Below are 132,081 nucleotides of genomic sequence, written 5' to 3'. Positions count from 1 at the left end.
TTTTTACATTTGAAAAAAAAAAATATTATTAATTTCCTCGGGAACCAATATGCTATAAGATGTTAATTGTGTAAACTTTTGTTATTAAAAAAACTTCTAGCCATTTACTTTATTGGTATTGATAAATAAAACTATTCAAGTTGTATCATTAACATAGTTTTTATTCCTTATGCCTCAAGCATCACCTTCTGTCAATATTGTTTTGATATTTATTACTTGCAAGCAGCTGCTATTTATACCTTAGCGGACTGAAGATGAATGAGAAATTTTAACAAAATTAATTATAAACGATATCTTTTTTATTTCGTAATTAGGATATTTTCTTAAGTGAAAATTATAATCTTCATTTCATTAAATATAATTAACAAATATATTTTATTTATTTTTTAAAAACATTTATTTTTTAAAAAAAAAAACCCTGGACCATCCCCCAAGCCACTCTTAATTTAAGCCCCCTGTGATTTATACTCATCTTTAACTTTTTAATATGAACACCCATCACTTTGTGGACAGACTGTGAAGAACTAATTTGTAATAGCAATCATCCTATACGAAGGTAATTCAAATATTAAAATATTTTATTTTTAGTATGCAAAATACACCCATAAATCCTGAAGATCGATGAAACCCCAACGAAATGCATGTCTATCAGGAAAATTCCTGAGTATGGAATGCTTTTATGATACTTGACAGGTTCTGCCATCTAACTAAACCCTAGCTAGTCCTCCTTGACTAGATGGAAATATCAGCTCATAGATAATCATTCTTCATCATGCTTCAGCTATGCTTCAATGACATGAATGACATGACATTTTCACCATTGAAATAGGGCGAGCGAAGATTTCCCACTCTACAGTATACTAAATCGGTTCCGGAAACGTCACAGCCACATGTGGCTGTCGTTGTGAAGAGCAAGAAGGATGGGAAGAGCACTGTCAGACCTACAGTTTGCAAGCAAACCAAGTTGGTTTGCTTAATGAATAGATTAATACAGCAATTAGAAACAGGTATTTAGGTATTAGTAAGAATCCTTACCTAACCTTAGCTAAAGTACATGCCAGTATTCCAGTTAAAGCATGTATATGCTAGCAGCTGGTAATATTCAATGATAAAAACTAGGTTGATCTCATTGATCGATCTACACCTGTTTTTTTAAATCATGTTTATCCTCAGCTACCTTCTTAATTAAGTTCATTGTTTATGTTTATGTGTTATCTTGCTTTAGTTGGTTTGGCATTATGCATCCCTTTCGTAATTATGTTTCTACCACAGGTATTATTTAATTACTTCGAATAAGTTGGGTACTTGTCTTCCACTACGTACAGCGAAGTTACTCCCTTTGCTTTGAAGGAGATGCATGTCAATATCATTGACCTAAATTTTGCTTTCATTTGCAAATTCAGTTAGCAAGTCATTAGAAAAGGGCATCGAAAAAGATAATTTTTCATAAATGAACTAGTTTAGATGTGAAATACCAAAATCAAATGAGGGTGTATATGACTGGGCAGATTTTGTTCCCATAAGTTGAGTTAATGAATTGATTATTTTTAATCAGACCCACTGTTTGCCACTTCATGGGCGGCCAAAAATATGAAAATACAGTAAGAAAAGGCCAATAAGGAGTAAGAGTCGTGTGTTTGTATAGTCTGTTGTCCAGTTCTGCTTTTTGTTCAGCACTGAACGCAAGATTTTCATGAAATCATCGAATCTAAGTGGGATTTCGTCAATCACTACCAGGAAACTTCCTCGAAACTTCCTAGCAAAATAAAATTATGTTTAATTAATATCACGGTGATAAAGGAACAAGAATTTCAAGAACACAGCGCTACGAAAGAAGAATACAAGTAGAATTTTATATATTTTCCAACTAGAAAAGAATGCATGATCAGTCCAATGAGCTAGCTTTTGTGTGTGTGTGTGTACGTGTGTGTTGATCAATAACTATATCTTCCATTGCTATCAAAATATATCTACACTAATGGACTCCATCTTTCTCAAGATTTAAAATATATTTGAGGGATTAAGTTAACTGCTTTTTGTATCAGCAGGTCATAATGTAAGACTGTAAGGTAATGCATGGCAGATTATTAATAATTTAATATTTGGCAGTTGGTACCTTGCCCTTTCCAAGCTTCATGACACGAAAGTCGGTGTCTTGTTTTGCCCTACCCGATCCCTTTTCAGAACCAACTCTTTCTTCATCTGAATAGATAGTCTCTTTCCCTTTTTATATATAACAACTGTGCTGTGTATATATCTCTTTCCTTTTTTATATATAACAGCCGTGCTGTCTACATATCTTCTCCAATCATCACTTGATATCATACAGAAAAATGGCAGCAAATGATGTGCCATGTTGTGAGCCCATGTTTTGGACATATCTAATCATATGCATGGCTCTAGTGTCTTTTGCTGGCCTAATGTCTGGTCTTACATTAGGACTTATGTCTCTTAGTGTTGTTGATCTTGAGGTTCTGATCAAGGCTGGTCAGCCCCAAGAACGAAAGAATGCAGGTTCATATCAATATTTTCTCACCATGCTATGTTTTCTTTCACTACTTGAACATCTAACTGAGATTTTATTTTTTACATGTTATTTATCGATCATGGCAGAGAAGATTCTGCCTATTGTGAAAAATCAGCATTTACTGCTATGTACTCTCCTCATAGGAAATGCTATGGCTATGGAGGTATATGTATTGCCTTGAAATATAACAAATCTTGCAAAATCTCAATTAGATGTGATTAATTCTGATTTATGCTTTGAATTAAGGCCCTGCCTATCTTCCTCGACGCGCTTCTTCCTGCTTGGGGTGCTATACTAATATCAGTAACCCTCATACTTACCTTTGGTGAGGTAAAATCATACGTTTTTCGGTTATCATGAGGAACTTGCATACATGGATCAACCACAGTTTCCTAGAATAACAAGTCATGGTGTTCTGCAGATTATCCCTCAAGCAGTTTGTTCTAGGTATGGCCTGAGCATTGGTGCGAAACTGTCTATCGTCGTTAGGTTTATTGTTATGGTCCTCTTTCCTCTAGCTTATCCTATCAGTAAGGTAAGAGCTAGGTGTTTCTCAGCTTCTTCTTTTTTTTTTGTTAGAACATGTTATTAAAGATTTCTGATCAAAATTCCTTGTGACAGCTCCTGGATTGGATCCTTGGAGAGAAGCATTCTGCCCTTCTGCGACGCGCAGAGTTGAAGACTTTGGTGGACATGCATGGAAATGAGGTCAGTGTATCTAAAAGAATCAAACTTCACAATCAAAAAAAAAAAAAACTATGGTGGTGACATTTCAGGGGTTGAAAGTGATCGAAATCTTGAAATGTTAGGCAGGGAAAGGTGGAGAGCTGACGCACGATGAAACAACTATCATTACTGGAGCCTTGGATCTCACTCAGAAAACTGCAAAAGATGCTATGACACCCATATCAGAAACGTTTTCTTTGGATATTAATTGTAAACTTGACGAGTATGCACGCACGCCTTGTATCGCCGTAAAATTTACTTCTGCTATTTACATCTTATCCGATGCATGATTCATTTTTCTCCTTAGGAAAACAATGGGGTTGATAATAAGGAAAGGCCATAGCCGTGTACCGATTTACTCAGGGAATCCAACAAATATTATCGGTCTGATCCTGGTAAGAAGATGGAAGCTGCAATTTGCTATTTTGGGTTTAAAGGAACATGCTAAACAGTTCGCTAAAACATGTGCACAGGTGAAAACTTTAATCAGGTGCCGACCTGAAGATGAAACACCGATAAGAGATCTAACTATCAGGAGGATTCCAAGGTATATAGTTTCCTGGCTGTACTTTGCAGCTTTTATATATGTTTTGTATGCCACAATCTGTACAAAAATTAACTCTGTCCCTCAAAATCTGTGGCAGGGTTCCTGATCTTTTGCCTCTTTATGATATAATGAATCAATTTCAGAAAGGTCATAGCCATATGGCTATTGTTGTTAAGAGTAAGAATGATGTTAACGAGACTTCACAAAAAGCAAACTCCAAGCCCACCATGTTGGGGAAAGGGGGTAGAATTACATGGCCTCTCACATATTTTCTATGAACTTGAAGCAAGAACCTATCTTTCTAAGTTTATGGTTGTAGTTTCAGGAAGCTACCAACTTGGTCAGAAAGATCAATTCATCATTCCTGTGAACTCACCATCTGTGTATTCCAGTGGCACTGACACTGGGAGTCCGAAACCGGTCGATTTCTGGAATCTAAGAGACAATTTGCACCCAAAATTGCAGAATCAAGAACACCAACATGGAAGAAATCTTTCACATGAAGAATTGGAATTTCTTTCAGCTTCAGATGAGGAAGTCATTGGTGTTATAACCTTGGAAGATGTTATGGAGGAACTGATTCAGGTGATGAATAAATTATATTTTTCTTAGACATTCACTCAGATTCGCATCAGGACACTCAGATATGAATACAACATTCAGAAACTTCAAATCAGTGTAAAATTCTAATAAGTTTCAGAAAATAATCAGTTTGACCGCAGAACTTTGGTGGATAACAGTAAAGTTCTAGCTGCATATGTTACAGTTTCTGGTTAACATCTCGAGTATCTCTACATTTACATGTATAACTTTGCAGGAAGAAATATTGGATGAAACTGATGAGTACGTCGATGTTCATAACAAGTAATGTCTACTTTCCTTTCTACATATATATTCACTCAACTCAAACTTTATCATCTACTCTTAAAAATCACTAACCACTCTGCCTTTATGTTCTTGAAAAGGATTACAATCAATATGATTCCTCCGCGAAGATCACCTGGAGCTGGAACGGCATCACCGGTTTCTCCCTATCATCAAAGTCCAGTATCTCCCATACTGCTTTCACCAACACCACCATATGCTTACTCACCATTTATGAGGCCAACACTTTATGCTTCCCCGACAGCAAAATCTGTTCCAAATTCTCCAGCTCATCTTACAGGCTCTCCTCACCCCAATAAGGTATGCTCAAATGTACTTAGTAATTGTTTTTGCATCTGAATATTGCTTGCTTCTTTACTGTTGCTGACAACAGTAATCTATCAGCAGGTTTCTAGAAAATCATACGAGAAGCTGAGAAGGCCTGATGGCATATAGTGTCTGTTCCATGTGGGCTGTTGGAGCTGGGATTTGTTTATGAAAAGGGGCACAAAATAGGAATCTCTGTAATTTGGATTATTTTGTGCTTCTCTATCATTTCTTTGATTTTTCAATTAGCTCAAAGTGGAAGTAGTTTATATTTTATAGCATACTCTTCTACTCCCATCTATTTTCTTAATAGACTAGGCATAGGCCATTGAAATAAGGCCACAAGCAATATCAATGAAATTCTAGGTCCTGAACAAAACCAAATCTGGCCTGTGCCTTAGGGCTGCAATGACTTTATCCAAGAGACATTTAGCCACATGCATCAAAGGCTTCTTGAAACTAGAGAGGAAAATGGTTCAAGACACCCTGTCCTGTTTTTTAAGGTCCAAGGTGGTGTTTGTGGGCAGGCGCTTAAATATGAGATTGTAACAATTTTGATTTTTTTATTTTAAATTAATTTTTTATGATTTTTAAATCATTTTGACTGGTTAATTTCAAAAATAAATTTTAAAAAACAGCTTTTCCAAATGCTAATCTAGTTTATTCACAAAAAACCACCCGTCTATCTTGAAAAATTTCCACCATGGAAACCAATGGCCCCTGCTATGGAAACTGCAAGCAAATGCCAGAGGTTTTGCCAGCACGCCACCTTCCATACAAGGAAATAGCGTAAAAAAGACTACTACCAACAAGAATAATACTAACAATAATGATTTTGAAGAAATCCCAGAAGAGGTGTTATCATAGTGAGAAAAAATAAAAATAAAAATAAAGTTTTTAAGCTATATAAAAAGAACTAATTTGTATTTGGAAAAGTAGCACGATATTTGGAAATCCCACGATCTACTATCCTATTTATGGGCTTCAATAAGATCCAGCTCCCGGAATCAACAACTAATTTGTCACTTTTTTCCATTTTAATCCTTAGAAGACAATGAAATTAAGAGATGATCACACAAGCATTTGGATTTTCCTCCATACTTGTAGCATGCATAATAATATGTGCTCATTTGAGGATTATACCAGCAGCTAGCGACGACGCATCAACTACTTCTTCCACCAACTCTTCTTGCTTCATTGGCTCTTCTTTTTCCAGCTCTTCGTCCTTCCTAACATCAGCAATTAAACAGCATGATGTCTCTGATGCCCTGATTAATTTTGTTTAATTTGTGATCTGACCTCCAAGTTCAGCTCGAGCTTGAGATAATTTCATCTTCGAGAAAAGCAGTGGTTATCATACTATAAACAAATCATATTGTGAGTTCCGGGAATATCTCATTTATAAATCCCAGATTCATATCTATGAGTTGAAAGGTCAAAATGATCAACTTTGCAATTAGCTGTTAGAATCAATAAATCTTCAAATCATTCATTTGAAAAAATAAAAACCCTTTTATTGGATATCTTAATACCTTTTAAAAATCAAAATTTTTGATAATATCATCATTTTTGTTTAATAAAATACCAAAGTAGATGATTGATTCATTCTATATTAGAAATAATTGCAGAAAATCTTTTGATAACACAAATTCTTCTTTCTCAATAATATCTCATGATTAATATAATTGGTTGAATCCCGTGAAATCATCTCATAAAAGTTTATTGATATCTTCTTTTTACAAAGCAAATCAACTTCAATTCTTGAATAATCTACATTATTTATGTTTTTATTATAACAAAAAATTTTCTTTTTATATGAAAAATGCCCATAATAAGAATTATAATTTTATGTATTAACAATTCCTCAATATCCTGTTATTCTCATATAAGCTATATGAGAATAACGAGCAAGCGCTCCCAACAAAAAGTGTATGGTTTTTTATCTTCTTGTCGAAGAAATTAAGAAATTGCTGGTCTTAGGTGAGTTTCCTTGTTTTTATGAACACATACAAGCCTCAGCACCCCAATCTACAATGTTGTACATATGAACACATAATTCCAAAAGTAGCTGTAGTTGTCGGAAGAAGGCAGCTGAAAATTGCAGTACAACACAGCATATTCAATCACATCTTAACACCTATATATGGGATTTTTTTTATATAAAAAAATAGTACATTAAATGTGAAAATTTTATAGAATAATATCATATTAAAATTTTTTAATAAAATAACATAGTTTAATTGTGTCTTATTCTGAAAACATGATATAGTTAAATTTTATTTTTTTTACCTTAATATATTAACCGATTAGATATAATTGTATTAACTGATTAGTTGTTTTACATTAAAATATAATTTTATAAATATTTTTTGAAATATATTTTATGAACTAAAATATATATTTTTACCGAACTTGTGAATTAAAAATTAGATTCTAATTAAAATTTTAAAAAATTATTATTTATATAGTAATCTATTAAATATAGGTTATTATATTATATTTAAATTTTTTAATTTAATAAATATCACGTTGTCAATTTAAATTGTTAAATAAAATTTTAAAATATAATTTATATTATTTTTAATACATGTTTCTAAAATACAATATAATAAAATTATTCTACTTCGTTAAAACATTTTATTTTTATATTAATTCACCGAATTTTTTTTAATTTTGTAAGGTGATTGCACAATTTATCGCCACATGTGACACCACATCAAAACATGAACCTGTGTGATCATGACATGGACACGTGTATACGATATTTATTGTTGATGGAGATATTAGTTTGGTCAAGAAGTCCACACATTTTTGTCATTATAGACTCACAGTGGCTTTTATTAGAAGCATCTCGATCCCATCCCCATCAATGGCCAAATTCTACTTAATTAATATTTTAATTAATTGAAGGACTGCTTTGCAAATGACGTATCGAGTGATGACGTGTAAAACCATTTTAATTAATTGTAAGACCCTTTTATCATCCAGTGAAGGTGGTGTGTAAAACTAGCTGCAAATTAAGAGTTTGTTTGTTTTTTTGGGTAATTTTTATAGTTATGATTTAAAAAATATAATATTTTAAAAAATATAATTAAATTTGATTAATTGGATTTAAATATGTGTTTGGTAAATATTATGGTTGAAGTTTATGTGTAATAAAAAATATATATAAAAAAATATTTGGTAGTTGTGTTTGAAAGTGTGATTGTAATTGTGTTTTAAAGTGATTTTTACTTGTAAATACATCAAAATAATTTTTTTATTTTTTAAAAATTATTTTTGACATCAACACATCAAAATGATCTGAAAACATAAAAAATTATTAATTTGAAATAAAAAAAAATTTCGAAACGCTTTTAAAATACAAAAATAAATAAGATTTTATAAAATTCATTTAAAAAAACATGTAAAAACTACTTCACAAAAATTATATTTCAAACTTAATTTTTTTAATAAATCCTCTAATATAAAATACAATTTAATTTATTATCAAATATTTTATTATATTTATTGCACCCCAAATACAAAAACAATTGTAAAACAAATGCAGTCTAGAAACCTATGCTTTTTAAATAGCCAACCTCCCCTGCAAGAGATAACCTTGGAGGTGTCCGTACTTTGGCAAATCTCTATCATATTACGATCCTCTAGCTATGACTCACATACGAGATGTGAAGTCAGTTTAGCCGACACCATCCAAGCTTAAAAGTAGATGTTGAGTTAACCTCTAATAAAACAGTACTCTTAGTGAAATTATGGATTGATGTGTATTTAATTTAATTTAATTTAAAGCCACATGTTGACATGTCTTTTAAAATTGGTTTGAATTATTATTTTTTAAAGTATTTTTTATTTAAAAATATATTTTTAAATTTTTTTAAAATTTATTTTTAATAACACATTAGAATCATTTGAAAACATCAAAAATAATAATATTAAAAATAAATTTTAAAAATTAAAAAATATTATTTTAACAGATTCACAAGCTATTTTATCATCAACCTCGTATATTTTATTTTAAAGGCAATGTCGTTTCTCTGGATGGAGCTGTCTACAAAACGAACAGTAGGTGACATTCTTGTCCAGGGTGAGAAGGCCTTTGATCAGTGCTAAAGAACAAACTATACATTCTTATCCTCCCACCGCAACATTGATCCCAAGAACACAACTTGTTCGATTTTTTATTCATCGGTTAAAGTGATCTTCATACGCTGTGTGGGATATTTTTCATGGAAGCAGAAAAGTAATGCAGCTGTCAACAAAAAAAAAAAAAAAAGTGACTTTCTTGCAATTCACAAAGGAAAGGAAACTCGAAGAACATTGCTAGTGGAGAGAGAGAGAGAGAGAGAGAGAGAGAGAGCCATGAGTCATTGGAGTGGAAAAGGGAAAAGTCTTGCCCTTTCGTTTTTGAAATTTGTCCAAGATCGAAGGGTGCAAAGAATCATTTTGTGATTTTTTTGGTTCTGTCTTTGTTTTGAAATTTATTTTTAAAAAATCTACTATTTAAAAATAGTTAATGATTCAAAATGTATTGTTTTTTAACTTATTTTCTTTAATATGTCCAAATATATATAAAAAAAAATACAACTCATTTGTCATTATACAACTAAACATTCTAATATATTTTACTTAAATATGCTTAACAAGGTTTTAAAAATGAAGATAATATAGATATAGAGACGACACAAGCATCTTTTTAACATGTAATTTACAAACTAAGAGATGACCAAGCATCTGGGTTTTTAACATAGTACTAGGTGGTCATACGAGGATTATAGGCCTGGTAAGCCTTGACCAGCTCAGCTACATGATCTGCTATCTTCTGTTCTTCTTGCTTCTTTTACTGTTCTTTCTTGGGCTCGTCTTTTCTCTTTCCAGGCTCTTTTGCTGGTCCTGCTGTAACCATTTCTGCGCCGCACAGCTTTCTCGATTTGGCCACTATGGGATCACCGTCCCCTGCAAATTTGCTTCACAAATTAAACCACTAAATAAAATAAAATAAAAACCATGAATACTTCATTGATGATCTTGGATTTATAAGTTAATGACAATATAGCAAAAAATAAATAAATAAATTATATACCTGAAAGACTAGAGACTGTCTTCATGGCTTTTTTCTTGGCTTTGTCATCGTGGAAACCCAATTTCAACCCAGCTTTCTGCAACAAAATAAGCTCATGTAAACTTTGTTATAAATCAATATCATAGAAAACATGACTAAATCAACTGAAGCTAACAAAACTCACTGAATCATGGAAAAGAAGCAAGTTTTTCAGCAAAATAAGTAAATCAACATAGAAAAAAGGGAAAAGAAAAGAAAACTTGATTCGTGATTCTTTCATGCAAGTCATCTAACAGAAAATAGAGAGAGAGAGAGAGAGAGTTGATTCTTACCTTCATTTCTATAGCTTAGAGAGATCTGATCAAAGAAATAGTTGAAATCAAACAGTAAATAAAGAAAGCTTGAGGGGGTGGGGGGGGGGGAGCTAAGAAAACAAAAGGAAAAACTTGGAGGTGAAGGTTCTTTGTGGGGGAAGTGAAGAGAGAGCACTGAGTCATTGGTCAGTAAGCACAAAATTGTAGGACCAGTAAAGGAAAGCACAATTGGTGTTTCAAGTGTCGAAAATGCCTTTCGTTTCTAATCGTAGGGTGTTCTCTTTATTTCTTTTTCTTTTTTTGAAAAAAGCAAGTTTAGATTTTTACTAGTTATTTAATCGTGATTTGCCGACTTAGATATTGTTTTTCCAACAAAAAAAAAATTATATATAAAATTTTTTTTCAACATATTTTTGTTTTTGTAATGAAAAAATTTATATATATATATATATAATCAAATAAATTATGAGTTAATAAATAAATAATAACTAAAAATAAAATTTAAAAAAAAATCAAAAGATAAATATAGATTAAAATATTTAATCTCAAATGAAATATTTATGTTGTGTTTATTATATTTTTTTATTAAATTAATTTTTTTATTTAATCAAATAATAATATAAAAATAAATACATATTAAATTAATAAAATAAAAAATATTATACAAAACAAAAAGGGTATGTGATAGGTTTAATATGAACTGGACTCCAGCTCACCCAAAGCCTTCAATATTTCTCTGGCCATGCATGGCATTAGGCTTTTGCATCAATGTATGTGATAGGTTTGGTTATGGAGCAACAAGTGTGGAATATGCCAAAATGGTTCTTGTTTTTTGACACTTTTCCTCACATTTGGGTCTTCTGTTTGTCGGATTGCGTATGGGGCTTTATCTACAGGTATGGATCCAAACAAAAAGGGTTCATTTCCTGGGTTTGAACAAGTCCAGAAGAAGATGTGGAAAGAAGAAGACGAGGGCAAGAACTCATGGCTTTGTTGCTGTTCTTCTTCTTCTTCTCTTTTTGGTTTTTCTTCAACTCCCATGGAGTTAATAGCAAATAGTGTAAGGTTTTTCTTTGTCTTTTTGTCGAATAAAATAAGAAAATGCTCAATATTTTTATTAATTGGTGCTTGTTAATATGATTTCATAAAGTGTTCAAGCCAGAAGTCACGTGAGCGACTCGTATATAATATATACATAAACTTACTTGAGTTTCCTTTGACAGATGAACACATGGAAACAAACGTCAGGAAGCCAATCTACGTCTAGCTTTAGTTGTTGGAAGAAGACAGCTGAGAATTGCAGTGCAGAACAGCATATTTCATAATATCTTAAGCATAAAATAAGACTCAACCTGGGGAATTTACCGGCTAAAGACACAAGTCATGAATTGGGTTTTTTTAAAAAAGAAAAAAATCGCTACAATAATATAGTTTTAAAACCAAGAAAAACAAAGTATTAGAAATTTACTGGCTAAAGACACAAGTCATGATATGGGTACATGGACACCTTTTTTTTTAATTTTTTTTGTTCTTGTAAAGATGCTCTGGGTTTTTTCATGAGCATGGAGATATTAGTAATTCGGTCTCAAAGTCCACACGTTTTGGTCATAGACTCACAGTGGCTTTTATTAGAAGCATCAGCTCGATCCCATCCCCAACAATGGCCAAATTCTACTTAATTAATATTTTAATTAATTGAAGGACTGCTTTGCAAATGACGTATCGAGTGATGACGTATAAAACCATTTTTTTCCAATTTTAATTAAGACCATTTTACCATCTAGTGAAGGTTTTATCCATCACAAGAGATAACCTTGGAGGTGGACGTACCATGGCAAATCTCTATCATATTACGATATCCTATGACCATTCCTCTGATGATCACATACGAAATTGAAATTTACAGGTTTTTTTTTGCTGTCTTTAGCTTTATGATTCCGATCTGTAGAAGGTCTTTCTCCACTAGCAAGTTTTTTTTCAAAAGACTTCCTTTATTTTAGTGTGGATAGCAGGGAAGAACAATATTTCTTATTTTTATTTGTAATAGGATTCCTTGTGAGTGTTCTTTCCGGGAGTGATTATTTTCAGTTCAAACCAACCAGTTTTGGTTCAGTTTGGTTTTTTAAGATAAAAATTGATTCAAATTAATTTGGCTCAATTTTTTTATTTGACTCAGTTTTTTTCTAGTTTGACTCGGTTTTTTGTATATATATATATATATAAAAAAACCAAGTTATAATAATTGGATAAAACAAAAAAAATCCGTCAATGATTCCGTTGATATTTTTAATGATGAACCGGTCACGTCACTGTACGGCCAGTCGTTTTGAATCCGTCAGAAAAAACCACATCGCCAAAACCTCCACGTCAGCGACCCGTTTTTTTTTTTTTAATTCTGAACTTTTCCATCCATAATTCAGTCTGTAACTACCGACGGACAGTATCCGTTGATAGTTACCGACTGAATTACGAACGGAAAAAGTCCTGTCGGTAATTTCAACCTCAAATTACTGACATAAATATTCTGTTGGTAAATCCGTTGCTATTAAGCGAATTTCTGATAGCAAACCGGTTCAAATCAATTTAGCTTGATTTTTTTGTTTAGCTCAGTTTTTTTCTAGTTTGACTCAGTTGTGTGTGTGTTAAAAAACCAAGTTATAATAATTGGATAAAAAAAAAAAAAAAAAACCTCTCTGATTTAATTCAAAATATAATTGACGTCCATCATACATGCTGATGCATGTGTCTTTGAATATATATATATATATATATATATATATATAAATTCTGAGGGCGTTGTCGCTGTATGGATGGAGTTTTCTGCAAATTAAACGAATATTAGCCGGCATTCTTGTCCAGGTTGAGAAGGTCATGATCAGTACCGCTACAGAACAAACTTCAGATGCTTATCCTCCCACAGCAATATTTTTTACACAGATTTGTTCGATATTTTATTCATTGGTTAAAGTGATCTTCACACACTGTGTGGGATATTTTTCAACGACCAAAGCGCCCATGCAAGTGTAAAAAAGAATGTGACTTTCGCAGCATAATTCACAAAGGAAAGGAGACTCGACTCCTCTGAAAAAAGTGAAGAACAAAGGTCATATGAGTGTGGAAAGGGGAAAATCTTTGCCCTTTTCAGACAAAAAACAGTAGAATTGCAGGATAGTCTTTGAGATTTATCCAACAAGATGCCAAAACAACATCAGTCAACAACACAGCGTTCATCGTATTGCATGCATTAGTTTTCATGTTTCCATGGAGGATGAATTCTCAAGGTAACATCGTACTTTTCTTGCATACGTTTTCTTTTAGAACACCATATTACGTTCTGTGCTAAAACCCTGGCCAAGTAATTGTATTCTCAAACCCTGTGTCCGCCAAACACAAAGTTGACATGATTTCCCGTTTCCAGCTATAAAAAGACAAGAAAAATCCCAGAGTACTCATAACCAGTGATTGGATATGGTAGAAAAAACAAACACAACATGGAAAAAAATATATCTTCGTGCGTTTATTGTTTTGAAAATAAAAAAGTTTATTTCAAAAATATTTTAAAAATAAATGTATTTTATATCTTCAATTTAATTTGTTTCCTTAACGAAATTAACACCTGGTTTGTTCTTATTTTTCCATATGCATAATCTCAAAATAAGACCCGTAATTTATTCATATAAAACAACCCAACACCATCAACTTCTGTTCTAAGAACACCGAAAATTTTCAGAATCACCAACTAATTATGAAAGCTATTTTTTTTCCACTTATTTCATCTTTATTTATTATATTTGTTTTCAACGTCTAGTTAAGAAATGACACAAGCATTTGGAGCCTCCTCTACACTTCTAGCATAATAATATGGGGGCATATGAGGATTATAGGCCTGGTATTGATCTTGATCTTTCTTCTTCTGACCTCCTTGCTTCTTCGGGTCGTCTTTTTTCTTCTCAGGCTCTTTTGCCGGTCCTACTGTGACTATTTCTGTGCAACACAGCTTTCTCAGTTTGGCCACTATGTGTACTGGATCAATGTCCCCTGTCACTGTCAACTTCTTCTCCTTCATGTCGATGGATACTGAATCCACCCCTGCAATTTGCATCACAATTCATTAGGTATTGGCCATATAGCAATAAATAAATAAAATAATTCAATACCTGAGAGACCAGAGACTGTCTTCATGGCTTTTTTCTTGGCTTTCTCATCATGCAACTCCACTTTCAACACGGCTTTCTGCAAAAAATAATCAAGATAATCATGTGAATTTTGTTATTAATCAATATCAAGATAATCAAGAAGCAGTAATCACTTAAAATTAAGAAAAAAAGAAATCCCATTAAAACAATGACTAAATCAAAGTGAAGCCAACAAAACTAAATGAATTATGTAAAGGAAGCAAGCTTTTCATCAAAATAAGCAAATCAACAGGAAAAAAGAAAAAAGAAAAGAAAAGAAAACTTGACGCATGCTTCATTCATGCAAGCATACAGGTCATATCTAATAGAAAATATATAGAGAGAGTGAGAGAGCTGATTCTCACCTTCATTTCTATAGCTCAGAGAGATATGATCAGAGAAAACGTTGAGATCAAACAGTAAACAGAGAAGTTTGAGATGAAGAAGTAAGGGAAGAGCTAAAAATAGTGAAGGGTTCTTTGTGGTGGGGTTTAATTATAGTGAGGGAGTGAAGAGAGAGCAATGAGTCAACCTGAGAGCTGTAGTCTATGGTCAATAAACGCAAAATCGTGGGACCAGTAAAGGAAAGCCCATTGGTGTTTCCAAAGTCGATAATGAATTGCTGTTTGTTTATGAATATTTTTAAAATAATTTTTTATTTAGAATATTAAAAAAATATTAATTTAAAATAAGAAAATAAATAAAAACTTTTAAAAAATTAAAAGTATTTTTTTAAAATGCAAAAACAACCAAAATCGTTATTTGAAATCATTGAACTTTATGAAAGTGTATTTTCTTTTTCTTTTCTTTTTGAAAAACGAAAAGGAGGGTTTAGATTTATAATTTATTACTCCAAAATGTGTGCAGCGGGGGCGGTAAGAACGTGTTTTCCTTCTTAAAATCTCAGAGCTCAATTATTGGATCAAGTTTGTTTGTATTAGTTTACAGATACTTGTTGAAAAAGAAAGGAAAATGAGAATGTTTTCTTAAAATTATTTCGTTCACTAAAATTGATGCGCTGGCTATTTTCTTACAAAGAATGTTTTCTCTCTAGCGGCTGGGGGGGCGTCGTGCGGAGTTAAATGACCGGTTTTTGATTGAAAATATGGTTGTAATTGTGTTTTAAAATGTTTTTTATTTAAAAAATATATTGATAATAATTTTTTTTATTTTTTAAAAATTACTTTTAAGATTAGTATGTATAAAAAAATTTTAAATTTTTTAAAAATATTTTTAAAATACAATACAGTAACAAACATGTCTTTAGTGTAGCTGTAATCCTCCCAGTATTTCCTTCATAAAATCGCAGCGCGTGTTGGGGAATTACATCTGGTTTGGCACTTGTGAGATTTTTTTTTTGTTTTTCTCTTTCCATCTTGATATGACAGGTGTGATCCTAGATTGTTACATCAATCATTTATTATGATTTTTTAAAGATTTGATATCTTTTATTTTAATTATTATTTTTTATTTTAAATAATTTATAAAATTTTAGTTTTTTCTTATTTTATTGTCCTTTATTATATTTATTATTATTTATTTTATCTTAGATAATACACAAATCAATTAACATCTAAATACAAAAGGTCTCATGAACTCTAAATTCAAGAATCAGGGGAGATTTTAATCCTACATGAAAAAAACAAAACAACCAAAAGGGATGTGCTTCTTGCAAAGAATTCAACGTTTTCCGCTTTCTCTTCCATTTTTGCATGGTTTTTTTTTTTTATTTATTTCTAACCTCTCATTGTTTTTCATAACCAACTAATTTCCAGCATAAATTCATAATTATTTTTTATATCATAAAACTAAATAATAAGTAATTTTACTTCAAAATTCTAAATTTACATACTATTTCATTTACTTAGATCATCAAAATTATCAAATTAATTCATTAGCCCCCGTGCAAAAAAACTACATGATTTATACACGAAACTTATACCAGCAGTAACTATTATTTATATGTAAAATCATATATTATTTTTATTTTGATATCCCTTGTATTTTTCTAAATGTCTTCACCCCAAATTTACAAAAATTACTTATTTAAAATAATTATTTTAATAAGTTAGGAAGTTTGGATGATTTATCATTAACATTTCAGTGTTTCTTTTATTAATTTATTTCTTATGAAATTTAAGTTAAGTTATTAAGACTAGTTTTACCCTTGTTGACAACAATTTTTCTTCTTGATTATCATTGTATTGGGTAAAAAAATAAATTGAAAACAGGTTTTTGAATTAAAAAAACATTCAACCCTAATTTTTCAGCATCACAATGGTTGAAATTCGGACTAAATTAAGTGGCGCGTTGTCTTACTTTTTTTTTTTTCAAAAAACATGATATTCACTCTAATTATATTTTTTTAAAAAAATAAGCCCATGCGTGGGCCCTCTTAAAAGGGTTTGGTGATGGCCTTGTCTCTTTCTCTTATTTTTTTGGTAATTTGGTGTTCTTAAAAAAATTAATGCTTTTAAAAACAAAATTAAATTTTTAAAATTTATATATAAATCAATACCTCTTCTCTTTGATTTTGATTTTGATTTTGATTTTGATTTTTATATGTAGTAAATAGTGTTTTTTTAAGTATGTTGTATGTATTTAGTTATTTGAATAGATTTTTTCTAATTAATCTATAATTTTTTCATGTTTTATATAATTAAACTTTATTTTTTAAAAATAAATAAATAATATTTATTTTTGTATAGTATGTCTAATTAGTGCAACATTGTATGATTTATTTTTTCTTTTATTTTTTGAAATTAATATTATATGTTATTGTTATTTGATTAAATAAAAAAATATATTTATAATAAATAAAGTTATTAAATATAATCAGTTAAAGATAACATGTTGCAATATCAAATTATTGTTGAAAAAGAGTATCTACCCCACGACAAAAGCGGGGACCAAATAATTAATGCGGGTGTCTTGCGTGGTGGCATGCAAACAAAAACATTAGTTGGCATCTTGTCCAGGTGGAGAAGGGCTTTATCACCATCTTCCTGACAAACAAACATTACTTGGCATCTTGCCTAGGTTCAGAAGGGCTTTATCACCGTCTAACTAATCAAATTTTATGACGAAGTGTATAGAAAAGATAAAATTAAGATTTTCAGAATATTCTAAGATTAAAATTATAATCACTATAGAGAAATAGAGAAAAATCTCTCATATTTTATTAAAGTCTGAATAATAAAAAAAACACGAACTATTTATATAAAAATTCTAAAACTGACCCAATTAAAGATTTTAAAGCTAAATAAGAAAAATTAGTTAAAATCTGAAATTGACTGGAAAAAAAAAATAGGCAAAACAAAATCATATTGGTTTAATTTTGAAAGATCCAACTATTTAAAGTAAGACAAAATGGTTTTCCATTAAAAAAAACTATTTTTAGAGAATCTCCTAAAAAACAATTAAAGAGTATTCAACCATCAAGCCTTCCATAATCGTGATTTTTGTCAGGCCTTATGTATGATAATCCGAGTTTCTTCACGGATTTGTTTTCAGACAAACCGTGTTTATTTGGTCTACGTCAGCAACATGTTCCGAGTCACTTTACATGCTTATCCCTCCCACGGCAACATTGATCCCTAGAGCACTTGCTGGTGATTTTTTATACAACTTTATTTTTTTTTATTTTATTTAATTTATATAGGTTTTTCGGGTCAGTTTACATATATTTCAACTTAATTTTTACTGATTTTAAAATTAATGATTAGATAAGTCTATAATAACTATTAATATTAAAAACTTATATATCTCGAACTTGAAACAAAAAATTTTTTTATTACAAGTTCTTGTCATTGGTTATGTTATCTACTAAATCGTTGTTTTGTTTGATTTTGTATCCATCGGTTAAAGTGATATTCATACACCGTGGGGTATTTAAAAAAAGAAAAAAAAACGTGACTTTCTTACAATTCACAAAGGAAAGGAGACTCCTTAAGAAAAAAGGTGAAGAACATTAATAATAGAGAAAACCAAAAGTCATTGGAGTGGAAAAGGGTTTGCCCCTTTCATACAAGACAGAAGAATTGCAGGATAGTTTTTGAAATTTGTCGAAGAAGATGTGCCAAAACAACATTAGTCATCACAATGTTCATCACTTTAGTTTTCATATTTCCTTGGAGGATGAGCTTTTTAAGGTAACAACATTGTACTTTTCTTGCAATCATTTTCTTTTAGAACACCATGCATTATATGAACAAATTGGCCTTTTATGGGCGAATACCGTGACCAAATTAATTGTATTCTCAAATTCTGTGTCAACAAGTACCAAACAGAAAGTTGGCATGAGTCCCCATGTTCAATTACAAAAGAAAAACAACGTCCTTTATATCAGCTTCATAAGATTAATTAATTATTATTTCGAGATAAAAAATAAATATAAAAAATATTTTAGAAATATTTATTTTATAACTCAAATATGTTTTATATTTATTGTTTTTAATTTTTTTAACTTGGAATAGCTAACAAAATAATGCCTTACATGTCCATTAATAAAAAATCACTATCAAACTGGTATGCATTAATACCAAAATAAGACCCACAGTTCATTAATATATAAAAACTCAACACCATCACCTTTTGTACAGCTGTAGTCTAATCACCAACGAAGTTCTAATAACCACCCAAATTTCCCAAAATCACCAATAAGCTATATTTATTATTTTTCACTTATTTCATCTCTATATATATATTATATTTGTTTTTAACATCAAATTAAGAAATGACACAAGCATTATGATTATCCTCTACACATGAAACATAATAATATGGGGGCATATGAGGATGATAGAGATAGGCCATGGAAGCCACAGGATCTGGATCTTTCTTCTGATCTCCTGCTGGCTTCTTCGGCGGCTCTTCTTTTTTCTTCTCAGGCTCTTTTGCCGGTCCGACTGTAACTATATCTGTGTGACACAGCTTTCTCAGTTTGCCCACTATGCAGACTGGATCAATGCCCCCTGTCACTGTCAACTTCTTCTCCTTCATGTCGATGGATACTGAATCCACCCCTGCAAATTTGCATCACAATTTAAACCACTACTTTTTTTTTTTTTTTTAAATATCATAAATACTTCCAACGTTGATCTTGACTTATTAGATAACTAATGACCATACATGTATGTAGCAATAAATAAATTCAATACCTGCAAGACCAGAGACTGTCTTCATGGCTTTTTTCTTGGCTTTCTCATCATGCAACTCCACTTTCAACACAGCTTTCTGCAAAAAAATAAGTTCATGTAAATTTTGTTATGAATCAATATCAAGATGATCAAGAAACAGTAATCACTTGAAATCAATACCAAATAAACTCTATATATATATATATATATATATATATATATATATATATATATATAGAGAGAGAGAGAGAGAGAGAGAGAGATGATTCTCACCTTCATTTCCATAGCTTAGAGAGTTGTGATCGGAGAAAAAGTTGAGATCAAACGGTATGTAAAGAAAGTTTGAGGTGAAGAGGTAAGGCGAGAGGAGGAGCTAAAAAAAACTCGGTGATGAGGTGAAGAGTTCTTTGTGTGGGGTTTAATAGAGGGATTGAGGAGAGAACAGTGAGTCAAGCTGAGGACAGTGGTTTATGGTCAATAAACGTAAAATTGTAGGACCCGTAAAGGAAATCACATTGGTGTTTCTGGCGTGGAAATTAATTTCGTGTCTAATTTGTTCACCGAAAAATAATTTTTTAGTATCCTACAAAATAAATTAAAAAATAATTTTTAGTATTTGACTATATTATAGAAAATAAGCTGAAAAATAAATTATTAATATTTTTTTAAGTTTATTACAATAATGAGAAACAAATATTATAAATTAAAAAAATTGAATGAAAATAAAATAAAATAATAATAATTTAATTTCATAAATGATCATAAATAAAATAAATAATAATCAAAATAATATAGATTAAGTCTAACAGATAAAATAGTTGAAAGATGATAAAATTAAAAGAAATATATAATTTCATAAATTATTTTAAATAAAATAAATAATAAAAAAATAACGATCAAAATTGATATAAAAATCAAATTAAATTAAATTTCAAGGGATGAAATTGAAGAAGAAAGAAGATTCAAAATAATATATATAGCAATCAAAAGTTTGAAGATCAAATTTAAAATAATTAACAAATAACATTATATTTCTAGATTTTTCACAACTTTTTAAAAGTGTTTTCCGTTCAAAATAAAAGAAAAATATTTTTCTAAAAACCAAGCTAAATTTTTCTTTGACTGAAAAGTATTTTCCGTTAACTAATTTTTATAATGATAAACAAAAACATAAGTAATTTTCATAAAATTATTTTCCATGAAATAAACAACCTTATAGTTTCACTTTCTAAGAATATATTTTGTTTCATTTCTTTTCATTTCTAATTTTTTTTGGATAAAAAAAAATAAGCCATTCAAATCAAAATTGTAAAATTGGTGTAGATTTTGCTTCCTAATGATGGTTAAATACCAACTTTGTTAGCTCATTACACGGTTTAGATGTTATGAATTCTCATCCGATGACATCTATATCAGACCTTGGTCTATACCAAGATTGTTTTTACCCTTCTAGATGACAATAATTCACACAGTACATCTTCGTTCAATAATTTATAGAATATGCTTATTTTACCCTTCCAATAATTCACAGTACATTCTGTGATTGACATGTCCTGTAATCAATTAAGAGTTTATTGAAATTAATTAATTAACTATCCCCTTATTAAACAATCCACCAGAAACCAATGATTGTTCAGTACGTAGCTTTGTTGTTCTGATTAAAAAAGCTACCCCTATGTTTTTCATTTTCTAATTCTTAAAAAGGAAAAAAAAACAACAAATTAAAAAGAAACATATATAGAACTGGCTAGAGGAATAAGTTATATATATAAATTCAAAATATAAAAACCAAATACATAATTGATTTATGGAGCATGAGCGTCGGTTAATTTGTTCGGCTACGAGGACTAGGTTATAAATCTCTGGACGATAATAATTCAACGAAATTAGAAACCGAGCCCCGAAAGATTGGTAAAAACTAGACTAGAAAATAAAATAAAATGTCGAGCTTTGTAAAAGCAATCCGGCAGGTGGATTTGCTATCGGGATGGATACGGGAGGAATCCTGTCAACTTAGATCGGTCGTTTTCTTAACTTTATAAAAAAACTTGTTTTAGCCGATGCAAATCTAGGTCTAGATTTGATTTTAATTAAAATAAAATAAAGAGATGATCGACTCATTATTGACTCACAGTTCACTTAACTACGGTTAAAAAATATTTAAAAATGTGATTGTAGTTATTTTTTATATTAAAATTTATTAAAATATTTTTTTTATTTATTTTTAAAATTAAAATATCAAAACAATTTAAAACATATAAAACTGCAAACTGCGTTACCAAACACTCTCAAAAACTTAATTTTTGACTACATGGCCTTTTTTGAGGAAAAAAAAAATAGTTAATTCAAGAAGTTGATCCTCCCAATATAGATGATCTGTATCTTAACTGGATCGATCAATTCTGAGTTTTTTTTATAACTGTGCATGAATCTCATGGAGTTGGTCCGTAGATTTTGTATCTAATTCATTAAATATTCTATATTTTTCTTATAAATAATGAAATCAAGTTGGAACCCTTTGCTCTGTCCTTTTAAATAATTTTTAATTTAATTTATGTATAACAAGTCCTAATTAATGCACTGATAGCATAGCTAAGAAATTTATTCTTTTTTAACTTCTAGAATTTAAATATTGAAATCATAATTTAATATTGATGAGATTCGAGTATATTCCTGCAAACACGTGCGTGCGTTTATATATATATATATATATATATATATATATATAAACAAAAAAAAAACTTTATGAAATTGAAACTTTTTATTTCCCGAAATAATATCTTTTACATTTAGAATTAAAATATTAAGAAATGACACAAATTGCATTAGGATCCTCCTCAACACTTCCAACATGGGGATAATGGTAACGATAAGCATTTGGAGCCACTATAGCATAATAACATGGGGGCATATGAGGATTATAGGCCTGGGAAGCCACCTGAGCTCGATCTTCATCTTTCTTCTTCTCATCTCCTTGCTTCTTCGGGTCGTCTTTTTTCTTCTCAGGTTCTTTTGCCGGTCCTACTGTAACTATTTCTGTGCAACACAGCTTTCTCAGTTTGGCCACTATGTGTACTGGATCGATGTCCCCTATCACTGTCAGCTTCTGGTCCTTCATCTCCATGGATATTGAATGCACCCCTGCAAGTTTGGCATCTCAGAACAAATACTCAATCGAAGTTATCAAACATGTCGCAAGGTTCGGATCATGGATTAGCTTTGAATTAAACCAGGTTACGAGATATAGCTCGCCCCAGGTCGACTTACTCGAATGAACCGGGTTCAATAACCGTGGATCATAGAAGGGAAAAAACTAGATTTAATACCTGGAAGCCTAGAGACTGTCTTCATGGCCTTCTTCTTAGTTTTCTCTTCATGCAGATCCAATCTCAGAACAGCTTTCTGCAACATTACAAGTCCATGTAAATCTTTTTTATAAATCAATATCAAGATAATCAAGAAACTGGAAAAGAAGAAAAGGAAGAAATGAAAACTTGAGCACTCATTCTTAATTTCACGCATGCATTGTGCACAAAAGATAGAAGTCCAGTAGGCCTTGACTGATCTCACCTTCATTGTCGAGGCTTTGAGGGATCTGGACAAAGAAAATTGAAGATCAAAGGCGGCAAAGAAGAGGCCAGGAAAGAGGAAGGGAGACTATGAGCTTAGTGAGCAGAAGAGGTACTGAGGGAGAGAGATTTTATAGTGAAGGAGAGAGATATGAGTCAACCATAGGTCAGTAATCTTTTTTTCAACGAGTAACAAAGGAAACAGTGTGGAAACCCACACGTCTCCAATACTTGCATTTTTTTTAATGTCTTATCTTTTTCCTTTGTGCTATTTACAAGAATAAAAAGCTCCAATTGATGAAGAAAAATATATTTTTTTACTTCTAATTTTATTTTCATTATCATTTTTCAAATTACTAAGCATAAAATTAATAAAATACTCTGATAATTTTACCTATACAATCAAATCTTGATACATCAAAAAATAATCAAAAACTTTTATATGATAATAATTATAACATTTATTAATAATATAAATATCAATTCAAGATCCAACATTTTATTAAAAATATATTTATAATCCAATAATTAACTATTATTTCTACACAAATTCAATTTTGTGTTAAAATATGAACTGAACATTAATAAATTAAAAATAAATAACTGATACCCAATTAATTATTAATTATTTATTTAATTTAAATTTATTCAACTTAGATTAATTTATCAAGAATCAGTTAGTTTGATGGACTATAAGGATTAATTAAGTTATAAATCTCTGTATGGTCCCGAAAGCTTGATAGAGACTAGACTATAAGAAAATAAAATGTCGAGCTTTATAAAATTATTTGCTTTGGGGATGGATACGGGATGATCCAGTCAACTCAGATCGGTTGCTTCCTTAACTCATTAAACTCTAATTATAAAACTCGGTTTGCACAGTATAATAATTTAAACTGTCTTGAGGCTGGACCGGTTCTAATTAATTTAAAAAAAATAATAAAGAAATAATTCACTCGTTATAACTCAGTCAAGAACTAAAATTGATTTAAAATCCAATTGACCCAAGTCAAGACTCAGTACTTTATCCTTAATTAATGAATTTTTTTCTTTTTTTTGAAAAGAAATTAGTCAAGACAAGTTAACTCTCTCTCTCTCTCTCTCTCTATTTATAATATAGATTAAATCAATTTTATGCATTAAATTAAGTTTTATAACTATGCATTAAATCTCAGGGAGTTGGGCTGTAGATTTTGTATCTAATCATTAAATATTGGGTATTTTTATATTATTTTCTATTAAATAATTTTTTAAAATTTAATTTATATACAACAATTCCTAATGGATTGATAGGATTTCTAACTCTCTCTCTATTTATAATATAGATTAAATCAATTTTATGCATTAAATTGAGTTTTATAACTATGCATTAAATCTCATGGAGTTGGGCTGGAGATTTTGTATCTAATCATTAAATATTGGGTATTTTTATATTATTTTCTATTAAATAATTTTTGAAAATTTAATTTATATACAACAATTCCTAATGGATTGATAGGATTTCTAAGAAATTTATTCGTCTTTAATTTTATGAATTTAAAAATTGAAATCATACTTATATTTTCTTGAATGTTATATGGAATTGAAACTTTTTATTTCCCGAAATAATTTCTTTTACATTTAGAATTAAAATAGCAAGAAATGACACAAGCATTAATTAGGATCATCCTCAACAACATGGTAACAAGTGGTCATGTGAGGATTACAGGCCTTCACCCACTCAGCCTCATCTTGATCTTTCTTCTTCCGCTCTTCTTGCTTCTTCAGCTATTCTTTCTAGGGTTCTTCCTTCTTCTTTTCAGGTTCTTTTGCTGGTCCTACTGTAACTATTTCTGTGCAACACAGCTTTCTCAACTTGGCCACTATGAGTACTGGATCAATGTCCCCAACCACTGTCAACTTCTGCTCCTTCATGTCCATGGACATTGAATCCACCCCTGCAAGTTTGGCATCACAAGATTTAAGAAAAAAAAATTCATAAATACTTAAATGATGATCTAGATTTATAAGTAATGAACAAAAAAAAAATCAATACCTGAAAGACTAGAGACTGCCTTCATGGCTTTCTTCTTAGCTTTCTCATCATGCAGATCCAATCTCAACACAGCTTTCTGCAACATAATAAGTCCATGTAAATTTATTTTATAAATCAATATCAAGATAATCAAGAAAATGGAAAAGAAGAAGGAAGAAATGAAAACTTGACTCATTCTTTCACGCATGCAATGTGCACAAAAGATAGAAGTCCAGTAGGCCCCAGCTCTCACCTTCATTTGTTTTGAGGGATCTGGAGAAAGAAAATTGAAGATCAACGACGGCAAAGAAGAGGCCAGGAAATGGGAAAGGAGATTATAAGCTTGCTGAGCTGAGGAGGCTCATATTACAGTGAAGGAGAGAGATATGAGTCAACCGTAGGACAATAGTCTTTTTTTTTTTCAACGAGTAACGAAGGAAACAGGGTGGCAACCCACTCGTCTCCCATATTTGCACTTTTTTTAATGCGTCTTATCTTTTTATTTTTTACCTTATGCTATTTACGAAGCTCCAATTGATGTATAAAATTATATTTTTTTACTTCTAATTTTATTTGCATTAATATTGTTCATAGTACAAAGCATGACATTAATAAAATCATCAATTGTTTTAAAATAATATTGCAGGTACGTATATCCTCTACAAAAAAAATCTTAATACATCAAAAAATAATTATCTACTACTTTTAAAACCTCTATAAAATAATAATGAAAATATTTATTAATAATATAACTATCAATTTAAAATTCAACTTCTTATTAAAAATAAATTCACAATCCAATAAATAACCATCATGTCAAAATATAAACTAAACAATAAAATTAACAACAAATAATTGATACCCAACTAATTATTAATTACTTGTTCACTTTAAATTTATTCAACTTAAATTAATGTCTTTTAACTATTATTAATTCCATAAAAAATAATTTTTAAAATTTTTTATTAAATTTTCAACTTGACAATAAAATTGACAAAATATAATTAATACTCATTAAATAACTCATTATTTTTTCAATGATAACATATCTAAGCTAGAAAGTAAAACTTAATTTTATCAAATAACAAATAAAATTAATTCCCTCTAAATCTCAAACAAACATTAACATATAAATTATATATTAATACAACAAAATTCTCTAGAAAAAAGTTATAAGACACTTAAATATTCAAGCGAAACTACAAATATTACACAAAAAATTTAATAAATTAGCCTAAAGCATAAATAAAATTTTAATAAATTAGCCTAAAACATAAATAAGTTTAAAAAATAAACTTACCAACTTAATATATAACATGAAGCTTCACAAGAAATTGAAAATAGATTTAGGTTACTGGTGGTGAGGGTTTAGAGAGTGTTTGAAAGTGTGGTAATAATTGTTTTTCAAAGTGTTTTTTATTCCAAAACATATTAAAATAATATTTTTTATTTTTAAAAAATTATTTTTGACATCAACATATCAAAATGATCTTAAAACATCAAAAACATATTAATTTTTTTAAAAAAAAATTAAATACTATCCAATCCCAATGATAACTACTGGCTGGATTTACAAGGATTGTGGCTGAATTTAATTACAACAAAACAAGGGAGGGGCTGCTTTATTATTATTATTTTTTTGGCATGAAGAAAAAGAAGAAGAACGTGGGGTGAGAGATAACGGTTGGGTTTTTTTTTTTTTTTTTTTATGAACTATCAGGTTTTAATTTATTTAATTATGTAAATTGACTATTTTGTAGGGAAATGCTGATGTGTCAAATTTTTAACATAATGAAGTTGTTTTTAACATTAAAACAGTGGATTGGAATGCTGTTTTTGATTTGATTCCTCATCGTCTGTCTTACTGAATAAAAATTAGTGACCTTGATTTTTCATACACAGGAATTGACCTGTGTATCCTATAATTGGACTTATTTCCAATATTTTTTTTCTTTTAGTCTTCTTTGAATTCATTGTATTGATTATTATAAAAAAAAAAAACCGTTGGAGTTTATTAAAACTAATTTATTAATTAATTTAGTGTAAGAAATAATTAAACAATCCTTAACTTGTGTTTATGATCTTTAATTTAGTAGTTTGTTTTCCTCATCAATTTTCTCATTTTATCCACTTCTCTTTTGATTTTCCTAAAAAGAAAGTAAATTAAAAGAGAGCATGAAATTGATAAGAGAATTAAGTTATAAATGGATTAAAAAAAATAAAAGGATTAAATGTATTGTTTAGTTTCAGAAACCGTAATTTACAAATGCAAGGGGTGGCATGGCATCTCAAGATTCATGGTTGACAGGCCTGAGATGGTGGTTGCTATCCCCAGTTCATGGCTGTAGTGGTGGAGGAGATTCTTGAAAGGTAGCCATGGAGAGATGACAGATAAAGTATGTTTTTTTCTCTTACTTGGTGGAGCCTCTGGAGATTAGGAAAGGCCAATATTATTGTTCCTTTGATGGGGACCTGGAGACCACTGGGGATATTGTGGCTATCATAGAAGTTATTATTGACTGGTTGTTTGTTGGAGACTTGAAGTATTTAAAGTCGAAAGGTTTATGAAATTAATTTGGGAATAGATTGATTTAGAATCTATTTTGAATAGTTTTATAATTAATAAGAAAGAAATGATACGATGTGACTTTATTAAAAATCTTAATTGATTTAGAATTTGGTTAATTTAGTGAAGAATCCGTTTATTTTTAATAAAAAATAATAATATAATAATATTTTGATATATTTTTTTAAAATTGAACTAAACATAATCTCTTGGATAAATCTCATACAGGACTTAATAATTATGTCATGGGATGAATGATTTTAATTAGATTTTTAATATAATGCATTTGGACTTAATCTCATATCGGATTTAATACATATATAAAAAAAAAAAAAACAAACAAACATACTAAATGAAGCTTAATGAAATTGTGTATTATGCTTTAAGAAGTGAATTGTTTAAGCATCTAATCAAAAAATTAAGAAATGACACAAGCATTAGGATCCTCCTCGACACTTCTAACGTGATAATGCGTGGTCAAATAAGGATTATAGGCCTGATAAGCCTTCACCAACTCAGCCACGGCATCTTTATCTTTCTTATCGTCTTCTGGCTTCTTCGGCTCCGCCTTCTTGGGCTCTTCTTTCTTCTTTTCAGGCTCTTTTGCTGGTCCTACTGAGATTATGTCTGTGTGGCAAATCTTTCTCAACTTGCCCACTATGCTCACTGCATCGATGTCCCCAACCACTGTCAACTTCATGTCCTTCATGTCCATGGATATTGAATCCACCCCTGCAAATTTCCATCCCAAAACGCTTAATTTACAAAAAAATAATAATCATAGACGCTTCAATAATATTATTGATTTATAATTCAATGATCATAAGAAAAAATCAATACCTGGAAGACCAGAGACTCTCCGCATAGCCTTTTTCTTGTACTTGTCATCGTGTAAATCCAATTTCAACACGGCTTTCTGCAACAAATTACAAGTTCATGTAAATTCTCTTATATAATCAAGAAACTAGAAGAAAAGCAAGAAAAGAAAGCTTGACCCATTCTTTCATGCACGACATGCATCTTAATCTCATAGCTGGGCACTAACAGAGAATATAGAGAGAGAGTTGATCCTCACCATCATTTTTATAGCTCTGAGAGGGATCTGATCAGAGAAGATTGAAGATGAAAGACAGCAACTAAAGAAAGTTTGAGGTGAAGAACTCAGACAGGAGGAGGTAAAGATTATAGACTTGTTGAGTTGAAGAGGCCTTGGCCGAGATTTTATAGTGAAGGGAAGAAAACTGTAGTGGCAACCTCACAGGTCAGGACCAGAAGTCTATGGTCAATGGTCAATGAACACACTGTATGACCGGAAGGGGAAAGCTCCTTGGTGTTTCCAGTACTGCTGAAAATTTCTTCGCTTCCAGTAGGTGTTTCTTGAAGTCAACTTATTTTATTTCTTTATTATTACTTAACGACAAGCAGCTAAAAGGCAACACTTTTTTTAATGTGTCTTTATCTTTTTATTTTTTACTTTATGCTATTTACGAAGCTCCAATTGATGTATAAAATTATATTTTTTTACTTCTAATTTTATTTGCATTAATATTGTTCATAGTACAAAGCATGACATTAATAAAATCATTAATTGTTTTAAAATAATATTGCAGGTACGTATATCCTCTTCAAAAAAATCTTAATACATCAAAAAATAATTATCTATTACTTTTAAAACCTCTATAAAATAATAATGACAATATTTATTAATAATATAACTATCAATTTAAAATTCAACATCTTATTAAAAATAAATTTATAATCCAATAAATAACCATCATCTCTATACAGATTCAATTTTACATCAAAATATGAACTAAACAATAAAATTAGCTACAAATAATTGGTACCCAACTAATTATTCATTACTTGTTCAATTTAAATTTATTTAACTTAAATTAATATCTTTTAATTATTATCAATTTCATAAAAAATTATTTTTAAAAAATTTCATTAAATTTCCAACTTGACAATAAAATTAACAAAATATAATTAGTACTCATTAAACAATTGATCATTTTTTCAATTATAACATATCTAAGCTAGAAAGTAAAACTTAATTTAATCAAATGACAAATAAAACTAATTCCCTCTAAATCTCAAACAAACATTAACATATAAATTATATATTAATACAACAAAATTCTCTAGAAAAAAGTTGCAAGACACTTAATATTCAAGCAAACTACAAATATTACACAAAAATTTTAATAAATTAGCCTAAAACATAAATAAGTTAAAAAAAAAATTACCTACTTAATATATAATATGAAGCTTCACAAGAAATTGAAAATAGATTTAGGTCAGTAGTGGTGAGGGTTTAGAAGATGTTTGGAAGTGGTAATAGTTGTTTTTTAAAGTGTTTTTTATTTCAAAACATATTAAAATAATATTTTTTATTTTAAAAAAATTATTTTTGACATCAATATATCAAAATGGTCTTAAAACATCAAAAACATATTAATTTTAAAAAAATTTGGAAATGATTTGTTTTAGAGGTGAAATCATCATTGATAGGAGTCGCCTAACAGAATTAGAGTTCTACATCAGCTATAAGTTTATAGTTTATAGGAGATTAGAGGTTCGCAAGAATTATGACCGTGTTAAAGTTAGAATCAATGTTAGAGTTTTATTCTTATTAGGAGATAGTTATTTGATTAATTTCTTCACATTGTTAGATAGTGTTGAGAAGTCTTTGCTTAGTATGATTTGTAAAGGCTATTTAAAGTCATCTTGATTATTTAGAATACATAGAAAACTTCAAGAGATTTGTTCAAAAGTGGGAGATCATACTGGTGTAAACATGAGTAGAATAGGAACTTTGGAGAAGGATTTGGTGGAATTAGTGGGGAAAGTGGAAAGTCTGATTGTTCTGTCACGAAGGTAGGTTGATAGAAAGGCACAGATGGCGCAAAAAATTGAGAATTTGATGGAGGAGTTGACCCTTGAGAAGGAAAAGAACTTCAAGTTAAAGATGGAATTGGAGACTATCAGAGAAGGAACTGTTGAGAAGGCTTTAGTGGAATTAAAAGGGCAAGTGGAGAGCATGAAACTGATGGAAAGGCACAGATGGTGCAAAAAATTGAGAATCTGATGGAGGAGATGATCCTGGAGAAGGAAAAGAACTTCAAGTTAAAGATGATATTGGAGACTATCAACTTCGTGTCTTCTGGTGCATCTACCGCTGTTTCAATTGATTAAGTTTTTTTTTACAATGATATTAAGTACTGAATGTGTTGAAGATGGATATTTGGCATGTCTAGATTCTTATTTCTTGAGTTTTTAGGAAAATAAATATTTTTCTTACTTAATTTTATTTTTCTTAAGTTTTTTTATTTGATGCTTCGGCTATTGAACTCCTTGCATAGCAGTTCCTTTTACTTGCAGGCACCTTGCTCTTCGTTTTTCCAGATGAATTACATTTTTGCTTATCACTGTAATCATAGCATCAAGTGTTTGATGTAATTGAATTTTCAATAATTAAACACTTACAAATAACTTCTTTTTTTGTTATTACTTGTATACTTCTTGTAATTGAAAGTAATGCGTGATTCGCCATGCAACTTGAGAAGATACCATGATCATACACTCCTCTGTCACACTTTGCAAAACACTAATATAAAAGAGTGATAAATACTGGCTGGATTTACAAGGATTGTGGCTGAATTTAATTACAACAAAACAAGGGAAGGGGCTGCTTTATTTTTTTATTTTTTTGGCATGAAGAAAAAGAAGAAGAACGTGGGGTGAGAGATAACGGTTGGGTTTTTTTATTTATTTTATGAACTATCAGGTTTTAATTTATTTAAGTATGTAAATTGACTATTTTGTCGGGAAATGCTGATGTGTCAAATTTTTAACATAATCAAGTTGTTTTTAACATTAAAACAGTGGATTGGAATGCTGTTTTTGATTTGATTCCTCATCGTCTGTCTTACTGAATAAAAATTAGTGACCTTGATTTTTCATACACAGGAATTGACCTGTGTATCCTATAATTGGACTTATTCATTGTATGGATGGTGGTTGCTATCCCCAGTTCATGGCTGTAGCGGTGGAGGAGATTCTTGAAAGGTAGCCATGGAGAGATGACAGATTAGGAAAGGTCAATATTATTGTTCTGTGATGGGGGCCTTCAGACCACTGGGGATATATATATATATATATATATATATATATATATATATATATATATATATTGTGGCTATCATAGAAGTTATTATTGACTGGTTGTTTGTTGGAGTTTTTAAAGTTGAAAGGTTTGTCGAAACAATATTCCCTCAGGGTATGGTCACGAAACCGAACCGGTTTATGAAATTCAAGTTTATGAAATTAATTTTCAATTGATTGATTTAGAATCTATTTTAAATTAATTTTTATAATTAATAAAAAAGAATTAATGTGGTATGACTCTATTAAGAATCTTGGTTGATCTAGAATTTAATTAATTTAGTCGAGAATCCGTTAATTATTAATAAAATAATAATATTTTGATATATATTTTTTAAAATTGAGTTAATCCTATTAACTCATAATCTCATGGACAAATCTCATGCAGGAGTTAATAATTATGACATGGGATGAATGATTTTAATTAACTTTTAATATAATGCATTTGGACTTAAATCTCATATCGGATTTCATATATATATATATATAAAACAAACAAGCAAACATACTAAATGAAGCTTAATGAAAATGGGTATTATGCTTTAATTAAGAAGTGAATTTGTTTAAGCGTCTAATCAAAAAAATTAAGAAATGACACAAGCATTAGGATCCTCCTCGACACTTCTAACGTGATAATGCGTGGTCAAATAAGGATTATAGGCCTGATAAGCCTTCACCAACTCAGCCACGGCATCTTTATCTTTCTTATCGTCTTCTGGCTTCTTCGGCTCCGCCTTCTTGGGCTCTTCTTTCTTCTTTTCAGGCTCTTTTGCTGGTCCTACTGAGATTATGTCTGTGTGGCAAATCTTTCTCAACTTGCCCACTATGCTCGCTGCATCGATGTCCCCAACCACTGTCAACTTCATGTCCTTCATGTCCATGGATATTGACTCCACCCCTGCAAATTTCCATCCCAAAACGCTTAATTTACAACAAAAACATAATAATCATAGACGCTTCAATAATATTATTGATTTATAATTCAATGATCATAAGAAAAAATCAATACCTGGAAGACCAGAGACTCTCCGCATAGCCTTTTTCTTGTACTTGTCATCGTGTACATCCAATTTCAACACGGCTTTCTGCAACAAATTAGAAGTTCATGTAAATTCTCTTATATAATCAAGAAACTAGAAGAAAAGCAAGAAAAGAAAGCTTGACCCATTCTTTCATGCACGACATGCATCTTAATCTCATAGCTGGGCACTAACAGAGAATATAGAGAGAGAATTGATCCTCACCATCATTTTTATAGCTCTGAGAGGGATCTGATCAGAGAAGATTGAAGATGAAAGACAGCAACTAAAGAAAGTTTGAGGTGAAGAACTCAGACAGGAGGAGGTAAAGATTATAGACTTGTTGAGTTGAAGAGGCCTTGGCCGAGATTTTATAGTGAAGGAAAGAGAAAACTGTAGTGGCAACCTCACACGTCAGGACCAGAAGTCTATGGTCAATGGTCACTGAACACACTGTATACCGGAAGGGAAAGCTCCTCGGTGTTTCCAGCACTGCTGAAATACGAATTTTATTTCTTTATTATTAATTAACGACAAGCAGCTAAAATGCAACATATCCTATGGTTTAGTTTTATTTATTTATTAATTTTAAAATAGCTAAAAAAAAATTAATATTTTTTATTTAAAAAAATTAAAATATATATTTTTATTTTTTAAAATTTATTTTTAATAATAACACATCAAAGCAATCTAAAAATACTAAAAATATTAATTTAAAATAAAAAAAATTAAAATTTTTAGAAGCATTATTCGAATGTACTCCCAAACACACTATCACTTAAAAAAGAGTAGAATTTTTGTGGATAGTGATGATAATGAAAGTATCACAAAACCATTTTTCATGTACCAAAACTAACATTATTAAACCGACTCAGACTATAAATCAACTCAATAAACCTCTCAAGCTAGCTTATGATTTAGGCAAGGTTTCAAATTAAATTAAGTAAAATATAATTAAGAATAAAATTAAAATTATGATTAAATTCTACAAATATTATATTATTAATAAAACATAATAAAAAAATAAAAAAAATATTTTTTTTATTAAATTAAATTCAATTTAATATATTTAACTTTAAACTAGACCGGTTGAGTTGTAATAGTAAAAACATACAATGTTAATGTGAATAATGAAGCTCTCCAACCAAAGCAGCCTGCATTTTCAACGCAGAATTAATGGGACCCATGAATAATGAACTGAGTTTTATTAGTTATCAAATATTTGTTTCCTGTGGTAGGCTTTAAAAGCAAAAGCAACCACGGAAACAAACTGTATTGTATTATTAAAGGAGTCATTCCTTTGTTTGTTGACTATTAAACAAAGGCTGCATCTCCTCTTTCGTGGAAAAGCTCTCCGGTCCATGTCAATAAGCTCAAGGTCTCAATTTCCAGAAGAGTTTTGAGGCAAGTAATTGGAAGATCGAGCTAGAAGACTACAAGTCAATGCAAGAAATGCAAAGAAACTTCCCTGCTACCTTAGCAATGGATTAAAAATAGAGATTCAAACTTGTAGGCTGTGACTTTGGCTGATACATATTTTTTAGTAAATAAATGGATTTTGTAAAATTTTGATAAAAAAAAAAATAATAGTAGTAGTAAATAATTGGATATTAATTCAATAAATGGTCAATCCCAGTTATATTTTAAGGTAAACAGTCTGGTAAAAAATCCCTTTGTTTTATGTTCTAATTTAATTAGAATCTACTCCATATATAGTAAGGACAGGGATTTTCAAAACGAAATCAAAAGAATTTTAATAATAATAGTAAATATTTGCATTTCCACTTCGCTTGTTTAAAGAATATTATTATATATATATATATATATATATATATATATATATATATAAAACAATTTCACTGTATAATAATTTTATATGATTCGGTTATACATGCATCCACAAGCGGGAGAGAAAAGTTTTTATTGCAGGTCATCTGGGAAATAAATATTCAAAATTGCAAGCCCTTGCCTCTCTTCTCTTCAACTTACATGGCTGCTATGCACAGTCCACCATTTTTTTTGAGGTAGTGTTTGGGGATTTGGTATAAGATGTTTTTTTATAAAAACAAAATTATTTAAAAATATATCAGAATAATATTTTTTTTATTTATAATATCAGTATATAAAAATTATTAAAAATCAATAAAAAAAATATTAATGTAAAACTAAAAAATTAAAAATTTTAAAAAAACACAGTTTGATTATATTTTCAGACAACAACTTTAATTAGTTAAGACAATTTATGAGCAATGTTTGATGTTCTTTTTGTTCTCTTAGTACTTGTTTGTTTGGGATGAACATGTTTTTTCATGTCAATTTAAATGAATTTTTTTGTTTTAAATTAAATTTTTTTATTTTTTTATATTTTTAATGTATTGATATTAAAAATAAATTTAAAATAAAAAATATATATAATCTTAATACTTTTTCAAATAATAAAATATTTTAAAAAATAATATTTACAAGACTCTAAACATCTGCTTCATCAAATAAAAAACGAGCTTCTTTCACTAAACTAACAATGGCTTGTCGTGCAAGCACAAGGAGGGGAGCCCTCGAGCAAGCTTGTTCGTGACACAAACAGAAGACACCGTCAAAGGGAAGGATCTCCGAACAGTAACACTTCATGAGTCAAATGTTAGTTCAGAAGTAACACAAGTTCTTCATGTGTAACAATCATGTGATCTCCTCGAAGGCAACGGCAGTTCGGTAAGATACGCCGAAGGGTCACTGCCATCGTTCTTTCCAAGAAACCCAGCCACTCAATTGATGGTGCATCGTTTTTTTATTAAAAAAATTAATAATTAATTTGTTGGATTTTGGGCCACATGCCCAAACGTTTGTGTCTCGGCCCAAATAGAACCTCTTAAGCTGTCTGGGTTCGGCCTAAACGGACTGCATCCCCTATTTTTCTTCTTTTTTATTTTTCGAGTTTCGAGCGGTTATAATGCAGTGTCTCGCTTTGCCTTGCCCATCCGCATGATATTTCTTTAATGATTAATTGATATATTTTATGATTTATTATTTATAAATAAAAAATTTTAGTAAGCAGTTAGCAATATTTTTTTCCTTTGTTTGTTTTTGTATTTTAAAAATATGTAAAAAAAATTAAAAAAATTTAATTTTTTTTATTTCAAATTAATATTTTTTAGTGTTTTTATATCATTTTAATGTACTAATATAAAAAATAATTTTAAAAAAAATATTATTTTAATGTATTTATGAATGAAAAACACTTTTAAAAAACATTGTAGTTGATTATCAATGTTACAAATATAAATCTTTTTTTACTTGACTCGAGCCTTTTTTTTCCTTAGCCAATGAGTATTTCTTGCATTGATACTTATCAATTTGTCTACTAATAATAATATTATACACTATCTAATGATGAATATCTATATTTTTTTATCAATCAATAAATAGTAACATTATTTTTCATGATTGAAGTGTGTGAAATAACTAAAATCTATAAATATCTTGATTAATCAAAACAAGTTTTTCGGGTCATTAATTTCTACTCGATATTTTTTTATATTTTCTCTAACTTTCTCTCATGTTAAAAGATTTGTTTGAGGTTACAAGACCCATAATTTCTCTTATATTACCCGTACTTCTATTTCTTTATTGTATGAAATTCAAGCATGGTTCATTCAAATCTTGACAGAATCATCATTTCCAGAGATATTTTGTTTTTTTTAATTAGTCCCTGAGATTTTTATTGTTGTCCACTTCCATCACTACTTTTTTTTTACTTTCAATTCAGTTTTCTAGAATCTTGTATCCCGTGGTTTTTTGAACTCAAATCTTTCTAAATTTATCACCTACCTTGCCTTGCATGTCGTGAAATTTTCTAGTATTAAATTAACAGTCAATTTTGAAACGTTTAAATTTTGCTTGTTTTAAAAAATATAATTTAAAGATAAATGACAATAAGACATCAATGACAAAATAAAAGGCCTTTGTCACCATAAGCATACAAAGCTATAATTTGGTATTTTTAAAAAAAAATTAATTTTTTAAATTTTTTCTTTACTTCAAATTAATATATATTTTTAGTGTTTTCACATTATTTTAATGTACTAATATAAAAAATAGTTTTTAAAAAATATTATTTTAATATATTTCTGAGTGAAAAACACTTTTAAAAAATATTATAGCTGATTATTAATGTTACAAACATAAATTATTTTTTACTTGACTCGAGCCTTTTTTTTTCTTGGCCAATGAGTATTTCTAGCATTGATACTTATCGATTTGTCTACTAATAATAATATTATACACTGTGTAATGATAAATATCTATATTTTTTTATTAATCAATAAATAGTAACATTATTTTTCATGATTGAAGTATGTAAAGTAACTAAAATCTATAAATATCTTGATTAATCAAAACAAGTTTTTTGGGTCATTAATTTCTACTCGATATTTTTCTATATTTTCTCAAACTTTCTCTTATGTTAAAAGATTTGTTTGAGGTTACAAGACCCGTAATTTCTCTTACATTACACCTACTTCTATTTCTTTATTGTATGAAATTCAAGCATGGTTCATTCAAATCTTGATAGAATCATTGTTTCCAGAAATACTTTGTTTTTTTTTATTAGTCCTTGAGATTTTTATTGATGTCCATTTCCGTCACTGCTCTCTTTTACTTTCAATTAAGTCTTCTAGAATCATGTTTCTCATGATTTCTGAACTCAAATCTTTTTAAATTTCTCACCTACCTTGCTTTACTTGTCATGAAATTTTATAGTATTAAATTAACAGTCAATTTTGAAACGTTTAATTTTTACTTGTTTTAAAAATTATAATTTAAAGATAAATGATAAAAAGACATCAATGACAAAATAAAAGGCCTTTGTCACCAATAGCATGCAAATCTATAATTTGGTCCTTCAAGTTAATTTTTTTCATTCGTTAGTCCTTTTTTAGAATTTTTTATTGAGGTCCAAAACTTTATTTTATTTATGTTAGATTCCTAGATCTTGAAATAAAAGAGTGAAAACCACTAAAAAATATAAAAAAGAGAGCTATTGGATGGCGAAATTCCAACTATCAATAACTTTGATTGTAGGCTGTTAAGGTTTCAATGATGTGTTTTAAGATGTTTTCAAATAAAAACAATTTAAAATTTTGATTTTTTGAACCCCAAAACTTTGACTATAATTTTCTTGCCGTTAGAGGTTATCAAAAACTAGTGTACAAGATAACAAGTCGCAAGCCCTAATAAATAGCCTACTTGTCATTTGTTTATTTTTGAAATAAAATCCTAAAGCAAACAATTTATTTGAAAAAAATAAATTTTTATGTGGGTTTTAATTTTTTAAAATTTTGATTATTTTTATTTTTAATTGATATTTTTTTTATTTTCTTACAAAAAATATTTTTTAAAATAGTAATTAATATTTTTAATTTAATGTTTAAAGAGAGTTATTTTAATTTATCTTTAAATTTTAATGTTTAAAAATACATACATAACACGAGTAGTTGAAATCTAAAAGATTATATTACCAAGTTTTATATTTTATTTCGTGATCAACATGATAATATAATGAACAAGGAAACGAAATAAAATATCAAAGAAAAAGGCAACTCGAGGTAGGGTACTTTGCATGGGGGCCACACGAGTGATTCTCATATAAATATCTTCCCTTTACTTGGCCCAATTCTCATCGTTGGCCACTTGGCTTCTTGAAATCTACGTCATCCCCAAATCCTGCTCTCTTATGCTATTTTTTTTAGCTATTAGTTAACCTTTTCTTTTTAATTTACTTTTAGTTTTAAATTTTATTTTTATTTTTTTCAAAAAAAAATAGGGATACTAAATTCCAGCATAAAAATAAAAATTCATTGTTGTCGATAATTTCAACCATAAAAATAGTCAATTTTCATGTTAATGGATTTTATTTCATGAAAAAAGTTTGACTTATGCTTTGTTTGTTTCAAGGAAAATGAATTCCCGGAATTCATTTTCCTCACTTTCCCATGTTTGGTGACTATCAGGAAAATAAGTCAAAGGAAAACCAATTCCTTCCAATTCCAGTCAACTTAAACTTTCCCTTTCCCCGTAGGAAAGTGTTTTCCTTCTGATAAAGAAAGGAAAACACTTTCCTTAGCTGATGCTGCCAATGAATTTTAATTAATAGCTACAGTAGCATCGCATTTTAATTCACTGCTACAGTAGCAGCGAATTAAAATGCAATGCTACTGTAGCAGCGACTTATAATTCACTGCTGTAGCATTGAATTATAATTCGCTGCTACTGTAGCAGTGAATTAAAATGCAAAGAGTTGTTTATTTTATTTAAATAATGGGTTTTTGATTAAATCAAAGTTTAATTAAGTCTTCAAACTCAATTAAATTCTTGATTTCATTAATTAAAATAATCTAAAATTTAATTAAATCAATTCTCCAATTAAACCCTTGATTTAATTAATTAAACTAGTCAAAAGTTTAATTAAATCTTTAAACTTCCAATCATGTTGCCCTTAACCCAAATTTTAATTCATCCTTCATTTATTTTATTTTTATTTTTTTCATCAAAAATAATAAAAATAAAAAGATCAAAATTGGGTTATGACAATTATAAGTGATTAAATATTTTATATATATTAGATAAACTTGAAAAAAAAATTAATTCATTAATAAATTATTTTCCAGTTCATTTTCCATAACACAACCAAACACTGGAAAGTGTTTTCCAGTTCATTTTCCATAACACTACCAAACATCGGAAAATACTTTCCCGGAATTTACTTTCCAGGAATTCATTTTCCTCGGAATTCACTTTCCAAAAGGAAACTACTTTACTGCAAACAAACGGAGCCTTAAGTTGTTTTTTAACATTATCCTTGCATGAGGAGTTAAATTTGATTACGAGATTAATTTTGGCTTCGAGTTCAATTTTATTTTTGAGTTGTTTTTTAGGTTTTTTATGGTCATTGGCTTCGTGTTTACTGAGTGGTTTTGGTCAAAATAGGTTGGAAAATGAGTTTTTAATAGAAAAAATTGAACATCGAATTTTTTAGAGAAAACTAGGTGTTGGTATTTGTATAAAGCAGACGACGTGTTGTTTTTATTTTATAAAAAACAAAGAAATGGGGTTGATGATAAGTTGTTTGTCTTTTTAATAAATAAGAAAATACAATAGGCCCAGGCACGCGAGCTATATTGCTTTTTTTAATGCCTACACCCACACGGTTGAGCTATTTTTTATAAGTATTATTTTGTTGTTTTATATTTGATTTTACAAAAAAATGATAAAAAAAATCATTGAATTCAATTGAACCTAGTATTTGGGTAGGAGGTTTAACATGTTTATCCACAACATCTAGGTTATTATTTTCTTTTTTATTTATTTTTATATAATATTTTTTATTTATTTTTGTATAATTGAATAAAAAATAATCTCTAAAATAAAAAGATTATTGAATTCGATGATGTGCATGATTTTTTTCTTGAGTTTGCTTGGTTGATATAAGTTCGCTTTAGTTTTTTAATCAAATATTATTTTTTATTTTTATTTTATTCTTTAATATTAAATTGATTTAAGATTGAGCTTTTCAATTTATTTTTATCAAGTTAAATTTCACATATCATCTCAAGTAAATCAAATGTTTTTCCATTTTAAAATGTGATCAGAATATAATTCAATTCATGATTAAAATCTATAATTTTTTAGAAAACATGTTATCAATGACTTGATATTTTATCTTTGCACTCAAATTGTTTTTTTACTTCAACTTGTGGTGTAACACTGGCTAGCATGATAGTTAAGTAACAAACGAAAATGTGTGGGATTGTTATTGTTGAGTCAACATCGTGTATCCTTTCATATTTCACATATTGTTCACAATTTTTTTTAATTTGATTCTTAATTATTTTTTATGTGATTGTATTTTTTATGGGCCAAATTCAAGAGTATTTGAATAAAATTTGTTGACTAATGATAAAATTGAACGACAAAAAACCAAAGTAGAAAATATACAAAAAATGAGTAATGTTTTCAAAGTTCACACAAAAAGTTTATTTTAATCCTCATACTTTAAAAATTATACATATTTAGTATTTTAATATTTTCTCAATTTAATTTTGATACAAAATTTTATTTATTTATTATTTTTTAGTAATTGATTTAAGAGAGGAGAGAGAAAGGTCATCAAATTCCGTGCAGTAAAGGTAGAAAAATATCATTAACACCTATTTAGGTCACCAAAATAATAGATATTTATGTCAAATGAGGAGAGTTCATATTATGTGTTTTTTTTATTTTTAAAGTTCGTGAAAAAACACATTTGAGCTCGGAGATTTTTTTTTTTTAATTTCGGGCTTATTTCTATTTTTGAGATGTTTTTTGAGCCATGCATTGGTTTATCAAGGTTACCTGAGTGTATTTTTAGATATCTCGGGTCAAAAGCCCTTCAACCTCAATTTTCCAACCACTACAGTGATAGAAATTTAGGCAAAATCAGACAACATGTCATTTGTTTTTTTTTTTTTAAAAAAAAAAAACTTGGGACATACAACATGTCACCCGCCCCAAATGCAACAAAAAAAAAAAAGGACTAAGACCCCGTTTGTTAGCCATAAAGTAATTTTATTTTAGAAAGTGAATTTCGGGAAATAATTATTTTTCGATGTTTGGTAGTGTAATGAAAAATAAGGTAGAAAACATTTTATAGTGTTTGGTTATGTCATGGAAAAGGAGTTAGAAAATAATTTATTAATGTTTTATTTTTCTTAAGTTTATTAAAATAATGAGGAACAAATCTTACAAATTAAAAAGTTGAATGAGAATGAAATTGAAAAAAATATAATTTCATAAATTATCTCAAATAAAATAAATAACAATCAAATTAATAGATATCAAATCTAAAAAATAAAAAAAATAAAAGATAAAAAATTAAAATAATAATAATAATAATTTCATAAATTATTTCAAATAAAATAAGTAACAATCAAAAGAACAAGGATCAAATTTGATAAACAATTTTTTTTAATAAAAAATGATAAGGAAAAAAGCAAATAACAATTATAAAAATAAGGATCAAAGTTAATATAAAAATTAAATTTTAAGAGATGAAATTAAAAAATAAATATTCAAAACAAAACATATATAGCAATCAAAAGTTTGAGAACTAAATTTGATATAATCAGCAAATAATATGACATTTTTAAAATTTTCACAACTTCTGAAAAAATATTTTTCGCTCAAATTTTCCAGGAAAACACTTTCCTGGAAACTAAGTTAAATTTTTATTTTACCGGAAAGTATTTTTCGTTGACCAACTTTTCTAATAACAAATAAACACATGAAAGTTTAAAAAGTAATTTTTTAAAAATCACTTTTCAAAAAACAAATATTTAAGTGTGCTGGCCTTGACAAAATAGGCCAAGTGGATTAGCGTGGCTTGCCAAACCCTACAACATCTAACCTTTTGCCTTTTTTTTTTTTATTTGTTTAGAATAATGTTTTTTTATATATTGTTTTTTGAAATTACTTTTTTATATTTAAATTAATATCACTTCTTTTTTGTTGAGCATTTTTTTTTAATTATATATATTTTATTTTTTTTATGTATTTAGTTTTTGAAGAGATTTTTATTTTTTATCTATTTTTTTTCATACTTGTGCATGTGAACTTTATTTTTTCACATTTTTTTTTTAATTTTCACATAATATTTCTATCATGTTTAGCCCTGCATGATATTATTTTTCCATTTTATTTTACTCAATTAATTTAATGTGTGTATATATTTATATTATCATAAAAAAATTATTTTAATAAAAAATTTTAAAAACATAACCATATAAATATCTTGTTCTGCGAGATGAAATATCTTGATATATATTTACCTTTTATTTTTTTAATTTATTTTTAATTATTATTTATTTATCTATTAACACCTATAATTTTTAATTTATTTGAGTGATATATACATAAACTTTTTAATTTTCTTCTGCAACACATAAAAAAAACCTACATATAGATAATATTTGTTTTGTTTTTTTTTAAAAGGCCACATAGCTGGTTTATATCTTTACTGTGACGATATCAAGAACCAGGAAAAAAAAATATCGAAGAAAAGGCAACTCAAGGTAGGGCCCTTTGTATGGGGGCCACATAAATATCTTCTCTTCTCAGGCTTAACCATTCCGCGGTCTTATTGTTGGCCACTTAGCTCCTGGACATGCATCAGCCCGCCGTTCTTTCTTCTGGTCCACAGGTTTTGCCACGTGTCATGGTTCTAAGTGATGTCTATCTTTTTCTGTACGTCACGTGAACCGACCCCCAGCTACACCCCCTTTGGGTCATAATCCCGTGGTTTATAGACCATGGTAAGCTGCTTGACTTTTTGTTTTTTGTCATTTTAAATGCAAATAAGCAATAGCAGTAGAATAATTCTGTGCTTTGAGCTGATAAATATAGTAAATTTTTTTATTGAATAATAAAAAAATTACAAATAAAAAAAACAAAAACAATTTCTTCATCAAAACATGATAGAACTTCGAATTTTTTCTTTCCTTTTTTGCTGTAGAATTAATTAATTTAATTATTTATCATTTTAAAAAAATAGAACACCAACCCAAAAAAAAAGCATTGAATCATTTATGATTAATTATGAGGTTTAGATACAAATAAATTTTATAAATATTTATATGATAAAATTTTATTTGTTTACTTAAATTTAGTTTGTTTTTAAATTGAATATTGATAATTTCAATTTTTTTTTCATTTTTTAAAGGAAACTTTAGTGAAAATATTTTTGTGTTGAGGTAATGCTAGTTAAAAATCATTAGAAAAATAAAATCACAAGATAAAAGCACTATTCAAGATGTTAATCATGCTTAGTGTGAAGTAAAATTTAATTAAAGTTTATTGTTCAGAAAAACAAAATGTAAATAGACAAAATCATTTAGAATAATTATCCTTAAACTATCATTTCAATAATATTAAATAAGAACTTTCAAACAACTTTAATTTAATTGTAAATATCCTGGCCTAAAAGTAAAATATTCTTTAAAAACTTAATAAAAAAAATTAATCTTTGTATAAAAATAGTAATATTATTAAAACGGAAAAGAATTTAGTATCATAAATTATATATTCTATTGATATCAAGATTATTAAGTTAGATTTACTCGATTCAATATCTGAGTAAAGAGTTTTACAAATTAAAATACGTTAATCTAAATAATATTATTTTAATTTCATTTTAAAATCTAGCTAAATTTTAATTCGCGCTTATCAGAATTATTCAGGTTTAATTATATTAATATTATTTTTAAAAGGTTTAATAAGACTAAGGCGGCGCATAAAAGTTGGCTTGAGAATATCAAGCTGGGTTCGGTTTATAAATATAAACGTGGCATATTCTTATGAGCCACTCATCCACAATTACTGATATCCCACAAAGCATCCAATTCTCTCCTCCACCTCTCACCCTCTACAAAACCCATTAATTCAAAACGCGCAGAAAAAACCCCACCAAAACCAAAAACCCATTTCTTCCCACTAAAATGGTATCAAAAAATCCGAACCCGGCTGACGGATTCTACCTGGATCCAACCGGAATGGCTGCATTACCTGGACTCTCAACGTTCCCTACAACAACGACGACGACGGCGTCGGATTCTTCATCGGATGATCCGAATAAGAAGATCCGAAAACCGTACACGATTACCAAATCCAGAGAGAGTTGGACTGAGCCTGAACACGACAAGTTCCTTGAAGCTCTTCAGCTGTAATTACTTCTTAATTAGTATTTTATTGATAATCCATTTGTTTAATTGTGTTCAATTAGGGTTTTGTTGTGATGTTTTTGAGAAAGTTTGGATTTTGAGGTAAATTATGAGGTCTTTGTGTTTGTTTTGATCGGTTTTGTGTTTAGGTTTGACAGAGATTGGAAAAAGATTGAAGCTTTTATTGGCTCAAAAACTGTTATTCAGGTATTGGACCATGAACTTATATGAAATGCATGTATTTAATTGCATTTTGGAATTTGGTGGAGGCTATATTGTTGTGCATGAGCGCGAGCGATGAAAATTTGAGGGTTTTTTCCTTTTCTTTACTGTTTTGGTTGATAATTTGGAGTTGAATGTTTGAGTGGGGGTTAGATTTTGTCGAATTTTAATTTCATGTAAAGAAGTTTGTGCGATTTTAAGCATGGTGTAAAAAGGGCTTTTCGAAGATAAGTTTTTGTTGCCTTGGAGTGATGAAAATGGATAGCGGGCTTGATTTGTATAAGGGGTTCTGAAAGGTTAGTATTTTGTTGTCTTGGAGTAGTGAAATTTGATTAAGAGCTCAATTTTTGTAAGGGGTTCCTGAAGATTCGTTTAAATCTGTGAGCGGTGAAAATAGATGATATGTTTCTTTTTGGTTGTTAAAGAGTTCTGCTATATAGTCTTATGGTTAGTGTGAAAAACATGAATTTTATGTGTTTAAATGAATTCTGCTTTGAAATATTTAGAGGTTTGTTAAGCAGTCTGTTTTGAAGTTATGGAAATTGTGTCCTGTTCTTTGTGTTTTTGAACATTGGAAACTGATAGTAGGGATATGTATGAGAAACAATGAAATGGAAATTTTGCAGATACGAAGTCATGCGCAGAAGTACTTTTTAAAGGTTCAGAAGAGCGGAACGAGTGAACATTTGCCTCCACCACGGCCCAAAAGGAAGGCTGCTCACCCATATCCTCAAAAAGCTTCAAAAAATGGTGAGTAGTGCATTTTGAAGTGTTTATTCTTAGTGCCTTCAAGATCAATGCACAAACAGCATAAATAATGTTTCCCTGATTCGTATGCATTGTACCTGGCAGCTGTGGTGCTTTCACAACCATCAGGATCATTTCAATCATCCTCTGCTCCCCTTGAATCTGGATGTGCTTTAAGGCCTGATTCGTCTTCAATACCTATGAACCCCATTGTAAGTGCTGCTGCTGCATCTTCCTGGACAAACAACGTGCCGACTGTCAGTTTATCAAACCAAGCAAAAGGTTTGTAACATCGAACTTATCCACGTTGCTACCGTTGCTGTCAAACTCAATTCTTCGGTCACATTTGATGGCACGTTCCTGTGCTTTGCAGGAGCATTAGTGGCTAATAATTGTTGCAGTAGCAGTGAGAGTACTCCAAGAACAAAACCAGTTGGGAAAACAGCTGAGAAAGGGAATCATGGCCAATCAACGAGAGGTGAGGGTTTCATTTCATTTCTTCAACATTGTAATCTGTGCACTACCCTGTTTTAATGCTGGTATTGATATTTGAACCTATAAATTCTTGATTCATGCACAATTCTGAAGTTAGGCTAAAATGCAGTTCTTGTGGATAAAGGTCAAATGCTTTAGCCAAATAGATATTGTGGTCACATACGGCAGCCCTCAAAACTTGAAGTGTGTGCATGCTCAAGCATGCATGTTGATATCCTACTGTAGATATGTCTGTATCTTGAATTCATCAGCAATGCATGTGTATCATTCAATGAGAATGTTTTAAGTAGTCACTTTGAATTTAGACCTTTTTGCAATTTATATATATATATGTTCTCCTTTCATTTCCCATTTATTCTCTAGACTTTTATTTTTTTTATTTTTTATTTTTGACAACAGAGCCTTGATGAGTTCATCTCTTTATGCTAGTTGTTATTAGTTTCATGTTTCATTTGCACAGACTTTATGGTACTCACACTGCCCTTTTGTTTGCAGTGCTGCCTGACTTTGCTCAGGTATATGGCTTCATTGGTAGTGTCTTCGACCCAAATGTTACTGGTCATTTGCGTAGTCTTAAGAAAATGGACCCTATAGATGTTGAAACGGTATGTTCCTGAGCCCTACTATTTTTTTTTTCTATTGTTATAAGTTTATTGTGCACTACATCTCTAACAATTTTCCAATTTGAAAGTTCATTTATTTTTCTTTCTGGTTTTTTTTTTTTGCAGGTGCTATTGCTGATGAGAAACCTTGCAATCAATCTTACCAGCCCCAGTTTCGAGGAACATGTGAGTGCCGTTTCAGAAAAGCAATTATGTTTATTGATTGCTGCTTTTTCACCAGCTCAGGTTTTTATTATATCATGTATTTGTGTCGGGTAATGCACTTAAATCTGAAACATTTTACCACATGAACAATATCTTGTGTTGAATGAGGCAATGATCTCTTTTTAAATCATATAGCAAGGTGGCCTTTCGTGTTTTAAGTTCTGTGGCCTTTACTGTTTTCAGCTCTGTTGGGAGCTACTGTAACCTAATAGTATACAAGATAAAGCATGTCCAAGAAAGAAAATTGCTAGCACGAATAATTGACCATAGGTATGCAGGCCAAGTTCAGTTAGTGGGTCTCTCCATACATTCAATTTCCTTCCTTTTCCATAGCTGGCTAGTTTTTGAGATGGACGACCAACTGATCTTTTGCAAATGCCCAAGTCCTGTTTTGTCACCAGTATCTTTTTTCCTATGATGCAGTTCTCCAAAAGCAGTGCTTTATGAAAACCATATAGTTCAATTTTACTTGTATTTTGACATACTCTATTCTATTAATGCAGAGAAAGTTGCTCTCTTCCAATGAGATCGACTCGGAAGCCATGGGTGTAAACAAGAATGTTGATCAACCAATGGATGTTGCTTAAATTTGGTTGGGAAACAAGAGAAGACAATGCTCCAGCGTGGTTGCATGGGCTTCATGTTTGTTTTTCAGACAACTATTGCCGACTCTTACTCGTTGGTATGCCAGGAAAAAAAATGGCGATTAGAAAGCCTTAATGCCAGCTATTAAAGGCATCTGCTACGGTTTTTTGTTGCCAGCTTCTCCTGTTTGTGAGGCCATCAATTGCCGATTTTGTAACTTTGTCCTCCTCCTACGTGTATATTGGAGAGAGGAAATCCCTAATGATGTATAATAGTTCAGGAGTGTATAGTGATCGTAGCATGTATAGATGCCTAATCACTCAAGTTTTGACTCTCACCATGTAAACTGGGCAATGCAAATGATTATGCATATCACCTGTAATCCATCTTTCCTTAAACTCTGCTGTTTTTTGCACAATAGAGCATTCATGTATTGTCTGGCTCTAGGCTTGACCTTTTATGAAGTTGTATCCAATACTTGAAGAATCGAAAGATATCTTTTTAACCTATTCATTTCAAATGGAAAGCTTTGCCACTCGTGTTCCTTCTGTGCCTGGCACCTCAAGATGGACTCCTCTTTCCTTCCCACTTGTGTCCTGATGTTCTCCCGTTCATGTGGGAGATAGCTAGAGGGTTGAGAATCTTTATGAACTGATGAGATGGAGATTTTAAAATATGATTTATATTATTTTTTAATTGGAATTAAGACAGACATGATATTCATTATTAGACCTAGTCCAAAGTCTGCAATGAAAAAAAGTGTCTCCATGATTAAGAAGCATGTTCAATGAAGTAGTGTTATCCTAACTACCCCTTTGTTTCTGAAACATGCTTACCTCCTGTTTCATTATTTTGTAAAATCTGGTATTTTTCTTGAATATCTTTTTCGCTCTCCTTGTTCTCCCCCGCTTCTCGCCGGTGTCTGTCTATGAACCGCATATTACAGCATAATCTATTCCTAAAAAAATCTTCATGATGTGTTGCAGTAATTATTGACCAAATTGTCGAGCATTCTCTGTCCATGCCCAACCAAGATGCATTTGGTTGATGACTATATGTTCCATCTCAACTTCACTCTTATCATATACTTATGAGTCACAGATTCCAACATAATCTATTCCTAAAGAAATCTTCTTCCTAGTATGAGTTTCGACTACGATGGTTGGAGATACAAGAACGAGATGATGTCTTGCAGTAATTATTGACCAAATTGTTGAACATTCTCTGTTCATGCCCAACCAGGATGCATTTGGTAGACTATATGTAAGCCTCTGTTTTTATGGAAGCTTATTACTGTTTACCATGATAAATAATCTCAATTCAAAATCATATGCTATTGAGTGAATCTTAAGAATGCTTTTATATTATTTTCTTAAGCATTCTTTTAAGTGAGTTTTTTAAGTTTTAAACTTGTAAAAATATATTTTTAGTTTAATTTTATTAAAAAAATAAAATGATAAGATTAAAACTCATCATTATTTGACTTGTATAAATTCACAATATCTTGTCAAACAAGATTTTTAATATTATATTAAAAGAATTTGATATAAAACTTTAAATTTTTACAGCTTATTTGGATCGAATTAATTCAATCCCACATATGATTTCAAATTGGTAACCTATTCCCACTCCACAAGCTAATCTGGGTTTTGAAATCCAACTTCAAAACAATGGACAGAGCTAATCTAGACCAAGAAACCTCAGAAGAATAGTCCTGTAGAATTATGAAGAATTGGGATGCGTTTGACACAGATAAAATCTTTTAGAGCAACGGAGCATTGACTCCTTTAGAAGAGCTATTTGGAGTTGAAACCTTTTCATGTTTGGCCAAAGAACAAATTCCGACCAAACCAGCTCTGCGAGACAGCCCTGGACATATAATTTGTGTTCTTACTTCCTGGGTAATTTTCTTTACATCATAGGTGTTTGCACCAGATGGTTTTAATCCACCTTCTATCCAGTTCTTGAGGAGGTCATGGAACAAGTTCGGTGATCTTTAGTAAATGAATATGCTTTGCCTCTCTTTCAAACAAATTTTTGTATGTGTTCTAGGTGAGATCAAAAAATGTTTTTACGTTGCCCTCTTACAACCTAAAACATTACATGAAGAGCAAAGGAATTAGAACACAACATTGTACAGAGTAATTTCCAAGGTTTACGAAGCAAGACAACAATTTGTTTGAAGTTTGTTGACAATTATCCTTTAGAATAAGAAACTGTTTTCATTGATGGGGGATAAGACCGAATGGAAATCCATGTACTTGGTGAGAAAATTCAATAGAAATTAGGATCAGACTAGGTGTCCACTTGCACTACGAGTCGAGTTCAAATTATTTTTTTATATAAAAAATAATATTTAATTGCTGCAAAAACATTTTTTTTTAAAAAAATATAATTTTGAATAATAGACCTGACAATATTAAATAAATTGGCTTCATTTTAAATAGACAATAAAAAAAGCAACAAGATTAGACGAATCATTTTTCTTAGAAAAAGTCATCAGGATAGCTTAGAACAAAAAAAGTTTTTCAAAATAAAACAAATGATATATCTTAATTTCCAACCCATTAAATAAAGAAAGATACAATGTAAAAAACAATTCTAACAACATCAGCCTTGATCAACTAGAGTTAACATGACAGACTTATAACCTCGATAATTAAAATTAAGCTAACCTGATTTATCCTACCATATATGTGATCTACATTATAAAACTAGAATAACATGATATAAAAAAATCCCATAACCTATTTTATTGTAAATATCAATCAACGTTGACTTTTTAAACTTGTGACTTAGATCATTAAATCCAAAGTATCATATTTGAAAAAAACCACGAAACTCAATTTTTAATTAATTAATTTTAAAGAATGAAATTGAAAAAATAATTCAATTATACTAAAGAATTTAAAACAAAAAATAACAATTAAAATATTGAGGATCGGATATGTAATAAAAAATAAAATTTATATGTTTATTGAAGGGTGGAATTAAAAAAAAATCAATTTAGAAAAAATCCAAAAAATAATAATAAAATGATCAAAATTAAGATATAAAATTAAAATAACTTTTTTATTGGATAATGAAATTGAAAGGAAATAACTTAAAAAAAATAAAAAAATAAGAATCAAATTAGTAAAAATAATATATCATAAATTTAGATTGAATGATGAAATTGAAAATAAATAAGACTTTTATAAAAGGGTAAAAATAAAAATAATAAAAAAAATTAAAAATAGTAATATATAATAAATTAAGATTAAGAAATAAAGTTGAATACAAATAAAATATTTATAAAAAAATTAAAAATTAAAAATTTTAAAATATGAACAAAAAAAAAACTAATTTTAGAGGAAAGAAAAAAAAACCCTTACCAACTACGAATTATCCACCCAACAAAAAAATATAAAAATAAATAAAAATACGATGATATTTTATATAAGACGGTGAAAAATTGTTTTGAACAGCAGAAAGCATCACATCTGCCGACCTGAAAGCGCGGTGGCTCCCTACACCCATAACTACTTTTTATTTGTTTTTTAAATTAATTTGATTTCAATAAAAAGAAGGAAAAGAAAATTGGACTTGTACTAGGCCCATAATAGACCCACATAAAAGTTGATTAATCTCAAATGAAATCCGGGCTATCTGTTCACCCAGCCCAGGACCAAACCCATATATAATTACGGTATCGTTTTCTTTAGGGTTTCGAAGTCCTCCTTAGCATCCTATCGAAAGAAGAGAGCTCTCCTCTCATCTCTGCACCAAAGCACAAAACGGGGCTTGCATTTTAGCAACCATGGTGACCCCCTCTATTTCTTCCTCTCTACTTCTAATAGACACGAAGATAGAAATATACTGACTTTTTTATGCTGTCTATCACTGTTTCAGATTATTTCAGAGAAGAACAGAAGAGAAATCTCTAAGTACCTCTTTCAAGGTCTTGTCTTTTTCTGCTATGGATCTATTTTTAGTTATCTAGAAAGAAAACCTATGAAGGATCTTTTGTATTTTTTATGGTTTTTGGAATATTCACTTCTAGTTGTGGGTTTTGAAGAATTGGGGTTAATGTTAGCTCACAGCTTGTGATCTTACAGAGCTGATTGAATAACATTGAGTTCTTCAAATAACATGGATGCCAATTAGAAAAGCCATTGAGTTATAGGGTACATTCTCTTTTTGTCCAAAGCAGCAGTCTTTTGCTGCTTTTGTTCTTATTGCATTGATAATTCAAGTGAGATGCAGTCAGTATATCATCCTTCAGCTAGTTCCTCTTTATGTGTAGGTTTTAATGGGTTTTTTTTTCCTTGGTAGTTGGAATACAAAATTAAGACTATGCTGAGTATCTTGGTCATTCTTGCTTTATTTGGTATATGATCAGTTAGTCTGAATGGTGAAGTTTTGCTATTTTTTCAAATTATCCAAATGGAACTAATGAGGTTTAGTTCAATCTTATTTTTTTCTTGATTCTGCAGAGGGAGTTTGCTATGCAAAAAAAGATTACAATCTTGCAAAGCACCCGGAGATTGATGTTCCCAATCTCCAGGTTATTAAGCTCATGCAGAGCTTCAAATCCAAGGAATATGTTCGTGAGACATTTGCATGGATGTACTACTATTGGTATCTTACCAATGATGGAATTGAGTTTTTGAGGACTTACCTGAATCTTCCATCAGAAATTGTTCCTGCTACCTTGAAGAAACAGGCAAAGCCTGCTGGTGGTCGCCCGTTTGGTGGTCCACCTGGTGACCGGCCCCGGTAATTTTAATTTATGTTGACAATTACGTGATTTGAGCGTTCTCATCATCCTTGATTTTTTAGAATAAACTAATTTGCATGTGGTGTTTGTTTGGATTTCTAGAGGTCCACCTCGCTTTGAGGGAGACCGTCCAAGATTTGGTGACCGCGATGGTTATCGTGGGGGCCCACGAGGGGGTGAAGGTGGTGAGAAGGGAGGAGCACCGGCAGATTACCAGCCTGCATTTAGGGTAATTTCACTTTAATACAATTACCCTAAATGTTAATACCCATTACGGACAACTGCCACAATGTGTTCTTGTATATTTACTTCTAATTCCATTCCATGTTTGGATCTTCCAGGGCTCTGGTGGAAGGCCTGGCTTTGGTCGTGGAGGAGGAGGTTATGGTGCTGCTGGTCAAACTAGTTCTCCTGACTTTGCTTGAAGGTGTTGCTAGTTTTTTACAGTTTTGCTGTTTTTACTAGATGTAGCAGTTGTGCCCTTGTTCAACTCCTTAGCAAGTTAATCCTTGAGACTAGAATACAGATCCTGTTTTGAAGTTCTTGTTTAAAATTTGCTATTTGATGAAATGGAACTCCGATTTTTCTGTTTTGCTATCTTTTGATTGCTTGATTTACTGTGGCTGTTTTCTAATCCGGAGGGCATGAATTGCAAGTGAGATTTGTCATTTATGTGTCAGGTACACAGTATAACTTTGGGGGTTATGTTACTGCTTTCTTTGATGCTAAAGCTCTGGTATTGCCATCTTGAAAAATCAGCTCAAATTAGGTTTCTAATTTTAGTATTTTACATTAAACTGCAGTCATACAGTTCAATATAAAGCAAGGTTTTAGGATTGGTATGATCCTCCTAATCTGTGATGTTAACGAGCAACACATCAGGTACCCCCGACTCAAATTCTCTTCATTAGATTACATGAAGCTCAGTGGTAACATTAAGAAAAAAAAACCTAAAAGAGGAGAAAACAGTTCACCTATATTGTTTACCTAGATAGAGTTGATTGATGGACGGGAATAGTGTTTTATCCTTTTTTCTATTTTTTTTTTGCCTCGAAAAATGGCCAAATATTCAGGGATAAAATAGTCTTTTTATTAGAACAATTTTGGTGTTTAGAGGCAAGATAAGTAATTTGTGTTTTAATTGTATAATAAATTTACATCATTTCCCTTAAAATAAATAATTTTTTAGCTTCAATTGAGGGTTATTTTTATGTTCTTTATAGAAAAAAATGTATAATAAAATAATTTATTTACTCTTGGAATGAAAATAAAAAAGAAGGCTGACTATGAGGTCCTTTTTGTAATTTTAAATTTTGTTGCACAATTAAAAGACCTTGTGATCCATGATGTCAAATAATTTAACCGGTATTTTTATTATTTTCTTGCTGTTATTTTTGTGTAATTAATGAGTTCAGGTGATGTTATCTAAATATTTTAAAAAATTAAAAAGAATTAAAAAAATACACTAATGTGTGGTTGATTCAAGAGGCCAAAATTATTGTTTCAGGGGTTGCTTTCGATGCGTCTCGACGTGTTTAAAGCAATGCATGTATATATAAATATAAATAGTTTGTTGAGTTGTCATAAACGTGCCTTTTTTTTTCTTCTCATTTCTTTCATCTTTCTTCCTCAATCTTTGTGTGTGTCTTATGATTTTTTTTAATATTTATTTAATTAGAGATTGAACTCTAATATTTTTATTTTTTTATCCTATATTTTTTTTTTTTTTGTTTGATTGGATTTTCTTGAATCTTTTTATTTATTATTTTTTATTGAGTTTATTTTTATAGATAAATTTTATTCTCAAGTTAAATAAAATTAATTGGTTGAATATAGATAAATAATCACTTTTTTTTTTTTATAGGTTTTCTTTTCACGGTGTTGCTCTATCAATCCTTCCAGGGGGTTTAAAATGTTGTCATTTATTCTTTTGCAATGAAGTTTAGTAATATTTTTTTGGTGGTGGCATTGTCTGTAGTAAAAATTTTTTTTTTTTTTAATAATTGTTTTAATTAATTATTACTAATTTTTTTATTTTTTTGTATAATTTGTCTGCCATGCCATCGTTGTCTATAACTTAAATCATATCATTACATTACTTGATTCTATTAAAACCAATCAAGTTAATAACTCAAGGATTAAATTTTTCAATACCATTACCTAAACATCCATGTATATTAAAAAAAAATGATAAACCTGCAGCATCGCGCATCACAGGTCTAACATTAGACCATAACTGACTGGCTTGAGCCTAATCTGGTTCGCTACATAACCTAAGACCTCCCTTTCAGAGGCTAGGGTTCCAAGAACAAAAAAGGGATTAGGCCAAACGGGTTCCAGGGGTGGCACCTTCATACACGAGCCATTCCTTGTTTCATTCTTGTCACCCCCTCTGTGTACATGCATTGCTACCTGCTCTGGAAGGTTCAAAGTGATGACAATGGAAACCAACTGGAAATTGAGGCCATCCAACTAGAGCAGGTGCATGTCAATCGAGTATAATTTATCATGGCTGTCAAATCCAATCAGGCTTGTAACCAGGGCCACTAATTTTGTTTAAAAACTTCTTTTAATTTTTCAATTTTTAACTTTGTAGCTAGGACTCGCTCCTGAGTAGCCGAAGAAAAGTAGGGAATCAACTATCTGGTTACGTGAATCTAACAAAATAAATTTTCAAAACAAGAGCCCAGCACAGATCAAGTTGCATAATTTGATAACAGCACAATCTATTGATCTTGTAACCACACAGTACACAAGGGCAGAAACTATTTGCAGACTCCCTCTTTTGACACCTAAAAACAGACTCTTAATACGCTCACGAAGGACCATCTCTCTTTCAAATACACAACGGACACGAGCCTGCCTTTAACAAGGTAAACAAAACCAATTCACAAGTATTATCAACATAACAAAAAGCTGGGAGCTTAGTCCACCTCCTCCATCTTGCTCTCCTCAGCACCGTCTTCCTCCAGGGCAGGCATATCAGTATCATCACCAGCGGCCTCATCCTCATCAATGCTAAGACCCAGTTTCAACATCCTGTGAATCCTAGCAGCAAACGTGTTTGGATCATCTAGGCTGAAGCCAGAGGTTAGCAGAGCAGTCTCAAACAGCAGTAACACGAGGTCCTTGACGGACTTGTCATTCTTGTCAGCCTCGGCTCTCTTCCTCAATTCCTCCATGATACCATTGTCAGGGTTGATCTCCATGGTCTTCTTGCTTGACATGTATGAGCTCATGCTGTTGTCCCTCAATGCCTGAGCCTTCATGATCCTCTCCATGTTAGCTGTCCAGCCATACTCTCCTGTCACCAAGCAGCATGGAGAGTCCACAATCCTGTCAGAGACAACCACTTTCTCCACTTTGTCTCCCAAGATGTCCTTGATTGTCTTGCAAAGGTTCTCAAAGGACTTCTTTTTCTCCTCCTTTTTCTTTTTCTCCTCCTCAGTCTCATCGTCAAGTTTTAGACCTTCCTTTGTAGCAGAAACCAGCTTCTTTCCATCATATTCCTTCAACTGGCCAACAGCATACTCGTCAATGGCATCAACCATAAACAGCACCTCGTAGCCCCTCTTCTTGAGCTTCTCAAGGAATGGAGAGTTTTCCACTGCCTTCTTGCTTTCTCCAGTAATGTAGTAAATGTCCTTCTGGCCATCTTTCATTCTGGTGACGTAATCCTTCAAGCTTGTCATCTCATCGCCACTCTTAGTTGAATGGTACCGGAGCAAATCAGCCAGTTTGGCTCTGTTCTGACTGTCCTCATGGATACCCAATTTCAAGTTCTTTGAGAAAGCATCATAAAACTTCTGGTAATCCTCCTTGTTCTCTGCAATCTCATTGAACATCTCAATGCACTTCTTCACTAGGTTCTTCCTAATAACCTTGAGGATTTTATTCTGTTGAAGCATCTCACGAGAGATGTTGAGTGGCAAATCATCAGAATCAACAACACCCTTGATAAATCCAAGGTACTCAGGGATAAGCTCCTCACAATTGTCCATGATGAAGACCCTCCTTACGTAAAGCTTGATGTTGTTCATCTTCTTTCTAGTGTCAAACAAATCAAATGGAGCTCTCTTTGGTGCAAAGATAATAGCCTTAAACTCCAGCTGACCCTCAACAGAGAAGTGCTTAACAGCCAAATGATCCTCCCAATCATTGGTCAAACTCTTGTAGAAAGAAGCATACTCCTCCTTGGTGATCTCCTCCGGCTTGCGCAACCAGATGGGTTTCTGCTTGTTAATGAGCTGCCACTCATGAGAAACCTCCTTAATCTTCTTTTTCTTGGATTTGGTCTCCTTCTCCTCATCTACTTCCTCAATATCACCCTCCTCTTCCTTCTTTGGTTCATCATCCTCATCATCACTAATCTCCTTCTCAGTCGTCTTCTCAGTCCACAGATAGATAGGATAACTGATGAACTCAGAATGCTTCTTCACAAGATCCTTAATCCTCCTCTCCTCCAAGTACTCAAGCTACAAACAAAATCATTGCAAAAACCAAAAGTCATAACCCAAAATCAAATCTAACACAAACAAGCCAATAACAACATCAATCCACAAACCATAAAGTCTGGTTAAATTAAACAGGGTGCTTTATTTACCTGATCCTCCTTGAGGTAGAGGGTAATCTTAGTACCCCTACCAAGTTGCTCTCCGTTAACATCCCTTGTAACAGTGAAAGATCCACCAGCTTGTGACTCCCACACATATTGCTCATCATCATTATGCTTAGTAGTCACCACAACCCTCTCGGCAACAAGGTAGGCAGAATAGAACCCCACACCAAATTGTCCAATCATACTAACATCAGCCCCTGCCTGCAATGCCTCCATAAACTCCTTCGTCCCCGACCTCGCAATTGTTCCCAAATTATTCACCAAATCTACAATTCACAAACTCAAAAAATAAGCATTCCCAGATCACAATCAGCTATCTCTAATCCCCCCACTATACCTTACCATAAACACTTTCTCACTATTCCACTCGCAATTTTAATAAACTTCTGCATTTATCTCATGAGAATCCCGAACTAAAAACATAAAACACGTAACTTTACATTCCAAAACCCAGAATCAAAATCAATAAACAAAAATTGCACTGCCCCGGATGGTAATTTTCAAAGATAAAACTTGGGTTTGAGAGATAAACACGAAATCAAGACCAGGAAACAAAATTTTCAGTAATCCAGATGATAATTTTTTAAAGAAGAAAAATGGGTTGTAGAGAACTTTAATGTACCTGCTTTGGTCATGCCAATACCACTATCGATGATGGACAAGGTGTTGTTAGTTTTATCAGGAACAAGCCTGATGAACAACTCAGGTTGTGCATCAAGCTTGCTCTTATCCGTCAAGCTCTCAAATCTAATCTTATCCAACGCCTACACAGATCCCAAGAAACCACCATTAGCACCATGAAAACATAAGAACCCCAGAAAAACAAAGACTGAAAGAACAGAGGAGAACGTACATCAGAAGCATTGCTGACGAGTTCACGAAGGAAGATTTCTTTGTTGGAATAGAATGTGTTGATGATCAAGCTCAAGAGCTGGTTGATCTCTGCTTGGAATGCAAATGTCTCTGCTTCTCCCATTTGCACGTCTGCCATCTTTCCCACGCCAAAGCCAGCAAGAAACCACGCAAAAGCAAGCAACAAAACACGATTTAGAGAGCAAAGAAACGACGCCGAAGCAACGAAGCTAGAGAGAATTCGATGATGGATTGTTTAAGGCTTATTCTTGACGAGGGAAAAGAGCTTGCTTTAGGGTTTTTTATAGTGGATGACGGGTTCTAGGTTCTTCTAGAAGCGGGGGTCTGTCTAGATTGTTCGGGGAAACGACGACGTAAAGGGGAAGTATGCATGGTTTTCGAGGGAAGTCGAGAAGGTTCTGTTCTGGTTTGCTAACGGAGACCTTGAAGATTTTTTTTTTTTAATTTTTTTTTATTTATATAGGGTTGAATTTGATGACGGAGTGGGACCTATTCTTTTGCTTTGGAATTTCTGGTACTTGATGTTTAGATACTGCTGTATTTTAGTCCGGAAGTTTTGGGAATCTAATATAATTTTAATTTGACTTTAATTTTCGGAATAAAAAAGATGCCACTCAAAAAATTTAAAAAATATATAATAATAATAATAAAAACATAGATAGTATACGATTATTATTCCTATACTTAAATAAAGCTAAAATATATATAAAAAACTTATTTTGAAAAAATGACGTGTACATTCAAAATAGGAAAGACCGAGACATGTGTTTCTATCCCAAGTGTCCCCTCACTTCTATTCTGATTTTGTTTATAAAGACTCTATTTTTCTCGGAGCTTCCTTTTCGTGAATGCCAAGATCAAATCTCTAAGCTTTCTTTCCCTTGAGACTCTCCTCTCTTGACAGCTTTCATTTCGTGTGTGTCATATATCTCTGAATTATAAAGTTTATTACTTGAAAGTCTCTTGCTGGGAAAAAGGTGTCGACGGGAGATAGGGCAAGTTAGCCCAGGATTTCTCACATCCCTCATGAACAGGTAGAGAGTCTGGTTCAGAAATAACATTTCAGAGATGTTAGCTACTAATAAATGTTTCATCTTTTTGTGTTAATTCTGCCCATCAAGGTTGATTATAACTCTTTCCCACTCAATACTCAGGATGCGTTGTGCAAAACCTGTTCTTGGGAGATTCTACTGGTTCTTCATCGCCTAACACTTTCGCTGAAAACATTTGGAGGAAACTACTATTACACGGGAATGGACTTGCTTAGAAGCTCATACGGGATCCTCCTTCTGTCAAATCAGTAAGGCGTCAAGTTTTGTTCATTATATGCTTGCTGGTATATACCTCTGTCTATTTTTGTTTTCCTTTTTTGCCTCCCTTATCTTTTCTGTATTCTTCTTTTGCTTGCTAGTTTGGTCATTATTTTTATGGCGCTAGCAAATATTAATAAAATCAGAAATTAACAGTGACATTTCAGACGTTAAATAGTAAGTATCAAATTATTCATCGCAAACCAGAAAAAACTTGTTCAGTACAAACTCGTAGGGCTGCTCAGCTCAGCCCTGCTAGCTAGTTTCAACTGTTTTCCTAGAAAATTTATTCAAGCATTTAAATAAACTGGAACTGCACCATCTTTAAGGAAGAGAATTAAAACACCATTCGAATTCAAAACGAATCGTCTCCTTTGGTTCAAGAGTTTGCAATGAATCTAAGAAAGCATCGCTTGTCACAACCTTCCGATATCCATTTCTTCCACAAAGCTCGATCTGGACGCCTTTTAAGTCATGCTGCCAACCGTTTAAATGTTTACCTCCACAATAATGTTTATGCTTCACTCTGCGCACCAGTTTCTTGCAAAGAATCTTCATGAACTCATCGTTGGTTCCACGGCCAGAAACAAGTAATAAAGAATCTGGACGGCAAATACAAAACAAGTCATCAACAAGAGAGTGGCCTTTTTTCTCTATGATATAGGTTTTCAGCTTCAAGTGAGTGATATGAAGTACAGGATCGGAGACCTTGCTGACTATTTTTTGGATCCCAGAAGAGGAATAACGGAAAATACACAGAGTGACACGCTTGATTTGGTTGAGATTTTTTAGATGTTTCCTAAAACGTTCTGTACAACCCTTAAACTTAAATACCTCTAGAGTTTTGCAGGAGGTCAGATCAACATGAGTCTTCTCAAAGTAGAATGGAGAATAAGAGAAAGTATGAAGACTATCCACATCAATCTCAATCTTCTCCATAAGCGGATAAGATTGTCTCTTCACCTTAACCTTCTTGAGTTTTCTTAAACCTGAAAGGTGAAGGTACTTTAGCCCATCACATTCTACTAGAGCAAATTTCTCGATGAAAGGGCAGGTAAAGACGACATTGTCGAAAATCCTTTGGTCACAGATTTTAACTTGTTTCAGAGAGAGCTCACGAAGAGAAGGCCAATTTATGGTGCCGTCGAGAATACAACCAGCTAACCTACAAACAACCAATTCTTTGACAGACAAGGTGGCTTTGGGTAGTCTATAATAGTCAGGTACACAAAAGTCGATAGAAAGCTCCTTAACACCCATCTGTGTACCCAGTCGAATACAGAGATTGATATGTCTAGCCAGATGGGGCTGCAACGGCTGTTGGAAAGTAAAAAAAGAAGTCCTGAAATAACGATCGGTGACAGAAAACTGAAATTTTGGTATGCTTCTGTATTGTCGGCATTGTCGAAGCAAAGAATTATAGACAAAGGTAGCAAATTCCGAACTCCTGTCAGAATTTTCTACTAAAAAAGAGGAACTGGAGAACTCAGATATGGGAAAAGAAGTGAAAATCTGATGCCATGCCTTGGACAAGACGCTAAGACGAACCACCTCTGGTGTTGAAAGAAGAAAGAGAATATGGTGTATGATGTGTTCAGGCAATTGGGATATCCGATCAGCAGTATCCATAGAAATTGTGTTCATACTGATATCAGAGAATTTTGGTTGGTGATTCGAAACGTGAAGATATTTTAGAAAATAACTCAAACAGTGTCTTTTATATGATTTTATTCTCCTTTCCGGAGTCTAATTCTTAAAAATCCTTGAGTTGCAAGGATTTGAGTCTTTTTTCCGGAGAGAATACCAGAAAATTAGGAGACAAAGCCTAGATCTCCTATTAACTAAAAACTTAGCATGTGTTTAAATAAGAGTAAATAATTTATTTAGTCCCTATTTTGTTTAGTAATGTAATAACTTAGCCTCTATAACTTTAGAAATCACAACTTAGTCTCTTGACCTTTTTTTTTTATTTACATAATTAATTCATCAAAAAGATCCATTAACTTTTTGAAAAAAATGCCAAGCTACCATTGGGTTTCTTATGATTATTATATATCCAATAAAGCATTATGGAAGGAAAATAATTAAATTAATGAAAACTCGTCACTGTGAACGGAAATAAAAATATAGGGATTATTTCATTAAAACAAGGGATTGGATAATTACTCTATGAATAATGGTGACCGCGCGACCTAGAAAACTTTTAAAATACAAAAACTTCCTAATAAATTCGTCCTAATCCTATCATGATCTTTGAGTCCTACATGAATAGGATTATTAGGAGAAAAACATAAGCTACATATAAAAATAGAAAAAAAATTTCTAATAAATTCGTCCTAAACAACTTTCTATTTATTGAGATCTTTTTAATAAAATTGTGTTATTTTGTGCTTGTTATTTTGTTAAGTACGGCTATGTTAGTTTTTCTTCTTTTATAAAATAAATCATAATCATATAAAAACAAGGTTTTTTTTTTTTAATAAATTACACTTTATAGTGTATTTATTGTTTCAGTTTATTTTTATTTTTTTAGAAAGTACAATTTATAGGTCAATTTAATTTTTAAATTTAGAAAAAAAATAATCTGTCCTCAAATATAATATCCCTTCGCAGATGACGATGCCAAGGCCAAGGCCCATAATTGCAGTCTCCAACAACAACTTGCTAATATCTGAAAAATTCTCAAGGCCAGAAGAAATGACAAACATCAAAGCAGCCAAATGTCTAGCATACAAACTCTTCGTATCTGAAAATTTCTCAAGAAAAGAAGAAATTGATAAACACCTAGCAGACAAATGTCTTACAATTCCTTGCAAGGGATTGATGTGAAGTCTGGAAACCAAGGCATTCAGTTAGGTGAATGTTTCCCATGACACGGTCTGGTGCTCACCAACCCTTGGAGCAATGGTCATCTGTACCGTGCTGGACACGGTGACTATATCCAACACCATGGAAGAGATCCCAGATCTCTTTGGCATTACAGTTGCTCGCTCGCTGCAACTGTTCATCCTCATTGATTAGTTAGGGGGCTGCATCTTTCAGTCTCGACAGTAATTTTATGCCCCCTTTCATTACATGTTATTCCCAATATCCTTGGACATCAATTTTAAGAAGCAACACAGGTTCTGAATTTTGACTGAGTTCATCAAGGGGAAGGGTCCTTACTTGAACGGCTATTTCTTCGTTGGACTTGAACGCCAACTTTGCACTAGAGGCTTATCAAGCAGTAGGAGGAGGGCATTGTGCCTCTATTTTCGGTGTTTTTTTGTATCGATCAGGCATTTTGTCGAAACCTGGGGTGTCTCATGCTGTTCTGTATTTTTTCTGCTTTGATGTTATTCTCTTTTTTATCAGGTTGCAGGGAAAATAGTATAAGCCTTGGTTTTTTCGAAGAGGCCTAACGTTTTAGCTCAACCAGTTCCTCTGATTTCAACGTGGTCATCAGTACAATTGATGCTTAATGGATACCATAATTGTCTGACCACATTATACACCACAATCTCTCCACACTATGCTTATTAATGGGAATGGCGTTATGCAGTTTCCTCTTGATTTTATTCTACTAATTATAGTTTGCCCCAAGCTATCTTCCCTGCCAAGGAATTGGTTGTTTCAAGGTTAGCTGGATGTGCTCTCGACACTCCATAAATTTGCCCTCTTTGAGTGAGTTTTCTCTAAAAGAAGTTTATTTTGATTACCGAAGTATTATTGACAATCTCATCTTTACCTGCACTTTCATCGATAAATTCTCTCTAACAGCTTGTTTCATCGACACAGACGAGGGTTTGAACTTTGAAGACTGAGAGCTTTAATCTCAATCTTCTCTATAACCTCTTTGAGTTTTGTGAAACCTGAAAGTTTTGAGGTAACGTAACCAACAATGTATCAGAGAAATTCTCTTGATCATATACCACATAAACTTTGCTCACAAATTTGAACTTCTTTCAGAGAAAGATCATGCAGAGAAGGCCAATTTATGGTACCCTCCAGAACACAACATGATAAAAGAAACTAAATTTAACAAGTCCGCCAAGCAATGGCCCTAAAAACAAGAATTACTAACATCTAATTGAAACTCATTTAAGGTGGTTAATCTAGCCTTATGTTTTTGAGCTGTGTGAGGCAACCGGCATAATCAGATGGCATGGCCCTGGAAATGTTATGGCCTCATTTTTTGGGCTTCCTGCGAATCATAACAAGACCAAAAATGATTACAAGATCATTGTAGGCACTGTGGAATTTGCCTTACACGGAACTTATGTTATAAGCACTGGAGATGCGCATTCAGAAATTAACAGTAACAAATCACACTCTAAAGAATAAAATATCAAATTATTAAACATAAAAATCCCAAACCGGAAAAAAACTTGATCAACACAAACTCGAAGGTCTGCTGCAGCTGAATCCTGCCTAGGTTCAACTGTTTTCTAAGAAAATTAGTTCAAGGAAATATATATATATATATAAATAACACTCCAACTTAAATCACCATTCGAATACAAAACGAATCTTCTGCTTCGGTTCCAGAGTTTGGAATGAATCTAAGAAAGCATGACATGTAACAACCTTCTTATATCCATTTCTCCCAAAATGCTCGATCTTGACGCCTTTTAAGTCACGCTGCCAACATTTGACATGGGCAGCTGCAGAATAATTTTTATGTTTCACTCTGCGCTCTAGTTTCTTGCAAAGAATCTTCATGAACGCATCGTTTCCTCCACAGCCAGACACAAGTAATAAAGATTCAGGACGGCAAATACAAAACAAGTCATCAACAAGAGCGACGTTTACTTTCTCCGTGCCGTCAATACAGGTTTTCAGCTTCAAGTGCCTGATATCAAGCAAAACAGGATTGGAGACTTTGCTGACTATTTTGTTGATTACAGACGAGGAATAGTAGGTAATACGCAGAGTGACAAGCTTGATTTGGTTGAAACTTTCAATAATTTCCATAAAATCTTCGCGAAAACTTTCACGCTGTTGAAAATAGATGAGATCAAGAGATAATTTAAGAGCAACTTCTTGTAAACTTGTTTGATTCAAAGAAAACAAAGGCGGGATGTTTTCCATGTAACATTTGAATGACCGTAATCTTGGAGCATTGATGATAGCTTCCTCTGCCGACAAGTCAGGTAAAGAGAGGTTTAATTTCTCAAGCAGGGGGATAGAAATCTCAATCCTCTGAATGTGATGGCGATAACCGTGCAACACCAAAACTTTGAGGGCAGGGAAATTACAATTAAGGCCTTGAATCAGGTCTTCTGAAATCATACCATGCTTGAATTTAAATACCTCTAGATTTTTGCAAGAGTTCAGATCAATATCTGTCTTCTCCTTGTAGCATGCAGAATAAGAGAAAGTCTGAAGACTAACCGCGTCAATCTCAATCTTCTCCAGAGGCGGAGAGATTTGGCTTTTCACCTTAACTTTCTTGAGTTTTCTTAAACCTGAAAGGTGAAGGTAACTTAACCCCTTACATTCTATTATAGCCAATTTCTCGATGAAAGGGCAGGTAAAGAGGAGATTGTCGATAATACTTTGGCCACAAATTTCAACTTTTTTCAGAGAGAGCACACGCAGAGAAGGCCAATTTATGTTGCCTTTGAGGAGACAACCAGCTAACTTACAAACAACCAATTCTTTGACAGACAACATGGCTTCAGGTAGTTTGTGACATAGAGGCACACAAAAGTAGATAGAAAGCTCCTTAACACCCTTCTGTGCACTTAGTTCTATACACCGATTGATGAATTTATAATAAGGAAAAGGTCTACAGAGATCTCTGGTACTGACAGAAAACTGAAGTCTTGGTATGCTTCTGTATTGTCGGCATTGTCGAAGCAAAGAATTGTAGACAAAGGCACAGAATTCGTAACTCCTGGCAGGTTTTTTAGGGAAAAAAGAGGGACAGGAGAACTCAGATATGGGAAAAGAAGTGAAAGCCTGATGCCATGGCTTGGACAAGACACTAAGACGAACCACCTCTGGTGTTGAAAGAAAAGAGAAAATTCGATGTTTGATGTGGTCAGGCATTTGGGATATCCGATCAGCAGCATCCATAGAACTTGTGTTCATATTGAAATCAGAGAATGTGGCTGCTGATCTAAAACGTGAGGCGGCTCTATAAATTAACACAAACAGTTGTGGCAAACCCTAGAAAACCTAAACACGAAGCACGTGTTTAAGTAAGGGTAGATAATTTTTTACGTCCTGATTATTTAGCAACATAATAACGTAGTCCCTGTAGTTTCACAAATCAAAACTTTTAGTCTATTGATGGTGAAGTCCCTTTAATGTCTATGAATATGAAGTCTAGTTTATTCATTAAAAATCCATTTTTTTTTTTTTTAAATTCTCAAACTATCATTTGAATTTATTTCAATCTATATATAATCAATAGAGTGTTATTAAAATAAAATAATTAAATTCATCAATAATATCAAAACTAAGTTAAGCAAAAATAAATTAAAATAAAATGTAAGTATAATTTCATTTAAAACAAGGATGGAATAAATACTCTAGGTGACATGTAGGGATGACAATGACTGCATAATGATTGAGTTTCTCAATATTTATACTTAATTTATTATTTATGGGGTAAAAAAATTATATATTTATATTTTATTCATCAGGTTTTAAATATGTATATAAATATTAATTATTCAGTATTATTTATCATCCAACAAATTTTATATGTGTGTAGTTTAAAAATATTTATTTTAGTAAGGGAATTATCCAAAAAAAAAAAAAAAAAAAATCTTACTTGAAGTAGGCATCTATTATGTTCATAGTATTAAATTACCATCCCTGGTGATGGAAATAGAAAACTTCTAAAATACAAAAAGCTTGATAAAAAAAAAAATGTGGATTTGTAGAGCTATACGAATAGGATTATTAGGGAAAAACAAAAACTACTCATAAAAATAGACAAATCAAACATGATTAAAAAAAAAAAAAATTTTTTTAAAAAAAAAACAAGAGAAGTTTTATCAATTTTTGTGTGTTAGTGAATATGATTTTCTGTCCTTTAGTGCACCATGAAATTTTAAAGGCTAAATTATAATTATAAAAAACTAATGAACTAAATTATAAAATCATAAATAAATGAAGGACTAAAGAAATAACTTAGTATGAAAAGTCCTTAGTAATAGCTTCCAAGAGGGAAACTATTGGGAAAGAGACGGTTATAAGAGAGTGGTTGGGCTTAAAGTTTGGAATATTTGCAGGATTTCGGAAAGCCCAATAAAATGGTGTTCGGATTGCCTGTTCGATGTTTGATTAATTGTCTAGTACTCCAACATTTCTGAGGCCATTCTTTTGGATCCTAATTCGCTAGGAGATAAGCGGTTTGTTTTTCTTGTCTTTGCGACTGTTAAGATCAGTTCCAGTAATCAAATGGTTGTCTTCCTTTTCAACAATGTCACAAGATTATTGAGGACATTTTCCATTTCAATGGAATTCAATGCAGATCTTATCTTCAAGAACCAAAGACTATCGGTCTGGCCTCCATTGCTAAAGAAATCATCTTATCTGCAATCCCTTTGCTCTTGCTTTCAGACTCAGACCCTTTTTTGAAGATTTAACATCCATGGCTCTGGCAGCTGCAACTGGACGCATGTCTTAGATGATGTTTGGATCGAGCGACAGTCAAGCTCAATGGGACTTTTCATTCACACCTCTGAAATCTGGGGCACAAGGAAGTAAGGTCGTTGTTACAACACGTGACCGAAGCTTAACACGGGTTGTGCAAAGTGTTTCACCTTATCACTTGAAGGTAGTAAACGACGACGATTGTTGGTTGTTGTTCTTAGAACATGCATTTGTTGGTGAGACTGCACCTTCCCAGTTTGAAGAAATAGGTTGAAAAATAGTTAGTAGATGCAACGGCTTACCTTCAGCTGCAAGATGGCTTGGATGTCTCCTCAAGTCTAAAAGAGAAGTCGAGGAGATAATTGAAGAGCAGTATTTGGGATCTGCGAAGTAGCAACATGCTTCCGGCTCTAAGATTTAGCTATTATCATTGTTTTCTTATCGAAAACCATGTTTTGTTTACTGTGCAATTTTTACTAAAGGTCATTTGATTGGTAAGGAGGATTGAGGGATTTCTAGTCCATCGTGGTGGAAACAAGGAGATGAAGGAAAAACCAGGGTAGGAGTATTTTCAAGATCTTGTCACAAGATCATTTTTGGAACAGTCAAGTGATCATTGTTCATGCTTCACCTCACAAATAACTTGGAAAATTTTGTATCCATGGAATTCTCCCTGAATGTGTCAAGACTTAATGTTATACATACTATTTTGTGTTCTACTAATAGCATATTGGCTATTGCAATGTATACTTATAGCTGGCGCAGATTTTGGCTATCTAGGAAATGAATATAATCATACTGCATGTCACTGGAAATTTTATGGCAGGATTTTTGGGACATCCGGCTGATCATAACAAGACCACAAATGATTACACGACCTTTGTAGACACTGTAGAATTTGCATTGCTAGGAACTTGTGTTATTCTGGAGATGTGCATTCAGAAACTAGCAGAAACATATCAGATGGTAAAGGGTAAAATATCAAATTATTAAACATAGGCATCGCAAACTGGAAAAAACTTGTTCAATACAAACTCGAAGGGCTGCTGCAGCAGAGCCCTGGCTAGGTTCAGCTGCTTTCTAAGAAAATTTGTCCAAGCAATTAAATAAAATAAATGCAAAAATTTAAATCACCATTCGAATAAAAAACGAATCTTCTCCTTCGGTTCCAGAGTTTGCAATGAATCTAAGAAAGCTTCACATGTAAGGGTCTTGTTATATCCTTTTCTTCCACAATGTTGGATCTTGACGCCTTTTAAGTGATGCTGCCAACAATTTGCATTGGTGGCTGCATTCTCTATTTGCACTAGTTTCTCGCAAAGACTCTTAATGAACTCATCGTTTCTTGCACAGCCAGACACAAGGAATAAAGATTCTGGACGGCAAATACAAAACAAGCCATCAACAAGAGCGTGGCTTTCTTTCTCCATGGCAAAGGTTTCCAGCTTCAAGTGACTGATATCAAGCAAAACAGGATCGGAGGCAGTCCTGCTGACTATTTTGTGGATCACAGAAGAAGAATAAACGCAAATACTCAGAGTGACAAGCTTGATTCGGTTGAGATTTTTAAGATATTCCCTAAAATCTTCGAGAAAACTTTCACCATGTTTAATATAGTCGAGATCAACAAATAATTCATGAGTAACTTCTTGTAAACTGTTCAAATAAAACAAAGACGGGATTTTGTGCATCACACATTTGAATGACCGTAATCTCGGAGTATTGATGATAGCTTCCACTGCCGATATTTGAGCTACAACGAGGTGTAATGTCTCAAGCAGGGGGATAGAGATTTCAATCCTCTGAAGGTGAAGGCGTTCACCGTGCAACACCAAAACTTTGAGGGCAGGGAAATCACGATTAAGGTATTGAATCATGTCTTCTGTAATGTTATAACCCTTAAACTTAAATACCTCTAAATTTTTGCAAGAGGTCAGATCAATATCTGTCTTCAAATAATGGCGTGCAGAATATGAGAAAGTATGAAGACCAACCACATCAATCTCGATCTTCTCCATATGCGGATATCCGCTTTTCACCTTAACCTTCTTGAGTTTTCTTAATCCTGAAAGGTGAAGGTACTTCAGCCCAAAACATTTTACCAGAGAAAATTTCTCGATCAAAGGGCAGGTAAAGAAGAGATTGTCGATAATCCTTCGGTCACAAATCTGAACTTCTTTCAGAGAGAACTCACGCAGAGAAGGCCAATTTATGGCGCTGTCGAAAATACAACCACCTAAACTACAAACAACCAATTCTTTGACAGACAACATGGCTTCAGGTAGTCTATAATATCCAGTTATACTAAAGTCGATAGAAAGCTCCTTAACACCCTTCTGTGTACCTATTTCTATACACCGACTGATAAGTTTATCAAGTTCACACGGCAACGGGAGATATTTAGAATAAACATAAGGTCTACAACGATCTTGGGTGAAAGAAAACTGAAATTTTGGTATGCTTCTGTATTGATGGCATTGTAGAAGCAAAGATTTGTAGACAAAGGTAATAAATTCAAAACTACCGTCAATAGTTTTTGCGAAAGAGGAACTGGAGAACTCAAACATGGGAAAAGAAGTGAAAACCTGATGCCATGCCTTGGACAAGACACTAAGACGAACCACCTCTGGTGTTGAAAGAAAAGAGAGAATGTGGTGTATGATGTGGTCAGGCAATTGGGACATCAGATCAGCAGCATCCATAGAATTGTGTTGATATTGTTATCAGAAAATTTGGTTGTTGATCTAAAGCGTGAGGCTGCTTTATATGATTTTAGTCTCCTTTCTGGAGTCAAATTCTCAAGAATCCTTGAGTTCCAAGGATTTTAGTCTCCTGTCCGTGGAGGATACCACAAAAAATTAGGAGACAAAACCTAGCCCGCCTGTTAACTAAAAACAAAGCATGTATTTAAATAAGAGTAAATAATTTTATTTAGTCCCTGTTCTTTTAGTAATATAATAACTTCGCCTCTATAGTTCTAGAAATCATAACTTAGTCTCTTTACCGTCCTTTATATATTTTTATTTACTTAATTCATCAAAAAATCCATTAACTTTTTGAAAAACAAATGTCAAACAATCCTTTGGGTTTCTTTTAATTATTATATTGCCAATAAAAATAATAAAATTAATCACAGCTCATTATTTTAATTAACGGTTGCTAATATCAAACTAAGTTATAAACAGAAACAAAAACATATGTATTATTTCATTAGAACAAGTGATGAAATAATTATTCCATGAATAATGGTGACCAACCTAAAAACTTTAAAAATACAAAAACTTGCTAATAAATTATAAATACAACTAAAAGACATGCATTCAGTTTAATTATTAATATAAATAGTAAACCTAGTTAATATATTTGTTTATTCATTTTATAAACTTTGTCCCTTAGTTGAATTAGTTAATGTATAACGCTAATTGGGACGATGTCACGGGTTTGAACTTTGAGCGAATCAATATTTTTGTTTTGTGATAAAAAACCTATCTAATATCTTTTTTCTCTCTCTCAAAAAAGAAAGTGACAACCCATGCACCTAAGTTTTCTGCTATCAAGTCCATGGCTTTTTTTTAGTGGCCTTTACGTTTTTTATTTGGCTCTTTTTTTTTTCTCTATTCTATTTTAATATATATTTTTATTTAATTTTATCATTTTATTGATTTGATTTTATAAATTGGTTTTGATATTTTTTTATCTTTTATATTTTTTTATCATATAATAAAATAAAAAATTAATTCATTCTAGTGGAGTCCATCATTCAGGTCACGAGTTTGATGGGTTGACTACGGTGAACTTGGTTTTTTTTTTTTTCTTGGATTTTTTTTTGGACTTACCCAGTCGACAAAGTCATATCAAGACAATTTCTAGTTTAAAATCTAGGCAAACAAAAAAGTCAAATTATAATTTTTCAAGTTGGGGTTGTTGTACTAAATTTAATGACAATGTTAAATGTTTTTAAAGATATAGATATTATTTTTTCACTTTCTAAAAGATACGGGTCTAACCCACAGTGAAAATGTTAGTGATAAACTAGTACATCCTAATCCTATTAGGGATTAGTAGTCCTGCATGAATTGAATTGTTACGAGAGGAAAAAAAAAAGATACATATAGAAATATAAAAATCAATTCTTTTTAGGCCTTAATCTTAACCAATGTTATTACACGGCCTTAAGAAATTCAATGAAAAGAACATATTATGGCATCTTGTTCTTTCGTAGGAAAATGTCTTGTTTAAGAAGTCATTACCTAATATTATGGTCACTAGGAATTCTAACTGATCAACATAGATTTTATGGCATGGAACTAGTTTCGCAAAAGAAAAGATATTATCACCCCTTAAGTATCCTACCTGAAGCAAACTGCATTGCTTGTTTTGTCTTAAATTGCTAAAAGTTTGTTGGTTTTATGCTATGATGGTTTGCTTGTAATATTCTTGACTTTGATGTCAGTGGATATTCAATTACGGATATTTTCAATTATGATGTTAGTAAATATTACGTAGTAAAATAAATATATGATATTCTCAACTCTAGTATCAGTGAATAAACAAGTAAAATAATTTTGAAATGAATGCATGCATTTTTTTATGCTATAGCTGCTTAACCCATACGGGCCAGACTGGACCCAGTCGATAAACCTTGATCACTAGTCTAAGCCAGTGACCTGGTCGAGAGGCAGGTGTGTGTTGTTACGCTGGAGCCAAGATCTAGGATGGAGCCAAGATTAAGATTGTAATACCATACCCAATAAAAAAAATCTTACACATAATCTTGTTTTTTATTGTCGCTAGTTTTGAGATGTTTTTGATATTTTGTACGTGCTTTTTTATTATCTTTGAAGCTATCATAATTGTTTAAGTTGGCCTCCATAACAAATCTTTTAAGAGATATATAAAAAACAAAGTATAGATTTTTTTCACATGTTGAGAATGATGTTCAAGAGCTGGTCTAGTTTCGTGTTTAGGCATTCTAGGATAGGAAACATATGAACAAGACTAACTAGTGTTCAAGGATGAGATTGTATGACATGACTTGTCTGGTTAGAAAAATGATTTGCCTTTTCATTGTGACTGGATGTATGACACCTAACCCTTGAACTTCCTCATGGAGAAGGAAATGTATAGTTAATGCTTGTCATCTTATGATTAATCTATTAAAGAAAAAAAAAATAGTATTTGTCAATGTTATCAAGTGTTTTTTTTATAGAAAAACATCATTGGTTTGCCATAGGTGGCTTGAAATTATTATCATACCATGGTTTTGTGCATATTAATATTTAGTCATTATACCTCACCTAAATGACTAGATTATTTCTAGAGTAGAAAAGTTAGTTGTTTGGACCTAACCCAAACATTTAGATTATTTCTAGCATGTTGCCATGTGCATTATTAATTAATGATTCTAAGTTTATTATTTTAAAATTATAACAAGTTTACTTAACAAGTGACAATCATATATTAATTAATTAACGATTCTAATTTTATTATTTTAAAATTATAGAAAAAATCAGGTTTCAGATATCATGCAAATAATTAAAAAAAACTCATGCTACCTCTCTTTGTAATGGACGCAAGGAAAAAAGAAAAAAAAAAGTTTTCATAGAAAACTTAAATTTTGTTTCCCCTCAAAAGCAGACTGCAGAGCCCAACACTTTTCAGCTCATTATTTACTTAAATTAATCCTGTTTGGTTGGCCCATGTTTCGAAGCTGCTTCTAGTGGGCTTTGAATACGAACAAGCCCTTGATCAAGTCCAAAGGGTAAACTACTCTATGATTCAGATATCGTTTCAATATCCCAATTTGGTCCCTTTATTAAAATTTCCATACAATAATTCTATAGTTGAAAGCTTTCAAATTTTTCAATATATAAACCGAACTTTAAATGACTATTTTTTATATATTTAGGTGGAAATATACTATAAAAAATATATATATTTAAGGATAAAAAAATAAAAATAAAAAGATGATTAAAAAATAAAAAAAGATATATGTTACTAATTTTCATTAATAATTATGACTAAATAAATTAGAAATTCCAATGTTAATCCTAACATGCTTAATATTATGATTCTTGACATAATATTTTGCTAAAAATATCACAAGGTTACATAAATTTATAGTTTTAAAATATAAATATATAGTTTTAACCAGTTAAACTAGACTAGGTTTAATAATAAATGTTAAATATTTAGAATTTGTATGTGAAAGGATTCGAAATGGAATATCTAATAAACTATAAGCACCAAAATGTACTTTATCCATCCTCCAATCAACAGAAACAAGGATCCATCACTAGTCCGGTCCCAATGAATACATCCTTCCATGGCAGCAAAACCTCGCAAGAAGAAACTCAACAATGTTTCTATGTCATCTTCATCTTCCACTCGTTTTAGGTACAAGAAAGTTTCTGTCTTTGTTTCCTTGGTCATGATTTTCGGTGTTGTTTATCTGTTGGGCGTTTCATCGAGCATTTGGAGTGGTGTTGCTTTTGTTCCTAAACTCTATGCAATTCAAGTCGTCAATGAGTTCCCTCATGATCCCAGTGCATTCACTCAGGTAAATCCTTTTCTGAGTTTTCTTTGTTTTTGCTTGATTTGGCTTTATTGTCTTTAATATAATTGTTTGGATCTTTTTGCAAGTCTTGCAGCCTTCGTTTCTGTTTCTAATCTAGTTCAATAAAACACTATAAAATCTAATTAAATTTTATCATTGGAAATGTCTTGACTCTTCGTTTTGTTTTAGTTTAATTTAACTTTATGCTAGAGCTACACCTAGCAAAATTAGAGACTAGTCATTCAGTTTGAGTGAGGTCAAAAGGATTCGTTTAACTCATTGTTAGACTGAAATTAGGTGTTTTGTAGGAGCCAACTCGTGTTCAGATTCCAGTTGATGATGGCACTACCAGAAGTTTTTGTTGACTGTCAACTCATTTAGCTTACAGCATTGTCATATTTGTTTACTTGGCATGAAAGAGTTGATGCCATTCATGTAGCTCAGTCTTGTTCGTTTGCTTCATTTTAATTTTTGTTTTTGTTGTTTCCTCTACAATCTGATTGAGACCCCTAAGCACGCATTTTCAGATAGCTATTCCAAATTATTGAGAGTTTTATTCACTGAGTATGAATTGCCTATTATTTGTTAATAGCTTATTGACTTGCAATAATCTTGATTTCAGGGTCTTCTTTATGCTGGAAATGGTACACTATATGAGTCAACTGGCCTTTATGGGAAGGTAAGTTTGTTTATTCCAGTGTCTGCAAGTGTGTGTGATATTCTTTTATATGGAATTCAAGATTTTCTCTTTTTTTCTTGCTTTTCTTCTTCATTTCATCATGCTGTGTCATTTCATCCGTTGTTTATGTAATTTACCTTCGGTAATTGTATGATTCTGAGTTTCAACATGTGTCTAAAACATTGATGTTTCAGTGTTCAAAAGTAGGCGGTGTACTTTGCAGTGTCTTTTGCTTTTCTTGTCAATTACATTTATATTACATTCAATTCACTGATCATTTTATTTACCTTTTCATTTCAGTCATCTGTTCGCAGAGTAGCGCTTAATACTGGGAAGGTACATGCTCTAGTGTTTGGGTTCTCATTTATTGTTTGATGTCTCTACAATCATGTTCCATGGCTTTTCTTTATGAACTGAAACTGATGAACATATATATGCCTGAAGTTAGGATAGAATTCGAGTGTTTTTTTATTCTTTTTGTGAATGGTCAGTAGATGTTTTAGTGATTTTAAGTTCAACAAAGTACCAATTTTTAAATTGTAATCTTGTAACAAGCGAGATATTTTAATTTAGACCATAAGTTGTGTTTCTCTGTACAGGTTGAGGTTCTTCAGGAGATGGATGATTCTTATTTCGGGGAAGGTTTAACCCTGCTTGAGCAAAGGTGTGTGATTCAGCTGCAATTCTTTCTCTTGTTGATTCAGCATATTTATATCTGGAATTAAAATGTGTCGAAGTTTGACATTTTCACTTGCATTCATAATGACAACTACAAGTTTAGCATCCTATTTAATTTATTTGCATAGTTAGTTAATCTGGTTTGTCCAGCTGTTGGTTTTATATATGTAGTCAAATTAAAAAATTATATGCCAAATAGCTAATATACCTATTTTATTTTCTTTTGCAGTCTGTTCCAAGTAACTTGGTTGACAAAAACCGGCTTCATATATGACAGAAATGATTTAAGCAAAGTTTGTGCCTCAACAATTACTTTTAATATATGCAAATTTATTTATTTAATAAGGTTGTTAGGTCCTTTTACACATGTAAATATAGGAATCCTTGAGGTCTGTATCATGTCATTTGGGTATTGCCAAACCACATCTTTGTGCGATAGGATTCTCCTGCTCTGAATTTGATTCTCAATTCTCAAAACATCTGCTATTCCAACGGGCTATTAAGTTTTTTTAAGATGATATGGTTGTCAAAATGCCTACCAACTTGTATTGTGTTTGCTTTTACAATTGTGATTAGTTACTGCTCATAAAACTGCTCTGCAGACCAAATTTTACCTTGTAGTAAAACTATCATTCTGCATTTTCCTTGCATGATTGCTAAAAATATTCCTTCTTTTTGGGGTGAATTAGAGGTTCTAGTTTCAGATATTTTAGTAATTTTAGTTTATATTATTGCAGATCAGGGAATTCACTCATGAGATGGAAGATGGTTGGGGACTGGCTACCAATGGAAAAGTTTTGTTCGGCAGTGATGGGACTTCAGCATTATACCAGCTTGACCCTCGAACACTGAAAGGTTCTTCTTGCATAAAACAGTTAGTGTCAGATTCTGAAAAATTATATGGTCTTTTGTTTTTCGTTTTCTTTTATCCTTCTTTAGAACAATTTTCAATTGTTTCCCCACTAACATTATCAATGTTCATATAGCCTTCAATTCATGTAGTTGCTCATAATAATGACCTGTTTCTTTACTCATTTTAGCTTTGCATTTTTCCTGTATCATGGTGCTAATTCCTATTTTAATGTGTGAACTCATTTTTTTTCCTTTTAAGCTCTGCATAATTGCTGATTTTTTGTCTTTTCTGATGCAGTCATTGGAAAACAAATTGTCAGATATAATGGACATGAAGTACACAATCTCAATGAACTAGAGTTCGTGAATGATGAAGTTTGGGCTAATGTTTGGCAGGTGTGTTCTTAGATATTCATTATGCTCATTTGAATACTGATTGGAGAATTTCCCAGTAATAATTACTCTGGCATTTGAGTGAGGGCATGGTTATAGTAGTCCCTTATGGAGGGACTAGCTAGTATGCTGAAGAGAGGCCATTTATGACTTTAATGCATATCCTTTGCTTTATGTATCTTTTATCCCAATCATCCTGTTTTTGGGCTTCTGTTTAGTGATTGAGCTACATGATAGCAAATAACTTTTCCCCTTCTCTTAGATCCCCTTAGCCTGGCCCAGGCATTTGCATTTTATCCAAATGCTAGAGACTTTACTAAGCAAGCTAGCAAAGACTCTCCATCCAAATGTTGCCTAAACCTTTTATTCTGTCTGGCAGACTGAATGCATTGCAAGAATCTCACAGAGAGATGGTTCCGTGTTTGGATGGATTCTCCTTCCAAATTTAAGGTTCTGTTTTTCTTTCACTTTCCTTGTGCATAGTTTATTAGTGTCTGATATTTGTTTCAGCAATTCCTTTCAGAGTCATTCGTTTTCTTTTCTGTTTTGCAGGAAAGGCTTGATAGAAGCTGGATATCACGTAAGCATTTGTCATAAGTAATTTGTAAAAGCAGTTTGTGATGTAATGACTCTCATTTGTTTCCTCGCTACATGGAAGAGGAAGAAATATTTGAAAGGAACTGGATTTCACGTCATTTTCTCTTCCTCTTTCATTTTTCTTATATAGATTGTGGATTTATAGTCATTTACATGGAAGAGGAAGTATTTTCATTTCCTAATTCATGTATTTGGATTTTTCACTGCATTCCAGGGCATTGATGTTTTAAATGGCATAGCATGGGATGCCAATGACAACCGCCTTTTCGGTAAGCTTTTTCTTTGTACATTATGAGACATGTTTCTGTTATGATTTTTCTTTGCACATTCTGAGTTTTCTTTGATTTTTCTTTCACTTGAAATGCCACTGGAATGTTTCTATGGTCCATGCTTTGCAAATGCTGAGTTGACATTATGAGACAAATTCTCTTTGTTTTGTAAGAACATTCTCCAAACATTACCTTGGTTATGTTAAATCATGGTTTCCACAAGGAATCATACCATCTTAGCTGACTTCTTGTTTTATGATCTAAGTTTAATTGTCCATGTTCAAAATTTGTTTGCAGTTACTGGAAAATTGTGGCCAAAGCTCTACGAAATCAAGTTGCAACCGATAAAGAAACATTTTGATGCTGGAGTGATTGAGCAGCTTTGCATCCCTCCAATACCATGACATGTCACACTGTGATACTGAGCTGTATGTGCTCAAAGGGCATAGTTTTAAACTTATGGTATGATTCTGGAAAGGAAAAGGAAGTTTAGGGCCTATATGAAGTTTGGCTGCCACACAGGAAATACACACAAATTGTTTGTTAACACTTCTGCTTCCTGGGATTTTTTATGTAAAGTTTCTGAACTGTACAGTATGAGTTACCTAAGGAGCTACACGCTGGTGCATGTAACTGTACAAGAAGCTATTGATTTTCAAATGATAGAATATTTGCAGCAGAGTGGGTTTTTCTGGTTGAAGAATGCGATTGAAGTCGATTACTCTCCATCTCCTCTGTGTCAGGCTATCACAATGGGCTCTCTCCCAGCAAGAAGCTATTCTACAACATTCAGAACACCTATAAAAAAGTTATATCCGTGATAATAATAAAGAAATCGAAACAATACTCTAAATTGGAATTTGCCGAATTAGTAACTAGGCTAAAGCATTCAGTGCCTCCATTTAATCTTGACGTTTTCAACTCTATTCTGGGTTTCACAGGATAAATATTAAAAACTTGTTCAACTTGAAACCGGATGAGGTCAAGCACTGAAACATAAGTTTTCTAGGTCAATGTATCAAGCCTAGCTGGGTTTAAAAACTTAATCTAAGAAATGCTAGAGGTATTTTTTAGAAAAATAAATATTTTTTATAGTTTATTTTATTTTATTTCTATTATATATTATAATGCTTTTGTAGTTTTTTTTTTCTTCTATTTGAATAAAATAATCTTTTTCTATTTTATTATTTATATTTAACATTATTAGAGTGTTTTAGTTTTTTTCTATATAAAAAGTAATAATAGTTTTTTTTGACAAGAGGAGATATAAAGGAATAAAATTATGAATTTTGAGTTTTTCTATACTTATGATATTCTTGAATTTTTAGGGTTTTAACTTATAATAAACTTCTTGTTCTTCATTATTGTCTATGTCAATTGGTATTGGAATTCATTGGTGGTTATTTTACTTTATTGCTTGTTGCAGAATAATCATGGTTAGAAAAGATACAGAACATGATGTGCTTGTATAGAAGAGGGTGTTAAGATTTCTCATCAAGCAAAAAATATCTATGAATTAACGAGTTGTTTTTATCTGCATCATGTGGTAGTCTTTTAATAAACAAAAATATAAAAAAGTAAAATTAAATATTTTTAAAATTCTTTTATTTTGATTTTTTTTTTATTTTAACTTGTAACAAACTCTTTTATCATTCCCTCCATCCGTATCACAGGCAAAAATTGATCCAAGAAATACATTCACACTAGAAAAAGAATTGCCAACTGTTTTTTCAAGTAACTAAGTTCATTTTAGAGTCAAGCCTTTCCCGCTATTCCGCTGGTTAGTTAATGATGAATATGTTCAAAGATTGAAATTCAAAGTCATATGGCTAATCTCGAACTCTTCTTATCCCCAAAAATATCGAAAACAAGAAATTCTCTTCAGTTTTCCATGGACTTCACTCCTTAGCTTCATCTCTTTCTCAAATCATGTCCTACAACACATCATCTATTGATACCAAGTTTTCAAAGCACACCTCATTTTTTGGCATAAGATTATGGGTTCTAGTTCTTGCTTTGATTGCTGTCTTCACTGCTCTGTTTTTAGTCATCATGGCTGCTTGCTTCATCTGTCTTTGTCGCCGAAAATTCAAACCTTTCAATCCCCATTTAAGGCGCTTATTGAACCCCATTTCGATGAAAGGTTTTCTGAATTCTTACACTATTCCATCCAAGGATAAACGGCTTCTGTCGCAGCGGGTATCGGAGGTTGAAATGAACATTGAAAACTTTGACCATCATCATCAGGTGATGTTAACTGATCAATGTTCTAATGTGAGCACTGGGCTCACAACTCGATGGAGTGGTACTGGTGTAGCTGATTTGGAGGCTACTGCTAGGTACTCTTCTGTGGTTCCTGATGCATGGAGGGGAAACCGGATTGCTTTGAAAGAGATTGAGGTTGTTACGGATGGATTTGCTGACAATAATATGATTGGAAGTGGAGATTATAGTGTTGCGTATCGGGGCGTGCTGCTGGATACTACCCGAGTGGCTGTAAAGAGGCTACTGAGTAACAGGTGCTCAATTTTGAATCTTTATTAGAAGATAGATGACTTAATGATTGCATCAAATTATGCATGCTAGATTACCAAAGAGAAGGAAACGGTGCATATCAGAATTTTGTTTAATTGCTTATGAGTTAATGAATCTTCAGTTGTCAAGCTGAGGACTTCATAGCAGAAGCGGAAATGATAAGGCATGTCAGGCACAAGAATTTAGTCAAATTGCTTGGATACTGTATGGAAGAAGGTTACAGGTAAATTTCTTTTCAGAAACTCTACTGTTTTACGCAAGATGAATTTTTCATTTTTCATCCCAAGGCTAATTAATTTCTCTTCAGAATCAATAATAAAATTTCATTTATCTCATTCTTTTTCTTGGTTTTTCCTTCTATTAGAATTCTTGTGAGCGAGTACGTTGACAATGGTAATCTGCATCAATGGCTTTATGGATGTCCTGAACAACCCAGCCCTCTAACATGGGCTATACGGATGAGCATCATCCAAGGAATAGCTAAAGGGTATCTTTTGTGATCTTCTGATTCTTTTCAATTTATTTAACTGCTTGCTCTTCCATTAATGTAATGTTCTTTTGCTTCTGAAGATTAGCCTACCTTCACGAAGATATCGAGCCAAAGTTTATTCATCAGAACCTAAAATCTAGCAACATACTGCTTGATCACCAGTGGAATCCCAAGATATCTGATTTTGGGATTGCTAAACTCTTCGGCCCGCAATGGATCGACATAACAACTCTTGCAATGGAAACATCTGGGTGAGTTCTCTGGATCATCTTGCTTATGACATAGGAATTTTTCCCTGGTTACTGCAAGTGAACTTGTTAATTTGCGCTGACCATGTCAAGGAGGATTTGTTTGCAGTTATTTAGCTCATGAACACGAATATACTGGAGTTCTGAGTGAAAAAAGTGACGTTTACAGCTTTGGAATACTTATCATGGAGATCATATGTGCCAGGGCTCCTGTAGATCACAATCAGCCTCTGGTATAGATTTATTATCTTCAAGCACCTGAGCTAGTTTTCCTTTCGGTATATAAAGAAATGTTTCGTTGATCATAGAACTTCGTCATTGAACGCAGGTATATTTGGTTGACTGGTTGAAGTCTATGATTGCGAATAAGCAAATCATGTTTGTTGTGGATCCTAAATTGCCAGAAATTCCATCATCTAAGGAACTAAAACGAATAATTTTGCTTGCTCTTCGCTGTGTTGATCGTGATATAAAACATAGGCCTACAATGGGGGATGTGATCCACATGCTTGAGCCTCGTGACTTGCTGCTTGATGATGTAAGAACTAAGAACATTTCCATCTGAAGACTTCAGAACACATTGTATTTATTATGTTGTTTGTATGATGCAGGATCGTCGAATTAGGAGAGATGGCTCGTCTTGTCGATATAAACAGCAAGAGAGTCATATTGTTACTCAATTTGGTGTGGGTGCTTTCAGTACACATGACAAAGAGAGTAACATTAATCTCTATCAGAAAATCTTGCCGACATAAGAAGATTTTATTCCGAACAGATCATGGATAATCTGACTTTTAGACATCTTCTTTTCAAGTTTTAGTTTACCAGTAGCTGTACAGATCAAGCTATGAAATTTCTGTTCATCTGTAGTTACTCTCAACATCAGCTAAATCAATAATTTTCTCCATTCAGTTCATCATTCTTGATCAATAAAACATAGGGAGCCAATGAGATTGCACAAAAATTGCAGTCTTTTTTTACTTGATTCCCACATGCATCTTATTTAGGACTATAAACATATTCTACAGTTTGTCCATGCTTATATAGCAAGATCAACATATTTTATCCGTTTCTCTTGGAGATCCATCATGGCTTGATGGGGTTATGATCTAGCTAGTGGCTGAACAAGTTTGGAGCCTTTCTCAATAGGAAGTTTATCTTCTGGGAAAGGACACTCCATGCTTTTATTTGCCATGGCACTACATGACTTGGGAGTCGCATTGCTTGAAACTGCCGATATGTCAGTGCAGTTCCATGCTGGTTCGTTATGTTTCTTAGCCAAGCTCATTGTTACATTATAAATGCAGATTCCTATAGAAGGATTTTCCTCCCCAAGTCCTAGTTTTCCCTGAATCGTTATGTTTTCATCCACTTCATCTTTGTAGTTTATTCTTGTGATCTCAGCAGTGCTTTTGCATCATATCCCTCGTCAGCATGTGACGCATAAGAGCCTATCATCGAAAAGACAAAGTTCATTGTCTTCAGGGTCATTCTTCTTACAAAAATGTCGTTCACATAACCAGTCCTGTCTAGGATCATCAACTTGTTTTATTCATTAATTACCGGGAGTGTAATTCTAACCACTAGCAGAACAAGTTTGGAGTTTTACATCGTCAATCGGCAGTCTATCTTCAGGGAAAGGACATTCAATACTTTTCTCCGGCAACGCAGAGCATGGCTGAGGAGTTACTTTGCTTGAAACTCCCTGAATGTCAGTGCAGTTCCATTGCAGTTCCATAGGTTTCTGGGTTAAACTTATGTTTACATTAGAAATGCAAATTCCTGTAAAAGGATCATTCTCAATTCCTTCTAGTCTCGCCGAATAGGTTACGTTCTCAGCCACTATATCTTTGTAACTTATTCTTTTGATCTCAGGTAATGCTTTTGGATCATATCCCGTATCAGGGTGTGACCCGTAAGAGCCTGTCATCCAGAAGGCATACTTCATTGTCTTCAGGGTCATTCTTCTTACAAAAATGTCCTTCACATAAGCTCCTCTTCCTACAGCAGTCTTGATTCGAACTCCAGATTGGGTACCGAGGGCTGTGATATCTTCAGCTCTGACGTCCTGGATTCCACCGGACATTTCACTTCCAAGAGCAATGGTAGCACTGTCAGGAGAAATGCAGGTAAACCTTCTTATGACTAGGTGTTGCGTGGGCCTTCCAAATTTGATTCCATATTCATCCCATCCACTCTTAACTGCAATGCAGTCATCCCCTGATACTACAAAGGAATCTTCGATGCGAACATTCGAGGATGAATCTGAAAAACATATATAAAAAAAGAAGAAGAAAAAAGAAGAGGGAAACGATTATCGACAAGTCTGAACACTCAAGCATGAGCAAAAGCTGAAAATAAGAAAATTAATTCAAACCTGGGTTGATCCCATCTGTATTGGGAGAATCAACTGGTGCCAAAATTGTCAACCACTGGATCAACACATTGCTGCATTTTCCAAAACATCAGAACCACAATTACATCAATATGCTAAATAATATGCTTAATCATAACTTTTACAAAAGCTGAGCACATCAAAAAGGGTCAAACCTGCAATATGTAGGATGAACATTCCATGATGGAGAGTTAATCAATGTAAGGTTGGATATTTGAACCTGATCAGAGTACAGAAACTCAATCAGATATGGTCGAGTCAGTTTCAATTTTTTCTGGTGGAATTTGTCCCACCAAACTGCACCCTGGCCATCAATTGTACCATTGTTACCTAATAAGAACAGCTCATAGGCACCAAATTAGACATAAATTGGCTAAAGAAAAAAAAATCAAAATGACGCATAATTTTTCATAATTAGGCCAAAATCATAAAGGGTCTAAAGATTTGATTACCAGTGACCACGACATCTGTTAGATGTGTCCCAAAAATCAGGCTACTAAACCTTCCAGCATGTTCATCTCTACCTACCCCATAGGAGGGCAATGGAGGGAAAGCAGGCCATTCTGCCTCATCCTGTCAATATGATCATGTAAATGTACAAAAATGATGATGAATATATAGATTAAAAAAAAAAATCAATATATACATATAGATGAGAAATAGTTTAAACAATTCCCAAGAACAAGAGTTTCCAATCTCATTTGATGATGACAATATCCCATATCAGGAGCCTAATATAAACCTACAACAAGTCTTCCTAGGCTCAGTTTCAGGGCAAAATCCATCCAAGTTTATGGGCTTAGATTGAAGGGTCTAAGGTGTGAAATACTTCTTAAGTAGTAATCACTACCAATCATGTAACGAATCTAATCTAACATATCAAATTCTACAATTAAAAACATGTTAGATCTGGTTTAAAATCTAATTCAGTAAAAGTTTCAAAATCATGATTTGATGTCGCCTACTAACATAAACCGTTTCAAAACCGTCCATGACAACTCAACAACTGCTTGCAAAGAACGTTAAATTGCTCCTCCACTATTACTTCTTGAAACTCTAGATTAACAGGTAATCAAGAGGCATACCTGAGAAGCAAGAAGAACAGCGTCCTTATGAAGAAAAAGAGTGAAATGGCTACTGAGGTTAAAGCTCCCAGTCAACCATCTTCCTGGTGGTACAATAAGCTGTGCTCCGCCGTCTGATGCATACTGACTTAGCTCGGCAATTGCTGCTTTAAAAGCCTTTGTGTTTGATGTTTTTCCATCACCAACTCCACCAAAATCTGTCAAGACTGCACTATGCTTTCTACAGTTTATTGCTTGGTACTCTGTGCTAGCGCCTGCTAGTGTTGAAACAAGTGATCCCAATATAAAAAATATTGAGATGATTGTCTCCAATACCTGTAAATCATCAATTAAGATTCTATCATTAATTTCAATATTCAGAGAATAATAAGGAAAAAATGTTCTATAAAGACATTAATCGTCACATTAGTTCACCACTGTGAAGTATGATCCTATGCTACATGTTATAGATGAAGAGCAACTGAATGTTTCTCTTGAAAATAAAATGTAGAAATTAAATATTTTTTCAGAGAGAATGTGTAGAGACAGACTACGTACCTTGTAATAATATCTGGATTTAGGACATAACTCCATATTGTATGAGTGAAAGAGAAGACTAATTCAATTTTTTTGTAAGAAACAATGGGGAGAATTTATAGAGTTTTTGCATTAACAAATTAATATCAATGATAAACGAAATATTCTCCCCATGGGATTATTTTTTTGAGAAATTAACATGGAAATATTTTTTGCAGTTTCTTATAAAAATACCAATTATATCAGTAATTTTTAAGTCCATGGTGGCATGTAAGGAAACTAAATATGAGTAGTTTAGATTTTGATTCACTTTTACAGAAATGTTAAAGAAACTAATAAAAAAAATAGCTGTTAAAGAAGAGAATCAAAGATGAAGATCATAATAATAATAAATATCAAAGATTACAAATGTGAATTTATGAACGAAAAAATTAAGAGGGAGGGAGAGAGAGAAACACATTACATGGGATTTTCTGGATTTCTGGCACAACTCTAACTTCATGTCTCAAAAGGAGAATGTGAAATTGCAATTTTCTTGCACAAGCAGGAAGGATATATGTAGGAGGGCTTTGAATATAATGACTATTAATTAAAATAAATAAATAAATCGAGATGATTTTCTTGGATAAGTGCTTGAAATTAATTAAACGTGTTCTGTTAAACCTTTTTAAGGTACCAAAATAAGACTGATAAATTAATTTTTCACTTTTAGATTAAAAAGGTTTAATTATTAGTAAATTATTAAATCTATTATTCAAAGTTTATAATTGTTTTCAAGAATAATTTAGAAATAGTAGTATTAACGTATTAATTATAGCAGATTTATCTGACACATATGTCAGTCATGTATTAATTAGATATCGATATCGGATTTATTATTTCGAGACCATGGAGAAAAACTTAAATCAACTACATGAATTTAATTTAAGATGATTTTAAAAGAAAAGGTGCATTTATGGATTGTTGAGATATCACCATCTGTCAGCTTCTAGGTCAAAAGCGAGTCTCCATTACGCGGTGATCTTTCCGAAAGTGGAGGTCCAGTCCGGCTCTAATCCAGTCTCTGATGGCGGCGTAGGGGGCTAACTGACTGACCTAAAGGACTAGGCAGCTTCGGCTAGCTCCTATAACACAAGACCCGCATTCAATCAGATAGGCTTTCACTCCCTCGTGCATCTCTAGCCACTTCCTCAGAGGAAAGCGTTAGCCGATCTGAAAGGCTAACTAGCTGCCCGGAAGCCTACCGTATAATGGAGCTGGTACTTGTCTCCGTCCCACCTATACCTGAATAGATTGAGATCCATTTCTGCTCTGCAACCCGGGCTAGGAAGTAGTGCTTTATAGAAGAAAACCCCGCCGATCTTGTGTGGTCACTCGTTTCCTTTATGCTTTCTGAATCTGTTAACGTTTTAGAATCCCCTCTTCCTCGCGTAATGTACTGTATTTCTTGATTCCCCTCTTCCTCGAAATGCTGTTCTTACTTCATGCCAAGCAGATGCTTTGAATCGAAAAGAATGCACGGCGCCGTTTCAACTCCCCATTCACGATTGCATGCATGGTAGGAGGTCTATTTTTCTTGGTCTTATTTCTTGTTTAATATAATATAATTTGAAATCTACATTTGGTTGGCCCTTTGGTTTTAAGTTTATTCCATTTGATTTTAAGACTTTCATTTCTTACATTTTTCAGTTGTCATGGTTAACAAAAAAAAAATGAATTAAAGGAATTAAATCCTTTTGTTTCAATGCTAAAAAACTTTTTAATAAAAGTATGAAAAATATTTAGTTTGATGATATTTAAAAAAAGTATTTTTATCTCATCTTAAATCGAATCTAATCTGAATAAAATTTATATATATATATATATATATATATTATATATTTTAAATGTGAATTTTATCTTTGAATTACTAATTTAAAACATGACCTGATAAGTTATTGGATTAATCATAACTCATATGGTGTAGACTTGAATCGAGTTGAATTTCAATAAAAAAAAATTATTGATTTATTACCATGTTTTATGCATGCTGAATACAAGAGAAACAACAGGACATGATTTATCACCAATATCTCAAGACATAAACAAAACCCAACATGATAATTAAAAAAAATACCGACAAGAATGAAAATCAATTGCCCGGCCAAAACTTAATGAAAAAACATAGAAAATATATGAATGATGAAGAATTTAGCCGCGAAAAAAAATAATTTTAATAACCCCCAGGTGGAGTTGTTGAGGTTGGTGTGGTTTCGGAGGTGTAGAAGAAAGTCCTCATGGAATATAGTTTAATGTTCTTGTTGCCGAGAACGTGGTAAGAAGAAAGGAGGGCTCCATTAATTCCGTTGTTGACATCTGTTGGGATCTTGCAGGTCTCCATCGGAGAGTTTTCAAGGTAGGCCTTGCATTCTTTAAGCTTTAAATTATGGCCAAGACCACCGGAAGGAAACAAGGTTTTGAAGTAGTAGCCATGGGCGTCAGCTGCATCAGTCAAGCAGGAGAAATGTGTTGCCTCGTTCCCATTCTTGTCCACCCCCGTGCATGCTATCCTTACCTTTGCTCCTGTAGCAAAGAAAATTATTTATTAAAGATAATCTTCATTTTGGGCCCTGTATTTATAACAAAAGTCAACATCATGTTTTGGCAACTTCTCTTATAATTAAGACTATTTATGCTATCCACGTAAGATATATTGATGACAACTCCATCAAATTTATGCATCATTTGTAGCCAGTTTTTTTAAGGGCATTTAGTAAAAAGGTCAGTTTCCTCATCATGTGATGCATAAAATTGATGGAAATTGAGATTGACTTCCCCGAGTGCATGGAGCAAGATAATGGTGATCTCTAATTAATAAATAAATGTCACAAATGTAAATTAGTCATGGCATAGACTTTAAAGGATAGAAATCACTACCTTCGACGGGAATATAGTTAGAACCTGATTTACAAAGAATAAGACCTTCAACGCAAATTGGAAGTAAGCTTTCGGGCTCATAACCTGGTTTGCCATGGCTTAGTTTTGGTTTGGGAAGGTGGTGTGGCAAAGGGATATAATGGTAGCCATGGTTTGGTATTTTTGGGATGGTCACCTTCGGTAGACCCACGTTTGGTTTAGGGTTGTATTTAAAGTCAGGCTTCGGTTTGGGAAGGTCTGATTTTTTGCCATATCCATAACCTGGATAGGAAGCTTTTGGTTGATCATGGCCAGAGTTAGGGGTATCATAAGTTGGCTTGGGTTTGGGTGCTGGGACATAGCTAGTTTCAGGTTTAACAGTATCAGGCTTTGGTTCATAGCCATAATCAGCAGCAGAGGCAATGACCAACAACGATGACAGGAGGATAGAGGCTGCACAGAAGAAATGGGCTAGAGCCATGGCAACAGAAAGTGTAAGCAGAAGAAAATGTTATGCTAATACGACGATGACTGTTGATTGCTAATGGATTAGGCTACTATTTATAGCAAGAAGGGCTCAAATTATTTTATTAATTTAGGATTTAAAATTATAAATTGGAGAGAAACTTGGCTGCACATTGGTGAAAGGAATATTATAGACAATGCCTTCACGACGTGCATGATTAAAAAGGTGGTGGATAGCAGAGGATTAATCATATATACGATGACGCCATTGAATTTAATAACAAATGTTAAAAATTAAAAAGAAAAAAGAAAAAAAAAGGAGGAATACACAGAGAGAAATTCAGAGAACTTATGCCAGGTTGGGATGGCCATAATTTTTTTCAAACTTCGCTGGCAGATGCCCCGTTTTTCCCAAATCTGGGCAAATTTCTTGTCTCACATTTTAGATATTGAAGAATTTCAAAGATATGACAACAAATAATTAAGTAATAATACCCGCTTGCTTGTTTGTTTTTTGTCTTTGTTCTTTTTTCTAGATATATAATTCTATGTCTTTGGTTTGGATTTATGATAAGGGTTAGTATTCTGGTTAGGGTTGGAGGGGGGGGGGGGACAAGAGGACACATTTTTGTTTGATTTGTCTTTTTATCAAAGATTTGATTTGTTATTGATATATACCCATCAAGGTTTGTCTTTTTTATTCTGGGATAACATGGTTTTTGAATAAATTTTATTTTTTGGGGTTCGATATAAATAAATTGAAATCTTCGTAGAGAATTTTTTTAAATTTATTTTTTAGGAGTAATAGAGATTTTGGTTTTATGATTGCAATTTTTTTTTTTTTGAAAGGTTTTAGAGTTTATAGGGCAGAGACTCTATAGACTATATCACTAATAATTTAGGGGGTTTATTTTCACTGTTGAAGAATTTATTTAAAATCAACTCCATGGAAAATGTAAAAACTAATCTGAAAATATTATAATTATAGCCATTACTAGGTTATTTCTCCCTTGTAGCTTGGACAAAAAAAAATTGAGCATAAAAAAACGATATCTAGATTGCAGAAAACTTATTGGTAAACTTGGGACACCCAGTTAAATTTCAAAAATCTTGACTGATTATTTTTAGATCAATTTTGAAATTAACTAAGATAATATTATGTTTTTCTAATTATTGATTTATTTAAAATTTTTTAAAAAAAAATCCTTCTCATTGAGAATGTTCTTATCTTATTAAGTTAAAATCTAATTATTATAATGTAAAAACATAAAAAATAAAATGAATTGTCTTTTTTTATTTAATATCAAGAATATATCTTATGTATAAGTTTATAATCTCCTATATTAAAAGAAACAAAATAATTTTTTTTTTAAATATAGGTTAAATTTTAATGGATAATCATAAACTAGTCAAATACTCTTTGATTGATTATTGTATTTTTTTTCAAAGCATGATAAAAATGCAAATTATATATATATATATATATATATATATATATATGAATGAATATTTTGGAATTTTGGCCATATGCAAGGAAAAAAAAAGAAATATATATTTTTTATTATTAGTTTTTATTTTAATTTTATTTTTAGGCATTGTTTGGCATAAAAAACACATTTCTCCTTGTAATAAAACTATTAAAATAGGTCTAAGGGGTGTTTGTCAAACACACCTTAAACCAAAAAAAAAACATTTAATAAAAACATGGCAAACCAAATAAGGTCTTAAACCTTGACCTAATTTTGACTGACTAGGTCGACTCGACTAGGGTGACTCAAAATTTGTTATTTGACCACAAAATGAACCAAAAAACCTGGTTTGACTCGAAAACAACTCAAAAACAAAAATAAAGTTAAAAAATAGATTAAACACCAAAAAAACACACAAAAATTAAATCTTTTAACAAAACAAATCAAACACCATAAAAAAATAAAGAACACCAAAACTCAAAGCAATTAAAGGCACATATATGTTTGAAATCATATAAGGATCAATAATCTAACATCCATTCACTTTAATTATTGGAAGAATAAACATGATTTTATCAAAATAGATTTTAGTTCAAAACTAAAATTCTAGGATTAAATTTTATTAAAACTTGTTATTGATACAAATAAATTTTAGATTATCAACTAATCAAGTTGACCAAAGAGTTTAATATAAAAAAATAAACCAAAACCAGTCTAAATCATTGAATTAAGATAATATTCTTTCTAAAAATATGAATAACATGTCCAGAAACCCCAATAAAAACCCTTTATATAGAAGAGATCACGTGAATGGATTTTCAGTCTTTGGTTACTGTTTTTACATGTGATTATCCACCATTCCTGAAAATGAAAAGCTAACAATAATAGGAGTAAGGAAAACAGTAGTTTAATTTTTTTTTCTATTCTCTAAATTTTAATTTTATAAAATATTATCGCTATTAGCTACTTTGGTGTCCTAAATAGATAATATTGACATATATTTGTAATGCACTTCCTTCACCATATTAAATGATAGGTAATACATATTCTGATTTCCACGCATACAGTTTTTTGACAAGTTTTTTTTTTCTTATTATTTTCACCATGCATGTTTATGTACAAAGCAACACACCTTATTTCATGTCCAAATTGATATATATTTTTTAAGAAAAAAAATGTGTTATGCATAGCTTAGGATTAACACTAGAAGCCCATATACAATGGGGGCTGTGCTTAATTTATATGGCCCAAAGACACCTTAAAAGCCCACCTAAATATTCCTTAGTCACTATGAGTGTGTTTGGTATTGCGGTAGCTGTTAAAGTTGTGGTTTGAAAAAAATTATTTTATAAAAAGTACTTTTAGTTGAGGTTGATTTGAAAAAATAAGTGTTTGCTTAAAACTGTGATTGAAAATTGAGGTTAAAGAAAAAGTAGTTTTAATGTGTTTGGTTAAAAATGCTTTTGAAATTGAGGTTATAAAATAATTTTAAAAATATATATTAATATTGATAGTTTTTAATTTAAATATTATGGATTTAACTATTGCTATTACATCATGCAATAAATCACACTTTATATATAAAAAAATTACTTTAACAAAAAAAACTATCTATAATTTCATTACGTATAAAATTCATCCAACAAGAACTACAAAATTAGGTAAAATATTATCAAGAATAAAATTAAAATTATAGTATGAGTAAATTTAATTTACCTTAAACTAATTTAAAAAAAACAAAAAAAATTGTTATTCACGTTCACATAAATAGTGCGAGTGAAATTAATTAACTGCACTGGTTTAAAAAAAAAAACCTATTTAGAGAACAATGGAGGCATGCTCCACTGTTCATTGAACAACGGATGCATGCCTCCACTGTTTTCAACAAAAAAAAATAAAATTATGTAGTGAACAATGGAGACATACTCCACTGTTCATTGAACAGTAGCATGAATCAGTTTGTCGCACAAAAAGCAGGTAGAAGTTGCTTCCCCTTTTATCGCGTTTCAAACACAACAACACAAGGGAGCCAATGAACAATAACACGTGTTTATTAATTACCAAACAATTTGCAATCTTGAAATCGCAGGAAACGTGGACGCTACCATATCACCAAACAATTCCTGTATCAGGTTTTATCCATGGTTGTCTTACAAGGACTAAAAAAAGATGCCGTTTTAATTTATTTATTTTTAATATCTTATATTAGACTCCATTAAGTTGCATAGATCAATTAACTTAATCATATTTTGATCATTTTGAATGGGTCAATTGCATCAGATTTTTGATTAAATTAATTTTAAATCCAACTTAAGTAAAGCCCTCATTATTGTTTTCAATCATATTATTAAAATTTACGACTCAAACTCAACTCATAGTTCTAATTATAAATTAAACAATTTAATATAAATTGATACAAGTTAATAAAAATATTATTTTAATATTTTTAAAAAAATTAAAATGATATTATTTAAAAAAATAAAATTAAATCAAGTCTTAATAGATTCATGGATCGATCCATCAGTGTATTAGAAATTGATATCAACTCTTACCGGGTTTTTTTAAACTCAATCTGGACTGGGTCTAGGTCCCGGTTCAATGTGTATTGGCCCGGGTTTTGAGGTTAATCAACAGACTACAGAGTCTTACCGGATTGAAAACAAAGGTTTTAACAATAGATGGCTAAAAAATGAACATGTGTATCTAAAATCAGCCAATGAAAACGTGCCAAGTAGCAGACAAGAAGCTCTCAAAAAGGTGATGATGGGTTAGAGATGAAACTGGATACTACGTGGTAGAGTAGGAAAGCGAGTGAAGCCCAATACAAGTCCAAATTTATGAAAGGTCCAATGTGATTCGCTGTCGTGTCCTAGACAATCTGGAGGCGGTTCATCACCTCATATTCTCCTGTCTGATTCTGACATGTGTCATCGTAGTCGTGTCCACATATTAGCCTCCACTTCCTTGTTGTTTGACCCTTTACTTCCTCCAAATTACGCTATAATCCACTTCACTTTCTAGCTTTCTTCTTCTTCTTCTTTTAATTATTATTATTATTATTATTATTATTTGAAATTTGAAATTTGGATGGTCACAAATTTGGCTTCTTGTAGAACTACGAGGTAGATGTGTTTGTTCAATTCGTGTTTATGACAAAGAAAGTGTATTTTAAATATTTTTGTTGACCTAGCTTTCATCATCATTCTATAAGAATATGGGTTTTTGACCAAATAACTTATTTATAAAATCATCATTTAAAAATAAATAAACATAATTTTTAAAAAATATCTTGGTTAATTAGAATTCAAAGAATCATCATAGATAAAACCATTGTGTTCATATAAAATTAGTAATGGATCTTGTATTACATGTGAGATTATGTTCACCATTAAAGTATTGAATGCATTAGTCATGCAAGCCAGTGACAACAATTTATGCAAATACCTACCAATTTCATGGTTTAGTTGTGACTCGTAATTAATGGATCTTGGTATCACATATGTGATTGTTTTATAAAAAAATATAATTTTTTTTGAAAAAATAGTATATTATAAAAACAGTAATATCTTTGAACATTTTTAAAATACTTTGTAGTATTTTCTACAAGAAACACCTACAAAAGCATCATTAACAAATTATTTATATTATATTAAAGAAAGTTTATTGCATTGGTGATCTCAAGGCGCTTAATTTTCTAATCTTAAAAAGAAAAAACAAGGGTTATTATTATAATAATAAAGTGATTATTTTCATGTTACATATTTGGTTGATATTATTAGCATTGGATACATTAATTATGCTGGTTTTAATAAATTATTCAGAATAATATTATTATATATATATCATATGTTATTCAATTATGGGTTAATTACTATGATTTATGATCCAATTATGGTCTAAAAATGGTTTCCATCAAATATTTGATATCAAATTGAGTTTCTTCAGGAAATAAAATAAAATTATTATAAAATCAATTTGAAAGATTCTTCTATTATTATATAAAATAGAAAATAACAATGCATTTGTATAATTTTAAATAGATATTGTAAGATTTTCATATAAGAAAAACAACAATTTTGAAGGTGTTTGTTTAGGTGATAAAGGGATTTATTTAATTTATTTTCTTGTCTTCAAGAAAAGAAACAAAGATAAGTTTCAATAAAATCATTTTATTTTCAATCCTATATTATTCAACCCTCGTAGAAAAGAAGAAGTAATTAAAAAAAAAAAAAAAAACAAGACAAATAAATGAAAGTGGCAACACAGAAATTTGAAGAACACAAACAGGGCTACTTTGGGGAGAATCTTCCTCTTGTTTCCACGCCATTTATTTTTAACTCCAAAATGCCCCCCAAAACGACACCCAAACTAGTTCGTGGTCTTCCTTCATTTAAACCCACAACTCCATCATCTCCAGACCACCTCCAATTTCCCTTTTCTCTTCCCCTCTCAAAACCTCAACACCACCAACCACCTATCATGGCGGCAGGACTCACCGCCGCCACTGTACCCAAACCCTTCCGGTACAACTCCGTCTCTCACCTCCTTCCAAAACCAGTAACAGCAGCCTCACTTTTCTTCCCACCAATTAGACACCAAAGCTTTTTACACCATGGAATAAAAGTTCCAAGAAAAACAAGCCTTGCTGTATGTTTTGTAGTTGAAGATAAAACAAAACCGAGCAGTGCCCATATCCAGAATCAACAAGAAGAGGTGCCTAAAGATGTTAATGAAAATCAGATCTCGACACCTCGCGTGGCAGAAAGATTGGAAAGAAAGAGAAAAGAAAGAGCTACTTATTTGATTGCTGCTGTTATGTCTAGTCTTGGGATTACTTCCATGGCTGTTATGGCTGTTTATTACAGATTTTATTGGCTTGAGGTACCTTCCTTTCATTCCTGTCTTAAATCTAGTGTATTCTTGAACCAGCTTTCAACTTGTATAGGCTCTAAAATTGGTTTGTGTGTGGCAACAGGGAGGGGAAGTGCCTTTGTCTGAAATGTTTGGTACATTTGCTCTTTCAGTAGGTGCTGCTGTAAGTATCAATTTCTGTCGCAATTTGGGCTATTTCTGAAAAATAATCTATTGGGTTTCCTTTCTTGAGGCTAAATTTGAAGTTTTGTTGTTTTTAGGTGGGGATGGAATTTTGGGCGAGATGGGCTCATAGAGCACTATGGCATGCTTCTTTGTGGCATATGCATGAGGTAATGCTATTGCTATCCAACTCCTAGCTTTGTTTCCATGAAAACGCAAGAAAAAGTTCAAATTTTTTTAATACAAGAAACAATCAAGCTGAGTTCTTTGGTAATAAAAATATGTCCCTGTCGCAGTCTCACCATAGACCAAGAGATGGGCCATTTGAGCTAAACGATGTATTTGCCATAACCAATGCAGTCCCTGCAATTTCCCTTCTCTCCTATGGTTTCTTCAACAAGGGCCTTGTACCTGGTCTTTGTTTTGGTGCTGTAAGTCTCACTCTCTTTCCTTTCTCTCTCAAATCTTTCTTGGTGCGCTACCTGCCTTTCCAATTTTTTATTGCCATTCCTTGATTGACCGGTGAAAAATTAATTAAGCTCCTAAGTATATGACTATTGACTAGAATATCATAATCTAATTCCCAAACTCACCCTCTGTTTTGGTTGACTTGGTTCATCAGGGTCTTGGAATTACAGTGTTTGGCATAGCCTATATGTTTGTCCATGATGGCCTTGTTCACAAGAGATTCCCAGTGGGGCCCATTGCCGATGTCCCATACTTCAGAAAGGTAGCAGCAGCTCACAAGGTAAATATAAAAATATGCCACCAGTCATTGTTTTTTTGATAATCACATGATGCCATTGTTTGCTGGGTTCCAAAATCTGACAATCAAGATATTCGCTGTTGATTTTGATGTCGATTTTAGATCCACCACTCGGACAAATTCAATGGTGTCCCATATGGGTTGTTTCTAGGACCTAGGGTGAGTTTCCAGGACATTCTCTTATCTTTAAGATTGTGATGATATTCTTGTATAGCTAAACCACTCTAATTAAACTAAACCTACATATATGTATATTTGTTGTGCAGGAAATTGAGGAGGTTGGAGGCCTTGAAGAATTGGAAAAAGAGATAAGTAGGAGAACCAAATCATACAAGGAGTTGTGATTAATTAATCTGTCAAATTGGGAACAATTTTTTATCAATTCTCAATGCTAGAGGCTCAGCAAAGTCATCAATGAGAAAAGATTTTGAGTTTGGTTGATGTTTTAATACCCCACAAGAAGAAAATAGATATGTAGGATGAGCATATTCAATGTGGGAACTATGTAGTAAAAAAATAAAAACGTTGCAAAAATATTCATTGCTCATACTGTTATAGTATCCCCCTCATATTTGAACCCGAAATGATTGTTTATCGTAGCTTAAGCTTGTAAATGTGGGTGCCTGTACAGATCTCCTAATGACAGAAATTAGAGAATTACTTCTACTGTACTTGATTTAGCACCTAATCTTTATCCTCACCACTGTGTTTTTCTTTCAAGTATCAGAAAAGGGAAAATTAAAGATAAGTTTATCTTTCAAAAAAGAAAAAAATCCTTTTTTTCCTTGTTAATTTTGCTAAACATTCAACATCATTTAGTTTTTTTGACAAGAAAGTATAACCCAGTTCACAAGCATTACTCTCTCTTCAAGAGGCCTCCAATTCGAATATATTCATCATGACAGAAAGAAATCTCATCGCTTGATTCTTATACCATCAATTCGCAAAATTCCTTCTGGATATCATTTTTCCCTGTGTTAGATTCTAACGATAGTTATCAGATTGACTTGACTAAGATTTCAGGTTGTAGGTTAGCTAAATCGATTTGGTTCATCTAGATATATCCAAAAACAATGTCATTTTTTATTTTAAAAAACTTATATTTTCTTTAAAAAAAAACCCTGAAATAATATTGTTTATAACTAAAATTCTAAAAAATTCTTGTTAAATATTAACTAGATTTGATCCAATCAACATGTTCGAAAAATAAATCCAGCATAGGCTTAGGGTTAGCATGCCTAATTAAATCATGTTTAATAACACTATGATATGAACTGCCATTTTTTTTTTCTATTAATGCGTAGTGGAATTTAAGATAAACGAGTACGTCCCAATCACCATGTGCACGCACTATATCATTCATATGTGGTGTGCTTGAGTAAGTGCAGTCGGCAGGAGACTACTTTTCTGATCAAGAAAGGCAGATGGTAGGCCACTTCCTTTAACACTCATCGGTCCAACTTTAAAGAGAAATATACCTTCTGGTAATTAAAAGGTGATCTCTACACAAACGGGTATATTTCACCATCAAACCTTCAACCTAACAAAGTATCAAACCCGATTCATGTATTTTTCTAGGAAAAGATTGAGATCATATATTAAAATGATTAATCTAAATTGATAAAAAAATAAAAAATAAAACAATAATTTTTTTGAACAAATAAAAAAATTAATAAATTTTTTAATTAATTTTATCGAGTTTGAATTACAAGTTGATCTATATTTTTAAATGGATTAAATTAAATTAATTTTTTTCTTTATATTTTTTCAATCCAAACAAGTCTAAATATTGTATAAACTACGTCTTGTTACCAGGGTAGAGTTTAAAACCTAACAATGTTAATTAGCTACAAGAGTCCTTTAATGGGTCATACCAATGGAGTTACATGATTATTATTTTTTTAGATTTGAAGAATTTTGACCGCATGTTGATGATCTTCTAATGTTTTTGAATGCAAGGAACAAAAATAAATAAGTTTTTTTTTTTTTTTTTTTTTTTTGTGTTTTCAATTTGAATTTTGAATAATTATAACTGAAAACTGAAATAATAATATCAAATAATCCCATAAGTTTTTGCAAAAATCCGAAACCATAGACACTAATGGTAAGTAGTTACTCTTGATTGAATCTGAAATCACAGCACTAAAAAAAAATATTGGATAATTAGGATATTTAAGCTCCTCATTAAAAAATCTACCTCCATAATTGTCCAAGTTTTCTGCCAACTCAATAAATAAGGTTCTGTTTGGTTAATAAATATAAAAGTGACATAAATTGTTTTTGCCGGAGAGATGAAGATATAATCCTAAAATAAATACGCATATAAGATAGTTTTGAAATGAAATTTAAGATATTTTTCCTTGTTTTCACTATCTCTAACCAAAAGCTAAGGTTTAAGTATTTTCTAAACCATCAGATTAAAGAGGAGGTACCGGGGATTGTAATTAGATTATTTTTCAAGTAAAAAGTATTCGTATTCATAAATTAAATGTGATAAATTAAAAAATCAATAAATTACCACTGAGCTATTTAGATGATCGATAACTGTAATTAACGGTTTGCATTATTATAATAGCTATTTAGCACAATCATTTTTTATTTTTTTTTGGTTTTGAATTTGTTGACATACACTAGTTGAAGCTTTCATCACCCACCTTCGTGGTGGTGCTAAAGAGGAGGGTGAACAATGACACACGTCCAGAACTAGTGTGTATAGAAATCACCCCATCAAGCTTTGGTGAGTGGTGATGACTCAGATCATCCTAGCCGGCAGCCGCCATTGTTGATTACTGCATGATCTGATCTTCCTTCCCAGAAGTTTCCAATAATCTTGGTCATAGGCTACGTGTTAACTCAGCAATAATGGCCCATCTTGCAAACCCAACTCTTCCAATAAAAGAAAACATGGAAGATGTGATCTTAGTGACCCAAGCACTTGATTCTAAGGCTAGTGGAGGATGGAGACGGAGACTCACACTGACATTTCTCTGTGCGTTGACATCATCTTCTTACACCAGTCAACTGCTTGTGAGCATTAGCATCACACGTAGTTATTATCTCGTTAGTTTAATAAAAAAGGTGGAAAAAAAAAAACATATCTTCCTTGGGTCAAACCGATCAAAGGATGAACAATTATATTATAAAATATATGTTCCGATATCATCGTTGATTGGTTTAGCCCAGCAGACAACGCCTTCTCTTTCTTACTTTGATTATTGACCTTAGCCTAAAAAGATGCACCAAATCCGACGGAGCCCTTGCTATCTTCGACGAATCATCTTTTTAATTTATTTATCTTAGATGTATATCGTTCAAGTTTAATATTACAGTAGATAGAAGTTAATTCAATTAAATTAGATCGATTTAAAAAATTAACCTATAATTTAATTAATCCAATTAAAATTTAAATAAAAAATAATTTAATTTTTTTTTTTTCAAAACAACATTATTTTAATTTTTTTATTAAGATATATTAAAACAAAGATGATTCAATCTAAGTTAATAAATTAAAGCTTCCTTCTAGAATTTGAACTGGCTTATGAAATCCACCAAATTTTATAACTATCATCATTTATGTTGATGAGATAATTATTTTTTATTTAGTTTGATTTTTATCAGAAAACCAAAACAGGTTTAAACCGACCGGTAGTTTTTTAGCCAAAAACCGGTTTAAACTGGTTCGGCTCAACTTTTTTGGTTTGGCTCGATTTAATTCGATTTTAGCTCGGTTTTTTTTTTATTTTTTTTTTTTTTGAGTTCGGTATTTTAAACTTGAACTGAATCGGTCAATTTTTTAAAAATTTTAATCAGTTTTTTTTTATGGTTTGATTTTTTCTATTTTCTCGTGCGCTGCCTATTAATCTTTTCGAGGAACTTGTCAATACCAAAAGTCTTTGTTGAGACGTCTTGGATATTGCATGAGTAGAAAGGAGAGGCATTGAAACGAAGGGATTGAAAATTGTGATGATTGTTGAGTGTACCTTGCACAAATCTTGGTTTGTCGGAAAGTAAAAAAATACTATTAGCAGAAACGAAATCTCGTGGTCAAATATTCACCTTGGATTATAATAATGTAATTATATTCTTGCTCATATATAAAAAAACCATTTGAATTGGCCTAAGGGTATATTTGATATTTTTACAAGATTCATTTTTATACGGTGAGTTTACTTTAATATCCTTAAAAATAAAATTTAACTTAATTATAACAAAGCACTGATTCCATTATTTTTAAAATGAAAATTCTTTTAGCATCTTTCTAGGGTGAATTTGTTAATTATTTGGTTCTAAAAATGATAGTCTTTTTTAACATATATATATATATATATAAATTATTGATGTGTGTGCAATATGCGTCGGCCACCTGGCCACGTGAACGCTTGCAAATTTCTGTCAGAAATCCTGTGGCGGTCTTCTCCTGTTTCCTGTTCACATCTTTCTTCCAGAAGGGGCAATAATTGATACATAGAGAAGCAAGTGAAGAGGGATGGATCGGAGTAAAGGCAGAATTCAATTTTGAGGTCTCCAAGGGAGGTGAGGTGTTGAAGCCCTTTGAAGTTCAGAGATTTCAGATTTTGAAGAAAAAGGATTCTAAGAGAGTTAAGTCTGGAGGGCAGGAGCATACCTTCTTCGGGGAAGGATGACACTTCTTCATATCTACCGCAATCAAAGCTTGAAAGAGAAGGGAGTCTCTGCAAATCCCATTGCTTACAGGTAGCAAGGATTTTCTTGCAACATCGGATCATCAGTGATTCTAACTTGAAGGACAAACCAACAAGGGGAAATGCTGGCAAACCCACTCCAGGAAATGACTCGAGTTCATCACAAAACGCTATTTGTAGTTTAGCCATGGAAGGAAGGAAACAGTGCACTGATTTCAGGCCAAAGCAATCTTCTAATGGAAGCTGATCCAAATGTGAACACTCAGCAGGTTCCTCTTGTGCACGAAGGGATTAAACAATTGGACATTCCTTCATCTCAAGCTGCTTTAAATTAGGAACAAATTTTGTAATGAGTGAAGTACTCTCTTTGTTTTTTTCGAGACGTTAATGGAATCTGTGTGGAACTACAACTTCCATATAGCTCAGAGCCAACAGCAACAACTCCATCAAAAGCTTTGATCAGGAGCTTTTTAAGAGATGTTACATGACAGAGTGGCGGTAAGGAGGAGCAGTATTTACATCTACTAAGCCTCAGAGCAACTTAGATTTGAGAAAGAGGAGTGTCCTACCCAATCTAGAAGTTTTGTTCCCCCATAACCAATAACAAGATCTTTCACATTCTTGTTACGCTGTAGTTGCTCAAGCATGCCTCATTCATACTGCGAAACTTTAGTATCTCCCATCCATCTCAACTCTAACTTCTTAATGCTCTTATGGTGCTCCGGATTGGAGGGTTACCAGGTTGATCCGAACTAAAGGAAGTAGTGTGAAATGGATATCTCAATTAACATGAGTACAATGAAGCAGAGGATTCATTCATAGAAAAATAACAAATTGTTATGTGCAGTAGAGCATCGAAGAGCAGAGATGATACAAATGATCATATGATATTTGATATTCCAACTTTGGGATGCAATCTAGAGAAGGGAGTGATCTTTAGTTGTAGCTACAGAGCTTGTTGCTTGAACAGCACAACTAAATATACTACTTCGGATGTGCTGGCTCCTGAGCTGCTGCATTTTTCATGAACTTGCAATGGCCTCTTTCATCCATCTTTTTTTTCCATCGACCATTTGTGCTGACCTTGACCCCCCACATAGACCTGAACAGCTCTTGAGACTCTCATGATCCTGCGAACAGAACCATCACAAAAATAAGGTTACCTACACCCTCAATAACTTAGGCGGAAGTCTCAGTTCAATTGATCAGTGGCATAATAGAAACTCGTCTTTGAAAAGAAAAAAAATATTAGCATTATGGTTAATAAATCAGTGAAAAAACATCTATGAATAGTTAATGAACTAAGCAAGAAAATACTGTTGATAGTTGCAAAAAAACTACCACAAATTAATTTCATAACAGCAACTATGAAACGGGCAAGGAATAGCATGAAAACGAAATACTCATGGGAACCGTTAGGTATGAGCTAGTAGAATGGTATTATATGCCCAGGGGAAGCATTCCAATCCTGCTATTCTCATAGTAGGCAATCAGAAATGAGAAAAACTTGGGAGTATAATATGTGCATAGAAAAAGAAAGTTTTGACCAGACACTTGCCAAGAATTCACGAAGAGTTGATCACAAAAGATGAATATTGTACTTGTTATTGATAATTAACTTGACAGGAAAAGGTACCTTTCATTAGTAATAACCTCACTGTGTTGATAGAATGAAGAAAATGAAAGAGAAAATCACATCCAAACTTCTCCTCGAATGATCAGATGGCTATTAATCCATATATCATGGATGTGAGAAATCTTGGGCCAATCTTCCCCCGTCTCCCGTTGACACTTTTGTTCCAGCAAGGGACATGCATAGATAGATAGTTCAGAAAGTTTGTGGCATGGATTGGAGCTTAGGGCAGCGAATGATTCTAAATTTTCTCAGTGAAGTGAGGTGTTGAAGCCCCTCGACGTCAAGAGATTTCAGATGAGGAAGAAAAGAGATTTGAAGTGATGTGAGTGTTGAGGGCAGGAGCATATCTTCTTCAGGGAAGGATTCAACTTCTTCACATCCACTGAAAGAGAAGCTTGAAAGAGAAGGGAGTCTTTGCAAATCCCATTGCTTGCGACCAGCAAAGAGTGTGTTGCACTTACGGATGTAAACTGATTCTAATTTAGAAGACAATCCCATTGCAGGAAAAGATGGCAAACCCAACCCAGGAAATGACTCAAGTTCATCACAATAATCTATATTCAGTTTTACAAGGGAAGGGAGGAAGCAATGCACTGATTTCAAATTTGGGCAATGGCGTAATGAAAGTTCTTCCAGACTTGGATACTCAAAGATTTTCCCGGAACTGATAGATGTGGAGTTTTCGAGAGGTTCCTCTTGTGCACAAAGGAATTCGAGATTTGGACATCTCCGGATCAGAAGTTGCTTTAACTTGGGTAACGTATTTAGAGGGAGGTACTTGAGAAAAAGATCATCAATAATGACGCTTTGTAATGTGGATGGGAGGGAAGGCACGAGCTGAGGACATCCTGCAATCGTGAGTACCAATAGAGAAGGAAGGTGGATGCCGGGAATCTGGCCAGTTAAGTTGGGGCATGTTTTGATGCAAAGCTGTTGAAGGCATGGAAAAGCTCTGCCTTCATTTTCAACAACATGAGGAATCCACTCACGCCATTGCAGCATCGTATCAAACGTTAAGTTTTCCAAGGATTTGAATGGATTCTTTGTGGCAGTGCAACTTCCATAGAACTCAGTACCTACAACCTCGACTCCATTGAATTCCTTGACTGAGAGTGTCTTGAGAGATGCTAACTGGCCAAGTGGTGGGAAGGAGTAACAGTATTTACATCCATGAAGCGTCAGAGTTACTATATTTGAGAAAGAAGAATGTCCAACCCAATCCGGAAGTTTTGTGCCTCCATAACCAACAATAGCAAGATCTTCCACATCCGCATGAGGCCTTAACTGCTCTAGTATGGCATGTTCATGCAGTGAATCATCCGTATCACCGCTCCATACCAACATTAATCTCTTGATATAATTTTTGCCCTCCAAATCGGCTTCCAAAGCATCTCGAACACAAACAACATTTTGAAGGTTCCAAATACGGAGTTCTTCTCGTAGACATTTGAGCTCTCCTAACTCCTTGATGCTGGACCCATTTTGTTTACCCACAAAAAAATCAGTCAGCAGTTGAAGTTTTGATAGGTTGCCTATTTGCGGTGGCATCTCCAATAACTTTGTTTCCGTAATATCAAGATGATACAAGTTGATAAATTTCATCATCTTGGCTGGTAACTCGACAAGAAGTTGACAACCATTCAAGATTAAAACTTGCAAGTTGTACAGTAAATTCACAGCTTCGGGCAACCTCCTTATTTTCTCACGAGAGAGGTCTAGATACCGTAGATGTTTCAAGTCTCCAATAGAACCGGGCAACTGGTAAGGCGTGTCGACGATAGATAACACTCGTAGACGCTTGAATTTTGACAATAATTTGTCGGATTCCTTTATCTGCATGCCTTGAATGAAGGATGACGCTGCTTTGCTCACCAAGCCAGCGACTCTAGATTTTTCTTGGGTATACCAGAGCTGTTCAATTTCGAAGATATGGGACTGTTTTGGCATTGACCTTTTAGGTAATGACAGGAAGGTTCGCAAATTCTGAAATTGATCACTACCGACAAGATTGTCTAGGTCATTATATCCTGAATATGATAAATGACGAGTCTTGCTTGAAAACTTGCAACATGATTCACCATCAGACAGGCTAAAGAAAAATTCTGCGGACACAAATTTTGCCAAATCATTTGTAAAGTCATGCATGATGAAGTATATTGAAGAGTCATCCGATCGCTCAAAAAATGACCTCGACAAAAGATCTTCAAAAACCTCACATCCTGCTTCTTCCATCTCGTTATTTCCTCCCTTGACTAAAAAACCCTCGGCCATCCAAAATCGGATAATTTCCATCCTTGAAAAAAAATAACCTTTTGGAAGAATTGCACAGTATGCAAAACATCGCTTCAGATGTGATGGCAAATAATAATAGCTTACTCTCAAAGCAGGAAGAATTCTGTCATTCCGCAGATCCCACAGATTGCTCTTCATTATTTTCTTCCATTTCTCAACATCTGTTTCAGACTTCAAGAGACTCCCAAGTGATCTCGCAGCTAAAGGCAGGCCTCTGCACCTCCTCACTATTTCTGAACGAAACATTTCTTTGAACTGTGAAACTAGATTGAAATCTGGACCACTAAAGGCATGTTCTGAAAACAATGACCAGCAATCATCATCGCTCATTTCCTTCAAACGATAAGGAGAAACACTTTGCAGGGCTGATGCTACACTTGTGTCGCGTGTTGTAATGACAATCTTGCTTCCTTGTGCCCCTGACTTCAGAGGCGTGAGTAGGAAGTCCCATTCTGACTGATCGGCTCTCCAAACGTCATCAAAAACAAGCAATAGCTTCTGACCTGTCAATTTCTTTTCGAGATTACTATGAAGCTGATTAGCAGTCATGGAATCACAATCTGACAAACCAACCTCCTTCAGAATATCTTTTGTTAGCTTCAGAATATGGAAATCTTGTGAAACATAGATCCATGCTTTCAGATCAAACCAGTTTTGCACCTCGCTGTCGTTGTAGACATACTTCGCAAGAGTGGTTTTGCCAATCCCGCCCATACCCACGATGGGAATCACTTCTAAGCTTTTTCCTTTTGCGTCATCTGACAAGAGCAACTCCATTATGGCTTTCTTAGCATCATCCCTGCCATAAACATGCGAACCAGTACCTAGCCGGGAAGTTGTTGGCACAAACTGTGATGGCGGTCTTTCTCCAACCTGTCTTATCAATTGAAGGGTCTGCGCTTTTTCCTCCAATCTTTCAAGTCTCTCAAAAATCTTTTCCAAGTTCTCTACCACCTCTTCCTTCTTCTTGTAGGGAAAAAAATTCAAAGAGGAGAGCATTCTTCGCGCCTGATCTGTTCCATTTTGAGAGTCTGCTTCCAGTTCTGATCTTCGAACTTCATATTCAACCTCGTCCAGCAAGTCTTCAGCTTCATAGACAGCATCTTTAACATCAACAAGCCAAGTCCTCACAGCTGGTACAGAAATCTGCTTCTCCTCAGCATCAGAGAGCAGGCCATTGACAGCATTCAATGTTTCGGTCAACTTCTCCAGCAGTGCCTTCTCAAGCTTCCGCCCTTTGAAGAAGGCCAGAACCCCAGGAGAACCCAACTTCTGGACCAAAAGATCAACAGCACTGTTGAGAAATGCTGTCCCTATTGCAGTTACCACAGCCTCCATGATAAGTCTTTGCAAAGGGTGTGAGAATAAAGAAGAAACTAAAATGGTGCTCAAAGAAAAAGTAAAAGTAAAAGTAGGGAAAGAAGGGATTGAGACGGGGACGAAAGATATCATAATCAATGCTCTGGATTCTCCTCGACAAAGTTCACATAAAAAATTATAATAATGCAACTTGAAGGGTTGAGTGGCACTGCACCAGATAGAGATGAAAAATCTAATAACATAGCACTTCGAAGACAATCAAATTGTCTGCAAGTGGCTTTAACATCACATGTTCATGCATCTGTAGAGTGTATTTTATATATATATATATATATATATATATATATATATATATATATATATATATAATTTCTCAGGCATATATATATACACCACTACTGTATTATAAATGTTATTCTTAACCACAAGCTACAGGTAACAAAACCATGTGATAAACACACAACTCATTATCAAACAAACTTAACTAAACTTATAAATTAATTTCTCTCGTTTTGAAAAAAAATTAAATAGTTCTTATAAAAAATTGTTAAATAATATTCTAACTAATATTTTCTTATAATGAAACAGTACTCTTTGACATAGTTATTTTTTACATATTTAAAAGTTTGTGATTGGTTGGACTTTATACTAATGTTGAGTTGTAATTAATGAAGATGATTTTAGAATCCTTCTTATTATGAATAAATTCTATTGTTCCCTAGTTTTATCTTAGTAACAGAATGAATATATTCATTTTCTTTGAAAAAGAATTAAAAACTCATCTAGATAAATTTAATAAATTCCCTCATTCTCTTTTCTACCCACTAGCTCTTCTTCTTCTTCTTCTTCTTTAATTCAAGAAAGGCACTTCTTACCTAACCAAAAAATCGTTTTCTAAAAAGGTATCGTTGGGTTAATATTTTAACAATTCTCTTTTTACCTAACCCCTCAACTTGAAGATAAGCATTAAAACTGACGGAAAGTTCGAGGTTCTTGGTCTCCCACATTAAGCTGTCCCTGTCGGTTGTGCCAAAACATGTATTCAATATATTCTTTATCATCACTTAGTTCTTCCTCGTAAGCAGGGTCGATCCTTTCTCTGTAATTCTCGCGACCCACCTCACCTTCACGCTGCTAGTTATTTTTTGTCATCAGCCTAGCAAGAGTCATTTGAATTGCTTGCAACACTTGCTGGGTTTCACGCTGGAAAATTATGAATTCAGCCTACGTAATCATGTCTTCTTCACGATTTCCGCCATCAAGAGCTTCATGTTCATTCCATGTGTTCGTCATCTGAACAAGTTAAACCTGCTCTGATACACGTAGCGGAGAACTAATAATGAAAAAAGATCATCGTCTTTTTTTATATATATATATGCTCGAATCCACAAGCAAGAGTACAATACTCGAATCCATGAGTAACAGAGTAACGTTTTTGAAAGAAATTCTTATTCAAAATCAAGAGTGACTATAATAAAGGGGGCTGCTTGTATTTATAAGCTGCCAACCCTAATTCTAATAAGAGAATCACTTACGGAAATAAATAGCAAAATAAGGTAAAATAGAAAAATTCCTACTAAAGACGTAAATCAAAATACTAAACTTAAGCAACAATATTAGCAAAATAGGGACCCCAATATAGGAGTCTATGTTAAATAAGGACCGGTGTTTTCTTCCTTATAGAACTAATATTCTGGTCGGTCTAGGATTCCTTCATCAACCTGCCCTACATCATTTTTGCTCTAAGATTTAAATGGCATCTTAACCTAAACAACCTTCATAAAACACCTATTAATCAAATAAACAATTTTGTACATTGACTCAGGCTAAAAACTCTTGAGTGGTTCTTCGAATACAATATACATTTCATCATCTTCATCATAATTTGATTCTTCCTCTTTGAAACTCCATTTTATTAGGTTGTATAGCCAACGATGAACTGCCTCTCGATATCGTTATCTTCACAAAACCTGGAAAAATGTCTTTAAATATACCCTTTGCCCTTATCACTTCTCAATTCTTTTATATAATGACCATATTTTTTTCAATAAGACATTTAAATTTCTTAAAATAGTATATTAACTTTAGATTTTTATTTCATAAAATACACCAAAGTTATTCTACTATAATCATTAATAAACAACATAAAAACCTAAGTGTAAAAGACTAAAACTAAAGGAATCAAAAATGAGAAAATAAAGCTTTTATGATGAAAACAATTTCTTACGCAAAAGAAAAGGTTACTCGTTTTTTATTTTTATCTTGGCCCTTCTTTCAATTGTTTTTTATATTATAAATTGAAATCTTACTTCATTAAATTGGTTTCTAATTAAACTTTAAAATCATTCCAAATACCTTGAATTCTAAAAAATATGCAAAGAAAATAAAATTTCAAAATAAAAATAATTATCTTGTAAAAATAAAAAATAAAAAAGGGCGTAGTGCACTGTGAGAGGAAGCGCATTAACCGGCAATAAAATAACATTTTCTTTTTAGGGTCCCCAAGGGGTATAGTGTGGTGGTAAAGGGTTTGAGATCTGCATAACAGGTCTCGAGTTCGAGTCAGGACGTGCACCTCTTGTAAGAGTCTGGGACAGCCGGGGTTTTACTCACTCACCTGGACCCACAAAGTGCGCTTTCCGGGGGTGAGATTTCCTCGAATCCAAAAAAAAAAAAGTTTTCTTTTTAGGTTTATTGTATAATATATACTTTGGCCTTTCTCTGCTTTTAGCCATCCAATTAGAGAAGCCATCCAATTAGAAGCATCTGCATCACGTTTACTCCATTCATGGATCCATCGATGTCTGATTATATATTATCTTCATAGACAACCTTACAGCTTTTTGTCCATTTTCTTCGAGGATAACATTTCCTCTTTTCATCACGGTAAATTTTAAAAATTTTAATTTTTTTTTAAAAATATTTTAATAAATTTAAAAATAAAAAACACTTTAAAAAATAATAACTATCACGGTAACAAAGTCTACCCATATATGGTCTTAGTAAATGTATGTGTTTCTTCTTGGTCGTATTCTCCTTTTATGGTCTTCCTCTTATGACATAATTTATTTACTCTCTTGCCTTTCCCTGTATATAAATCCGCACTGGGCTTACCGGCATTGGAAGTGTAGAGAGCAAATCCCCAACCTCTCACTATCTTTTATCCAAGGATTTAATTTGCTTGCTTGTCTCACTTAATTCGTTCCATTTTGAGTTTCTTTGGAGCAAGACAGAACTCCAGTGTTCAATTAGGTTGACAGAGTAACAGTGAGCTTACATAATTGCGCCAAAGAGATTGCTCAAGAGTGTGGGTTCATGCAAGGATCAGGTATGTAGAGTCTCTTAAGGCAGTATTTCTTAGCTGGAGAATATGTCAACTTCACTTAGCGGAGCTAGAAAATTTTAAATGGAAAGATACTAGAAAATTTTAAAAACTTATATTATAATTATTCTTTCGAGTTTTTATATTTTAAAATTGTTTCATAATGACTTTATTCTTTATTTTATTAAATATATTCTTTCTAAATATATACAATTAAACTTTCATTTATCTATTTCTAAATCTTCCAAGGACTAGTGAAATTATTGGCAACAATTCTTTATTAACTTGTTGTTTTATACAAGTGGGTTAAATATAAATATTAATATATTTTTTTTAATTTTTTTTATTGTGTCTCTAATTTTTTGAGTTGTTGAGTACTTCATTTTTAATTACTAGTAAGTTGATCACCATCATTTTTCATGTGAAATTCATAACAAAATACATATTAATTCATCAAAACTCATTTCAATTCATATTCATATGCATATAATATTTATTCATGTACATATTAATTTAAAAAAATCTATAAATTATAATAAACTCTAATATTTTTAATAACTAATTATTAAGGAATAAAACTAAAATTAGACAATGGAATAAATAGAAAAAAATAAAAAGAAACTCACCTAAAACATAAAGCATAAAGCATAAAAGATTACTTACTTAACTAATTAATAGTTTAGGATTTGTAGAAATTTTTTATAAAAGGAAGATAATAATTCAAAAAAAAAAAGCTTGGATCAATTAGTAATTAATGAAAAAAATTAAACTTGTTAAGTTATTATATTAAAATTCTAATATATATATATATATATATATAAGGATTAAGGGGGCAATTGCCCCCTTAATCCCCATTGTGGCTCCGCCATTGCTACTGTTTTACATGTTATTAATTTCCGGATACAATGTTTAAATATCTAAAAACGGTCCCACCCATAGGTTTTTTAAAGAATCTCTCAATCTAAAAATTTAAGTAGTTAGGGGAGATCCTTGCACTAAAAAAAAAGAAAGTAGTTCTTCTAGTTTGTGCCAAATAAAAATTGTTAAATAATATTCTAACTAATATTTTCTTATAATTATGACATAGTTATTTTTTTACATATTTAAAAGTTTGTGATTGGTTGGACTTTATACTAATGTTGACTTGTATAATTAGTGAAGATGATTTTAGAATCCTTCTTATTATGAATAAATTCTATTGTTCCCTAGTTTTATTTTAGTAACAGAATGAAGTATTCTCATTTTCTTTGAAAATAAAAGAATTAAATACTCATCTAGATAAATTTAATAAATTCCTTCATTCTCTTTTCTACTAACTAGCTCTCTTTTTATTTTTCTTTTTAATTCAAGAAAGGCACTTCTTACTTAACCAAAAAATCGTTTTCTAAAAAGGAATCGTTGGGTAATATTTTAACAATTTTCTTTTTCTTATTAAGAGAAGGAAATTCGGACGTGATAATCAACACGAGAAGAACGTTGGTATGACATTTGAAAAAGTCACTGTAACAATCCTTAATGTTAGTATTTCTGTAAGGAAAGCTACACTGATATCTCTACATGTTTTAACTTTTCTTGTAATAATAACATGCTGTCACGAGTCGATTGATGTCAAATCAAAATACAACATCAAAGTCTGTATGGTTAAGTCTTCCATTATGTGTTGAAGAGCGAGCAACATTGTTTCCTGCAAGTTTGTGAGCAACGGCATAATCCTGGTGCTGTGAGCCAACTTCATAGCGAAACAGAAGAAATTGACCGTGTAACTAGTGATTTTGACATTTCCTGTGCTCATCAATTTCGCGTCATCTAAACTATATAATAATATAATCTTGCGTAATATATATTGTCTAACGGGCTGCCCATTTTTAGGTGAAATGGCTACTTCTGTAGAAAGGAACCTTAAATCACCTACTATCAACGTTCAACCGGTGAGTCCGTCATGGTTTTTCAGTCCCCTCTGTAGAGTAACTTGCTGGGTCAAACTTCTTTTCTATTTTACGAAGGCCGTCTTCTTCATCCTTGGTGATGTTTCCTGATCATGTTCAGCTTAGTAGTCTTTTTTGAGTGGAGATTAACATGCTCATCAAGCTTTGTTTCAAAATGTTTTTAGGTTTGATTTCTAGCCACAGCTTCGTAAGCAATGCTGTGGTGGTTCTGTGGATGGATTACCTCATAGATCTGGGGCAACCGCTTCCACTTGCTGCTATTGCTTTGAGTGTTCAAGAAGGTTTATATGTCATTTGCACTTTTATCATTGCCAACATAGCCGATGCCTACACAGGACCTTATAAAGCAATAGTTTTCAGCACTGCTTCATATGCATTCGTAAGTCGCTCTATTTTTTTTTTTTTATATATATATATATATGCACGCGCGCTTGAAGTTTCACTCTATTCTTATAAGTGAATTTGTATCCAGTTTGTTTCATCTAAATTTAATACCCTTTTGAAAAAACAAATCAATAGAAAATATTGAAAACCTGGTCTAGCTTATTCAAGAAAATCTAGTCAAATAAAATCATTTTAGATGTGGAATTTTTCTTTAATGTTGTCAACTGTTTTCTAGAGTTGTCCATCTTTATCATTTAGTGTGAATATGACCGTGAAATAATTTTATTTTTTTAATATAATTAAAAATTTAAACCTATAAAAAATTATTTGATCTTTATGTTAAACTTGGATTAATATATTGATCTTAAAATTTTCTGATTTGACTATTGTCTGGTTCAAATTAAAAATCAAATTGTGTAAAAATTATCTCAACTTGATCTAGTTGATTTGATTAGTTCAAAAATAAATCAATTAAAGTCTTAAACAACCAATAAAAAAAAACCTAGGATTAAAAAAAAGAGAAAATGAAAAAAAAAACAGAGAAAATGAAAAAAAGAAGAAGAAAGAATATGAAACAAAAAAAAAGGGAGCCTCACAGTGAAGGAGGAGTGAGTCGCACCCCAATTTTTTAGTATAGTTATAATCCTTGAAACTTTACATAAGTTATTGAGTTCATATTATCAAAAAAAAAAAAAAAAAAAAAACAGAGAGGAGTTATTGAGTTCATAAATAATTCGAGTTTCTAGCTTAAAAAATTCTTGTAAATGCTAAAAAGTTGATATTCTCTGTCAACACTAGCAATTATATGACAAATTTAGGCGAATAGTATATAAATTAGCTTTTATTTGTTTGGTTTTCAAATGAAAACAGCTATAACGGAATTTTTTTTAATATTCCTATTCTTTTCGATCAATTTTTTAGTGCTTTAATTTATAGTCATTAATTTGCAACTAATTAAACGTCCATTTTGCTGCAGGGACTGTTGCTATGGTTTCTTGCTAACCAGTTCTGGGGCAATTCATCTTCCACCGTGATTATACTACTTTATCTGATGATGGTACTAGTAACTGTGGGCAAGGCAAGTCAGGATCCTTGTTTAAAAGCATTTCTACGTGATCAATTAGTCGAGCATAAACCTAACCTTAACGCAGATAACGACCAAGCTGATGAGGTTCCTAATAAACCAGACATCAGTGTAGATTATGACAATGCTGAGGTTCGAAGAAAATTTTGGTGGCGTATTGCTTCTACGGTGGGCACTGTGTCGTCTGTGATAATGGCCAGATCAGTTTCTGATCAGAGAATGATCACTGTGATTTCATTTTCGGTGATGGCATTGGCTTGTTTAACCTTTGCGTTAGGAAAAAGCTCTTACTACCCCGACAAACCAACTGGAAGCCCTCTTATCGTTATTTATAGAGTTCTTAAGGCAGCTTTTGTGAAGCGTCACCTGCAACACGCTCGTGAACCCAATGACTACTACATGAATGATAGTGGTGGATTGCTTCTATTGCCCGACATTCGAATCATCAGGTTGGTGTAGTATTGTGATTCTTGTAGCCCATTTCAATGGATTATTGGAATTTGGATGAGATACGTAGAGTGTTTATGGATCTATATGCCACCATGATTTCCCTTTAGGCAGGTAGGACAACAAGTCCAATTAAGTATTGCATCTGTAAGCCTTATAGTTGCAAAACAAGCCCTTCCCCAAGGTCCAAGCCGTGACAGTATCACTTTTTTCTTTCCCTATCTCCTCTACTCTCTTTCTTTTCCCTTCTGATCTGATCTTCTGCAGTGGTGTACACAGGTGGCTGGACAACGCTGCTCTTTTAGAGACATCCGAGTCCCTCTCAGCTGAAGAACAGAAGCAAAACGGGAGACTTTTCCCAGTCCAAGATGTGCAACGAGTAAAGCAACTTCTTGCATTGCTTCCTATATGGACAGCACTCCCCATCCACGGCCTCGTTCTGGCAACGGGTTCGACTTTCTTCGTTGTGCAAAGTGAAAGCCTCTATTCTGATCCTGTTTTGTCTATAAATGTTCTGTTTCTACTTCAGGGTTTCGTAACAGTTATAGTTCCATACGTCCATGACTCTTTAGTATCCGGATGAATTAAAAAACTAATTCCGATGCATCATGTTAGACCGGTATGGATTCAAAAACTTCTGAAGCATCGTGTTGGACTCGTGAGAATCGCAATTGGGATAGCGTGCTCTATAATCTGTTGCATGGTATCAATGCTGGTTGAGACTCGTAGATTGAATCTTATTAAAACACGTGGAGATGCTGAACCATTTCCAATGAGCACAGTATGGCTGGTTCCACAGTTTATCCTGATAGGACTCGTAGAAGGACTGGTTGCTGATGGCTTAGCTGATTTTTATAATATCCATGTAGATGAATCTTTGGGACATTATGAATCGCCATTCAACGAGTCTGCAATTGGCGTTGGGAAGTTCCTAAGTGTGGCACTTGTTTTTACTTTGTCAGGCAGCTGGTTTCATGACACTCTGGATACAAGTCATCTGGACAAATATTACATGCTGTTAGGTATTCTAAGTTCTGTGAACCTATGCTTTTATCTGCTTGTCATGTACACCTACGCATGGAAAGCCCTTCACGTGAATGATTCCCCTGACCCTGAAGTCTCGACTTAGATCACTCTCCTCTCGACGCTTCAATGAAAATGCCGGCCAAGGTAGCTTTCCGAGCTGTCAAACTCCAGTTGAAACATTGAGTACGAACACGCCCTTATTGAATTTCTTCAGAATAGTGATTGCTGAAAGATTTGAAGAAATTGGTATGAAACACTGTAATATTCATGAGGATATTTGATATGTTCTAGAAAGTATAATTTACCTATGTAAACATTCCGCTTCTGATGTTCATGAAATGAGCGATCCCAATCAGGAACGACCCAGGTTTCCACAAGGACAAACTGAGAGTACCAAATGTGCATGGAAAAATAAAATTCTGATCAGAATCATGCTAAGAATTCACAAAGAATTAGTAACATAAGGTTCAGATGCAATAGTTGTTGATAGAATAAAAAAATTAATTCATTACCTCATAGTCTTCAATGATTGAAGAAGAGCAAAAACAGAATTGGTGAGACTCTTTTACTCATTTGATGTTTTAGCACTCAATCTCTACGTCATGGGAGAGAGAAATATTGAACCAAACTTTTCCCATCTCTCGTTGATACATTTCTTCCAGCACGGAACTGTAACTCAGCAAAAATTAGGTTTTGAATTCTTTGAGCAAGGATAGGCGTTGAACAACTTGGAGTCCAGATATGGAAGATCACATTGTAAAAGAGGTGATTGTGGAGGAGCTTATTCCACGCAGTTCACAGCTTGAAAGAGAGAATCCATCCAAATCCAGTTCCTCGAGGCGAGCAAAGAGTTTCTGACAGTCATGGATAGTAAGTGACTCCAATTTAGAGGACAAACACACTCCGGGAGATTGTTAGAATAGATAGAATCTAGAGCAAAGATATTTGAAGTTCACAAAAATTTATCTGTTTAGGTATTGAATGAAAATAAAGTGGCTTATAAAGCCATTACAAATAATTAAATAGTAAAATAATAACCCAAATAGCAAAGTAACAACTCATGTCTTTAAAATGTATCCAGCTTTAAAGTGTCTTAAAACATCTTAACTCTAGACATTTAATGTCTCTAACATTTCCTCCCTTAAACTGAAATTATCAAAAGTAATCAGTTTACCTCAACTAGAAACTTAATTCCCAGCAGTTCTTGAAGCTTCACAAAACTCTTCAACTTCAAAGGCTTGTCATAATGCTGGCAAGCTACTCATTGGTACCACAATACTTCAACTCAACCACTCCATCCATTGTGAGATTACACAGAAAATAAAACATCACATCTATATGTTTGCTCATTCCATGTAAAATTGGATTTTTAGACAACTTAATAGCAAATGAGTTATCACAAAACATAGTAATACACTTACTTTGAGAAGGGCTGAATACTTTCTTCATCCAAACACTATGACAAGGACATGCTGCTGCTGCAACATATTTTGCCTCTGCTGTAAAAAGAGTTACAGTAGGCTGCTTCTTTTAAGCCCAAGCCATAGCTTCTCCACTCAGCTTAAACATATACCCTGAAGTACTTTTCCTATGATTATAGTCACTAGCATAATCACTATTTGTATATGAAAACAACTCTATTTCACCTTCTCTTGCATAGAACACGCTAAGCTCTAGAGTTCCCTTTAGATATTGAAGCACCCTCTTTGCAGAAAGCAAATGCTCTTCCATTGGATCTGCCATATATATGCTAATAAGATATACACTGTACATCAAATCAGGTTTAGTAGTTGTCAAGTACATGAGGCTACCAACCAATTGTTTGAACTGAGTTGCATTGACTTTTCCCCCCACCTTCTCTTGTCAGCTTTGAACGAGACACTATAGGATTCTTTACTGAATTGCACTCCTTCATACCAAACCTATCAAGAACATCTTTGGCATATTTCTTCTGACACAAATGAATACTCTTTGAACTTTGCAGAACTTCAACATTTAGGAAATATCTCATCTTTCCTAGATCCGTTATCTCAAACTCAGACTTCATTGAGCACTTAAACTCCTCAATCAAACATGCATCATTACTATTAAAGATTAAGTCATCTATATAGAGACTTATAATTAAAATCTTACCTCCCGTTTCTATTTTGACAAACAAAGTAGACTCATGACTGCATCTTTCAAAACCTTCATTGAAAAAATATTTCTCAATCTTACTATACTAGGCTTGAGGGGCCTGCTTTAGACTATATAAAGCCTTTTTGAGCTTGAAAACCTTTTCTTTGCCTTTTCGCTTATATCCTTGCAGCTGCTCAATGAAAACAGCTTCGTTCAATAAAACTAACTCTCGAGTGATTAAAACTAACAATCAAGTTGCTTTAAACTGAGGAAAAGCTCCACTGGATAACACTTGAGTGAACTACCATGGATGCTAATTTCATGTATGGTAAGAAAATAACCCAGTTGCTCCATTTCCTTCAGTAAGGAATCTAAGGAGTAGCAAGATTGAACTAGGAGACTGTGCCCGCCTGAAGTCAAAGTCTCTAATTTCACCACATGAGGATGGTCATTTAAAGAGTCCTTTAAAGACATTTTGTTAATGGTTGTAGGCCTTGGAAGTGAAAGCACAAACTGGGAACACTTTGTAATTGTGAGTTCTTTTAAAGAAGGAAGGTGGCTGGGTAGGGTTTTCTTTAATTTAGGACCTTCACTTATGCAAAGCACTTGGAGGCGAGGAAAAGCTTTCTCTTCACTTTCAGCAACATTAGGAACCCATTCACACCATTGTGGCATCCTCTCAAAAGTCAAGCTCTCGAGTGATTTGAATGCAATGCTTGTGGAAGTGCAATTTCCACAAAACTCACAACCTACACTCTCGACTTTATCGAATGCTTTGATCAAAAGTCTTTTTAGATATGCTAACTGACCGAGTGGTGGCAGGAAGGAACAATGGCATTCACTAAGCCTCAAGGTCCACTAAGAATGGGTCTATTAACCAAGCAGGGAATCTTGAACCCCCATAACCAACAATTACAAGACAACGCACATTCATATTAGGCTTTAGTTGATGAAGCACGCGTTCATCAAGAGAACCATACGAATCATTGCTCCACCTCAGATCTAACTTTCTGAGATCCCTCGTGCCTTCCAAATTATCTCCTAAAGCATCTTGGGCGTCGACAACATTTTGGAGCATCCAAGTACAGAGTCTTCCCTCTAGGCATTTGAGCTCTCCTATTTCATTTATGCTGGATCCATTTCGTTTACCCACAAAAAAATCAGTCAAAGTTTGAAGTTTAGATCATTTACCCATTTGAGGCGTCATCTGTTGCAGTCTTGTTCCTTTAATATCCAGATGATACAAGTTTGTTAGATTCATCAGGTTGGTTGGCAACTCAACAAGATTCTTGCACCAACGCAAGATTGGTATCCGCAAGTTGTGCAAGGTACACACAGTTTCAGACAACCTGTGTTCCGATGATTCTGAGAGGTTTATATACCATGGTTGTTTCAAGCTGCCAATCGAGCTAGGCAACTTACCTACATGGAGCAAAGACAATACACGAAGAGGCTGGAATCTTCCCAGAAAGTCACCGATTTCCTCGTCATTCATGTTTGCCAGAAAGAACTTTGATATTAACAAAATTGTACGCAAATTTTGTACCTCATCAGGGCCCACAGGATTGTTCAGATCTTCAGATCTAGTTCTTGCATACGATAAGTGACGAGTCTTCTTAGAAACCTTCCAAGAATCGCCATCATCTAAACAAACAGCAAACTCTCCATACACAAATTTTGCCAAGTCATTTGTGAGGTCATGCATTGCGAATAATGGTGAGTTATCACTTACTTGTTCAAAAAGGGACATTGATACAAGATCTTCAAAGCACCTGTATCATGTTTCTGTCATCTCTCTATCTCCCTCATATGGTGAAAATAACCCAGTTGCTCCATTTCCTTCAGTAAGGAATCTAAGGAGTAGCAAGATTGAACTAGGAGACTGTGCCCGCCTGAAGTCAAAGTCTCTAATTTCACCATATGAGGATGGTCATTTAAAGAGTCCTTTAAAGACATTTTGTTAATGGTTGTAGGCCTTGGAAGTGAAAGCACAAACTGGGAACACTTTGTAATTGTGAGTTCTTTTAAAGAAGGAAGGTGGCTGGGTAGGGTTTTCTTTAATTTAGGACCTTCACTTATGCAAAGCACTTGGAGGCGAGGAAAAGCTTTCTCTTCACTTTCAGCAACATTAGGAACCCATTCACACCATTGTGGCATCCTCTCAAAAGTCAAGCTCTCGAGTGATTTGAATGCAATGCTTGTGGAAGTGCAATTTCCACAAAACTCACAACCTACACTCTCGACTTTATCGAATGCTTTGATCAGAAGTCTTTTTAGATATGCTAACTGACCGAGTGGTGGCAGGAAGGAACAATGGCATTCACTAAGCCTCAAGGTCCACTAAGAATGGGTCTATTAACCAAGCAGGGAATCTTGAACCCCCATAACCAACAATTACAAGACAACGCACATTCATATTAGGCTTTAGTTGATGAAGCACGCGTTCATCAAGAGAACCATACGAATCATTGCTCCACCTCAGATCTAACTCTCTGAGATCCCTCGTGCCTTCCAAATTATCTCCTAAAGCATCTTGGGCGTCGACAACATTTTGAAGCATCCAAGTACGGAGTCTTCCCTCTAGGCATTTGAGCTCTCCTATTTCATTTATGCTGGATCCATTTCGTTTACCCACAAAAAAATCAGTCAAAGTTTGAAGTTTAGATCATTTACCCATTTGAGGCGTCATCTATTGCAGTCTTGTTCCTTTAATATCCAGATGATACAAGTTTGTTAGATTCATCAGGTTGGTTGGCAACTCAACAAGATTCTTGCACCAACGCAAGATTGGTATCCGCAAGTTGTGCAAGGTACACACAGTTTCAGACAACCTGTGTTCCGATGATTCTGAGAGGTTTATATACCATGGTTGTTTCAAGCTGCCAATCGAGCTAGGCAACTTACCTACATGGAGCAAAGACAATACACGAAGAGGCTGGAATCTTCCCAGAAAGTCACCGATTTCCTCGTCATTCATGTTTGCCAGAAAGAACTTTGATATTAACAAAATTGTACGCAAATTTTGTACCTCATCAGGGCCCACAGGATTGTTCAGATCTTCAGATCTAGTTCTTGCATACGATAAGTGACGAGTCTTCTTAGAAACCTTCCAAGAATCGCCATCATCTAAACAAACAGCAAACTCTCCATACACAAATTTTGCCAAGTCATTTGTGAGGTCATGCATTGCGAATAATGGTGAGTTATCACTTACTTGTTCAAAAAGGGACATTGATACAAGATCTTCAAAGCACCTGTATCATGTTTCTGTCATCTCTCTATCTCCCTCATATGGTGAAAATAACCCAGTTGCTCCATTTCCTTCAGTAAGGAATCTAAGGAGTAGCAAGATTGAACTAGGAGACTGTGCCCGCCTGAAGTCAAAGTCTCTAATTTCACCACATGAGGATGGTCATTTAAAGAGTCCTTTAAAGACATTTTGTTAATGGTTGTAGGCCTTGGAAGTGAAAGCACAAACTGGGAACACTTTGTAATTGTGAGTTCTTTTAAAGAAGGAAGGTGGCTGGGTAGGGTTTTCTTTAATTTAGGACCTTCACTTATGCAAAGCACTTGGAGGCGAGGAAAAGCTTTCTCTTCACTTTCAGCAACATTAGGAACCCATTCACACCATTGTGGCATCCTCTCAAAAGTCAAGCTCTCGAGTGATTTGAATGCAATGCTTGTGGAAGTGCAATTTCCACAAAACTCACAACCTACACTCTCGACTTTATCGAATGCTTTGATCAAAAGTCTTTTTAGATATGCTAACTGACCGAGTGGTGGCAGGAAGGAACAATGGCATTCACTAAGCCTCAAGGTCCACTAAGAATGGGTCTATTAACCAAGCAGGGAATCTTGAACCCCCATAACCAACAATTACAAGACAACGCACATTCATATTAGGCTTTAGTTGATGAAGCACGCGTTCATCAAGAGAACCATACGAATCATTGCTTCACCTCAGATCTAACTTTCTGAGATCCCTCGTGCCTTCCAAATTATCTCCTAAAGCATCTTGGGCGTCGACAACATTTTGAAGCATCCAAGTACGGAGTCTTCCCTCTAGGCATTTGAGCTCTCCTATTTCATTTATGCTGGATCCATTTCGTTTACCCACAAAAAAATCAGTCAAAGTTTGAAGTTTAGATCATTTACCCATTTGAGGCGTCATCTGTTGCAGTCTTGTTCCTTTAATATCCAGATGATACAAGTTTGTTAGATTCATCAGGTTGGTTGGCAACTCAACAAGATTCTTGCACCAACGCAAGATTGGTATCCGCAAGTTGTGCAAGGTACACACAGTTTCAGACAACCTGTGTTCCGATGATTCTGAGAGGTTTATATACCATGGTTGTTTCAAGCTGTCAATCGAGCTAGGCAACTTACCTACATGGAGCAAAGACAATACACGAATGGGCACTATGATTTGCATCATTAAATGCATATTCTGAAAACAACAACCAACACTTGTCACTGCCTATTCCTTTTAAGGGAATAGGATAAAGAGTTTGCAAAAGATTAGGGTGAAGATTTTGCAATGATGATCATCTTTCGCTCTTCTTGTGTGTTGTAATGATAATCTTACTTCCCTCTACCCCAGCCATCAAAGGTGCGATTAAAAAATTGCATTCCTCTGGATCATCATTCCAAAAATCATCTAAAACAAGAAATAACTTGTTGCCCTTCAATATCTCTTGGAGTTTACAGTGAAGACTATTGGGAGGCATGGAATCTGAATCCAAAAACCCTTACGAACATTAAGTTCTTGCGAAACAGAGACCCATGCTTTCAGATCAAACCACTTTTTTACTTCATCATTATCATAGACAAATCTAGCCAAGAAGGTTTCTCCTTCTGCATCATCAGATAAAAGCAACTTCTTTATGGCCTCCTTAGATTGGTCCCTACCATAAACTCGAGTATGACCTAGTAGAGAAGTCAAAGGCACGCACTCATGAGATGGTGGTTGCTTCATTAGATGGAGGCTACGAGATTTGTCTTCTAACCTTTCAAGTATTTCAAAAATCTTTTCTAATTTATGGGCCTCTCTCCTTCCTCATTCTTGCTTAAGGACAAAGAAAGGAGATAAAAAAGTTTCACACCTGATACATGCTAGTTTGAGAACCAGCTACCAAAACTATTTGTTGTGCTTCACTATCAGTCTCAATCAACAAGTCTTCAACTTCATAGATAACTTCTTTAGCATCCGCAATCCAAGTCTTCAGAACCATCACAGTAAATAGATCTCTCCCAACTTTAGTTATTTGCTTCTCCTCGGCATCATTGAGCAAGCCATTAACATTATTCAATGTTTCTCTCAACTTCTCGAGCTTTTACTTATTGAGCTTCCCACATGTGCAAAAGCACAGGAGTCAATTGTTGGCCTAGAAAACCAGCAGCACCTTTCAGACATGTTAACGCAATCTCAACTGCCATGATGAATCTTTCCAGAGGATGTGAGTGTGGACAGGAAAATGGTGAATTGAGCAGTAGGGAAGTAAAGAATAGCAAGATTGAGAATTTGATCGAAGATGTTTAGAATTTGCATAGACAAAAGCCAACTAAGATTTGTTCTTGATAGCCACGCATCACCTCGAAACATGTTTTATTAACCAAGGTGAGCATGTTTATATAAAAACCTTCTCTGAATCCTTATTCGTTGATGTAGAATATTATAGTTTTTTACTTTCTTTTGTTTCTCATATTACAAAATTAAGATTTTAATTTTTTTCATCTTGTTTTTAAGAATATAAATTTTATTTTAGTTTTTTTTTAATCCTTTAACTTATTTATCATTTTCTTTAGCTTTTCATAGTTTCTTCAAATATAATTTTATATCACCGGGTCTATTCGGTCTAGACTGATTTATAAGAAGAGTTGACATGAATTAATTAATTTTTTTAAATTAAAATTATATTGTTTAAAAAATATAAATTTTTAACCAAGATAATTGTATCCTGAATCGACTCAAATCAGGAAAAACCAGATGAATTCTTTTCCCTCTCTTTTTAAGCTAAAATGATTTATATATCGAGATGGCTAGATGCGGAATAACCTATAGGGCTGGGCTGGATTTTTTTAACTTTAGGATGGATTTCGAGTATAAGGGTTGATTTAAGAAACTTATTTGTTTAGCGTCCGATCGCATAAAAAAAAGACCTAAGAAGGCTTGTCTTTAACTCAAAGCCATCTCTTCTCTCTCTCTCTCTCTCTGAACTCCCTCGCTCGCCTCAGCTTTCGAAGTTGATTGTAGTTTAATTCTCTCAAAGCTTTATAGGAATGTGGCAGGTGAGAGTTAATTATGAGTTGACTTGTATTTTTTGTACATGTAGTTATGGAAAACCTCAGTTTAATTTGTTAATGGTTTCTATGGATTCTTGGTCTCTTTTTTCCCTGTAATTTTCAGGGAATCACCATGTCTTGATTATCTGGATTTTGATCTGTAATGATTTTTTTATATGATTTTTTTTTCCGGACAGAAATTAGTGTTGAAAGTTGATATCCAAGATCAGAAAACCATGACCAGGGTCATAAACAAATATTAGAATCTTCTATTCTATGCTTACTTTGATTAAAAAAAACCCTTGTATGTGCAATAAGTGGTTTGATAATAACTGGTGTTACATGAAGGGATGTATTAATATTTTGTAACCCAACCCTATTGGATAGGATCCGTGGTTTGTTTAGGCTTGTATAGGATGCCAATTGGACAAATAGTTCACTAGTGAATATTCAACACAAATTTTGTTCCTCAATTTCTCTTACTGTGTTTCCCTCCCTCCCTCTCACATCCTCTCTCCTTCTTCTTAACCTTTGTCTGCCTTCTCTTGATTTTCTTCTCCATGTCATTCTTGCTTACCAAATACAACAAACAAACCCATTAATTCAATGATCATAACATCTAGCTTGGTTTTCCTGCAATCCAATTCAAAGCTCTACCTAGGTCAATCTGGCATTTCATCGTTTAGGTTAAATAAAGCTGCTCTGTGGTTTTGAAGGTATCTGTTGCCATTTGGGGGATTACATGATGATGGATTGATTTTGAGGAGGTGTACCTTTGGGTTTATGGAGTGTGCATGTTGCTAAGGGTATGTGGTGGTGGTTTGTTCTGTTTGGGTGGTTGATGCTCTCCTAGTGTGGATCTAGAGGGTTTCAGAATTTGTTTTTGTAGTTGGTTTTAGGGTGTCCCTTGAGGATTGTATGTTGTCCAGGTGGTGTTTGGTGATTTAGGGTTTGGTTATCCAGACACCAGTGCCTAGTTGAGTGGCAAGATTTCCATGGCAAACGGGTCTCTGGCTCTTTGGAGGCCCACCTGCCACCTGTGGTTATTTGATTTCATGTTTTCCAGATGGTAATTGGCAGTGTTAAGCCTCCCTGCTCAGTGCCGCGGTGGAATTTGACTGACCCTGCATTACCTCTATATTTTCAATTGGCCTGGCCCATTTGCACTCTTCTCTTCACCCAAGAAAGAAGAGCAGAAGAAGCAAGAAGGTCAGATGAGTAAAGATGAAGATCAAGTTAAAAAAGATGAAAATGCTTTTGCTGAGTTGAACAAGTCTAACCAGGCCAATATTGATCCCTGTTTAGCTCTTACAGCTCCTGAGGATGATCGAAATGCTTGTGTCCTTGTGTAATCTGGCAGATGTCAAGAGAGTTAGTAGAAGTCTGTAGGACAGAAGTTGACATTGGATTTATATCATATTATTAATGGATTCTCTCCCTCATGTAAAATATATATAAATATTTTTCATTAATGTATAATTGTTGTGGTTTTGATCTTCCTACACCGTTTATTGTTTTGAATGTGGGATGTCCTGTCAAGTTTGTGGCTGGCATTTCTTTTGACAGAGAGGAAGAATGGCAATGGTAACTTGTTCTCAAAATTAGAGCTATGGGTGATAGTACTTTCAATTCCAGGTAACAAAAAATTCTGGGATGGATTAGGTCATCTGTGATTTACAATAATTTTAGCTTTAAAATATGTGTGGTAGGAAAAAGAGAGGGATTTAACTGGATTGAAAATGAATAAATGAGAAAAAATTAAAAATTCTTTTGACTTCAGGATAAAGAATAAAGGGTTTGATCTAAATTGTTAATTTGTATGTATAGTTGTTTATTATTTTTATTTGAAAATATATTAAAATATTTTTTAATTTTTTTTAATATTAATATATCAAAATAATTAAAAAATAATAATCTGAAACTTTTAATAAAAAAAATCAAAAAAATATCACACCCACACAAACCAACAGTATAAATCCAGCCCTGCAAATTTGCAAATACAAGGACGCTCTGTTTAAGAAGAGATCAATGGTTTCTCACAAAAAAAGTCAAATCATAATTAGCTCTCGCCTTCTTATCCATAGAGCTTTGAGAGATATTGATTTTTTTTATTTTTTTTTTTGAAAAAAATTAATTTTTTTAGATATTTTTAGATTATTTTGATATATTAATATTAAAAATAATTTTAAAAAAATAAAAAAATATTATCTTAGTATATTTTTAAATAAAAAACAAATATATTTGGTGTTGTCCTGTTTTTTTTTTCAATTAATTTACTGGTTTCTTTTGATTCCAGGCTTGGAATTTGGGCTTTCATAGCCCGGGTTTATTAATTGATCGAGATACTCGGCTGTGTCTAACCTTTTTTTTAAAAAAAATAATAAATTATAAATAAGTTCTTCAAGTTTGAGAAATAAATTAATAATTTTTTAATTTCAAAAAATTAAATATTGAGTCTGAGAACCCTTAATTTGTTATTATTTTATCCCAAGAAATAATTTTTTTGCTCATCAATCTTTTTATAATATCTATTTTTAAAAAAATTTAAAAAATTGGAAAAAGACTAAATAGTTAGTTTTTGAAATAAAAAAAATACTAACTAATATATTTCTTAAAATAAATAAAATAATTTATAATTTAATCTTTACAAAAATAAATAAAATCACCATTTGTTTCTTTTCGATAGCAAAGATACCAGCCAATGACTAAATGTTATTCATTTTTTTCTTCTGATTAAGGAAAATTTATAATTAGAAACTTAATCTAGGTTTCTAGCAACTTTACAAAATCAAATAGAGAGTGGATATCATCCAATGTTAACCTTTAAAAAAGGCGTATATTATCCCAAGCAATGCCACACGAAAGAGGTGATGGAAAAAATTGAAGGAAAAATAAAGAGCTTAAATATAAAAGAAAAATAAAGGATTGTTTGTAAATAAATATTGTAAAAGAAAGCAAATAAAAAGCAACAAGAAGATGGGTTGAATAAATTACATAAAGAAATTTATGGGGGCTGATCATCAATCACAATAGCTAGATGATTCTATTTATATCTATATAATATAAAGAGATAATATTTATTAGATATTGTTTTATATGGTTGATCATCATTCATAATCAATTTGAAACGACATTTATTTTGTCTTTAGAATTCCATTAACTGCTCTAAGTCAACTGCTTCAAATCTTCATCTTCTATATATAAAAACAAATTACTAAATTCTCTTAATTCAAACTCGAGATTTTCTAGCACTAGAAAGGAAATAGGAACCTTAAACCCCTTTCTTCTTGCCAAGACATTAAGGAGCAAGTACACGCCTTTCTTAGCTAGGAGACTGAAGAGGGAATTTAAGCTTGTTAATTAATTGTTATTAAATATCATTGCAACCAGTGGATAAAAACAAACTTATTTTATGGGCTTGAACTCCGCTGAAATTACATGAAGTGATGATCATTTAAATTCCCATAGGAACAAAAAGAAAACACAAATAAAATTAATGGATTCAAAGAAAACTCAAGATTTTAATCATTACTATTCTGAGCATTACTTGCCATTTGAAAACAAGAACTTGAAGTCATTTGCTGTCTTTCTTGCCCAACAAACTCTCACAAAGACCAGTATTGATGAACCATCTGTTATTATAGATGTCAAAAACGATATCCTCTACTTTGTTGAACTCCTCCACGTATGCAAGCAACACCACCCCATTATGAAGATAACTCGGAATCGTTTACTCAATTCATGCAATTGCACATTTTTAAAACAAATCAATTGGTTCTCACAAAACATAGCAGTATAGTCCATCTTCCACAGTACAAAATACCGCAATTCTTCTCCAAAGCGGCTCATGTGTGGGCTCAATTTCTGCAATATACTTACTAACAAATTGAAAACAGACAAAATAGTTGCCCAAACAAGCCATTACTGTCCCCCCAACAACTTCACACCACGCGGAACAAGTTCAACAACACAATCAAAGAAACCTTGTTGAGCCCTTGTTTCACCTAATTGTCTGTTGCTTCTTACTAATCTCCAAGTTAAATTCACCATCATCTTGATTAATTTTTCTATTATCTTCTACCTCATCATCTTTTGTTTATTCTTCAAGAATGATTCTGCTAAACACTCTAAAATTGAAATCTAAAAATTGCCTTCAATCTCAGACTCAACAAGATCAACTTCTCGAGGAATTTGGAAAAATATCTTCACCAAAGATTTCAGGGTCTGACAAACATGTGTCATATGTGTTTGATCGAGTCCCTTTTCTACTGATTTCTTGCCCTTCAGTTGCAAGAATCAAAATCCCATTTAATTTGTCAAATCTTTCTTCATTGATGGGTCATCCCATTTTATTTTTTTTATTATCAAACCACTTATTGCACATACAAGTTTACTTTTTTTAAATCAAAATAAGCATAGAATAGAAGATTCTAATACCTGACAGAGAAACAACTGTCTTGATGATCCTGGTCATGGTCTTCTGATCTTGGACATCAACTTTCAACACTAATTTATGTCCGAAATTTTTTAATCACACCTTTGATGGTCGGGGCAAAGGGAAGTAAGATTATCATTTCAACACGCGAGAAGAGTGGAGGATCATCATTAGTGCAAAATCTTCACCCTAATCTTTTACAAACTCTTCATCCTATACCGAGAATAAACAGTAAAAAACGTTAGTTGTTATTTTCAGAATATGCATTTAGTGATGAAAATCATAGTGCCCGTTTACCATTTGAATAAATGTTTCACTCCACCAAAATGAAAAGATGCAAGGGTTTGCCTTTAGCTGTAAAATTACTTAGGGTCTCTTAAAATCCAAAACAAATGCTGACGAATGGAAAAAAATATTGAACAGCAACATGTAAGATTTGCGAGATGACTGAGATCTACATGTTCTAAAAGTGACCTATTATTGTTTGCCGCAACGTCTAAAACGATGTTTTGCTTATTGTGCAATTTTTTTCTAAAGGTTATAAATTTTGCAAGGAAGATGTAGTTCTTTTATAGATGGCTGAGGGTTTTCTGCTTGCTTATAGTGGAAATAAAGCTTCAAAGATCTTGTATCAATATCTCTTTTTGAACAAGTAAGTGATAACTCACCATTATTTGTAATGCATAACCTTACAATGACTTGACAAAACTTGTGTATGGAGAGTTTGATATTTGTTTAGATAATGATGATTCTTGAAGGGTTTATAAGAAGACTTGTCATTTATCATACGCAAGAACTAGATCTGAAAGATCTAGACAATTTCATGTGCCTCTAAAAAAAAATTAAGTCATTATTTCACAATATTCAATTATTAAAAAAAGTCAAGACAGGATTGGTAAGATTTTTTTACTTATTTGATGTTCTAACACTCAATCTCGCAAATCCCACATGTTATTGTTCAATATTTCTCTCTCACATGACGTAAAGATTAAGTGCTAGAAGATCAAATAAGCAAAAAAATATCACAAATTTTGTCTCTACTCTTCTTCAATCATTGAACATTGTAAAGTAATGAATTAATTTTTTTAAAAGGCAAACGAAATTGTCTAGATCTTCAAATCTAATTCTTACATACAATAAGTCACAAGTCTTTTTAGAAACCTTTCAAGAATCACCATAATTTAAACAAACAGCAAACTCTCCATACACAAATTTTATCAAGTCATTTGTGAGATCATACATTATGAATAATAGTAAGTTATCACTTACTTGTTCAAAAAGGAATATCAATACTAGATCTTCAAAGTATATATATCTTGTTTCTTTCATCTCTTTATTTCTATCATAAACAAGCAGAAAACCCTCAGCTATCAACAAAAAAACTATATCTTCTTTGCAAAATTTATAACATTTTTAAAAAATTGTACAATAAACAAAACATCATTTTAAACGTTGCAACAAGTAATAATAAGTTATTTTTAGAACATGTAGACCCCGGTCATCTTGCAAATCCCACATGTTGTTCAATATTTTTTTTTCATTCATCATCATTTGTTTTGAACTTTAAAAAACCTTGAAGTAACTTTACAGCTAAAAGCAAATCTTTACATATTCTCACTATGACAGATTTCTTTCCAAAAGGCAAAGCAAATATCTCCAGTAGCATGAAACAAATGAAAGCAAATTTTACTCCATAGCTTGGCTGATATTATTGTTGAAAGAACAATGTAAAATAAGCAAATATACTTTATGTAAAAGACTGTAGAAACATATTATTTTACCTATCTGCATATGACAAAAAAGAGATCCATTTGAAGAGGTAAGAGAAAAAAACAATGGTAGACAACTGCTAATCACTAAAATGGTTATTTAGATACTAGGAACCTAGCAGATTAACACTCATCGGCTATAAGAAGAAGCACAAACAAATCCTCCCACAAAATGATCAGGTCATGTGATCCATGCACCAAAGCTATAACAAGAACTGTAGCATCTTCTAAAACCTTTATCTAATTACGGTTTATCAAAAGAGATACAAACACAATTTACACCCCCACCCAAAAAAAGAAAAAAAAACAACACACAAGAACACATGTGCCTGCGCACGTTCAGGGCAATATATTTCATTGTTTAGCCTCAATTATCATGTCTAAGGTGTAAGAAAATCGATGTATTTCAAAACAATTCTAGAAAGTTAATCCAAAACCCGTGCAAAGATAAGATCCTAAAATATATAGTTCATGACCTTGACATTAAGGGAACCTATTTGATTCTCTAGAAATCTCAACATTTAGAAAAAGGAATTTGTTCTGAAGCTAAATGATATTGGAAAAAGAGTCCCTTAGCGTGTCAACCCCAGCTTCCTCAATCAAAAAAATATAAATTTGAAATCTATCCTTTTGCACTATTACTATCAGAAATACCTTCATTCAAGTTAGCTAAAATGAAAATTGTTCGCGTGATGTGCATCTGGCTTAATTCTTGTATATTATCACCCATTCACAAGCTCTACCAGGTTTTAGGCAATACAAAGTCACATTTAATTTCCTTTATGTTAACATTCAGGTTAAGTCTATTGAACTTACCAAAGCAAATTGAAAATCAAACTTTCAATAATTTTGAGGCTCTTCTTGTATGAGTCAATCTTAAGCCATTTCACAACGAGCCCTAACAGGACACAAATTGTCCCTAATCCCAAACTCCATGATCAGCTTCACCTAGCCCTTTAACCAAATAAATTATCATAGTCTCGACACCATAAATACACATTCAAATCTCATTAAGAAAAAAACAAGAAGAATGAAAGAACAAAACCACAAATCCAAATCCAACATAAAACAGATCAAAAACCAAAAAGAACACAACAGCAAAACTATCTCATCGAATCAGCAAGGAATGAATGTTTCAATCAAACAAATTAAACCCAATAGAGAAGGCACTGTGTATGTAAGCGAGAAAACAAACGAGAGAACTTACAGCGAAATGACAGCAATGGACAATAGTCCAAGCCATCCCAGGAGAACAACCAAAGATGGAAAGAACAAGGAGCCATGACATGAAAACGATGAGCATATAAGTGGTCCAAACTCCAGGATATGTGAACCACTCCGTGTTCCTATTCACATCTGTCGTTGGCTCAGCTTTAACATACATTTCTTTGGTTTTCTTTGTTGTTGGAGAAGGTTAGAGAATGAGTTTAACAAAGGGAATAAGGAGACCCAGATTAGAAAAATATTTTTTTAAATAGTCTGTAATTTTATCACTAAATATATATTCAGAAAATAACAACCAACGATTATTTACTTATTCCCTGCAATGCAATAAGATAAAGAGTTTGCAAAAAATAAGAACGAAAAATTTACAATGCTAATGATGCTATGTTTATCTCGTATTATGTTGTAATGATAATCTTAATTACCTTTGCCCCGCCCATCAAAGGTGTGATTAAAAACTTGCTTTGCTCTGGATCATCATTCCAAAAATCATCTAAAACAAGAAATAACTTGTTGCCCATCAATATCTCCCGGAGTTTACAGTGAAGACTACTGTGAGACATGAGATCACAATCCAAAAACCCAAGCTCTTTGAGAATGATTTTTGTTAGGTTGAAAACATTAAGATCTTGTGAAACAGAGACCCATGCTTACAGATCAAACCACTTTCGCACACCATCACCATGGTAGACAAATCTTGCCAATCCCAGGCATGCCCACTATGGGAATTACCTGCAAACTTTCTCCTTCTGCATCAATAGAAGCAACTTCTTAATGGCCTCCTTAGATTGGTCCCCACCATAAACTCGAGTATGACCTAGCAGAGAAGTCGAAGGCACGCGCTCGTGAGATGGCGGTTGCTTCATCAGATGGAGGCTACGAGCTTTGTCTTCTAACCTTTCAAGTCTTTCGAAAATCATTTCTAATTTATGGGTCATCTCTCCTTCCTCATTCTTGCTAAAAGGACAAAGAAAGGAGATAAAAAAGTTGCGCACCTGATACATGCCAGTTTGAGAGCCAGCTACCCACTCTATTCGTCGAGCTTCATTTTCAATCTCAATCAACAAGTCTTCAGCTTCATAGATAGCTTCTTTAGCATCCGCGATCCAAGTCTTCAGAACCATCGCAGTAAATAGATCTCTCCCAGCTTCAGTTATTTGCTTCTCCTCGGCGCCATTGAGCAAGCCATTAACAGTATTCAATGCTAACGCTATCTCAACTACCATGATGAATCTTTGCAGAGGGTGTGAGTGTGGATAGGGAAATGGTGAATTGAGCAGTGGGGAAGTAAAGAAAAGTGAGGAGAGTGAATTGGGGCCGTTGACTAGGGATTAATCGACGGGTAGGAATGTTTGGACTTTGGATTATCAAGACGAGAATTGTGATCCGCGTGCATTGTGGATGGACCAGTGGGAGGTGTTTTTAAGGCGGGAATTGAATTTTTGTGTTTTAAGAAGCGCGACTAGTGGAAATTTGGACCGTGGATTGGGACCAATGGGAGGTGGAGAGGAGTGGCAAGGCTCTCTGTCTGTGTGTGAACTCGTTGCTAATGAAGCTTGTGCAAGTAAAATTTTAATTTATGAAAAAAAGGCCTTTTGAATGTTCGGTTATACATACATATGGAGTGACAGTAATTCTTTTTTAGATTAAAAAAAATAACTCTTGGTTAATTAATTTAGAGTGGAATACTTTTATTCAATGATGATTTTTTTTAATTAATTTGATAGTAAAAATATTTAAATATCATCAATCAAAACTAAACTTTATAAAAACAATTAATTATGAATTACCTGTAATTTGTTATATATAGAAAAAAAGTTTTTTTAATTATTATTTGTTTCATCTTATTATTTTTTAATTAAAATTTTTTATCTATTAAAGTTGAGATATATTATCAAATATATTAAACAAGACCATTATGTATTATTTGAGACATATCTAGAACTACCAATCGAATTTTGATTCAATTAAAGTTAAGATAGAAACTAGATATCTAAAAACTTTCCAAACCATATATTATAGGTCCAATAATTAATCTAAACAAGAAAGAACAATATGTTTAAAATTAAGACTTAAATTTACCAAGAATATACAAAAATTAAATATTTAGGTTATATGAAGAAATTTTAACATTAAAATTTTTTTTATAACTCTATTTTATCTATTTATGTACTTTAAAATAATTATTTTTAATTTCTTTTTTTTTTCTAACGCATTAAACATTACTTAGGGATTTATTTTGTTATTGAATTTATGTTAGTTAATTACTAATTTAAACTCACTAGCTTACAACTCAAAAGGGGTATATCAAAACTTATTGTGATGGAAACAATAAGGTTGTCATTAGGTTTATGTGTGTTACCTATCTTTCAATGATTTTCCTGTATTAAAAATTTTCATTATGAAATTTTTTATTTTTCTATGTCATTAATTTATTAAATTCCTTTCTCTCATTTTATTTAGATTATTAATTGATTATAATATTGTTAACTTATTTTATCAAATTTTAATGCAATTTAATTTTTTAGCTAGAATTATTAATAAATAAATAATTAAAAAAATAACTTCTGATTTTATAATTTTACTATTTAAATTTAATATCTGAGTTTATATTATATTTTTCATATCATATCATGTTAAAAAATTATTTTTAATTACCTTGGCCTTCTTATCCATAGAGCTTTTAGAAATTTAAACTACAGCCAACTTGGAAAGCTAACTGGATACGGGGGAGAGGCAAAGGCGGAGGGGAAGAAATATTATTTCTCCTTTTTCCAATTTGCAGCGGCGGCGTGTGGATGACGGTGGTACACATATCCGGGGCCTGTCCTGCCTTTTCCTTTTTCCGATTAGTTTCCTGGTTTCTTTTGATTCCAGGCTTGGAATTTGGGCTTTCATAGGCCCGGGTCTATTAGTTGATCAAGATGCTTTTATTTTTAAATTTACATAACTCGTCTATGTCTAGCTTATTTTTTTTTTAAAATAGTAAATTATAAATTAGTTCTTCAAGTTTGAGAAATAAATTATTGGTTTTTTAATTTCAAAAAATTAATTATTGAGTCACTTGATCATATCGTCGAGAACCCTTAATTTTTTATTACTTTATCATAAGAAATAATTTCTTTACCCATCAATCTTTTTATAATATCTATTTTTAAAAAAAATTAAAAAAAATGGAAAAGAACATAAAATGAAGGAAAAGGACTAAATAGTTAGTTTTTTGAAATAAAAAAAATACTAACTAATATATTTCTAAAAAATAAAGAAAATAATTTATAATTTAATCTTTACAAAAATAAATAAAATCATCATTTGTTTTTTTTCGATAGCAAAGATACCATCCAACTACTAAATGTTATTCATTTTTTTCTTCTGATTAAGGAAAATTTATAATTAGAAACTTATAATGGCTAGATGATTCTATTTAT

At 32.5% G+C, this 132,081-nt stretch overlaps 19 protein-coding genes and 5 long non-coding RNA genes across 29 annotated transcripts; 9 read left to right on the top strand and 15 right to left on the bottom strand.

Annotated features, from left to right (window-relative positions):
- Positions 1-2,295: 2,295 nt before the first annotated feature.
- On the top strand, positions 2,296-5,286 carry LOC118037101 (DUF21 domain-containing protein At5g52790). 3 transcript variants are annotated; one of them, XM_035042996.2, is made up of 13 exons: positions 2,296-2,514; positions 2,614-2,690; positions 2,774-2,857; positions 2,949-3,062; positions 3,149-3,235; positions 3,337-3,476; positions 3,561-3,648; positions 3,727-3,800; positions 3,898-4,043; positions 4,126-4,385; positions 4,618-4,664; positions 4,766-4,985; positions 5,070-5,286. In XM_035042996.2, the coding sequence occupies exons 1-13, from the start codon at positions 2,334-2,336 to the stop codon at positions 5,118-5,120; spliced, it is 1,569 nt and encodes a 522-aa protein (XP_034898887.1). In that variant the 5' UTR covers positions 2,296-2,333; the 3' UTR covers positions 5,121-5,286. The 3 variants fall into 3 exon arrangements, with proteins under 3 accessions (XP_034898887.1, XP_034898885.1, XP_034898886.1); XM_035042994.2 differs by having other exon boundaries at positions 2,300-2,514; positions 4,120-4,385; XM_035042995.2 differs by having other exon boundaries at positions 2,301-2,514; positions 4,120-4,385; positions 5,073-5,286.
- A 4,280-nt stretch (positions 5,287-9,566) lies between these two features.
- On the bottom strand, positions 9,567-10,583 carry LOC118037102 (uncharacterized). Its single transcript, XR_004685532.2, has 3 exons — positions 10,386-10,583; positions 10,075-10,150; positions 9,567-9,947 (listed from the first exon to the last, which is right to left on the bottom strand). It is a non-coding gene; the product is annotated as an uncharacterized lncRNA (long non-coding RNA).
- A 3,433-nt stretch (positions 10,584-14,016) lies between these two features.
- Positions 14,017-15,067, bottom strand: LOC140954120 (heavy metal-associated isoprenylated plant protein 39-like). The gene is made up of 3 exons (XM_035043000.2): positions 14,908-15,067; positions 14,525-14,600; positions 14,017-14,456 (listed from the first exon to the last, which is right to left on the bottom strand). Exons 1-3 carry the CDS (start codon positions 14,911-14,913, stop codon positions 14,176-14,178), a joined length of 363 nt encoding a protein of 120 aa, XP_034898891.1. The 5' UTR covers positions 14,914-15,067; the 3' UTR covers positions 14,017-14,175.
- A 4,009-nt stretch (positions 15,068-19,076) lies between these two features.
- On the bottom strand, positions 19,077-20,113 carry LOC118037106 (heavy metal-associated isoprenylated plant protein 39). Its single transcript, XM_035043002.2, has 3 exons — positions 19,954-20,113; positions 19,702-19,777; positions 19,077-19,566 (listed from the first exon to the last, which is right to left on the bottom strand). The coding sequence occupies exons 1-3, from the start codon at positions 19,963-19,965 to the stop codon at positions 19,271-19,273; spliced, it is 384 nt and encodes a 127-aa protein (XP_034898893.1). The 5' UTR covers positions 19,966-20,113; the 3' UTR covers positions 19,077-19,270.
- A 2,309-nt stretch (positions 20,114-22,422) lies between these two features.
- On the bottom strand, positions 22,423-23,382 carry LOC118037103 (heavy metal-associated isoprenylated plant protein 12). Its single transcript, XM_035042998.2, has 3 exons — positions 23,251-23,382; positions 23,007-23,082; positions 22,423-22,821 (listed from the first exon to the last, which is right to left on the bottom strand). Exons 1-3 carry the CDS (start codon positions 23,254-23,256, stop codon positions 22,484-22,486), a joined length of 420 nt encoding a protein of 139 aa, XP_034898889.1. The 5' UTR covers positions 23,257-23,382; the 3' UTR covers positions 22,423-22,483.
- A 1,493-nt stretch (positions 23,383-24,875) lies between these two features.
- LOC118037107 (heavy metal-associated isoprenylated plant protein 39) lies at positions 24,876-25,819 on the bottom strand. Its single transcript, XM_035043003.2, is given in 3 exon segments — positions 24,876-25,186; positions 25,285-25,360; positions 25,517-25,819. Coding segments are annotated over 3 exon segments (393 nt in total). The 5' UTR covers positions 25,523-25,819.
- A 2,363-nt stretch (positions 25,820-28,182) lies between these two features.
- Positions 28,183-29,085, bottom strand: LOC118037104 (heavy metal-associated isoprenylated plant protein 39-like). The gene is made up of 3 exons (XM_035043001.2): positions 28,905-29,085; positions 28,670-28,745; positions 28,183-28,561 (listed from the first exon to the last, which is right to left on the bottom strand). Exons 1-3 carry the CDS (start codon positions 28,908-28,910, stop codon positions 28,248-28,250), a joined length of 396 nt encoding a protein of 131 aa, XP_034898892.1. The 5' UTR covers positions 28,911-29,085; the 3' UTR covers positions 28,183-28,247.
- Positions 29,086-32,515: 3,430 nt separating this feature from the next.
- On the bottom strand, positions 32,516-33,402 carry LOC118037108 (heavy metal-associated isoprenylated plant protein 39-like). Its single transcript, XM_035043004.2, has 3 exons — positions 33,241-33,402; positions 33,006-33,081; positions 32,516-32,894 (listed from the first exon to the last, which is right to left on the bottom strand). The coding sequence occupies exons 1-3, from the start codon at positions 33,244-33,246 to the stop codon at positions 32,581-32,583; spliced, it is 396 nt and encodes a 131-aa protein (XP_034898895.1). The 5' UTR covers positions 33,247-33,402; the 3' UTR covers positions 32,516-32,580.
- Positions 33,403-44,396: 10,994 nt separating this feature from the next.
- LOC118037109 (protein REVEILLE 6) lies at positions 44,397-48,142 on the top strand. The gene is made up of 8 exons (XM_035043006.2): positions 44,397-44,761; positions 44,909-44,966; positions 45,608-45,731; positions 45,834-46,010; positions 46,102-46,206; positions 46,719-46,828; positions 46,952-47,011; positions 47,554-48,142. Exons 1-8 carry the CDS (start codon positions 44,538-44,540, stop codon positions 47,635-47,637), a joined length of 942 nt encoding a protein of 313 aa, XP_034898897.1. The 5' UTR covers positions 44,397-44,537; the 3' UTR covers positions 47,638-48,142.
- Positions 48,143-51,307: 3,165 nt separating this feature from the next.
- LOC118037110 (small ribosomal subunit protein eS10z) lies at positions 51,308-52,991 on the top strand. The gene is made up of 5 exons (XM_035043007.2): positions 51,308-51,437; positions 51,527-51,575; positions 52,111-52,393; positions 52,497-52,623; positions 52,736-52,991. Exons 1-5 carry the CDS (start codon positions 51,435-51,437, stop codon positions 52,817-52,819), a joined length of 546 nt encoding a protein of 181 aa, XP_034898898.1. The 5' UTR covers positions 51,308-51,434; the 3' UTR covers positions 52,820-52,991.
- A 2,112-nt stretch (positions 52,992-55,103) lies between these two features.
- On the bottom strand, positions 55,104-58,150 carry LOC118037111 (heat shock protein 83). Its single transcript, XM_035043008.2, has 4 exons — positions 57,866-58,150; positions 57,635-57,776; positions 56,998-57,278; positions 55,104-56,869 (listed from the first exon to the last, which is right to left on the bottom strand). Exons 1-4 carry the CDS (start codon positions 58,001-58,003, stop codon positions 55,319-55,321), a joined length of 2,112 nt encoding a protein of 703 aa, XP_034898899.1. The 5' UTR covers positions 58,004-58,150; the 3' UTR covers positions 55,104-55,318.
- Positions 58,151-67,838: 9,688 nt separating this feature from the next.
- Positions 67,839-69,614, bottom strand: LOC118037114 (uncharacterized). The gene has a single exon (XM_035043010.2). The coding sequence runs from the start codon at positions 69,485-69,487 to the stop codon at positions 67,916-67,918; it is 1,572 nt and encodes a 523-aa protein (XP_034898901.1). The 5' UTR covers positions 69,488-69,614; the 3' UTR covers positions 67,839-67,915.
- Positions 69,615-73,077: 3,463 nt separating this feature from the next.
- LOC118037115 (glutaminyl-peptide cyclotransferase) lies at positions 73,078-77,512 on the top strand. The gene is made up of 11 exons (XM_035043011.2): positions 73,078-73,344; positions 73,964-74,020; positions 74,321-74,356; positions 74,620-74,684; positions 74,928-74,991; positions 75,436-75,553; positions 75,849-75,946; positions 76,323-76,393; positions 76,496-76,523; positions 76,755-76,809; positions 77,107-77,512. Exons 1-11 carry the CDS (start codon positions 73,111-73,113, stop codon positions 77,211-77,213), a joined length of 933 nt encoding a protein of 310 aa, XP_034898902.1. The 5' UTR covers positions 73,078-73,110; the 3' UTR covers positions 77,214-77,512.
- A 1,025-nt stretch (positions 77,513-78,537) lies between these two features.
- LOC118037117 (probable serine/threonine-protein kinase At1g01540) lies at positions 78,538-80,837 on the top strand. The gene is made up of 7 exons (XM_073405585.1): positions 78,538-79,328; positions 79,466-79,567; positions 79,709-79,831; positions 79,915-80,085; positions 80,192-80,317; positions 80,407-80,620; positions 80,694-80,837. Exons 1-7 carry the CDS (start codon positions 78,739-78,741, stop codon positions 80,835-80,837), a joined length of 1,470 nt encoding a protein of 489 aa, XP_073261686.1. The 5' UTR covers positions 78,538-78,738.
- Positions 80,838-81,153: 316 nt separating this feature from the next.
- On the bottom strand, positions 81,154-84,613 carry LOC118037204 (probable polygalacturonase). Its single transcript, XM_073405504.1, has 6 exons — positions 84,542-84,613; positions 83,563-83,877; positions 82,930-83,050; positions 82,633-82,807; positions 82,460-82,530; positions 81,154-82,347 (listed from the first exon to the last, which is right to left on the bottom strand). The coding sequence occupies exons 1-6, from the start codon at positions 84,578-84,580 to the stop codon at positions 81,659-81,661; spliced, it is 1,410 nt and encodes a 469-aa protein (XP_073261605.1). The 5' UTR covers positions 84,581-84,613; the 3' UTR covers positions 81,154-81,658.
- Positions 84,614-86,259: 1,646 nt separating this feature from the next.
- Positions 86,260-87,479, bottom strand: LOC118037118 (uncharacterized). Its single transcript, XM_035043013.2, has 2 exons — positions 86,995-87,479; positions 86,260-86,640 (listed from the first exon to the last, which is right to left on the bottom strand). Exons 1-2 carry the CDS (start codon positions 87,452-87,454, stop codon positions 86,291-86,293), a joined length of 810 nt encoding a protein of 269 aa, XP_034898904.1. The 5' UTR covers positions 87,455-87,479; the 3' UTR covers positions 86,260-86,290.
- A 5,780-nt stretch (positions 87,480-93,259) lies between these two features.
- Positions 93,260-95,427, top strand: LOC118037119 (beta-carotene hydroxylase 2, chloroplastic). Of its 2 annotated transcripts, XM_035043014.2 has the most exons (7): positions 93,261-93,788; positions 93,883-93,942; positions 94,040-94,111; positions 94,238-94,372; positions 94,564-94,689; positions 94,810-94,866; positions 94,974-95,427. In XM_035043014.2, the coding sequence occupies exons 1-7, from the start codon at positions 93,387-93,389 to the stop codon at positions 95,049-95,051; spliced, it is 930 nt and encodes a 309-aa protein (XP_034898905.1). In that variant the 5' UTR covers positions 93,261-93,386; the 3' UTR covers positions 95,052-95,427. The 2 variants fall into 2 exon arrangements, with proteins under 2 accessions (XP_034898906.1, XP_034898905.1); XM_035043015.2 differs by lacking the exon at positions 94,810-94,866 and having other exon boundaries at positions 93,260-93,788.
- Positions 95,428-100,158: 4,731 nt separating this feature from the next.
- Positions 100,159-101,199, bottom strand: LOC118037120 (uncharacterized). Its single transcript, XR_012168560.1, has 2 exons — positions 101,005-101,199; positions 100,159-100,498 (listed from the first exon to the last, which is right to left on the bottom strand). It is a non-coding gene; the product is annotated as an uncharacterized lncRNA (long non-coding RNA).
- On the bottom strand, positions 101,197-104,634 carry LOC140954176 (putative disease resistance RPP13-like protein 1). The gene has a single exon (XM_073405584.1). It carries the CDS (start codon positions 104,632-104,634, stop codon positions 101,197-101,199), a length of 3,438 nt encoding a protein of 1,145 aa, XP_073261685.1.
- Positions 104,635-110,041: 5,407 nt separating this feature from the next.
- On the top strand, positions 110,042-113,208 carry LOC118037121 (protein NRT1/ PTR FAMILY 5.6). Its single transcript, XM_035043018.2, has 3 exons — positions 110,042-110,263; positions 111,245-111,801; positions 112,079-113,208. The coding sequence occupies exons 1-3, from the start codon at positions 110,099-110,101 to the stop codon at positions 112,380-112,382; spliced, it is 1,026 nt and encodes a 341-aa protein (XP_034898909.1). The 5' UTR covers positions 110,042-110,098; the 3' UTR covers positions 112,383-113,208.
- Positions 112,509-112,928, top strand: LOC118037205 (protein NRT1/ PTR FAMILY 5.5-like). The gene has a single exon (XM_035043123.1). It carries the CDS (start codon positions 112,509-112,511, stop codon positions 112,926-112,928), a length of 420 nt encoding a protein of 139 aa, XP_034899014.1.
- Positions 112,943-113,875, bottom strand: LOC118037122 (uncharacterized). The gene is made up of 3 exons (XR_004685534.2): positions 113,338-113,875; positions 113,131-113,209; positions 112,943-113,050 (listed from the first exon to the last, which is right to left on the bottom strand). It is a non-coding gene; the product is annotated as an uncharacterized lncRNA (long non-coding RNA).
- A 7,215-nt stretch (positions 113,876-121,090) lies between these two features.
- Positions 121,091-122,716, top strand: LOC118037124 (uncharacterized). The gene is made up of 2 exons (XR_012168522.1): positions 121,091-121,231; positions 121,942-122,716. It is a non-coding gene; the product is annotated as an uncharacterized lncRNA (long non-coding RNA).
- LOC118037123 (uncharacterized) lies at positions 121,510-130,261 on the bottom strand. Of its 3 annotated transcripts, XR_004685535.2 has the most exons (3): positions 126,930-130,261; positions 125,663-125,873; positions 121,510-122,578 (listed from the first exon to the last, which is right to left on the bottom strand). It is a non-coding gene; the product is annotated as an uncharacterized lncRNA (long non-coding RNA). The 3 variants fall into 3 exon arrangements; XR_012168520.1 differs by lacking the exon at positions 121,510-122,578 and having other exon boundaries at positions 124,620-125,873; XR_012168521.1 differs by lacking the exon at positions 121,510-122,578 and having other exon boundaries at positions 124,620-125,873; positions 128,637-130,261.
- Positions 130,262-132,081: the final 1,820 nt, after the last annotated feature.

The sequence above is a fragment of the Populus alba genome, chromosome 17, assembly GCF_005239225.2.
Source record: "Populus alba chromosome 17, ASM523922v2, whole genome shotgun sequence".
NCBI classification, from domain to species: Eukaryota; Viridiplantae; Streptophyta; class Magnoliopsida; order Malpighiales; family Salicaceae; genus Populus; species Populus alba.
The sequence above is the reverse complement of the archived record's forward strand: the minus strand, read 5'-3'. Positions and strand labels throughout refer to the sequence as shown.

What these genes read in the sequence shown, in the direction of transcription:
- LOC118037121 (XM_035043018.2), top strand. Translation starts at nt 110,099, where the DNA reads ATGGATTACCTCATAGATCTGGGGCAACCGCTTCCACTTGCTGCTATT. An exon ending in GCACTGCTTCATATGCATTC is followed by an intron (nt 110,264 to 111,244) that starts GTAAGTCGCTCT and finishes ATTTTGCTGCAG; the next exon opens with GGACTGTTGCTATGGTTTCT. An exon ending in CCCGACATTCGAATCATCAG is followed by an intron (nt 111,802 to 112,078) that starts GTTGGTGTAGTA and finishes TGGTGTACACAG; the next exon opens with GTGGCTGGACAACGCTGCTC.
- LOC118037119 (XM_035043014.2), top strand. Translation starts at nt 93,387, where the DNA reads ATGGCGGCAGGACTCACCGCCGCCACTGTACCCAAACCCTTCCGGTAC. An exon ending in CTGGTCTTTGTTTTGGTGCT is followed by an intron (nt 94,373 to 94,563) that starts GTAAGTCTCACT and finishes TTGGTTCATCAG; the next exon opens with GGTCTTGGAATTACAGTGTT. An exon ending in GGTTGTTTCTAGGACCTAGG is followed by an intron (nt 94,867 to 94,973) that starts GTGAGTTTCCAG and finishes TTTGTTGTGCAG; the next exon opens with GAAATTGAGGAGGTTGGAGG.
- LOC140954176 (XM_073405584.1), bottom strand. Translation starts at nt 104,634, where the DNA reads ATGGAGGCTGTGGTAACTGCAATAGGGACAGCATTTCTCAACAGTGCT.
- LOC118037111 (XM_035043008.2), bottom strand. Translation starts at nt 58,003, where the DNA reads ATGGCAGACGTGCAAATGGGAGAAGCAGAGACATTTGCATTCCAAGCA. An exon ending in TATTGGCATGACCAAAGCAG is followed by an intron (nt 57,279 to 57,634) that starts GTACATTAAAGT and finishes TGTGAATTGTAG; the next exon opens with ATTTGGTGAATAATTTGGGA. An exon ending in TCTACCTCAAGGAGGATCAG is followed by an intron (nt 56,870 to 56,997) that starts GTAAATAAAGCA and finishes TTTTGTTTGTAG; the next exon opens with CTTGAGTACTTGGAGGAGAG.
- LOC118037205 (XM_035043123.1), top strand. Translation starts at nt 112,509, where the DNA reads ATGCTGGTTGAGACTCGTAGATTGAATCTTATTAAAACACGTGGAGAT.
- LOC118037118 (XM_035043013.2), bottom strand. Translation starts at nt 87,454, where the DNA reads ATGGCTCTAGCCCATTTCTTCTGTGCAGCCTCTATCCTCCTGTCATCG. An exon ending in TAACTATATTCCCGTCGAAG is followed by an intron (nt 86,641 to 86,994) that starts GTAGTGATTTCT and finishes TCTTTGCTACAG; the next exon opens with GAGCAAAGGTAAGGATAGCA.
- LOC118037106 (XM_035043002.2), bottom strand. An exon ending in GACAGTCTCTGGTCTTGCAG is followed by an intron (nt 19,567 to 19,701) that starts GTATTGAATTTA and finishes GCAAATTTGCAG; the next exon opens with GGGTGGATTCAGTATCCATC.
- LOC118037204 (XM_073405504.1), bottom strand. Translation starts at nt 84,580, where the DNA reads ATGAAGTTAGAGTTGTGCCAGAAATCCAGAAAATCCCAT. An exon ending in GTTCATCCTACATATTGCAG is followed by an intron (nt 82,531 to 82,632) that starts GTTTGACCCTTT and finishes TGGAAAATGCAG; the next exon opens with CAATGTGTTGATCCAGTGGT. An exon ending in TACAGATGGGATCAACCCAG is followed by an intron (nt 82,348 to 82,459) that starts GTTTGAATTAAT and finishes TATGTTTTTCAG; the next exon opens with ATTCATCCTCGAATGTTCGC.
- LOC118037108 (XM_035043004.2), bottom strand. An exon ending in GAGAGTCTCTGGTCTTCCAG is followed by an intron (nt 32,895 to 33,005) that starts GTATTGATTTTT and finishes GGAAATTTGCAG; the next exon opens with GGGTGGAGTCAATATCCATG.
- LOC118037101 (XM_035042994.2), top strand. Translation starts at nt 2,334, where the DNA reads ATGGCAGCAAATGATGTGCCATGTTGTGAGCCCATGTTTTGGACATAT. An exon ending in TAGCTTATCCTATCAGTAAG is followed by an intron (nt 3,063 to 3,148) that starts GTAAGAGCTAGG and finishes TCCTTGTGACAG; the next exon opens with CTCCTGGATTGGATCCTTGG. An exon ending in GCTCTCCTCACCCCAATAAG is followed by an intron (nt 4,986 to 5,069) that starts GTATGCTCAAAT and finishes GTAATCTATCAG; the next exon opens with CAGGTTTCTAGAAAATCATA.
- LOC118037103 (XM_035042998.2), bottom strand. An exon ending in GACAGTCTCTAGGCTTCCAG is followed by an intron (nt 22,822 to 23,006) that starts GTATTAAATCTA and finishes CCAAACTTGCAG; the next exon opens with GGGTGCATTCAATATCCATG.
- LOC118037104 (XM_035043001.2), bottom strand. An exon ending in GAGAGTCTCTGGTCTTCCAG is followed by an intron (nt 28,562 to 28,669) that starts GTATTGATTTTT and finishes GGAAATTTGCAG; the next exon opens with GGGTGGATTCAATATCCATG.
- LOC140954120 (XM_035043000.2), bottom strand. An exon ending in GACAGTCTCTGGTCTCTCAG is followed by an intron (nt 14,457 to 14,524) that starts GTATTGAATTAT and finishes TGCAAATTGCAG; the next exon opens with GGGTGGATTCAGTATCCATC.
- LOC118037110 (XM_035043007.2), top strand. An exon ending in CCACCTGGTGACCGGCCCCG is followed by an intron (nt 52,394 to 52,496) that starts GTAATTTTAATT and finishes TTGGATTTCTAG; the next exon opens with AGGTCCACCTCGCTTTGAGG. An exon ending in ATTACCAGCCTGCATTTAGG is followed by an intron (nt 52,624 to 52,735) that starts GTAATTTCACTT and finishes TGGATCTTCCAG; the next exon opens with GGCTCTGGTGGAAGGCCTGG.
- LOC118037115 (XM_035043011.2), top strand. Translation starts at nt 73,111, where the DNA reads ATGGCAGCAAAACCTCGCAAGAAGAAACTCAACAATGTTTCTATGTCA. An exon ending in TGACCCTCGAACACTGAAAG is followed by an intron (nt 75,554 to 75,848) that starts GTTCTTCTTGCA and finishes TTTCTGATGCAG; the next exon opens with TCATTGGAAAACAAATTGTC. An exon ending in ATTCTCCTTCCAAATTTAAG is followed by an intron (nt 76,394 to 76,495) that starts GTTCTGTTTTTC and finishes TCTGTTTTGCAG; the next exon opens with GAAAGGCTTGATAGAAGCTG.
- LOC118037114 (XM_035043010.2), bottom strand. Translation starts at nt 69,487, where the DNA reads ATGGATGCTGCTGATCTGATGTCCCAATTGCCTGACCACATCATACAC.
- LOC118037109 (XM_035043006.2), top strand. Translation starts at nt 44,538, where the DNA reads ATGGTATCAAAAAATCCGAACCCGGCTGACGGATTCTACCTGGATCCA. An exon ending in TCATGGCCAATCAACGAGAG is followed by an intron (nt 46,207 to 46,718) that starts GTGAGGGTTTCA and finishes TTTTGTTTGCAG; the next exon opens with TGCTGCCTGACTTTGCTCAG. An exon ending in ACCCTATAGATGTTGAAACG is followed by an intron (nt 46,829 to 46,951) that starts GTATGTTCCTGA and finishes TTTTTTTTGCAG; the next exon opens with GTGCTATTGCTGATGAGAAA.
- LOC118037117 (XM_073405585.1), top strand. Translation starts at nt 78,739, where the DNA reads ATGTCCTACAACACATCATCTATTGATACCAAGTTTTCAAAGCACACC. An exon ending in TGTATGGAAGAAGGTTACAG is followed by an intron (nt 79,568 to 79,708) that starts GTAAATTTCTTT and finishes TCCTTCTATTAG; the next exon opens with AATTCTTGTGAGCGAGTACG. An exon ending in ATCCAAGGAATAGCTAAAGG is followed by an intron (nt 79,832 to 79,914) that starts GTATCTTTTGTG and finishes TTGCTTCTGAAG; the next exon opens with ATTAGCCTACCTTCACGAAG.